Here is a 131,595-nt window from a genome sequence, read left to right as displayed (position 1 = left end):
AACAGCATACAGGATAGCACTGGCCACCACAGACTCATAGAACATCCTCAGCATTGTCCGGCAGATGTTGAAGGACCTCAGCCTCCTCAGAAAATAGAGGCGGCTCTGGCCCTTTCTGTAAACAGCCTGAGTGTTCTTGGTCCAGTCCAGTTTATTATCTAAGTGTACTCCCAGGTACTTGTAGTCCTCCACAATGTCTACACTGACCCCCTGGATGGAAACCGGGGTCACTGGTGCCTTGGCCCTCCGTAGATCTACAACCAGCTCCTTTGACTTTGTCGCATTGAGCTGCAGATGGTTCTACTCACACCATGAAACAAAGTTACCCACCACAGCCCTGTACTCCGTCTCATCACCACTGCTGATACATCCCACCACAGCAGAGTCATCAGAAAACTTCTGAAGGTGGCAGGACTCTGTGTGGTAGCTGAAGTCTGTGGTGTAGATGGTGAAGAGGAAGGGAGAGAGGACAGTCCCCTGAGGGGCCCCAGTGTTGCTGACCACGCTGTCTGACACACAGTGCTGCAGTCAGGTAGTCCACAATCCAGGACACAAGGGGGGCATCCACCTGCATCGCTGCCAGCTTTTCACCCAGCAGGGCAGGCCGGATGGTGTTGAAAGCACTGGAGAAGTCAAAAAACATGATCCTCACCGTGCTTGCCAGCCTGTCCAGGTGGGTGTGGATGCGGTTAAGCAGGTAGATGATGGCGTCGTCAACTCCCAGCCGGGGCTGGTAGGCGAACTGAAGGGGGTCCAGGAGGGGTCTGACCATGGTCTTGAACATGAACTATTACTTCAACAGATGGTTGTGACTGAATTTCATGTAAGTGAAGCTTGCAAAAGTAGATTTTTGTATCCAAATTTAAAGGATTGCTGTACTCTATTATTGATTGGGAGCACGCTCTGTGGCAGACACCACACCTGTAGTGCTTTGTCTTTGAATGCAATCTGGACAGGATTGTTGTAATATCTCTTCTGCTGTATCTAGAGGGTGACACACCAAACTCTGCAAACATTATCTGTGTTAGATATATCTTCAATCACCATGTAATCTTTACCGTACAGATGTGAAAATCTTAGATGTACTCTTGAGCTAAGCTCTTGGCCAATTTTGCATTGCTGTTCACTGCTATTCCATCAAGGATCTGAGCAGAGCTGTGGGTCTATAGTTGGCATTGATGAGCTACATTTAGGCCCAGGAGTACATTAGTGTAACCCACAGGCAGCAGGATCCTTAGTTGCTGCACATTGGAAACAAGATTGTCTCTCTTATTCCGTCTCTCTCTCTTTCTGTTCTCTCTCTCTCTCTCTCTCTCTCTCTGTTCTCTCTCTGTTCTCTCTCTGTGTTCTCTCTCTCTCTCCCTTTCTGTTCTTTCTCTCTCTCTCTTCTCACATCTCTGTCTCATTATTCTGGAGTTGAAAATGTTAGAGATGTTTCTTTGTTGTTTGTTGGACTGTCTAGTCTCCCTCCTATATTCTATCTCTCTAGTTTTTCTTGCCCTCGGCTCCTCTCCTGTGACATTGATTCTAACTAAGCTGAACGTGTCACAAAGTCACAGTGAGAAATGAACAAATTAAACAGACGTTCAAATTAAAGAGAGAGAGTCAGTGGGAATATCTACATTTCCGGATGAACAGGGACATTCCCTTGGTCTCAACTCATCCACCCAAATCCGGATGTTGTGTCACAATAGATAACAGCAGACATTATTTTCCATGCCACTGATGTGTGTATGAGTGTGCAAGCTGCTCTCAGATTAGCATCTTGTACTGTACAAGTGGTGGGGAATAACTTGGATCATCTCTAGCTTGTGCTGAACATGCTCCTTGATGCGTAGGCCTGTATATGTGTCGGTGTGGGTATTTGAAATGGCTGAGCAGGGGTACTCTTATTAGTGTGCATGCAAGCGCCTCTCCTGCTCCTTTATCTCAGGAAGGGTGGGGGGAATCATTTCCACAGATGCCTTTTCCATCAAAAGCGCTTATCGACAAAGCTAACATTAGTAAAGCAGTTTGAAAAAAATTACTTGAAGACGAGGGAGGGCAATAGAAATCCCTGGGCGAGTGGACAAAGAGCATGGTGACATTCGGAAGCCCAAGGCCCTGTGTGTCTGAGAGAGTGTCAGATGATTATCTGGCAGACAGAGAGCCAAGATTCAAACGAACAGCTTGTGAACACCCCACACCGCCTCCAACACACACACACACATCCTACTCCTAATTTTCAGTCTGCTGCAGCTCTCAGCGTCCACCACCACAACCACTACTACAGCCTGCCATCCCAGACAGCCAAAGTAATCAGTGGTGTCTTATTTACCACAGTGGGAGAGGGACACAGAGAGAAATAGGGGAATGAGAGAGAAGGAAGAGAGAGAAAGAGAGCGATAGTTATTCACTAGACAAGCCTGTGTTGTATGAATCACTCAGGCCAATTTAAACATGCAAAGCTGTTCATAAATCCAAGGCAGAGAGTGTTAATGAACAAACTTAGCTCTGATCAGGAAAACAGGAGGAATAGACACAGGGGATCTGTATTAGGCTTTGTGTGTGTGTGAGTATCTCATTTGTTAGTGAGTATAAGCGAAAGAGAGTGAGAGTCGTAACTGCATGACCCCATCGTTCAATAGAGTTGATTTTTCCCCATAAATCAGACGAGGCAGCCAGGGAAAGAGTGTGAAAGAGACAGAGACTGAGTGATTCAGCTGTGGGAGTACACCGGCTCAGACCTCAGTTGAAAATCCGGGGAAACTAATCATTTCCATTCACCTCGATGAGTCTGGCTGCTCTCATCTGTGGTCCCGAATGCACAGAAATCCTCATCTTCTCTTGACCTCTCACTTAGTCACCCCTCCACCCCTTTTCCTTCACTCTCCCTCTCTGAATGATCAATGCACCCTGTCCTGTATCAGTTCCTGTACGGCACTGACACGGTTGTTATTCTATCACAGAGAATCAGACGTGGCAGCATTTCATGGGCACCTGGACACTTTTCATAAATCTTGCAAGGCAGAGGTGAACTGCAGAGGAAGCAGAGTTTGTTGTGTGACAGACCAGAAAAGAATTGGCACTCAAAAGCCTCATTTAGTCTAAAGAGAGATATAGACAAAATACATTGTTTGAGGTGTGAGGGTGCTGAAAGAAACTCATGTATTGGTTATAAACGGTAATATGTTTTCTGTCACTTGTACGAAATCCCCAGTGTCATGTCACGGCCGAGTTATCAATAAACTTGCTGAGGGGATAAAGTGCATCCTTTTCTCTTCACTTGTCGGTGCAACTAGCAACGTTTGAATTATGCTTTCATATGTTTCACAGTAATGAGTACAATTGGGCCTGAGTCTGCTGCTCTTCAATAATTCAGAACCAACCTGAGACATGAAGCAATATTCTGAATCTGCAATCGGGAATTATTCCTGCAGTCACTCATTTTTCTTGTCTGTCTTTCTCACTAATTCTGATTCGCTCTTTTAGACTAGTTTCTCTCTTTCTTCATACTGTATGATCAAAATTGCAGTGCAAAAGACCCATGCCCTCTCTTTATCTCACTCACACATACACATGCAGTACACACTCACAGCACGATGATTGAATGCTTTGCTGTCTGAATAAACCAGAACCTACTCTGTTTAAATCGCAAAGCTTCAATTCGAATTCTATTGAAGATGCAGGCTCCACTGACGCTCTATATGCACTGTATGTTTCTTGTACATATTTACACACATGTACGAGCATTACGGTGTCATGTTGTGGATTGAATGTATGCTTACGTTAGATAGACTATGTGTTGATGTGTGTGCCTGTGCTGCTGCAGTGCTAATGAGAGACTAGGGGTTTTAGGGTTTCAGGTGCTGGTGCTTTGAGAGAGGAGGTGAGTGACAGGGCTCATGAATAGTGATGGCCAACAGCTGCTCATTAACCAAGAGACTGTCTGTCAGCCAGCAGAGTGGAACAGCAGCCCTTCCCCTATGTGTACACACACTTGCACATAAACACACACAAGCATGAAAATACATACACATGTGCACAAGACCATGCAGATGTGCCCACAACCAGCGCGCACACACACACATAGAGCTCATCTCCTTCATCTGGGTCCCCTGTGCCTTCTGTGGAGCGAGGGCAATCCTGCCTTTCCCCCTGACAGCATGAGCGGAGTGCGACTATTACCTATGTGCTCACACCAGTCCCGCTGGGGCAAGCCCCTCACTGAATATGGAAACACCTGCCAGATGTAAATTCTGAATGAGGCCCAGAGTGCAAAAGGTACGAAAGATTGAGGCTAAGGCAGTGCCCAAGGAAGAAATTATATTCACTTTTTAAGTGGTTTTAAACTGTTGAAGAAACATCTGCAACCTTTATTGTCTACCTCACTTTCATTTTGATTTTAAAGAAAGTTAGAATTCTAAGGTGACCTAGATACTGTACGTATGAGTGTGTGTTTCAATACTTTTATAACTGTGTAATGTTGCTTTTCAAAATAAATCTGTTTGAAATTGCATATAAAGAGAGTAACAAAAAGTCTGCAAGCCAGTGGTGGTTGCATTGTCTTACAAGAATATCACACTGTGAAACTGGTGTCTTTGAAATCAGGCTGGGAATGTAGTTGGCCTGGCCACAGCGTGTACAATCCTGAGGCTTATCCAAGAGGAAAATGTAAGCATGATGTGACACAGTGAAATGTAAAAATAATATGACAGCAATTGAGAACAGTATTTGCTGTATTTTGTTGATTTAAAAAAACATTTTTGTATTTCAGAATCAAAGATTGTCAGAAAAAAAATAATAAACACACTATTTTATCAGAGGGGAATATGTTGTCATTGTTTTCCCTACCAGATTTAGGCATCTCAGGCAGTGGTAAAAATAAAAGGGAGAAACCAGTAGTTGTTGTTGTGTCTCTGTTGGTTGCACAGGACCAGAATGTGAAGGGTGTCACTGCCATTTCAGTTCAATCTAAATGGATTTGACAGAATCTTGATTGATGAATAGCAGAACAACATCTACATTAATAATAATAAACATAATTTATATAGCACCTTTCATAACATAGAATGCAGCTCATAGTGCTTCACAAGGGAAACAAATCAATGACAGGTTTTGAAAACAAGAGACACAAGTATAATATTTGTAATAAAAGCAAGTTAATAATGGTAAAACCAATCTTAAGATATAACAACCATAAAATGTATTTATTTATTTATTTGTGGTGGGAGTTTGTTCCAAACGTTTGGTGCATAACAACAAAAAGCTGCTTCACCATATTTTTCGTAAGTCATTTTTGGTACATTGAGCAAACCAGCACTAAATGACCTAAGGGAATGGTTTGGAACATACTCAGAAAAGCACTCGGAGAGGTATGAAGGTGCTAAACCATTTAGGGCCTTAAAAACAAGTAAGAATTTTAAAATCAATCCTCAACATTAGAGACTGTCTTGAACCCAAGTCCTTGCTCCTGATTTTCTTTTAACGCAATCAAAGATGGCAATTCATTGAGAGACCTCTCCATTAAAAGCAGCACATAATACAGAAATACAAGCAAGCAATGACAAGTTATTCATCGAATGTAAAATATTAAAGTTTAAATCTGTAGCTCTCTCTTATTGTCACCCTCTGCAGCTGCAAGGTGACCACTGACGATGGCAGAGTTGTTGGTTGTGCAGAAGTCTGTTGTTTACTTAACTCCATTGCACAACTTGTGATACAGGGCTTATGTTTGAAGCTTGACTGAGCTGATGCTTGATGCGTGAAAATACAAATATGGTGTAAAATGTGTTGATTTCACTTCCATTTTGAACTTACTTTATTGGCATTCTCAACCAAGACAGTTGTAACTCAACAAGCATAAAAGGCTACCTGTCTCAGTAGCAAGATGGAAAGAGCATCTCCAAATTACAGTCACAGTTAATCTGCCAGTTATGTGTTTTATTAAGCAATAGTTGATATATTAACACTGAATCAAAAGACTCCCTGTAAGGACTGCTGGTGCTCCTAATACCACTGACAAACACCTCACTTTTAAAACCAAAACAATTTAGTCAAAGGTCAAAGTGGATAGAGAGAGAACTTCAATAGGACACCATTGTTGGTCTCTTTCATTTGGATGTCTATGTGTCATAGTGACTGGCAACAGGAAACACACTGGACTCAAATGCTGACAAAGGATTTGGCAGGAAGCCTTAGCAGGCAGTTTACTAAGAACAATGATCAAAAAAAGAGGCTTTTTAAAGTTAGCAGGCAGCCAGTTAAAACAAGGGAAGAAGGGCTGAGACAGGAAGGCAGGAAATAATAGGCAAGCAGCAGGTCATAGACATGTTGGCAACTTGCAAGCAGGTTTCAGACCGTTAACAGGCTCAGGTACAAAGCTAAAACAGATTATCTGGGAAAATTTTACTCAGCCAGACAGTATGTTTACTATCATGTTATTTAACTTTTGCATTCTGATGGTGGAAAATGACTGCTTGTCACATGACACCAATTTGCCTGCTTTATATGCAAATTTGCATACGATATCATCTGAAGACTTCTTTAGACTTTGTGAGCAGCCAGTAACTACATTCCTTGGAAGACAAATGGTGTTACATGAAGACGGCTCACTCTAAGTTCACCTGTAATTACTTCTAATGCTAAACGTCTATTTGGTCGGAGAGCATCCATTTGAAAATCACTCTCTCACCATTCTTAAAGCCAACTCCCATTTCTTGTGAGATTCAAAGCAAAGTAATAATAAGTCAGTACGCTATAGATGACAATGGATGCAGCAACACCTCTAGTTAAAAGCCTCTGATGGAATGCTCCTTTTGTTTATCGATTGAGAGAGAAAGGCATCCACCGTGTAATTGTAGCCTCATTTGATCTCAAATAAACCATGCTGTCCTACACAAGGGAGAGAGCAGGGCAAGCATAAGCTGGAAACACCTTCATTACACCAAACACACACTCCAGCACACTTACTTCCTTTGCCTGACTCTTGCACGCACACAGACACACTCATTTGCACAATCCTTTTAAATTATATTGCCCTCCCTCTGCTGGTCTGTCTTTTTCTCCAATCTCACTCTGTGTCTTGTCTTCAATCATACTCAACAAACAACTATACACACAGGGTGCACACACACAAACACACACATTCACTCTCCCCGCCTATCTTGGAATGAGCCTGGGATTGATTCTAGTCACACTAGAGTGGGGCGAAATGAGCAGTCACTCTGAATAGGCAAAGGCGTCAAATAATACAGATATGAACGTCAGAGGAATAATTGAAGAAAGTGTTTTATATGTAAAAGACAGAGGAGGATGGAGTGGAATTGAATCTCAGAGAAAATGAGGAGCGGGTTGTGTCCCAGGGGACCGACTCACAATGCCTCAGCCTTGTTTGAAGAAAATAGAGGATAATTAGAGTGGTCAGTGGCTTCCACAGGGCCCAACACCGCTCAGCCTCACTCTTCCTTTATCTGTCTTTCATTCACTCTCTCTCTCTCCATTTGTTAGCCTCTTTCTTATAGCATCTCACTCTATTGTCAGTCTATGTTCATATACCCCTATATCCATGTTTTCTCTCTGTCTCTTGCTCAGTCTTTCTGTTCTCTTTCTTTCATCCATGCTTCTCTAGTTGTACTCGCCATGCCTAGTTTGTTTTATCAGTCTCTCTTTGCCTGCCTCCCTCCATCACTCTATCCCTCCCCCAGCAGGCGCAGAGCTACATCAGTGGAGTTGATCAGATATTCAAGGCACATATGGACAGCACTGACGGGCATAAATCATGAGTATTTTGAAGTGCCCATGCAGGGTTCTTCAGACTGCTTGTAGTGAGCAGGAAAAGCTCTGTGGAACCAGTGCATGAAATCCCTCTCTTCTACCTCCAGTTTCATGCTAAATCTTTCTCTTACTTTTCTTTACAAAGTGTCAACCTCTGCCTCTACAGTCTCTCTCTCTCTCTCTCTCTCTCTCTCTCTCTCTCTCTCTCTCTCTCTCTCTCATCCTGAGCCAACTCAATATGGGTTAATACTAATGCATCTTCCATGTCTTAGCACTGTGCATTCACAGCCTGAGAGGTGACTGATTTTCAAAGGAACTGCCACCCCGCCACTCCACAGCAAAGTTGTGAGCATCTCTGTGGTCTGATCCTCCATCCCTTGTTTTTTTTCATTGGCTAGCTTGTCGGCATGACAACAACCTGTCTCTAAGGCAACGGACTAGCCAGCAGTTAGATTCCTTGGTGTTTGGACATGTAGTGTTGCCTCAAGCTTTCCCCGGGTCCCTCGTTGGCAGGACAGCAGATGACAATATTTCCTTCTAAACCAGAAAGGGTTAAAACCTGCTCTCTCCCCTCTCGCAGACACAATCCACGATCAGCACCAGAGTACCAGATAGGCATTATATAGGCCTCAAGTTACTTGGCGTACACTGAGTAACATTTTGAAAACAAAATAAGAAATAAAGCTTCCCAATAACTGCCAACCTTTCATTGCTCCAATTCCAATCAGCTGTGAGTGTCATCATAAACAAAGATTACCTCTGACTAATATCCAGCTAGTCAATATTGTACAGAGATGAAAATCATTACAAAATCAATTGACGTGCTCCATAATCACAGAGGAGATTCCTGAAGCTTCCCACAAGCATTTATCTCCCTGTGTGTGGCCACAAACCAACAGGCAGCACAAATAAATCTCCACGCTCTGCTGTGTCCTTGCGCTCTCTCTGCCTCTCTCCAGATGACTTGTCCTCTGTCTCCCTCTCTCGCTCCAAGTCCCTTGATATTGATTGGGACCCTACTGGAGGGAGCAGGGATAAGATAAATAAGGAGTCAGTGGCCATGAACAGCTCTCTCACTCACCCTAACATGAACGGAAGGATAATCATCTGACAGACCTGAGAAAGTGACCATGTATTTCTCAGGCCACTTTCATACAAATTACCTCTCCTATCACGTTAGCCACAAGGATCCCCAGTCTCAATCCCAAACATGCCTCCAAACACACACTGTTTCAGTGACATTTTGATGATTTCAGCTGAGTGTTTTGGCACATACAGTAGAACCCTAGTCATATTTTCATTCTCAAATTAAACCATCTGTAAAACATGTCATCATCAAAACTGAAATAAAATGAGGTACAGCTGCAAACATTACAGGTACTTAACGGAAGCCTGGTGCATGGTGGCTCCTCAACTGTGCAGCCGAAAACAGCATCATTTAAGCAGGTGCCTGCCTGTTTTCACTCTACTCAGGATAATTATCTAAGTAGTGCACAAGGCATCAAGTTCTTCTACATAGACCATTACACACCACGTCACACTATACCTCTATCAATCAAGCCAGATTTCACTGAAGTGCAATAAGGAACAAAACTGATTGATTGTCACACCGTGTACAGCAAAACGCTGGTATCTGCACACAAATACACAGCACACAGGCATGCGTAAAGTCATCTGTAAACACGAGCACACACAGTGGGGTAAATAACTGCCGGTATCTCTTGTAGCGCCAGAAGCAGTGGCGCGAGGCTTCCCCTCAGATTTTGAAAGCCCTATCTGTATCAGAAACAGCAAACCGAAAAAGCAATTTGCTTTGTCACACAGAGACATGCTTGACTACACTGAATAATTGCACTGCAGCTCTGGAAAGAGCTGTTTTCCTTTTATCTAATGAAGGCCTTCAGGGGAGGGAGCACGGGTGTGTGTGTTTTGTGTGTGCATGCATACAGGTGTGATATGCAATATATGTGTCTCAGGACTTCTGTATGTATGTGTCAACATATATAAGTGTGCAACTGAAAGATAAGCAGTTGAGGCATAAAGATTTTCATTGCTCTATCTGATCTAATCCTACCAGTGTCCCTTTGCTGCTCGCCTTCCTTCCACACTGTTCCACTGCAATATATTGATTAATCAAATCTGCATGTTGCCTCTCGACTGTGTCCAGTTTCAGGTTTAAGGCAGTCCCCTGATTCAATAATGCAGAAGCTGAGAAGCGGAGAATAAAAGCCCCTGTGCCTGGCCTAACTCCTGAGAAGTGCTGAGTCCGCACTCTGCTGCCTGCCGGCCTGCCTCTGTGGAGCTTGGCAGAGCAGTGTGGAAGCTGGAGGGACAACTTCAGCCTCCAACCCCTACATAACTACAGTACAGAGGACCTGAAGAGGCCCTAGTGAGGATATGGAGAGGGCGGTTAAAGGCAAGCAGTTTAAAAGAAAAAGTCCCTTCTTCCTATTCATTCTTTATTATTGGTCACAGCAGTATCCAGAGGCAAATGAGAAGGCAGTGCTTGATCATCTGGGGCAGAGGAGAAGGGCATGGAGATGAGAAAAGTGGGAAAGAAAACAAAGAGAAAACAAACACAAGGGAAGAAAGAAAGCACCTTCTCTGATGACTGCTTGTGTGTTCAGGAAAAGGTTGGTGAATTGCCATAATGACTCTAAAGCATTTGTTCCACTGTGGAACTGTAATTAAGCCATCAGCCACAGTTTGGAGTCCTTAACTCCATAATGAGGCTGAATGTGCACAGTTCGTGCTCTGTGGATAAGCTGCTGTAATCACTTATATCTGCTTAATTATGTAAAACCATTCTTTTATCCTACTAGTGTCTCATTCTTTATCTCTTCCTTTCTCCCTCTCGGTCTCTGTCATGGTCTCTTCTTTTGAATATAACCGGTACCATAAAAGCATAGGGACACAGTAGGAATGAGCACATTTGCTGGCAGATATCAATCTGAGACAGCTATGCTGGGAATTGTCAGTCCAAAAGGCTGCTGGGACATAAAGTACAGCGAGAAATGAGTGCTAACAAAGGGCACTACATAAGGGAAGAGGTGTGTTAGCTGCAGCTACTTTAAGAATAAGCACAAAGCTCTCACCACTCTAAGGAGCTTTTTATTACCTTTCTCCATGCCCTCCTTAGTATTGGTCAGAGGGACATTATAGCTCAGATGGAGGTATTGTATAAGGCATTCTCCTTTCTTCTCCGACTCTCAAGTTCATTTTAGATTTCAGGATCACAGCTTCACTTGCACACATTTCCTGAATTACAATAGGACTATTATTAGTGGTCCAGCTCCAGTGTGACGGAAGTGAAGATGTGTGCTGGGTGCTGCAGGTTATTTGAAATGGAAGTGAACACCATCTATCTCCATGTCCCTAATGGAGATAACCTGGTTGTACTCTTTTTAGATAGACCTACATCAAAGCTCTCCTTCTACAGTACTTCAGAGATCACTACACCACTACATGTTGCACACACACAAACACATGTACTCAGACACATACACTCACTCTTGAGAGTGTGGCAGTGGAAATCTTGTGATGCTTGGGAAATTTACACCATAGGCAGGCTGCAGTGGGGGGAGAAAAAGCCCTAAATGCGTGAAAAACATGAAGCTGCCTTTGTTTCAATGGAGCAGAAAAAACAGTAGAGAAAAATGTCAACAACAAATAACTGCTGGTTTCCATTGCCGCAGGCGACATGGACTTTGGTTCCCTCATGTTTCTTTTCTCCCGCATTATGCATCATCTTTTCAACCAATTAAACACAAATACAGACTACAACTCAGGGAGCGTCTTAGTACTGCTCGTTCTGGGAGAAACAGACAGAGGAGGGAAACAGAGGGAGACACGTGAGGGGAAGAAGAAGGGGAGAAAGGGTTGGTTTAAGCTAAAACTGTCGTAAGGCGAGGTGCTATATGGAGGTATGTGGACCCAAAAGCAGATGACAAGGAAGCGGTCTCAGGGTGAAGTAGCCGGATGGCTACCATGTTTATTGTTGGGTGGAATGCAGGCAAGAACAGGCAGAGGTGAGCAGACAGGTAATGAGTAGACAAAATCCAAAAATCCAAAATCCTAGAATCCAAGAATCCAAGATAAACTCACAATACACTTGGCCGCAACAACACCATGTGTACAACGATGATCCGACCCAAAACAAAGAAAAGACCAAGACTAAATACCCTAGGGGAGGTGAGATAACAAGACACAGGTGCCAACAATCAAGGGAGGACCAACAATCAAAACTGGATGGAAAACACAGACAGGAAGTAAAAACACAAGACACACAAGGGAAGGAGGCTACTACAAAATAAACCAGGAAGTGATACACCAAACTACCACAGTACCCCCCCCCCCCCTCAAGGGACGGCTCCCAGACGTCCCAAACAAAACAAATCAAACACAGTCAAGGGACGTTCCCTTCTGAAACAAGTTCACAACAGTTCAAATCAAGCCGGGTAGGTGGAGGGGGTCCGGAGGAGGGATCCTGGGTGCGGAGGGGGTCCGGAGGGGGGATTCAATGGCCAGGTGGGAGACTTGGGGCGGACGGCCCGGGGGCTGGACAGGTGCGGAGCTGGGAACCTCGGAGCTGATCTCCTGAGGTCCGTGATGGAGACTGACACCATCCAAAGACCAGACAGAAGACCGGCGGCGAACACTGAGAGTCACAGGAGGCCGGCGACGAAGGCGGAACCCTCCTGGAGGCCGGCGACGAAGGCGGAGAGTCACTGGAGGCCGGCGACGAAGGCGGAGAGTCACTGGAGGCCGGCGGCTGACGTTGACCCTTCCGGGAGGCCGGCAGCAAAGCCCGAGAGTCTCTGGAGGCCAATGGCGAGGACTGACCCCTTCTGGAGGCCTGCCCATCCACTCAGGGACCAATGGCGGTACAGCGGGGCCGGGAACCGGCAACGAGACGTCAGGACGGGGAGCCGGCGACTGGATACCAGGGCATGGAGCCGGCGACGGCGGGACATCAAGACAGGGCGGCAAGGCGGTTAGGCCTGGAGCCGGTAGCAAGGCGGCTGGACATGGAGCCGGCTCTGGAGCAAGAAGCTGCTGCGATCCAGCAGGGACTGGAGCAAGGGGCTGCTGCGACCCAGCAGGGACTGGAGCAAGGGGCTGCTGCGACCCAGCAGGGACTGGAGCAAGGGGCTGCTGCGACCCAGCAGGGACTGGAGCAAGGGGCTGCTGCGACCCAGCAGGGACTGGAGCCGGCGTGGCAGCAGGACATGGCACTGGCGACTGGACCTCCGGACATGGCGCCGTCTTCGGAACCTCAGGGCTGGGAGTACGGAGCTGCTGCGATCCAGCCGGCAAACGAGTCGGCTGCGATCCAGCAGAGAGTTCAGGGAACTGCTGCGATCCAGCCGGGAAACGAGTCGGCTGCGATCCAGCAGAGAGTTCAGGGAACTGCTGCGATCCAGCCGGGAAACGAGTCGGCTGCGATCCAGCAGAGAGTTCTGGGAACTGTTGAGGTCCGGCGGAGAGTCCAGGGTGCGGCTGATATCCAGCGGCAGCGACGACATGGTGCGGCTGCGATCCAGCGGCGGGGGCGAGGACAGGGTGCGGCTGCGATCCAGCGGCGGGGGCGAGGACAGGGTGCGGCTGCGATCCAGCGGCGGGGGCGAGGACAGGGTGCGGCTGCGATCCAGCGGCGGCGACAAGGAGTGATGGCTGCTGCCGTCCAGAAGAGACAGGGAGAAATGGATGGAGCCGTACAGAAGAGAAGGGGAACGATGGATGACGCAATCCAGTAGATACCGGGAGCGATGGCTCCTGCCATCCAGCAGAGACCGGGAGCGAATGCTCCTGCCATCCAGCAGAGACAGGGAGTGGTGGAGAGTGACCGGAATCTGTAGGCGAGGTAGTGCCGGCTGTTGAGAGCTGGGTGGTGAGTCGGGAGACCTGCTGGGTTAGCTGTGTGATTTGGGAAACCATGGCCTTTCTGCTGTCTGTCAGAGTCTGGAGTAACTGTTCGTGCTGGCCAAGCAGAACCTCTCTGTTAGCCAGTGCTAAGTGGTAGGGTGCTACCTGTGGGTCTTTACCTGCTGGGTCCATGTTTGGTCGGATCATTCTGTCGTAAGGCGAGGTGCTATATGGAGGTATGTGGACCCAAAAGCAGATGACAAGGAAGCGGTCTCAGGGTGAAGTAGCCGGATGGCTACCATGTTTATTGTTGGGTGGAATGCAGGCAAGAACAGGCAGAGGTGAGCAGACAGGTAATGAGTAGACAAAAGCCAAAATCCAAAAATCCAAAATCCTAGAATCCAAGAATCCAAGATAAACTCACAATACACTTGGCCACAACAACACCATGTGTACAACGATGATCCGACCCAAAACAAAGAAAAGACCAAGACTAAATACCCTAGGGGAGGTGAGATAACAAGACACAGGTGCCAACAATCAAGGGAGGACCAACAATCAAAACTGGATGGAAAACAGACAGGAAGTAAAAACACAAGACACACAAGGGAAGGAGGCTACTACAAAATAAACCAGGAAGTGATACACCAAACTACCACAAAAACAATGGACAGATGCGATTGTGTGTGTGTGTGTGTGTGTGTGTGTGTGTGTGTGCTAGGTGGCTTCACTTAAAAGATGGACCTCTTGGAACACTATCTCTGTGGGTCTGCCAGTCTGTCTCCCCTCATTTCTTCATGTTTCTGTGAGTCTGAGAAGGGCAGCACTTCGCCGTTGTTTTGTTTTGATTCAGTGACACGAGCAGACTGCCGTGCAGTTCATCTAAATGATGATTGATAATGTTTGCTGAATTATGGCGAGGCGCAGACATAAAGCATGGCAGGGCCTCTTTGCAGAAACCCCAACTGAACCTGAGTTGTCCTTGCCCTGGTTGCCTTGGTTATATGCAGGTAGTAAAGTGAGACAGCCCAAGAGAGGATGTGAAAAGCAATGTTTAATTCCATCTTCAGGTTTTCACACATTTCCATCCGGGCACTCGGGCAAGCATTGCTATGGCAACTGAACACTCTTGACCTTCTGACCCAATGGCTGGTTGAGCATCACCACATGTTCTGTATTATTCCAGATGTCCAAATGAAAATAAATAGGCTTTCCCTCATCTGTATGAAAGGAGAGAGGAGATTTAGTGAACTGTCTTTGTCTCCTAACACTGATCTGACAGGAAAAGCTTTTAAAAATGGACATTTATTTTAATTGTAAGATTAATAGCTTTTGATAAATCCTGCTATGAATGGAGGTCCACAATGGTCATGTTCAGCAAGCTTTGCCTGAAATCCTGTATTTTTAAACTTAATGTCTAGATTTACAATTTCTATCAGTGAAGTGGAAAGACGAACTCAGCAGGCGAAGAGTGTGAGCTGTGGCAGTCCATTTGGCTGTACAAAGTCATTGCACTTTTAGGACTGCTGAATGAGGCGTTTCATGCTGTTTACATAGACGCGAGTTGATTAGACATTCATTAGGAAGCATGACAGTGAAATGCGAGATGCATGCTGTTGTAATGTTTGCACAAGGCTTTTGTGTTGGCTTATCTGTATAATGTTTGCAGGAGTGTCAGGGTTTACACTTCTCTATCTGTGTCTTTATTGACATGTTGATGTTGTAGTGAAGTGTGTTTGTGTGTCATAGATTGCTTGTGAGTGTATTTATCAGTGAGCATTAAATTTAAGCCAAAGACTGAGAGCTCTATCAGCTCAACGTTATCCTGTGTGCCCATTGGACTACCTAATGTAGATTCAACATTCTGGATACTTTCAGGAAGCATATGGTCTTTCAGTCCTATTGCATAATATCTCAGCAGCACCGGCAGCAGCAGTAACATTACGAAGATCAATAACAACCACAAGCTCTGTCACAGGACAGACACCAATGTTTGCTAGATGGATAGAGCAACTCATGTTCTCCAACTTCACAAAATCCAATTCGACTGTCTGTGTATGTCTGTGTGATGATCTACAATCTAGTCACTCACTGGGCCTATCCACCTGTCTAGTATTCACTATAACCATGAACAAAACACTAAGCTCTTCTTTATCTAGCTCTGCTCTACCACAGTTCATTCTCACAGTGTTTAAAATTCTTCTTGCTTTCCAATTATTTGAAGAGAATCAATTCCTGGAAATTGAAAATCTATATAATGATAGGCTTGGCAACGGTGGCTCAATACAAATAGTCCCATCTAAACAGCTGTGTTTTAATGCTGAAGTACCATACTTTTTGACAAGCAGAGTGCCTGTAGGCAGTCGGAGACAAACAGTCACACATACATACACACACACCCACAGAAGCACAAAGATGCTGGTGGTTGTTAAATTTAGTCCTCAGGCCACTTCAAAACAGTAGATATGTTTCATTGCCTCAAATATTTCAGCAACACACTCATGTCGTGGATATTCTGCAATGAAGACTCATAAGAGAGAAAGTGGCTTTTCTGGGTTTTATTCTTACACTTGCAAGTGGGCGTGATAGCAAAGAGCAACACAGAGCTGTCTTAGGTAAAAGGCAAAGCATTATTCATAACTGTCAATCTTTATACACTCAGAAGTTAGATATGCCCATTCATTGGAACAATTTCACTGGTTATGACAAATCATTACACTAGAAAGAAAAACATTAAATAGTATTTTGAGGAAGCTCTTCTTCAATAACATGTCTCATCTGTTTACCTTTGCAGAATGTCATGATGCTCTGACCATGTCAGAGCATGATCTATATTTTCTGCTATACAACTCACACAGAGAAACACAGAGAGAGAAATCCCAAATTAAGTCATGAAGCATGAAATACAATCAAACAACCATAAGTCAATAACTAACATAAACACTGGGGGTAACCATGAGAAAATGAGAAGTGAAAGAGAGAGAGACAGAGGGGGCTACTTCATAGAGGCAGAAAAAGGTCTATACTGGATAAATGTAAAAATTTGTGATTTTAGTGCCACATCTGCCTAACACAGTACAGTCACATGTGAGGTGATGGGAAGAGAGGGAGATAATGCCTGCCTGAGAGGACACACAGTAGCCCTGAAGGTCTATTTTTTCCTTTTTCTTGGCCTTCTTGGAATGAAAAAAGAGAAAAATGCTGCATCTTTGACAAATGGGTTATGCTTTGTTTGCATTTACCTACGAAATATTCGCCCATTTCCCTCAATGCCCCAGGTCTCTAAATCGTAACAGGGGATGGAGCTGTAGGAGAACAACCAGGAGAAGGGAGGAGTCTGTTAGTACAGTGTATTTATTTCCTCAGCATGACCATTAAACACACTGGCACTCTGACCCCATGCAATGACTCAACATCACTTTTACTCACCCTGGCAGCTTTGGGCTTCTCTATTATTCTCAGCTTCATATTCTGCTGTATGTATCTGAGTAGAGGCAGGATCCAGGATGGTACAGTAAAATACAATAACTGTGGTGAAAACAACAGCACAGGAAGGCAGGAATAATTCCTGCATTCTTCATTCCTTTTTTCTTTCTTGTACAACACCCCTCACTTGCTCCATCCCAGCTACTCATTTCATCTCCTTGTGTTTTTTCCTGCTGGGAAAATAGAGGGGTGTGCACCATGCCACCGAGGGCAGCAGCAGGGGTGGAGAAAGTCAACCCTCTGCAGAACCATACAAGGGCAGGGGCTGGAAGAAACAAGCCATCACACTCTCTTATCTAAAACCCTTTCTGAACGCGTATGAACTAATGAAAACCATAAATAAACTGATTTTATTCAGACATTTCCAATCATGATAAACCAGAAGCAACAGGAGCCCTCCAGCATGTTCCAGTGTGTAAGTGATTTGTCACTGTCATCTGTTCTCATTACCTTTATTCTATTAAGATAAACTCTAAAAACTTTCACCCTACCATTGCTTTATGATAGGGGGTTTCATAGTATATATTTGAAGAAAATTAGTTTATGTACCAGATTAGATCTATGTGAGTATAAAGCTCTCACTTTAGATATAGCCCAAGTAAAAACTGTCTTGGATTTTTACAAATATAGTGTTTCCAAACTACTCATCTCAGTTATACACAACCATAATTCAGCTACTTTTTTTAACAGCCCTAAGAACAGTGTATTAAGTCACTTAATAGGATCTGCTCAGGTCATTTTTGTTCAAAATATGGCACATTCTGTTGGCAATGTGTATGATGCTTAATGTCTTTGAATTTGTTAAAAGTAAAATGTAAGTGAGTGGGAGTGCTGAACACACTCTTCCCAGCAACAGTGTTTTTTTATGTTCTTTCTTTGTGGTTTCAGCTTTCTTGACACTGATCACTCATTAAAGGGATTCACCACAAGTGACATGTTGTGCATTTACTTAAGCCAAGCTATTATTAAGGGCCGAGGGCAGAATGGGCAGCAGAGGCTGTTATATTTTTCATACCCAATTCAGGATCACCAGAGGCTACAAACACAGCCTGTCAAAAAAGCAGGGGAATCACAGGCCAACACAATCCAATCACTGTGACACAGTTCACATGGACACACACATGAAGATATAAGCATACAGAAGCTATGTGCACACCCATTCACAACCTCACCTGGCCTGGAAAATACTTATTAGAATGCCTAACCATGATTTAATTATCTATGTTAGCTAACGACATTCATTATCTTCATTGTAATTGGGGCAAGAATAATCTTTATCATTTCCCTAAACCCCAGAGAATCCCTCTATTTTGGCATATTCTAATTGGATATGTGTCAGCACAGAATTTACGGTATTAATGTAGATTTGACAGTCACTATCTCGATCTTTTACAATGCACAGTTATTCACACTCAGGCTTTTAAGCAGGAAGACATTATCAACGCTAAATGTCAGCTCTTTCTTGAGGTATCTGCCACTGTTGTGGAAACATTTTCCATCTATCCATCCATATACCTTAGTTATATGTCTTTCAGTCACTGTAGTAAGAATATTGTCAGTGCAAGCAGGTATCTCTCTCTCTCTCTCTCTCTGTCTCTCTCTCTCTCTCTCTATCTCTCTCTCACACACACACACACATACACACACACACCCGCGCGCGCCAAGCTTGGCTGCGTCAAAGAGTGGTACTTCTTTGACTGGGCTCCTTGCACATGGACGTGCGGCTCCTAGCGTCGGCACCTTGCAAGCACAGCAGTCACCTTCCAACCTCTGCGACTCTCCTCCGCTCAGTCGCAGATATTTTGCAGGACGGAGGGGACCGCAAACTGTCCGCTTCGCCCGATTACAGCATCTGAGGAGTTTTTCACTGGGAGATAGGAGCTTTTGCTTTCGCTAGAGTCTACGATCCACGAAAGACACGCGGCTGGTCGCTTTACCGAGCCAGAGAGGGCAGCCGTGCGTCCTGGTGATGAGGTTGGTGGCGCACAGCCGACACAGCATTAAAGGAATCCCTCTGTATCCGAAGAAACCGCCCCAGTAAGGGACAAGAACGGGGGAGAGCTGCGGGAACTGGTGTCGGCTGGGACGCTATCATTTCGACTAGGATGCATCTCTTCAGTGCCATGTTCCTACTTGTGATGTTAGCTGTCATGCCCTGTGAGGTAAGGACTCAAACGCTTGCACGCTATGAATAAGCATTGTTTAAAAGTTCCTAAAGCAGCGCTCACCGCCTGTATATGTATTCTCAAATATGGATAATTTAAGTAACCAACGTCTTAATAAGAGCTGTATCATGGTTAAAAAGGACGGAATATTATGTTAAGTCAGTGCGAAGACTGTATGCACGTTGCAGCATTAAATAGGGAAATTGCCATTGTTCTGAAGGTCTTTCCTGTCAGGATGTAACCTAGCGTACTGATGAGAAGCAAGAGAGGCGTAGGGTGAAACTTCAGGGAAGATATGACAATAAGGTGAGTTGACGGTAAATTATTCTGGGAATTGAACTCACATTTTAAGACTGACATAAATCTTGGTGTAATTTATAGAATAAATTGCAATGGGTGGAATAAATGCTGTTTACATGGTGACAACATTGTCTTTAAGGGAAAAGTATAAATATATCGTTTTCCCTTGACAGTAATTGATTTCTGGGTGCTCTGATACCTTTGATGCCCTGGAGGTCGTTGTCTACAGACCTTCCTATCTACCTGTACATCACTGACAGAGAGGTCCACAGGCTCCCCGAGAAACACTACAACTGATTGCGCTGATTAAATCGAAAGGACCGCTTGAATACAAGCCATGCATAATTAGTAGTGTATCAGACCAACAAATGGTTGTAGATTCTGGAGATGTGTGACGTGTGTGGGGTGCTGTAGTGCATGACACTCGAGAAAAGCCGCGTCCCTTTGGTAAAAATGACGAGCTTTGATGTGACAGTTGTAAACTGAAGTGAAGGACGGTAAATTATTTGACCCAGAAAAGCTTTCAGTCAAGGCAGGGGTATTTGAACTTGTATAGGGTTCAGCTGGTCAGCATACATGCAGTGTTGAGCAGCAAGTATAACTACAATTTGCCTTATTTATAAAACAGGCAATAATCTGTATGTTGGGCAGCACCGTTTTGCATCTTTTGGTTACAAACAGCAGTCTGAGTCAATTTAGCACCACAGACAGCGCCTCTTCGTACGTTGGCGGTGAGTATCACCATTTGGCGAAGGCCACCAGACAGATAGCAGGGCCTTACCTACAACAACACTAAAAATAAAAGAGTGCTAAACAAGTGAGTGGGATATAAGGTGGTCACTCATGAGTTAACAGAGACACACTAAGTCTCTATTGTAGCGATTTTTCTTTTGGGAGGATTGGTGTGGATGAAGACTTCCATGGGCCCCAGTTGTTTAATCTCTAAAGCCCCTAAACATTTTGTTTGTTACAGCTAATATATGTTTTGGGGTTGGTAGACTTTTCACACCAAGCATGACCATTGCCTGTGATTAATTTTAACTGTCCATGATTACATTTGTCTATCATTTGATACAACATATTCAAATAAGATGTGGCCCATTGTTGTAAATTTATCAGACTGAGGAATAAATTAGTTTTTTTTATATGTCAGGTCTACAGGGCAGGTGGACACTGCAGTTGACCTTTAACATAAGTAGAAGCTGCAGTATGTTTTTAGTCTACAGGAGGTACGCTGATGAACAGGCTGTACTGTACACATGTGTGTCAAGTTCAAAGTATAACATGTACAGCACAGATGGCATTAGAGGAAAACCAATTGATTTCATTCGGAGTGGTATGAAACTAGGTACAGGAGTTTCCAGGGCTCTAATTTAACAATCACACTGAACACATCCCTAGCTGCAGGACTACCATAAAATGAAACCATGAAGATGTGTTGATGTGCCTCTTTAGCCTTCTTTGAATTAAATTAGCTATTAAGTTTCCTGATGCTTAATAACAGATTTAACCACAACTGAAAAGTAGCTGACTTTTTAAAATCTAATCTAATAACTAATTCTAACACTTCAAATAAAATTGTGAATTATACAACTTCTCTATCCTACACCGACACAGCACTATTGATGTTCTTCGGTAAATGAAGAGGAATAAATGTCACTGTTAAACACTTGCGAATGTGACACTGAAAATGTAGCTGATGACTTACTATCATATTTCAGTGGGTTCATACTGTAATTGGCCTTGGGGGGCAATTTGTTGTAAGTGTTTACATTAAATATTTAAAAGGTTGAAAGAAAATAAGACGCCACCCGTCTCCCTAAGATTGCAGGGCCAACATAAAGAATTGATGACTTTTTGCAATGTCTGCAATGAGGGTAACACTCCTTACCAGCAGAGTTGAGATATCCACATATTTTCAGTCACAGTCTCAGCACAGGCCTGTATGAAATATTTTGAGGGCTTTAATGAGACAGATGCACTTGTTCATTCACTGTTTGTTAAGTACCCATAAAGCCCAGGGGTCTTTAGCGTTACTGATACAGATGGGCACCTGCTTGACCTTGGCACAGATGTCTTGCTATGGTGTGCACATCAAGCCATGCATGATAGGAAACACTGACACAAGTGCATATGTGTGTCTGTATATATGTGTGTGTGTGTGTGTGTGTGTGCATTTGTAAGTAATGCAAGTACTATACACCCATATACTGTACAGTACACTGCACCAGTGTTATACTTTGTTGGCTTCCACTTTAACAGGGTGGTGAGAGAGATGTATTGCAGCAGATCTAAGCTTAAAAGCATCAACAAATCCTTTTCAAAACACTGTAAATACATTTTTGAAAAAGGACTTTTTCAAAATCTATTCAAGATATCTAAAATATACTTTCGAATTAACCCAAGCTAAGACGGTGTAGTCCCTCATTCGTGCAGGAGTGTTCTATCGTAGAAAAGGTTTCAGGCGAACATCTTGATTCTGAAAACAGTGTCCAGATGACTATGACTGAAACCTTTTCTACGATAACCCAAGCTAACTAATTTCCTCTAAAAGTACCAGACATTCAGACATTCTACAAGGTGTAAATCTTGTTTAATGTATTTCATTCTGGAAAAGAGTTTCCTAATATACAAAATATTGCATGAGAAAACTGGATATACAGTGTCATCAGTCAGGAGTTAGAAATTATAGTATGTTGGCACAATGTGGATTGTAACGAATTTGCTGTGAAACTCAGCATCTTTTCATTAGTCTGGTTAATATTAATAGATAGTATAATATTGATTGCTCAGAATGTAAATTTAGTGCAACGGCAGAAATTCTGATGCACAACCTAATTTATCTTGGAAATAGAAGATGTTCCATTTACTGTTTGTACACTAGGACTTTAATGAAATTAAAGTGAACTATGAGATGATCACATATTTGTTGCTAAATGCAGACAAATAAAGACCACAAGAAAATTCAGTGAAATATCCCTTTTATCACAAATGAGGTAACTTTGAGTTGGGTTGGTGGCAGTTGCCCTGAGTCTTCATGACTAAATATAACTTCCTGGTTGAAAACAAAGACTTTGAATAATATCAGTCACATTCTCAAATGGGTACGTATTTAGAAGAATGTTTGCAGATCACAAAGATGTGTGTTCCACTGATATCCCTGTCCAACCATCAAACTGATTTAATAAGCTTGCTGGTGCCTGACTGAGAGGTGAGGTGATAGTGTTCAAGGGGACAAAAGATTTCCTCGTTTAGTTTTCTGAAGCTTCTCAATTTCTGCTTAAGTTGTCAAGTATAAAGACTGCTTCATGTACTTGAAAGATTCACATTTAGGTTTGGAGGCAAAAATGTTTGTTGTGGTCCCACTGGAGCAAGAGAGTGAAAGGGGAATACAGTTATTGGTTTAAGATGTCTGGCCTCGAAGACTCCCAACACTAGCATGGTTGAGAGTGATGGAGAGTGAAATGAACACTTGCTTTGGTGTTTTTTCTGTTCAAACACCAAGTGCAGTGGGGGAGAAAACCTAATTGCTTGTCATTCTCAAAGAGGGAGAACTCTGTGTAAGCAATTGGCTAGATTTTTCAGTAATTTATTCAATCCTTTCTCTCACCAGGGATCACCATAAACAATCAGTTTGAATAGACTACTATCTAGGATCTTGTTAAGTTGTTTTTCCTCACTCTAGATTGGTGTGATGATTGCACCAGAAACTCACCCAGCTGGGGTCGATTTATAGCTAAAAATGTACTGTAAAGGATCGAGCACTTGTAAATCATGTTGCTGTTTAAAACACAATTTGGCACAAGCATTTAGTTTATTTACATTGAGCTAATTATACAGTACTTTAGAGCTGTAATATAAGTGTCACAGAACTGAGATGGTTTTATTAACGCAAATGAAACCGTTGCTATGATAATGCTATGCTGAGAAGACTTTCTTAACTATATGTCAGTATTATAAAAAAACTGACATATATTAGGTCTGATTCCACATACAAACAGGTAAAGTGATGTAAAGCAGTTAGCTGACCTAATGCTAGCGCTATCGACAGTGACTCTACATGTGAGGACAAATCTACAGTGACTCTACATGTGAGGACAACAAGGACAGACCTCAGCTCAATAAGAGTCAGGCAGGACAAACAGCTGGGTTGGCTAATGTCCAGTCCAGACAGCTTTAAACAGTCCTCCGACCTGGCAGTGACGCTTTGGCCAAAAATCTCTTTTCCTGGTGCCAGTCCAATGAGAGCAAAGCAGCATGATCATAATAAAAGCCCTCCCCCAGACACGAGTATAATCAAGACACTTGTGATAGATTTCTGTCCTTGTCTCCATGCCAAAAGCCTATTACGCAGCAATTTTACCAAAACACTGAAGCTTGTCGAACCTTGTCAAAAATACTTTGCCTCTGCCATTATTATCAGTGATCCTACCTGTTAAAAGCTTTTACAAATATTGAGGAATGAGACTGTGCAGCTGGATGACAGTCAAAGAGGAACAGAGATGTAAGTCTACATTTCCCAGGAGGAAAGCCACTAGGTAGCAGGCTGGACAGAGTGTGTTCTGCCAAGCAGCAGCCTAACCTCCACCTAGAGAATTAAACAAATGAAAAGCTGCAGGAGCAGGGGTGTAAATCTGCCAGAGAGACAAAGACACACACTCAACTGTTAAAATCACCTTACTGTTCTACGACCCAGTGCTTGTCTGAATTACTAAAGCCCTTGGACGTTCAAGCTGCAACACACAGATACAACTTTAAATCTAATATGAGAACATCACATAGTTTGCATTTAGTTCACATAGCATTAATTTTCTCATGTAATAATGTTAACATTTCAAGTACACTAGTATAGCTATAATATGAGCCACATTTTCCTAATACATGTCAATAATATGTAAGCTTCATATCATTTTCATGTGTTTCTTGCTCTGTTAAGATAGAAAGATAATCCACATAACCTAATTTCTGAGTCCACTTTCATGCATAATGTACAAAGGTGCTGCTTCACAATCAGCAGATAATGAGGTTGCATTGTGTTTGATTCAGTGCTGCTTGAAGAGATTGAATAGTATGTGCTTGTGTCATGGCTGATTAGGGTAGAGCTTGAATCAGTGCACAATAATGATACCACATTGTGTGAGTAAGACTCTTACCACTGTAAAGAGATTTGTTTCATAAAAGAGATACTGCTTAAGAAAGCGGGCTGGAGCTATTGAGCCTTTGTGTTGTCTGCTGTTCACTCTCTCATCTTAATGTCTGATGTGCTTTCATGTAGGCTGCTGTTTCATCATCAGAGGTGTGTGTGTGTGTGTGTGTGTTTGTATGGACAAATAATCTGTACACACAGTGACATTGTGGGTACTCGCCGCCCATGTAAGAACATAATTTAGTCCTCAAAAAGTTAACCATTCATTTTTTGGGTAAGACTTTGTTTTCAGGTTAAGGTTGACCACTGTAGTTTAAAGTTGGGATAAGTGTGAAACGTGGCGTTTATGGTTCGCAGTTAGAGAAATTCAATACTGTACAATTTCCTCACAAGTACAGTGTGTGTTTGTGTGGTAGATAAGGGAAGGGGTTGGTTAGCATGTGTGTTTTTTAATGGACAGGGGAGTTTGTGTGTCTGAATGAGTGGTTCAGTTTTTGATGATGTACCTGTTTCTGGGTCAGTGGTAATTGATTAACAGATGGAACGCCGAGTAGAGAAGCGTGTGAGGTCTGTGGCCTGACTCTCATACTAACACTGTCCCTGTCATGGTTGGCCCCCTGAGGTAGAGAGGGTGTGTCAGCATGGCCTTACCTTTCCAGCTGGAATGCCCTTTTACTTATGTGTACATATGTAAACATACATGACCTTCCTGACTTGAAACAAAACTGTGATCCTAACTCCATTCAGTATATTAAAAACAAACAAAAAAACCCTGCAGCTTCAAAGTGGGATTGTCAAAGTCAGATAGGAAAGTCTGGTAACCTTGGTATTTAGTCCATGTTTTAAATGACCAATTACTCATTCAGAGCCACAGACTGACCACTCCTTATGCTCCAGGGTTGTGTGGGCTCTAAATGACCTCTGTTGCTCTTTTCTGTCTTGTTGAAAACCCAGCAGCCTAAAATGACCATTAGCAACCCCATGGACTGAGCTGGCTGACTCTAGGGCAGCTCATAATCGTCATTAGAAAGGTCTTTAAGGTCTTTTGGGACTGAGCACTAAAACAGTTGTTAAAGCTTTCTCATTTATACAGACATGGTTAACCTGGCAGCTAACCAGCAGCCAGCTGTATACTCATGGACTGATTACTTTTTATACACGCAGAAGGGGGGAAAAGTAGATTTACATGTGTCCTCTGAGCCTGTAGTGTCCCATTTTGACCCTAATTCACTCTTCCAGACAATTTCACAATGACTGACTGATGCACAAATCATTTCTCAAAATATTCTATGTGCTCATATAATGTATAGGATGAAATTTGTATGCTTGCTGTCAACAGTGTATGGAAGCATCAGCTCGACTGGTGGGATGAATATCATCCCTATATCGTATTCTCTCCCCCACTTTCTCTCTTTCCTTCTGTGTGAGTGTGCTGGAGGGTGCAGGACTCCCAGAGGTTTATGTCTGTGACTCTAAGCAAGAGTGACATTTCTCTGACAACACCCAGAACAGGCACGCACATGCACGCGCACATGCAGTCTCTCTTTCACACACACATTGTCTTTGTCTTCCTTTCTCCCTCCCTTTTGCTCTCTAGTTCACAAATATGTTAGCCATGGGATCCACAACAGACAAAGAGCCAAACAATGCATTGAATTGATACCAACAAACATGTTAAGCCTGTCATAGGTTATAGTATGAGTGACAAATGCCAATTAGAGCACAGACATGCTTGATCATCTGGTCATTGTTGGACACACTGCCACCAGTAATAAGGGTAACAACACGCTACCCTAGGAACTGCCACCATGGGACTCTACCAATGATTTTCTTTTTTTGCATCCATCTGCTCTTTTTGCATTGCAGTAGGCACCTCCTGACCAGTTTTCTGTACGACCTTGCTTTCCCCTGCTCGATGAATCTTTTATGAGCCTGGCAATGTGGGTTTCTGTGTAGAAGATTGGAATATAAATATGGCTGTTGCGCCTAGAGCTCCTCTTCCCGCTCTGATACAAAAGCTTTCATAAGACTGAGCAGATTGGGCAAGCTGCTACTTGAACGGTGTTCTTCACATCTCTTCGCCTTTATCGGAAGCCACACATCCCGTATCAGAGAGTGTTATGCATTCTCAAACACCAGACTTAGATTCTGCCTCCACCTGCTCAATCACATGGCTGGACAACATACACCCCAGGGAAACCTTGTTTGCTTTAAAAAGGTTTGTATTTTATGTCAAGTTCTTATTCAGAGATTTTGCACAGCATAGTTTTCTCTTCGAAAGCCCTAGTTAATTACACACTGCTCACATTCATGTTATATAGTTGTGATCTATAGCAGCAATTGACATTGAATGAGAGGTGATAAAAAAGTTGTCGAGTAAATCTTGGTTGAACTCCTCAGACTGTACTACGCCTCTTTCTCTCTTACTACCTGTCTCTCTTTTATCTCTTTTTCTCTACTTTGTCTCCATCTCCTCCTATTTCTCATGAAGCCTGCTACCTTTATTCCAGAGAATCCTTTCCTAACCTCCATATGTGAGTGTGACAGCATTGCCTCCCATGTTGAAAGCTAACTCAATTGTAGGGCTTTAATTTTGGAGAATGAAGGATGAGGGCTATGCGGCGCGGCAGAAGCGGGTGGCAAGAGGAACCATTTAATTGATGTGTTTTCCGCGTGGCACTGTCACTGCCACTCAGTAGGGCCATTGATGAGGGAGGCTCTCTCTGACTGCGCCAAGGCTTAAAGGCTCCAGTCAGGGAGGCGTGGGAGCCCAGCAGCCACCAGACACTGCTGCATATCAAGCAGGCTGGCAGAGCTGCTCTCTGCAGCCCTACGGTGAGCAAGGTAGAGAGGTCCTTTGATAGAGACACTACATGTAGTAGAGTGGAGATAACAAGATGCTCCAGTGGAAGGAACACCAGCTTACATTACATTATGCTGCCTGATTCTAAACCCCTGGGATTTCTCCAAGTCTGCAAAACACACAGAGACACTAGTGTGTAATACTGGATGAGAACACCACATCTGGAAGTAACAGTCACAACTAGAGACTGCCACACATTCGTATGTTGCTAATTGGGAACTTATTATGTATCATAATAAAGAAAAAGTTAAATGGAATGATATCTGTAGCATTGATGACATTTACTGAAAGAAATGTGATCTAGCTTTGATGGATTACACAAAATTGGAGGAAAATTATGTAACACACTGACTTTTGCATTAATTTATAGATCAGAGGGGTCGGATTTAGATAAGCATATTAGTCGAAAGGAACTTTTCTTAAAGTAAGTCCTCTACATCCAGCAGTACCATGAATCCATTGCCCATTATGCTCTTTTGATTATTTATACCAAGTATACAAACAAAACAAGCTTTTGAAACAATTGCTTTGAGCTTGCTCTGAGTTCTCATTTTCACTTTCTCTTTTCAATAATCTGCAGCCTCAGACACACAAAGACAGCCTGTACAAAGAACAAAATGTATTTCTTCTATACTCTAAAGAAAACATCATTTTACCCCTCCAGTCCCTTAGTAATACTCTTGGCAATGGGTATTCATATGTGCATTAAGTACAGCTAAGAAAAGGCTTTATGAGCACTAAAAACAAACACCAGCATAAACTGTAAATATATAACATACATTCAGTAACCTGCCCACACACACACATACACACACACACACACACACTGTAGATAGATGCTGTGGTGATCAGGGTTGGTGGGCAGTGTCAGAGTACAAAGTGAGAGGATGTGGACTGGGTTTGAATTAGTGCCCAGTGGAGAGCAGGGCAGCATGGCTAGGAAGTGAGTGAGAGAGAGCGAAAAAGAGAAAAAGGCAGATTGGAGTTGCTGGAAATGAAAATTGGAGATTGCGGGCAGGGATAGAGGGAGAAATAGACAGAGAGAGTGCCTTCCGAATGTGCCTGCAGGGTTATTATCTCCCATCCTAACCAAAAGGAGAATAATAATTACAGGCCAATTGCTCCGTCACCATGATTTTATTCCCCTCACTAGCACTGACACTCCTTGCCGATTGTCTTTAATTAGCTCCACAACGCTTAATCAATATGGCCGTGACCATGACAAAACAATGGCATGTGCATCCTGTCGCTCTGGCAAGAGAGACACAGGAAGCAGCAGGAAGAAAGGATGAAGTGTTGACAGACAAGATGAGAGAAGAAAATGATGTAGAGTGGCATTTCTGTGGGAGGGGGAAAAAAGAAACGTCATGCTCTGATAAAAACCTGCTCTCATGATGATTAGAGTCTGCACTTGCTTATCAACTATTGAGTTTGTGTGCATGCGGATGTGTAGCAAGATATATACGTCTGCATCTCGCTGCATCACAGGGTGAAAAAAGCAAGCAGCCTGAAGTCTCGGCTCAACTGTATATGAGGCAGCAGTGATAGTACTATCATGTCAGACTATGCTATGGGATGTAATGCAGTAATCCTTGTTATATTTTTGAGCAGCAGAGCTGAGTGCTTCAGCCACACTAATGGTGATGTGATGAATAGGTATTCAGGAGAGGTCTCCTCTTTAAGCCTTAGTGCCTCAGGCTACTGGCCCTCTCAGGCCCAGCTCTCTTCTCTTACTCCTCTCAGTGAAAGTAACAGCATGCAGTGAGCTGGTGCAGGGATCTTCAAAGAAGAGTACTTCTAAAGTCAAGCACATTTTTCTACTTGGTATGTTTAGGATCGATATCTGCAGCTGCCATGCTTAAATCTGTGTTGATCTTATCCAAACATCCCTGAACAAGACTATTAAATGTGAACAGTGAGACTCACTGAAACGGATTTGTACTTGTGCATAATATTAGATACTTTAGAGAGCATTTACACTGTGAAACAAGTGTGTGGGTATACTCTGTTTATTCAGGAAAGTGCCACTAAATGGAGAACATCAATGAGTAAATTATCAGATTATTATGGGCTGCAAGGGACAAGAGTGTAGAGTCCTCCTTATACACAAGTCTTTGCTTTTCATATTAGCACAAACAAACAGATGTTGTGCAAAGGTGGGCCCATGCACAGGTTAAATTAATTAATTCATTAAAATTTACATTAGTGGTTTAATCTGTGGGTGTCAGAAATGTCCTTTCAGAATGCATGTTATTACAGGGTATTTCTGTCATTCTAATCTCCTGTGCTTAGAGGCTGGATCTTATTTTGAATGCATTCTTGTCCATTTTACCCGAGGCAATCAGGCAATAGTCAACAATGATATGTCCCAGGAGGAATGAGCAGTGGAGTCGCAGACTGCCATGTCTTAAAGACAGCAAATGAAAATATTTATGTTAACGATTAGCAAAGGAAGCACCTCCTTAAGGGAAAAATCATTTCCCATTCCCTCCTTGTGCTGCATGGAATATTAATACAAGGGATGGCCTTTCTGATATCATATCTCCCAGTCTGCACTCACAAATATCATCATTAAGCACCATAGATCTGCATCGTGCTCAGATTGAAGAGCATGCTGCACAACATCCGGCATCATCTGGAATCCTGCAGACAAAGATACAGACATACACAGCAACTGTTTGTCTGTATAGACCACACATAAACTCACATATTCCCAAGCACACACATTCCACATTGTAATTCACATTTTTGGAGGAGAGCTGAATTGAGATAGTAATGCAGGACATGTCACTACAATCACAATACAGTTTATTGCCTTGTACCTGCTGAACATTGTATCTGTTGCTGAGAGATCCAGCCTGATGATCCAATGCAACCCCTTGTAGTGAAGCACCAGACTCTATGGCCACTCTTTACCATTAGGGCCTACCTCTCCTCCTTCCTCCCACCAACTCCTTCCCACTCATGATACTTCTCATCTCACACTTGGCTAACTCCACAGAATATTACCCTTTTATAATATTCAAGGTACAGCCCTCTCATTTCTGCTCTGTATACTCATTTTCTCCAGTTTGTTGATATTTTCCTGTCTGTTTGATTGTTTAATAACTGAACGGATCAGTGGCTCCTCATTTTGACAATACAGCAGAGACTTTGCAGATTATATGTCTGGAATCATCGGCAGGGTGTTGGGGGAAGGTTCAAGGAACACAGGCTAACACAACACTGTTTATTTATACTAATAATTATTTCTCCTCTTTCCACCAGCAAGGCAAAACTCCATAAAAGCACACAGTGACAAGCTAATTTGTTTATCTACAAGTTTCTCCTAACCATGTTTGCCCATAACTCCATGTGGCTGTGAATGTAATATTCAGTTAGGGGCTGTTTTGGGATTTCTCTCCACTGCACACTGTGCCTGTGTTGTACTAATAATGTGTCCCTAATTAAATGTTACAGCTTCTCTGAGCATTAATGACCTGAAGACAGAGGATACAAATGGAGACTTCAGCGTGAGCTCTGACAAAGAAGCTGGACACAAGACCGCAGGCTGGTTCTGTCCCTTCATTACTAATATACAGTTATAGCTGATGGGTTCTGGTCATTGTTTGCTCCTGACCATGTTGAGTGCAGAGCATTAAGATTCTTTTTTCACAATTGGCTGCTACAAACTCTCAGTCAACCAGACTGTAATTGGCAGGATCTCACCACTCTTTTCTGGTCCTGTTAGTTTCGCTGTTGCAGACCTGGCAGAAAACAGACAAGATGTAAATTCATCACCTCAGGGAGTTTCAAATGCATCACCCATTCTTTTCTCTCTTTTTCCGTTTCTCTCACTGTCTCTCTCTGTGCCTCTCCTAAACATCACAGCCTGCTTTTTGTCGTCTCTTGTGTTATTCTTTGGCTTATTTTCCACTTGTGTAACCTACCACAGTGATTAGCTTATCATGGTGATACCTTCACTCTGTGACAGGGTGATATTTGTAAACAATGACTCAGACAGAGACCAAATGAGAAAACGCAGACACTCTGTCCACTGGTTGTCTCTTTAGTCATCTAACAAGGCACTAGGTGCATGGCATCTAAGATCAGCTCTCAGCTCTTCTGCAGAAATAAATGAATACATCATAATGAAACAAAGCACTTTACCAGTACAGTAATAAGACATTGGAATGGCACTCAACTCCAGCAGTACAGAAACAGATTTTAAAATGCTCTTAGCAGCAACAGCAATATTCTATATAGAGGCCTAATTCAGATTTGTAAATATTGGTATGCCAAAATAGAAGAAAAATGAGGTTGCCAGCAGTCAGCAGAAGACAAGTTACCATCTGGATGAAAAAACTCAATTATTCTGGGTGATAGTGACAAGGCCAACACCACAAGTTCAGTGAAGGGCATTTAGAAGATGCAAGTGGCCGGGAGGGGGTGTGGGGGCAGTCTCAATTAGCAGGCTTTCTTTGAGCCTCAGCTACCTTTCTGCTGGGCTGAAGACAGATTCGCTGTCAGTAATTACTCCATTTACAGGAATAGCTTTCCCTACGCAACAGAGAGAATGTTTGATTAGCTGGGTGGGAGAATAGGTCAGGATGTGGCAGTGGCTTTCTGCTCCTGGATCCAGAAAAGGGTGGGTTTTGTGGGATACTGGTAATCAGGTCATGGAGCCAGGAAATGATCATAGTAATTGTGTGTGTGAATGCGTATCTGTATGCATGTGAGTATGTGTGAGTGCCTCTGTGTGTGTGGGCAATTCAACTGGGCACATTTACCACAGGAAGTGCTGCACTGAGTCGTATTCAGCTGGTACTGTTGGCATGAGTAGGTGCAGAACAGTGGATAGAGCCATGCTGTGCTGGAGAATGCATGGCAGCTGATTGCTGCATGTAGTTCTTGTCTATTGCTATTGATCAAGTCTTTTCTTTAGCAAGCCTCAAGCAAAATGTGGCGTCCTGCTTGTCTCTGATTGAGCTATCTGATGTTCAACCATATACCATTCATTCATACCAAATACCCTACAAATAATAATGTATATGCCCCCATGGACTGTTCAGAGAGTGTAATCAAGGGAGCAATCAGGAGCAATCAATCCTTCTATGAATAGAATTTTAATGCATGTTCCATCAATATATTCATGAAGCTTCTAAGAACAAGTACACTGAGCTGGGATTTCTCTAATGCCATGTTTGCTTGGTCAAATAAAACATGGCAATGTAAATATTTTTTGCATTTTAGAACTGCATCTGTCCCTCTGGTGGGTGATTAAAAAGGCAGGTTGAGTGGATGCACGATTTCAGGGAAACACATAAAATGATTGTAAAGACATCTACCATCTTCCATCTTGTGGTGCAATTATGAATACATCCTGCCTTGGGTTTGAATATTTCACTCAAACTGAGGATGATTGCTCCAAACTGAATACAAGCAGATAAAAAATAACTGTACTAGATCACAGAATATATTGTCTACACTGTTGTAAAAGCATTTTCACTTTACAGATACTTATAGCGCATTTTGAGAGACTAATTGAGAACATCAAGGCATTAAGATGCCTTGGTCTCAGATCTGCGTGATATATTATGAATGGGTTGATTAGATGGGCTCTACGGGCTATTCTGTAATCACAATGGATGGACTCACCACAGGGTATTGTAGGTGTGTTACAATCAATACAGCCAGGCCGACACATTGATTTATATTGATATATTGATATTCTTTCTCACGTGTTCCCACTGGAAGGACAGATTCTCACCTGTTAATAGCCATTATTGTATTTAAGCACTATTGGCCTGAGCCTCGGGCGGTAACGCTGTTTTGGTCCTTAATTTTGTTTCATACAATAGTGACCGAAATACTGTATATTACGTGCATGTCACAGCTCAACTGGGTCTCTCACACAATACTGTAGCAACCACCATTAGAGGGTATTGTGGACATTTCACAGCTCAGTGGAGAGAAAGTGCAGCTCATGCAAGTGGACACAAATACGGAGAAGCATTGACGCACACAACCAAATCTATGCATACATATGTAAACACACACAGAAATTGACACATTGTAACACATAAGCTTTACATGCCTGCAAATAAGAAAACACGTCGGTCTCATAGTCAAATACACACCATCTAAAGTTATTTTATTGTCTTTATGAGATTATAGTGCCTAATCTTGTAAAACTGTGCTGATGCAAGCTGAACATGCAAGGTTATCAACTCCCATGTAAGGTCTTCATGCAAGCCACATTTATCATGTCATGATTCATATACTGTCAATTGCCTCTGTGGGACAGCGGTCCTACTTCATTTGTGGTGAATACTCACTGCTTCAATTATTGAACATATTCAACTCAATAGGATGTGTTCTCTGTACTTTATGCATGCAGGGGGTCGATGCATGTGCACTCTATAGTCCTCCTGTGGTCTCAGTCGCTACTATAAAATGTAAAATCCCAGACGAGTTTCCTTAATCGAAGGCCCACAGGAGCCATTAATAGATTAAACACTCCATGTTGAAAGCACACCACTGCCTGCCTGCCTAAACCCTGGGGTACATCTTATTTATGCCATTTAAATAGTTGCCATGGTAATGAGGTCACGCTTTGTTTAGGCTGATTTTGATCTTGATATATTTAGAAGGCAGTGGGCTTCCATGTCCATCATCTAATTAATGAATTATGACTCAGAAAAATAGCCAGTATTCTTAGACCCAGATGACTCCAGCATCTCTCAGAGCTCAGGCGGGGGATCGGTTATGTGCGGCCTCCCTGCCTCAGTCATAACAGTTCTGCATCATTATGAAGGAGGTCTGTGTAATTAGCTGAGGTGTAATTTGGTCCCGTATTTCAGCTGTGAATCTGTAGCTGGCTGTGTGTTTGTTTGTACTCAGTGAGAATGTGGCTTGTGTTTGGCACTTTCTGCTCCCCAGTATTGTTATCTCACCCAGAGCTTGTCCCTATGACCTCAGGGCTTTGTAGCACTCTACTGCCATCCATGGGTGTGCACAAATGCTGCCATTTGTGCAGTTGGTGGGCATTTTTTGAACTGATTAAAAATGCCCTTTATAGAGCATGCCCACAGGCTAGGAGCAGAGTGGATTTTTTTATGTTTATGATAAAGCACAAGGCCATGTTGGCATGACTATGTGGAGGCACAACATGTGTGCATGTAGATGTTCCCCAGTATTCAACAGTAGTGCAAATCTGAGGCCAAGCATGCGACAAGACAGCTAAGATCACCAGTGAAAGTATATGAGCTCAGGACACAAATAGCAGAAGCTAAGACACATGCAGGGTAAAGGAGAAACACGATATGATGACATTTTTTCTCATTGCCAGAGGGGCCAAGAGAGACAACAGAGAGAAGGAGAGAGTGAAAGGAGTTAAAGGCTAAATAAAATTCAGGGAGAAGGAGAACAAAAGAGAGCAACAGAGAATTGGAGATAATGACATTGCAGAGTAGCACCAAAAATGAGACTGGCCAATTATTAGAGTGGAAAGTATGAGGAATGGCTGCGAAAATTAATCAGAAAGGATTAAATTAATACAGGTTAAATGGCTGCCTTCCTCTCTAGCTAATATTTAATGAAAGCTTGTTCTGCCAGCAGACTCTGTGATTAGACAGATGATTGGCAGAGCCTGGAATTCTGTGAGGTATGGCAGATTGTCCTTATCACACTCATTATTCCCATCCTTTATTTGGTCCATCACTTTACAAAAGATGGCATCTGTCCTGCACTCTGTGAGAGGAATTGTGAGTGTTGTTTGAAAGAGTTCAGGTGCACTCCACTCTACACAGCTAAATCAAATACACAAGTTATTAACAATGGTCTCTGATTAAAAGATGCCTTGACATGGAAGAAAAGGGTGCTGAGAGAAGATATGATGTGGGAGTTTCTGATGGCAGCCTCTATGGCTTCAGTTATTGTATATCCAGCAGGTGCAGCATGCACACAGTATTTTGTTATTGGCACAAATTAATAAAAACCTCTCAGTTCTCAATGAGAAAAGAAGCATTGTCATCAAACTAGAGTTGTGTACACTGCCAAAATCATAATGCAAGCTAAAGAACAGAGATAGTAAAGACAGCTGGGGGAATTCATACAGTATATTTGCCATTAAGGTTTTGTTTTGATGCGGTAATAATCTATCATCTGAAGTTTTCTTTATATCTAATCTAAAGTCACTGTATTTTAATCTATCTGTGCATGACCACAGTCCCTATAGTAACTAGCTGAGACTGCTTTATGTCTGCTGACTATTGAAGATTATTGTAACAGAATTGTGTTTATTTAATGATCACAACAACAAGACAGTTTGGGTTATTTTGAGATCAGAAAATAATTATTAAGTGATCATTAGAAAGCAAAACATAAAAAGTGTTACACACATGATCTTTCACCCATTATAACTGCTTATAACTTTGCAAGGACCAATTGGAGTTTTAAGTGATGATATTTTTGAAAAATTAGGACATTCGGGCTTGTACTCCATTACGAAACAGTCCTTGGGACTCTGTATGGGTTAAGAATTGGTTTTATGTTAAGGTTAAGGTAAGGGTTGAGGTAAGGCATGTAGTTCGGATGGTATAGGGGCTAGAGAATGCATTATGTCAAATATGGTCCTCACAAGTGCAGAGTAATGTGCGTGTGTTTACTGTCTTTGCATTTTCTGTGTTACCTCAGTATTGCATAAGTATTTAGGACATATTCGGCAGTCAAACTGTATAAATTGGAGCCACTGGAGGAAAATTTAAGAAATAAATGTGCTGTAGCCGTGGATTTCTTGTTCTAATCGCAGTGAATCATCCATCTTCCTTCTTGCACAGTGGCTACAGTTGTATATGGAGTGACTGGTATCTTTAATTATCCAAGATGGTGCATAAATAAGCACCCTCTTGAATGATTTTTTTTTTCACTCATTACTCTTACTTCGGTACCAGGTTTTCTTTAAGGAACCTGTGTACAGGACCCTGGTTAACTACAGATACAAGTGTAAAGGATGTGCACTGTATATCCATGTTTAAATCTTTGCTGCCACCCTGTGAATGTGACGATTACTACATTCTCTTTGGACAGTGCATTAAAGGAGATATATAGTATGACACATCACAAGACATAGTTATCCTCACCCACACGCATGCAAAAACCCTTAAATGTAAACACCACTGCATTTAAATATCATTTCATTATGAATATTTATATGCACATTGTATTGATCTATTAAATATAGTTGTTTAGCTATAGACTTAAAGAAAATCAGAGACCAACTATTTAGCTAAATAACGAATCACGTCAGATGTAATTAGATGACATACGTGACCAGTGACCGGTCTATTTCCAGTGTCTATTTCCAGCGTGCCCGTGGACATTGGCATAACCATACTAGAAAACCAGCAGCAGTGTGTTTGTGTGTGTGCATGTACTACTTTGCATAGAACCTTTTTTTGCCTCACTAAAACCTCTGTTAGACATGGAACAGTGTGACTGTAAACAGTGCTGCCACATGCCCCCTTACATCTCCTTGACACATTCCCATAAAGTGACAACTACCTGTCACCAGGTTCAGTCTTGCACAACAACAATGACAGGCACTGGCTTACTCTCTGGCTGCGAAAGACAGCTTATTGGGTGCAATTCCACTGGCACCCACATGGGGGCAGTCTTGCTGCAAAAATAGAGGAGCCAACACAGGTGAGACTGATGTGGGAGCCAGCAGGTGAGCTGAGGAGGGCTGACATTTTTTGGATGGGGCTTTTGAAAGCTGTCTCTTCTCATATCACTTCACAGTACACCCCCACACAGAGGAGCCTATATCACTCACCCAATGTGACTAGGTGGGGAGGGCAGCCCATCCATGGCTGACAAAATGAATAAGTCAGCAGACCAGGAGGCAGGCAAGAAATGGAGATGACCTGGCCATTTTGTCTGAGTAGGCCATTCTGTCATCATTATGCTTAGGGCGTGACATGACACTGCCAGTGGCCTGGTATCTTGCCGGAAATTGTTGCAAGGAGAAGCTTCAAGCTTCAAGGAGAAATTTGAGACACCCTCTAACTCACATAGGGTTTCATACCTCATTCTATCTGGCCCATTGGTGTAGAGGTGAGTGGCAAATTCTTATGATTTGGAAACAAAATGCATACCCCACATCCAAAGGGCCAATCTAAACTTCAGACTGAAGTCCTGAAATAAGCTCAAATCAGGCTTGAAGCATAGTCCCTGAGGAGAAATGACAAATGCCAAAATAGGCAGCAAAGCGGTTGTTATGATATCTGACATTGGTTTACCTGCTGCGATTGTGCTGAAAGCTAAATCCATCCGGATTTTAGCAAAAAACAATGGTAAAAATATACCAGAAAAAAATAAATAACGTAATCCCCCTTATCCAAGGAAAGCATGCTATAGCAACCAGGTAAGGGCAAATCCAAGCTTTATTTTTCAATTTTACATTCAAAGTGTATTGATAACTACTACAAACCACGATTCCATCATTTATGTCTATTCCATCTTCATCCAAATTTGCACTAATGCACTACTTTTAGAGCATCAGCAACATTTTACACAGTAAGTGTCAAGAATACATTGTAACTGAATATGGTGATATGGTTATGCCTCAGGCAGAGTGGAGTTGGTAAGATACTGTAAAAGTGCAAGCTACAGCCTGATTTAGGATATGTCATGAAGCCGAATGACAGATAAGCTGTCAGAAGCAGCCGTTGGCAGGAGCACCTGGTTCTCTCCCACATTAATACCTTTCCCCTCATGAGCCCCTGGCCAACCTTAAATTTATATCCTCTGTCCCCCATCCAGTACAGACAGTGTGAAGAGGCTGCAGGACAGGCTACTGTGCCTAGGATGCCCTGGGCACACAAGTCACATAACAGAGCACAGATCGGCCCTCTGAAATCAGTCTCTCCCTGATCTCCATGCCTCAGAAATGTGTGCACACACCAAGATGTGAGTCATAAAAGAATAGCCAAATGTCAGAGAAAGAGAGAGGAAAGGAAAAGAATGGATACATGCATGCAAAACAGGGCTGGCAAGAACAGAGCAGAGGCTGATAGGGAGGGGATGACACAGAGAGGCAGCCAATGCGCAGCTCTGCATCTTGAGGAAGAAAGGGAAAGAGAGAGGGAGAGAGAGAGAGAAAGGGAGAGACAAGGGGAGAGTGAGGAAGTGAGAGAGAGGGAACGTGAGAGAGAGAGGGAGGGGGTGAGGCTGAGGCAGTCACTCAGAGAGAAGATTCCAGCGTGATGCTTTTGGATGTGAGCTGCTCTCCTCTAACCAGTCTCTGGCTGTCCCTTTGACTGAGCCAGTGGTGTGTGAGTCTGGTAACTGTGCTTTACCAGCTCTGGGGGCTCTGTTGCTGCTCGGGCTGAGGCCAAAGCTGACTGGCTGGTTTTCTGCCTAGGCTGTCTGGAGCAGAGAGGGGTTGACTGGAGCCGAGGTACAGGGCAGGGCAGGGTAGGGCTGGCTGTAGGGCCGTTTGCGCCGGGGCCCCACAGGAAGCAAACATGAGCGTTCCCATGCTAAAGATCGGGGCGGTGCTCAGCACCATGGCCATGGTGACCAACTGGATGTCTCAGACTCTGCCCTCTCTGGTGGGACTCAACGGGACCACCATCTCCAGAGGGGGAACCTCGGAGAGGATTGTCAGTGTGCGTATGACTTCCGTTGCTTTTTTGCAAGTGTGTGTGCACTGTATTTGTTCATGCATGATCTTGTTGTGAATTTAAGAAAGAAAGACTGAAAGAGAATGACAGATGAAAGAGAGTGAAACAGCAGAAGACAGATGTAGATAGTGATGAAATGGGAAGATACTAGCATGTGAGTTAGTGTGTTTATATGTTTAACTACAGAAACAGCAGAGGGGTGTTCAGATGGGAGTGGGACTGTGAGTGTCTGTCTCAACGGTTATGTAGTACTAATAAGAGAGAGACGATGAGGTAGACATGCATGTGAGAGCAATATTTCAACCAAACGTGAATGATGCACATGTTGGTGTGTGAGTCGCATTAAGTATAATGATGCTGAATTGTGGGCTTGTGACTGTGAGTGATGGTGAGAGGCGGAGGATGCAGTGTGTACGGCTGTGGGAAATCATATGTTTTTGCCGGGGTGACGAGAGGTAGAGAGCTGTTCTGAGTGATGTTCAGGCTGATCCCATCTGTCAGTCACCTCCAGGGTGGGAGGGATGGTGCTCAGATTCAGAGGTGATGGGGAAGACGGGGAGGTTGAGATAATGTAACAGAGTATGTCTTATTTCTCCCTCACACTCTCCAAATCCTCTCAATCCTAAATATAGAAAGGGCATTGGAGGTGTTTTGTAACCAAAAAAAGCAGTTTTGGTTCAGTTTTTTGTTAAGGTGTTATATTTAAATTTTGTTTACACAGAAGCCTTTCTTCTTTTTAATGCATACACACACAAATATTAAAGTTCTATGTGTCTGTCTGCTAATGGGAGTTATGACAGAATGATAAATATGATAAATAAATATCAAGCAGAGGAATGAATTAGACATTTTTTGGTTCATCAGTGGTTAGTGATTGCCTTTCAGTCTATCCTGAGTGTGTTTTTATGGCACCTTACCCATTAAGCAAATGGCTCAGTCTGTTGAAATGATTGAATGAAATTGAACGTCCCAAGAGATCTGCAACCATCTGGATATGTGTGTGTGCATGTGTCTGTGCATGCCTGCATGTGTATGTTTGTGTGTTTAAATATGTACTCTGAGTACATATGTTTAGGCATTCTGGTCTCAGGGGTGAAGGTCCATCTGTTTGAATAAGAGTTTGATCATTTATAACGGTTTGTTAAAACATGAATCCGCCACTTTATGTATCCTTAATGTTGCAGTGAGCTGTCGAGTTGAAATGTTTTCTTTGGAGAAAAAGGCTTAGCACAGTGTTGCCTTTGTAAAAATGTCAAGCACCTAGCTGAAAGCATTTTGTTCCAAACTGTTTTAAATTTAATCTTTCCTACAACATGTACATATCTCAGCAGGTAATTTTGAGTATAACATCAAAGTCAAATCATAATCTAATCTTTGTAACAATGTCAGAGTATAAGGTATGTTTGAATTATTTACAGCACTAAACTCTATAATCCTATTTAACACCCACCTTTCCCTGGGGTGTATGATCTGGATAAGCCATCCATTTATTTTCTATACCTGCTTATCCTGCTCAGGGTCAAGGGGAATAAAAAATGTTGCCAGGTTTCTTTTCAGTAAACTCATTCTAATCAAGACTCATGACTGGAAGTCTTATCATTTGCATTTCAAAAGACCGGATACAACGGAATATTATACATAGTTATGAGTGGATATTTTCTAACAGGCAACCCTCAGTCACAACCAATGGAGGAAAAAATGCTGCTATTGAAGTTCATTTCATCAAAGTTTCATCAAACCTGATGAGCCAGTTTGATGGTGCCAGGAATTATTACAGTATAACAGTCTGTTGTGACGGGAAATGTCTTTGCTTTGAGACAGGAATAATGTCTCCTCATAAACAATGGCAGTGAATAAAACTTTAATGTAAAACCTCGTCTCAAAGTCCCTTCACTATTGATGAGACATTTGCCTGTGATGATCTTAGAAGCAGTCATGACTCACATAATGTTTAGAGCTCTAATCAAAGACAATCTAGCTATGGTGTTGTGACACTGTGGTTCTAGTGTGCCAGTGGCCATTGCGGGGCTGCTCCCCACCCTGGCACCCATGCATGCTGCATCCCATATTCTCCCAGCTCAGAGCTATTTTCAAAGCTGATCCAAGAACACAGCTGACTGAGTTTATATGGGCCTTTCTGCGATGGCACTGAGCACAACACTGCCTGGATGCTCGCACACATCTGGATAGTGCAAAACCATGTTCCTTAATGAGCGGAAGAGACACTTACATGGAACTGGTGTGGCTATACAGTATGGTTAAGTCAAAATAAGCTGTAGACCTGCCAGGCTGTACACATGAAAAATCTTACTTCATAATCATATAATAAGAAATTCATTATTAATCTATAAACAATATTTATATAACACTCTTCAAAAACAGTGTTTACAAAGTGCTGAAAATAAACAGTGAGAAAATAAATGGTATACATGATAAAGGAAAATTTGGCATTCATTTTGCAGTTAGTTATTTAGTTTTAGTCAGCTAGATATAAAGGCATGGATACATTGACACATTCAGCAGCATTAGCAGGAAAACAGTTTCACGGTTTAGGCTTTAAGTGCAGAGGCTTGTCCCCTGTAGTCTAGATGGTGGGGCAGCTAAACGCCATTTGATGACCTAAGGGGCAGTGAAGTAGCATATGGTTTTTAAAGTTCTGAAATACACTCTAAATAAATGCTTTACCATTCAATGTCTTAATTATAATAGAGACTAATTTTGAATGAAAGTCAAAGGCAACACCTAAAATCTCGGACACAGGTTTAATAGTAGAAGAAGTTAACACAGCGCTGCTGACTTGTTTTGCAAAATGTTAATCACCAAAAATACAATTAAAGTCGAAGTAGAAAGTCTATTAAGATAGATAGTCTGCTTTGCAGTAACAATAAGACATAAACCACTTAAGCCACACCACGCAATGCTTAAGTCAAGGATTACTGGCACATTATAGTTTATTTTTTAGATTTAAAAAAATCTATGTACAGTGTGTGTGTGTGTGTGTGTGTGTGTGTGTGTGTGTGTGTGTGTGTGTGCGTGCATGCGTGTGTATGTGTGTGGTGACTCTCCCTTTGATATCTAAAATAAGAAAGCTGTGAGGCAGAAGAGTGAAGAAAATATTCTCACCATCAAAAGGGAGCATGGAACAACAAATTGTAGCATACAAAAAGCCAGGGCTCAGAATCTGATTGGGGTCACCCAGCCTCTGTCTGTCAGGGTGTGGGACTTTAAACTTTATCACATCCACTGTGCAGTCCAATAAAGTAGATTGTAAAGATCGATTCTTGGCTATGGATTAAAGATTAAACACTGCTGCAGATTTTTATTTGAGCACTTTGCTTTTATGTTTATCGTGCTGCCTTCAACTAACATTTATTTGAGTTCAGCCCCTGACAGGTGTCCTCTATTGCCTAGTCAATGTGAAGCAGTGTGCATAGCCAGAATCTCAGTGAAAGCCAATCTTGTAATATAATTTTAAATTGTTTTGATACATTAACTAATTATGTGATAGCCTATGTACAAAGCAGTATTGATCCCAGACTCTTTTGAGCTAGTAATCAGACTTTTGACAGTTAATTTGCCATTATGAGAGTGTAATTTCCAACCAACTGAACTTAGGCCTGAATCATTGCTTTGCCCTTCACAAGCAATTTGATGATCTCGCTTCTGCAATCCATATTTTCCTCCAATGTGTTCTAACAGTTTATACAGTGTTTTCTCACACTACCCTGCCACTCTAGTCTCCCTCCTCTATTTAGCACCAGCCATGATAGAGCTATCTTGTACCCGTCTAACAGCCGAGTGGATGCCAAATGCTTTTCACCAGGGCACCTGGCATGGCGCTAGCAGCCTGCTCTAAAAAGTATTAAGTTGTAGCTGCTTGCTTGTAAGTGCTGAGCATCGGTGAGTGTCATTTTCTCTCACTTCTCCAAGAGTTCTCCAACTGAGCCCACCACTTAAAAAAAAACGCATCTGCCCACACCCACTGTTATTCAAGTGTGATCCGGATTAGAACGAGTGAGCTGCAGATGGAAAGTGAGCAGGACACCACACAGGAGGGGTGGCAGTCATGGGAGTGATGGCGTAAGAAAGAGTGAGAGGCAGCAGGGAGGAAAACGGAGGCAGCAGGGAGAGGGGCATGATGAGTTTATGAGTCATATTATTGACTGGCAACCATACTGTGCTGATTGTGGTAATCAGTTTTCCTTGGGAGTGGGAGAGACCAGGGACTTCACTAGGGATCTTCATTGAGTTTTATTTTAAAGGCCAGCAGCTGGCCTGTGCATTGAGGATTGACTGATTGTTCATTTGTAGAGTGGCGGGGTGTAATTGCACGTTTATTTGTGTGCGGTCAATTACAGCAATACCCGGCAAATTTGAAAAATTAGATCTGAGTGTTTGTCTATAGTGTAGATAGAACTAAGCTCTGTGTAGCAGGGACAGATGTTTCTACTTTTCCGGGGACAATCATTGAGAGAAGTTAATGACTGGCATAAAACATCATTCTGCAGAGAGAGAGAGAGAGAGAGAGAGAGAGAGAGAGAGAGAGAGAGAGAATGAAGCTATAGAACTTGGTCAACAAAGTTGGCATTGTGGGGTGGAAACAGAAGAAAGAGATAGATTACATTGGTGGTACCTCTTTGTTATCCTTACTCTTGGACTACCTCACCTCAAAGCCTTCTACATTCTCAAAATGCTTCTTTCTTTCTCTCCATACAACTTTATCTCAGTTCTCCTGTTCTTACACTGTCCATCCTCTGTGGTGTTGCAGTTTCTCAGATGTGATGGCAAGCTCAGTTCACAGTGTAGCAGTCAGCTCCCTCCCATATCTCAGGACTTGTACCTGCTCCTGCCTGTTTGCCCCTTCTGCCTGCTGCTTATGAAAGTTATAATAGACTTCCCGTCATGCTCATAAAGTAGGGAGCTATAGATTTATGATCTCATTTAGCTCTGGCTTTACAGCAGCCAGCTCCAGGATCTGTCTAATGAATCACCAGAGGAAGTCCATCCTGCAACTCTCAGCAGTGATACCACCAGCTCGAATGTCTAATTGGATAATCCCTCCGAACTTTGTTAATCATTAACAACACAAGGGTTCTGAGCTTCTTTGCACTGTGAGGAAGCGCTCAGGTAATGGCACACGTTGGTTAGTTAGTTTTCATAATGGTTGCCCCTAAATTACACATACACATATATCTGATCTGAATCTGATCTCTTTTGTCAGCAGTGTACAGGAGACAGAAGAGAACTGTTGGAATAGCATTTGGTTACTACTTTTTAGCTTAGTAATGACCACACCTTCTCATCTCATCTCCTCTTCCCCTTTCTCAGCAGGGATTTTACTGAAGTTGTCATTCAGCATTGTAACTGGGCAGCATTTGAACTAAGCTAGAGGAAATTAGAGCCATCTCTCTCTTCTCTGTCAGCCTTTCTCAAACCGCAACTCTTCCTTTTCTGCCTATCAGTGTATCAGTAACTCCTACTTTAATCGGTTTTCTATTGGGACGATGGGAGGTTGTGGGTGCAAGACATGCCAGCAGTAGATGGTGGGATTTCATAGGCCCAGGCTGTCAGATGTGATGTCATGGGAACAGAGGAAACCCTGAAGTGGTGCAAAAGGGGCAAGTCGGGAATCTTAAAGAGTAATTTTCACTTTAGTGAGGAAGCCCAACTGATTTTTCATCTCTCCTGCCCTGTGCAGTTTCCTGTTGATTTCATTGTTGCTGTCTTCCTCCTTAATGGGCTTTTGCATGGCAGCCATGACTGTGACTTTGACAGCTTCAAATCTGGCACTTACATATTCTATTTCATCCTTCACATCTAATGGATGAATTTATGGGATAGTGAACTGAACACCTCCTCTTTCCTGAAACCATCGTCTGTGTCTGGGAGGACAGGATTATCCCCCAGACCTGAAGTGCTCCCAGCTAGCCACCACTGATAGAATGATTATAATAGCACAGGTTATGTTATCATCACTACTCAAACTTTAACACTCTGAGGCCTGACCTGCCTATAGTATGCAAACATTATTCATTCATTTCACTCTGCATACCCTGGGTATAACTGTGTATTAGATATTGAGGAAGTTGTTTTTCCCACACTAATGAGATATCTGATAGGCTGCATGGTGTGAGCACTATGTTAAATGAACCAATGTCAATGACCCTCTTTTTGCTGCAGAGAGAAGACTTAATCATATTTACATAAATAAGCCAATGTTTCAAAACAAGTTTACTACCTTCACCCCATGAGATCAGTTGCTTATGAGTGCTGATATATAGATCTCCTTAAAACGGCTCAGGCACAAAACATATAGGGACAAAGCACATTTGCATTTAAGAATTACCTCTTCCCTCCTGCTCTCTAAACTGCCATTGTGATGAGAATGCGGAAGTTAGTGCAGAATGGATAGGTGGGTGGTAATGAATTTGGAACTGATTCAAATAAGCTCTTAATTTCAGCCCAGCATTTATGAAACATTAATGAAGATGGGAGAGGATCTGTTGCTGTGAAAACTCCCTGGATTGAAAAAGCACATGAGGAGCACAGCATGAGTTTAAACATGTTGGATGATGAAGAAAGTATTATGATAATGGAGTTGACATGCCTCCAATATTACTTTGTTGAATCCTTACTGCTTATTACTGCCCACTATGTAACATATCGTAAAAAAGTCAGTGTGACACCAACTGTAGCTCCCTTTCATGCTGATAGTGGTATGAAATATTGATGCGCACTTCTGCATCCATTCGCAAGAATCTTTCTTAACCAAAAGTGAATATCTGGTGCGTAGGCAGAAAGCCCCCACATGTATGGATATGAGGTAATTTTATTGAAGGCAGGAGGCTGCACACACCCTCAGAGTGAGTAACTTAAGTGAATTCTACTGTTTGAGGCAAGCTAACCTCCACCTGTTAACACCGCAGGATATCAACTGTAATGAGAAGCCGATGTGCCATGCTGCACACTATCCACTATCTTACACACATCCACAGTATCGTAGCAGCAATTGCATATGCTCTCCAACAGTCCTGCAGTAATCATGTGTTACAGCTGCAGGGATTTCCAAACAAACCCTCTTGGGGGTAGATCAGTAATGTAGCTGCAGTTTTAAATGCATGTTAAAATAAATGCATTATTAAAATCTGTTACAGTATTTACATGAATTCTATGTACAAGCATACACATATACTGTATGTGCTGTTCTTGCATGTACATCAGCAGATATACACAGGCATGCTCACAGAAATACTTAAACACATGAGCACTCACACACACATGCTATAATAAATCAGAAGTCCTGACAGTGAGTGAGATGCAGGCAGGGAAGCAGACAGAGGAAAAGAATCTCCCCCCAGGCAATGGCAGAATGAAATAGACAGTCAGATGCGGTTGAAAGAAATTGGAGGAGGTTCTGCTATGGAGACTACCTCTTTTGTCTTGTCTTAACTCCAACTCTGGCCTCTGCAGACCTCTGTCGTCTCTCCACCTAACAGCTTTCTGATGCTGGGTTGCCTCAAAGAAGGAAGACTAATGATAAGAAAGGTGCTGACTGACAGAAAACTGTGCAAGTCTCTGCAGGGACTGGCTGCACACTGACTCACCAATATGTATCAATATTAAGAATAATGGAATGATGAATTTAGTCAGAGTGCCAATAAGTTCCACTGTGAGTCATTCATGTGCTCAGTAGACATTAAGTCATACTGAAATATTACTAATGTATGTATGTAACACTGTATGAATAGAAAATTACTCCTGATTTAGTTAAATTTAGATGTATTCATTTTCTCCTTAATATACCTTGAATATAATGAAACATATGAAATATGAAAAGAATGACATGTATAATGTCATTGTCATGGCTGACATTACAGCATATAGCTATAAGACTATAGCTCACATAGCTATAGTCGTTTGCCACAATTCATTTGGAGTAAGTCAGATTTAAATTTGCTCATTCTGAGAATGTGCGGGAGGAAGAGGGAAAGGCAGTGAGAGCAGGAGAGGAAAGGGAGAAAGGGGGTGGAGTGCCAAGGGATTGGCAGGAGTGACAAGATGTGACAGTGAGCACATTGGCTCGCAGGGTGGTTGCTACTTTACACTCCAATCACACAGTCCCCCTGTCCCCCAAGACATTTTAATCTGATCCCCCGACCCAAGGAGACGAGAGAACAGCACAACACTGCTCAGAGTAATAGCAGGAGAGCGGCACAGAGTCCAACCACAAGCTTTTATTTCCAGCCTTTTCCTTCCACTTATGTAGATGGGTCTTTAATTTCATCACTAAAATGGCTGCTCCTTTTCTCATTACATTTTGCTTTATATGCTGAGTGTGTGTAGATGCAGTGTGAATGAACGGATTGTCCTGGCCAGGCTTTTGCGTAAAACTGTGTGTACATGTGCATGTGCACAGCACTACTTTTGATTGGATTAGTCAGAGAGAGAGACATCCACCCTCTCAGCCTTGCCCCTCCACCACTGGTAACGGCCTGCATTATCGATCCCGAACAGCTCCATTTCCTCTCTGTGTCCAAACTTATTAGATGCTCTGCTTTCACACAGCCTGGCCTGATCCCTCCTTCTTCCTCTTTTCTTTGAAATCCCCATTTTCCTCCCATTTGTCTTTGTCTTTCTTCATCCTCCATCAAGATCTTACTCTCTCTGTCATGCTGTTGTGTTTTTCATCCCTTTGTGTATTTTCCACCAATGTTCTTGTCTTATCTTAATCTGCACCCATTTCTGCTTATTGTCTCCCTCTCTTCTATCCTCTCTCTCTCTTTTCTCCTGTCTTTACTGCTGTGAGCGCCACCTCTGTCAATCTCCAGCTTCACTTTCTTTGTCTCTCTGTTGCTCTCCAGTTAATACTAAAATTAGACTGCAAATGATTTTGAGTATTTTGAGGGATCAATTGCCATTAATTGCCTTTGGCAAAGAGTAATGTTTGACAGGGTTGCAAGAGAGAAAGAGAATGCCATGGAAAAATTATGACTGCAGTTAACTTATGGTGACAGAATGGGAACAACTAATCACGATATTGAATGTATTAAAGAGTCTTTTCACTTTCTGCAATACTTCCAAGTATTAGATAAATGTATTAGTTTAGAAATGTTTCATAAGGGTGGAACACTTCTCAGATTACAGTTGATACATGCTGGCAGAATAAAATATCTTGTCTGCCCTCATGCATTTTGAAAAGCCTGCTTGGTAGCAACACAGATAAACAACAACAGACAGAAGCAAACAGTTTCTTCGCTGGATCTAAGATATGTATGTCTCTATGTTTCTGCAGGCTCTGTACCCGAGCCCAGAGGAGGGCTGGCAGATCTACAGCTCGGCACAGGACGCAGATGGGAAGTGTATCTGTACCGTGGTCGCACCAGCCCAGAACATGTGTAACCGCGACCCACGCAGCAGACAGCTTCGCCAGCTCATGGAGAAGGTGACAGCTGTCAATAACACACTCACTTTGAGACACGACTGTTACCCACGCAGATACACAAGCACAAACTGCCACACTTCACTGCGCTCATGTCTGGCGCCGTCTGTCACATATAGGCTGTTGAAGAGAACAGTCCCCACAGTTGATCACTCATGCAGATGAACATGATGCTGATTGGAAGACTGTTGCCATTGTTGGTTGAACTATTCTTTTTTGAGGGTTGCTTAAAGTGAATGAAGCATGAATAGCCTTAATAGGAGAAATGTCCTAAACTTGCCCATGAAATTGGATTCATTGAGCCTTGGCCTTATGTTTCTTTTATAAATATAAATCCATTTGAAAAAAATGAAGAAAATGAACTATTTTACAAATCAGTGAAAATAGAAAATGCTTTGTTTGCATAGTTAGACAGTAAATGCTGCACACACTAAATATGTTTACTCAGACTTGTGCTCATTATGTCTTACTCTAAGTAAAAAATATCAGTCAACACTGCATACTTGTGTCATATATAACAAGCAAATCAATTTTATGTCGTACAAAAATATGTACACTGTTTCAGAAAGCAGACAATAAATCTATGTTTAATATACATGGATGCATGGAGTAGAGTGTTATTGACCAACAGTGCAGGGCAGTATATGCAAATGTAATTTCCTGCTTGTGTCTAGTGCATAAACACACACACACGCACACACACACACACACACACAGACAGATCAGGGGTGAGAGTACAGGCAGGAGAAGACCTCTGCTCACAAGTGATCCACAGCTGCTTGTTGACTGTCCAGATCTGCAACTGCATCGATTGGTGGTCTGCAGGCAGTACATTGGCAACTTTCCATTCTAATCCACTTGTCTTTCCCAAATTAAATAATAAAACCTGAGAAATAATGTTAATAGCTTCCACTTGCTTGATGGGCTATGGCAGCTCATTCACAGCAGAGGTGGGGGTTTTTGTGGACACTCAAAACCAGCGAATGGGTGAATGAGACTGAGGATCCACGGAGCGAGTGAAAGCCTGGGAGCAGAAAAGTAAGAGAGTGGGAAAGAAAGGAGGGACTGACAATGATGTGAGGAGAGGTGATGGTAAATTGAGATGCTGAATAGGCTCTGAGGTCTTGATGGATCAATGAGACACCTGAATTCAAATATTGCATTCATTCTCATTGAAGTTTGCCTTTTCCCCTGACAGTGTCTGCTGCTGTTTCAAGCACACAGTCATACAGACAAAATCCACACTCATACACACTTTAAAAGAAGCATATTCCAAAAGAGAAGGCATATGCTGGCAGAGAAACAGACAAACTTGATAAAGCTATTCAGAGAAAGTGGTTGTGTTCATCTAAATATGTGCATGAATGTATATATGTATTGCATGTCTTTATAGGAATTGTTATATACTGTATGTACATGTGTAACTAATACTGTTTCTGCATGTTTTTAAGTATGCAGAATCAAAATACAGTACATACAGTATGTTATGTGTTTAATTACAGACATCTTTGTGTATGCTTTTCATTATTGTCAGTGCTGCTTATATAGTATAGAAGCAAATAAGGGTCATTAACATTTTGAGCTTGTGAAATGATGTTCACAAATAATTTCACAGCCAGCAGTTGTATATCACCTTTTGTGTGCATGTGAAAAAAGAAAATTGCATGCACGTATCTGAATGTGTGACTTTGTAAAAAAAAAAAAATGTTCTCACAAATTCAAGTTTGTGAATGTTATAATAAATAATAATAATAATAATAATAATATAAATAATAAAGTTTTGCAGCTGTAGAAATATTTAGTGGTTTGTGCACACAGATATAATTTGCACATGTGTAAAAACATTTGCCGCTGTAGAAATATTTTGTGTATGTGTATTAAAAATATACATGACACAAAAATTCACATGAAAATCAGATTTTAAAGAATACCATTTGTAGCTCAAAAACTCTGTAGTTTAACTGTTAGTTATTTTTTACTTATTTTGAGGAACGTAATCAGCTGCTCATTGGTATTTTCTGCTCATTTTTCTTTTCACTTTCCGCCACCGGAAAGATTTTCTGAGCTGTAAACATGGCAAGGTGATCTTGTTTACTGTAACTGTGGTGAGCCATCGTGCAGGGCGAAACATAACTTCTAGGTGGGTGAAGACATAAAATGCAGGTGAAAATCAGGGTACACCTATCTGCTCCTGAGAAATGTGCATATTTCTCAGTTCTAATTAGTAAAACAATGTTGAGCCTTAAATATAGGCCGATCTATTAGCAAAAGACGGCATAAATACTACTTTTAAAACCTATACTGTCATTTGTTTGTTAAGTTTATGTCAGAGAGGTGTAGATTTCCACTCAAATTTTTGTGGGTGTAGTTTGTATTGCTACATTCTTTCACACAGTCTCAACAAAAACTGATTATTATAAGCTTTGCAATTATATTATTTATTGTAATGTTGGATTGTATTATACCGTGTGGGTGTTTATGTTATTGTGTCTACCCTCTGTACACACACTCTGCTTGAAAGACACCAGTTATCAGAACCAAGCGCTCTCGTCAGTCCACAGCCCAGCCTAATGAGAACTCCCGTCAGCGCTATCTGAGCTGCACACAAGTGAAAGCCACAAGTTAAAAGACTACGTGTGAGTCTGTGTGTATTTACACAAAATAGCACCATGGCCGAAAAGACATCCTCATTTGAACCCAGAGCATGTGGGGGAATTATATGAGCAGACCAGATCCACAAAGGCTCTTTCTGACACAGAAAGCCAAGGTTACACTAACAATGTCAAAACCGCCCTCTGCTCAAAGAATGTAATGTAGCCAAAAGCCTCCATTCAGCTTTCTGCAAAGGCAGACAAAATGCCCTCCAAAGCGGAGTTGACCCTGAAGGACGGTGGCGTGAGAATGCTCACGCTTTGACCTCTCTGTCCGACTGTTTGAGTTGAGATGAGATAAAATGAGATAGGAGGGCACAGCATGCATACACACAAACACACTTTAGGATTTGGGCCAGAGTGAATCATTACACTGGACATGAGGCAGACACACCTGCAACTGATTGGATTCTGGGTAGTGTGAGGGTGGGGAGCATCTTATGTAGCCAGCAGAAAGCATGAAATGCCAGGTGTGTGTGGATCAGTTACCATGGCTCAGAGGATGGAGCAGTCCCAGCCCAGGAGAATGGTAACACTGCATTTGTTACAAATTCCTCCAACTATTCAATCTGTACTGCTGTCAAATACGTTTTAATTGGTGAAGAAAATATTATATGACCAAATATTCCCTGGCCAGTTCATGAAGCATGTAGGAGATGAGTTGGGTGTAGAAAAGAGTAGGCTGGACACGAAGTAATTGAGTGGGCTGTCAAAGAGTAGGCAAGCAAGGCATTTGGTGCAAAACAGACTTTATGCCAAACTGTGACCTTTGAGAGTTGGGACTGTTTTTGTTTTTGTTAGGAATGATTTGAATAAATATCTTCTGTGTGCTTGGGCGTTTCAGTGGTGCGTGTCTGTGTGGGTGGGTGTCTATTTGTGTGGGTAGTTGAACATATGTACACGTGAGCCTCCTATATGCACCACAGCCCTGTAACATTTGTCAATGTTCAGATGATTTCTGGCCAGTTCAGGGCAACGTGCAGGAGATGAGGGGGTGTATGAAACAGTAGGCTGGTTATGCAGCAACAGAGTGGGCTGTCAAAGAGTGAGCAAGCTGAGTACCTAGTAAAAATTAAACAGTGCAAAACGGAGTCCTCTGAGAACTGAGATTCAATAAACACCTACTTGACAACACGTTTGCTCCTCCATGAGATTTATTCTGTTTGCACTATATTTTCTATGTATCCATTAACTTGTGTACACTGTGATAATGGTACTGTAGGCCTATTAGCCTTGTGTTTTAATAGCTGAGGGAGATATGATATTTATATCCTAACTGGATACCTGTTTACTTTTATTGCATAATTTACCAATGTATTGTGTATCGGTATGCATTATCCTGGTAAGGTCTGGACAACTGTGCAGCGATTTCAAGCTCCACACCTTTCATCTTGGTTATTTTTGCTTAATGTTTATTATTTTTTGCTTTTGCTCATTGTTTGTCAGTTGTTCATTCTGTTTTCGTATTGTTTTCAAGTGCATTTTATGACACAATGTTGTTTTTATGCTTAACTATACTTTACTCTACATTACTCTTCTCATACTCTTTGAATTGCAATGGATGCTTTGAGGGAAATACATTTTTCCATATCCACTTATCCCTGGGGAGCTGCAAGCCATCCCAGCATGAACTGGGTGAAAGTCATGGGAATATCCTAAAGGGGTTAGCAGTTTGTTGAAGGGCTGACCGAGACATCATGACATGTGGGCATTTCAGAGTTTTCAATTCAGCTGACCTGCACGTGTGGAAAACGCAATACTGGGAGTCTGGGGGGCTATCAAACCAATGATCGTACAATAGACTGCAAAGCATCAAGTTATCTTTTGTTGATCCATAGAGGGTAATTTTACACTGAATGAGATGTAAAGAGTTGTCCCTCTTTATAGCAGATAACTGTAGATAACAAGCTAGAGTTGCAGCTAACACTTATTTTCATTATCAATTAATCTACCTATTATTTCCTCAATTATCATTTGGTCTGTAGACCATGTCCTCTCAGTGTCCAAGGTGATTCTTTTTTTGTCCAACCAGCAATCCAAAACCTAAAGATATTCACTGTCATAGTAGAAAAAGAAAACCAGATAATATTCACCTTTGAGAATGTTTGCCATATTTGCCAAACAATTACTTAAACAATTAATCAATTATCAAAATAATTGATCAGTTAATCAATAAATCAATTCAGTTCTAATTACAAGATGCATGTCTGATGAGGAATGGATGATCATGTAAAAAAATCCAATCTATTCCTTTAAATGAACAGTAAAAATTATTATTAACCTAAGAAATTCTTGTGTGGTTATGTGTGTGTCCTGGGGGTGTGGTGGTGTGTGTTTGTACGTGTGTGTGTGTGTGTGTGTGACAGGTTCAGAACATCAGCCAGTCAATGGAAGTGCTGGACCTGCGGACGTACAGAGATCTACAGTATGTAAGGAACACAGAGAGTCTAATGAAAGTGGTGGATGGAAAACTGAAGGTGGCCTCTGAAAATCCCCGCAATCTCAATCCAAAGAGCTTTCAGGTAATTGTTTGTCACCTCTTGTAAAGCGGTGTGTGTGTGTATTATTGTCAAGTGAATGCAGATACTATTAGATGTGGCAATGTGCACATAAACTTTGCCAGATGCAATGCAATGTCTTTCGCTCTTCACAGCCAATAAAATTTTGTATAACTCTCGATAGACTGCCGCATAAGCATAGGTACACAAATTCAATTCCAAAACTATCTCTGAGTCATTGAGTTATACGCAGAGGAAATCTAAGCAAATTCGAATGCTCCTGAATTATTAAACCTCTGGACCTAGAAGAAGAGCGTTCTTTTCTGTATTCCTCTTTACATCCTTTTCTCTCTATCCTCATTCAGCCTCTCTTCCTACTCTATATACTTAACATTCTGGTGTCTGCTCTTAGATAACAGGCACATATATTCACATTTATCTCTACCTTATCTCTCTACAAGCTAAGGCTCAGCTGCCATTATCAGTGGGCCTTTTTGTCTTCCTGTCAGTGGGCTGTCTTGCCCAGGCGTTTTACACATTTCTCACACTCTTGCAGATATTAGATGGACCATAAAATAGTTTGATTAAAAGATGCCTTGATAAATGCTAAGTGTGCTTTACCGCTGGGACCCTGTTTCAGCACAGGGAGAAGCATGAATGGCTGTGTTTTGCTTTCAGTGTGTTTTATGAAAGTCCAATGGAGGTAATGAAGATGTTTATGAAATTAGCCAATTCATCAGTAAAGCCTCAGATGACTAAAATATGCAGAATAGTAAGCATTATATCCCAGATCTGAATGCAAATCCGCAATCCAATAAAGAGAAAAAAAGTAGGATTTGACCAGAGCAAGTTGGCTGATGAATGCATGCAGCTGAAAGTTGCCACTGGCAGAGCATGGGAGATTAACGAGACCGAATTTTCACGGCTTGAAAAGGGGAAAATGAGATTTATGGTGTGGCGCCACAGGACGGAGAGCTGCTCCATCACCAGATTTACGATAAACCTTAACAAGGAGGAAACAGCCCTTCCTGTGGTGGCCACACTTTATTGATACACCTATTTCTCTCTTGAGCCTTCTAAGCAGGCTCTCCTGCTGCTTCCTGCACTCCTACCTAAGGACACATTTTTCACGTTTTTTCACTTTTAAACACACGTATCACAGACCAAGTTTATAAATTTAATCACCCAGACCAGTTTAAGCAGTAAACAGACGTGCATTTTGTCAAATTGAAAATAATGTGTGGCTTCCTAATCCACAAAAAGCATTGTAAATGGAAATAAATCTATACTTACAGATCATTCAAAGAAGCCTACACAAGTCAAACAAGTGGGTGGAAGCTTGATTAGTACAGTAAGAAAAACAGCAGGCAACTAAGAAAATGTTGTTTAATTATAAATTACATAAATATTGAGAGGAAGTGATGTATAAAGCCAAAGAAAGAGAAATCCTATTTCAGAATATATACCAGAAATGTCAGGAATACATGTAAAAGTTCTAGTATGAATCTCATGATGAATCCAGGCACAAAGGGGTTGAACCGATGAACCAGCACCCAGCTACAATATGAGCTCCTGATTGAGAGATGATCGACGAACCAGAGGCAACAACTGAAGATTTCAGAATCAGAATCAGAAATACTGTATTGATCCCCGAGGGGAAACTCTTTCGTTACAGCTGCTCACTATCACGTCAGTGCACACAGGAATAGAAATACTAAGCAAAAAATATAATACACTATAATACAGGTAAGATAAATTAAGTACCAAGTGGGTATAAGTATAAAATTAAATTAAGTGTAAAATACAAAGTGGATTACCAGTTGATGATAAATATGTACGGTATAATAATACAATGTAATAATATAAGTAATAATTATTATGAGATATGGATACTGCACAGCAGTAATAGAAGTATGAATAAATATCAAGAATTTAACTGAAAGAGTATATTGCAAAGGAGTATTAAACAGAGAATATTTCACAATTATTTCAACTATTACAGTGATGTTAATGATCCAATGTCTAGTTTATCGAATTAAGGTCATATAGTCTGACACTTAGAGGGAGGAGTTAAAGAGTTTGATGGCCACAGGTAGGAATGACTTCCTGTGGCACTCTGTGGTGCATTTTGGGGGGATGAGTCTTTCGCTTAAGGTACCTCTCTTGTTTGACCAGCACGTCATGGTGGGAGACACTGTCCAAGATGGCATGTAGTTTGGCCAGCATCCTCCTCTCTGACACCACTGACAGAGAATCCAGCTCCACCCCCACAATGTCACTGGCCTTATGGATCAGTTTGTTGAGTTAGCGTCCACTAGCCTCAACCTGCTGCCCCAGCATGCAACAGCATACAGGATAGCACTGGCCACCACAGACTCATAAAAACATCCTCAGAATTGTCCGGCAGATGTTGAAGGACCTCAGCCTCCTCAGAAAATAGAGGCGGCTCTGGCCCTTCCTGTAAAGAGCTTGAGTGTTCTTAGCCCTGTCCAGTTTATTGTCCATGTGTACTCCCAAGTATTTGTAGTCCTCAACAAAGTCCACACTGACCCCCTGGATGGAAACTGGGGTCACTGGTGCCTTGGCCCTTCATAGGTCTACAACCAGCTTCTTAGACTTTGCATTGAGCTGCAGATGGTTCTACTCACACCATGAGACAAAGTTACCCATCACAGCCCTGTACTCAGTCTCATCACCACCGCTGATACATCCCACCACAGCAGAGTCATCAGAAAAATGTGTGGTCTGTGCTCTGTGTGGTAGCTGAAGTCTGTGGGGTAGATGGTGAAGAGGAAGGGAGAGAGGACAGTCCCCTGAGGGGCCCCAGTGTTGCTGACCACGCTGTCTGATACACGTGCTGTGGTCTGCCAGTCAGGTAGTCAACAATCCAGGACACGAGGGGGGCATCCACCTGCATCGCTGCCAGCTTCTCACCCAGCAGAGCTGGCCGGATGGTGTTGAAAGCACTGGAGAAGTCAAAAAACATGATCCTCACCGTGCTTGCCGGCCTGTCCCGGTGGGTGTAGATGCCGTTCAGCAGGAAGATGATGGCGTCCTCAACTCCCAGCCGAGGCTGGTAGGCGAACTGAAGGGGGTCCAGGAGGGGTCTGACCATGGGCTGCAGCTGTTCCAGCACCAGTCTCTCCAGGGTCTTCATTATGTGGGAGGTCAGTGTCACTGGTCTGTAGTCCTTGGAGCCACTGGGACGCAGCGTCTTCGGCACAGAAACGAGGCAAGATGTCTTCCACAGAATAGGGACCCTTTGAAGACTCAGGCTCAGGTTAAAGACATGCTGAAGGACTCCACATAGCTGGGGGGCACAGGCTTTTAGAACCCCAGGGCAAACACCATCGGGGCCTGCTGCCTTGTTTGAGTGGAGTTTCATCAGCTGTCCTCTCACCTGGTCAGCTGTCAGGCACACAGCAGAGGTTACTGGCAGTGGAGGGGGGGGGAGTCGTCAGTCATGAGAGGGCCGTTAGCCTGAGAGCCAAGGGCTAGCTCATCTGCACACAATCCCCTGACAAGTATGGTCGAGCTCATACCCTGTCCTACAATCTTCTCTACCTCCTCTGCTTTTCCATGTGTCTTTCTCTGCAATGACCATCTTAGGAGTTGAAAGACAAGGTGACCCAGCTGCTCCCCCTGTTGCCAGTACTGGAACAGTACAAGGCAGATGCCAAGATGATCCTGCGTCTTCGGGAGGAGGTGAGGAATCTGTCCTTGGTTCTGATGGCCATCCAAGAAGAGATGGGGGCCTATGATTATGAGGAGCTGCGCCAGAGAGTCCTGCTGCTGGAGACCAGGCTCCACTCCTGTATGCAGAAACTAGGTATAAGATACATGCAAATGAGTGTGGGTGGGTAGTCATTGAATGCTTCATTTGAAATTCATTATTAAATATCATTGTAGCACTTGAGCAATTAGAGGTTAGACAACAGGAATTAAGTTAAGATCATCAATGGTCAAAACTCTGTTGTACATTGTCAACATTTCCACTCTCCTCAGTGCTTGAATTATCTGCATAAATTAAGACAAAATGGCCTAGAAAGCCTGTATGAATAATTGATCATGTTCTCATGTAATGTGTTAGCTTAAATTGATGATTTTACAAAATCTCACATACTGTATATAAACTGATGACTTAACAGAAAAAGACTGCAGTTAGAGTTTAGCCTTTAGGTCATTAGTGTTTTGTTATTGTCTTCCATTAGCTTTTTGCATAAAGCAAGTTACTTCATGCAGAGGGATAATAATTAGAAATAATAATTACTATTCTGTATATATTTATTTCCAGATATCTTTTATGAATTCCTTTTAAAAAACTGGGTAAACAAATGCAGAGAGGAAAGTGATTAAACAAAACATGCAAGAATATTTTAAGTTTTTAGAAAAAAACAATACAATACAATGTCTGAGTGAAGACCCACAATTAAGGATACAAAGAACAAAGATCATTGTACAAAACACTCACCTATTCATTTGTTTAATTAGCAAATATGTAATCTTTTTTATACATATGTGAGTGTCATCTGCAAAAAGTGAAAAATATATAATGTTTTTACAGATGTATACAAATGGAAACCTCTAAATTGACAAAACCATATGGAGCCTAAAACACAACCTAAAGGAACACCATGTTTCAGATAAGCTGTATAACTGGAGTTCCCTGGCACAAAAATAAATGTCTGTCTGTGTGTGTCTCGTTTTATCGCAGTGCCACAGTATGTACAAGTTCATGTCCTACATAGATACATACATAAATCTGTATGGCGTCTTACCTATTTCTCTACTTTGACCTCCAGGCTGTGGGAAGCTGACTGGCGTCAGTAATCCCATCACAGTACGTGCATCAGGGTCAAGGTTTGGCTCCTGGATGACAGATACCATGATCCCCAGCTCAGACAACAGAGTAAGTCCATCTGTTGCTATGCTCAGCCCTGAACTAGGTCCCTTTACTCCCTGCTACCTACATTCATAGTTCAACATATATACAAGATAAAGCAGAACCAAAGTCATTGTCAAAAATGGACCGAACTCTTTCAGCTGCTCAAGGGAAAAAATATCCCTGACAGCAATGCTGTCATGATACTTCAGTGACTGATTGACTGGTTTGCCTGGTCTCCCTCTTCCCTGTCTTCCTCTGTCACTGCAACTCCAGCTGATTAATCACTTCATCATCAGTGGAGAAATGAATGAGTTGTTTGGGCTAAAGTTTTCTAAATCACCTAGGTAATTACCAGGAGTGTGTTGAGATGCTCTGGACCCAGATGATATAGTAATGGCTTCAGCTGATTAGAGATGACATGTGGTTCCATATGGGCAAACACATTTTGAGAAGCAGGGGGGGAAAGACACCAGGGAGGAAGAAAAGGAAGAGGAACTGTGGGGCCTGGAGAATGGAGGAAGTGGTGGTGGAGAAGTGGAAGAGTGGATTATTAGCCATCTGTAGGGATGATGGAAACTGATTAAGTATAAGAGGAGAGATGACGATGGCCTTTTTCATCACCACCCTGAATCATAACATGCTAAATAGATATTGCCAACAGAAAAGGTCAATTTCTGTGATTGAATGGCCAGATCTTTGTCTTTAATCACCTGACTTAATGAGATCACATTAGACTCTTTAGATCAATCACTGATTGTATTAATAGCCAGATACATCAACAATATCACATCACCACCCACACCAATCATGATAATCATATTTGGGAAACGTCATTGTCACTGAGGAGCCAAACAGAAAAAAAACACACCAGAAAAAAAAAAAACTTGTGCTAGAGCTTTGGCCTGGCTCAGCTCCTGTCTCAGCTCTAGGGACTCATTTAGCAGGCAGAGGAGAAACAATGCTTAATGCTCCATAATCTCCCCTTCTCCATAATTCAGCTGCTGTACCTCATCACCCCCGACTCCTCCCATACCCTTCCTCTCACCCCACTGGAATTGTTATTTAAGAAAAGTGCCTATTCTACACCTGGGAAGGAGGCGAGAGCTGGAAAAGAGAGAAAGAGGAGAAAAATGATGGGTGGAGCATAACGAATGCTACATCTTAGTAAAGCCCTCCTCGATATGTTAAGGACAAAATAAATATCTAAGCTAACTGCAGTTTAATTGAATCAATTAAAATCTGAACTGTGCCTCAGCAGAAGCATTGAGGGAATGAGATGGGAGATGCCAGAGAGGGGCCATGTCAGTGGAGAGATCCGCTGAGAGTGCTTGAAGAAAAAGATAAGGCTGCTAAATGGATTGATTTTTTGTAAATGTGGACAGGAAAGGGCAGAGAGCACTAGCAGTGGCTGACTGCAAAGCGCAGGCAACGTCTTCACTCCCATACGCAGGAGAGATCAATAGTTCTGCACACACATTTAAGTATACACAACTGCTTGAAGGTGTACACTCACACTCAAACAAGTAGAGATTCACCACAAACACACAACACAAACATACTTTGCTCAGGGCATCGCTACTGGCTATAATGAAACATTGCTCACAGTGTTGTGTCACAGAGGTGTGTCAGGTATAGCACAACAATATTCTCCTAAAACCTCTAGATCTTCTCATTATCTCCTTTAGTTTGTCCCCTCTTCCCATTGAGATTCATTTTTCTTCTCTCTACAGGTGTGGTCCATGGATGGTTACTTTAAGGGACGGCGTGTCTTGGAATACCGTACAATGAATGATTTCATGAAGGGCCAGAACTTTGTGCAGCATTTGCTGCCTCACCCCTGGGCAGGCACTGGCCACGTGGTCTTCAACGGCTCACTGTACTACAACAAGTACCAGAGCAACATCATCATCAAGTACCACTTCCGTTCTCGAAGTGTGCTGGTGCAGCGCAGCCTGAGTGGGGCGGGCTATAACAACACCTTTCCCTACTCCTGGGGTGGCTCCTCTGATATCGACCTCATGGCAGATGAGAATGGCCTGTGGGCCGTTTACACCACCATCCCCAATGCTGGGAACATTGTCATCAGCCGCCTGGAGCCTCAGAGTCTGGAAGTGCTGCAGACTTGGGACACAGGGTTTCCCAAGCGCAGTGCTGGAGAGTCTTTCATGATCTGTGGTACACTTTACGTCACCAACTCCCACCTCGCTGGTGCCAAGATCTACTTTGCCTACTACACCAACACATCAAGCTATGAGTACACAGACATCCCATTCCACAATCAATACTCCCACATCTCCATGATGGACTACAACCCCAGGGAGAGGGTCCTGTACACCTGGAACAACGGACACCAGGTGCTCTACAATGTCACACTGTTCCAGGTTATTAAGACTTCAGGGGACTGAGAGCCCTCAGACTGAACCACTCAAATAATGCTGTGATCATTGTTCGGGGAGGGACAAATGAGCTGGGTGGAGGAGGGCACTGGTTGTGGGAGGTGCACTGGGTTGGGGGCGTGTATGGGCATAGGCTTGGATTTTTTTTTTTTTTTTTTAACAATTTCAATCTTCATAGAGTGCTATTATTCACATTCTCAAAAAACCCTCCAACAGCAACATCGGTAAAGATACAAAGACTGAGCGCTTCTCTTTTTTTTTTTCCCTTTCTGTGATGAGTAAGCATGGTTCTTTTTATTTGTGATGAGAAATAAATATCAATCTTTACCATTTATGACTTTGTATTTCATTGTCACTTTCATTTCAAATAGACTTTCACTGTATTTTGGAGGGGTGCACAACAAAGGAGAAACTCATGGCTTCAAACTTGGATGTGTGTACTCCCAAGGTGGGTGCTTCTTCAAAGGAAAAGAGGTGTAACATTTCAGTTATGATTAATGTTTCTTTATTTCTTCTTGAATGACAGGGGGACATACAAGTATTTATTCCTTGTTGCAAAAATATAGGAAATGTGTTTAGAATAAAAATTTAAGCTGTTTTAAACATCAAATCTAAAATCCTTAAAATTTGAAAATATGCTAAATGGCACAATTTCAAAATAACTGAAATTGGATGGAATAATTGTATCTATCTTGTTGATACTGAGTGGCTATTACTACCATGGCCGAATCATTAAATAATGAGGTGACAGCATGTGAATACTGACAAGGCAATTTCTAGGGCTGCATTAAACCATATCTTTGAAAACATTTCATCCAATTCTTTCCATCTAAAAAAGCCAGGGCATAGGGTTCTGTGTAATAAAACAGAAGCTTCCATATACTCAAACAGTGTTAAACTTAACTGCAACAGCCACGGCTTCCATTTTATTTTTCCAAGGTGAATTGAAAATGTAAAAAAAAAACACATATGGTAAAAGGAGCAGGTGGTGGTGCAAAGGGTCATGAAGCATATACAGGGAAGGAGAGACAAAATGTAAAAGGAATTCTTCATTTACATTTGCATAGAGAAATGAGGCTTCACAGTTACTGTTGCTTGTCAAGCTCCAATCTGCTTTAATCTTATTAGTCGCTCAGCTCCTCTCAGGTGCTCTCTGCAGAGAAATGTTCAAACACAAGGCATACAGTGTGACACTGCTCACATGAATGTCTCAAACTGCAAACTTTCATTGCAACTTTTTTATTATTTGCTACTGAAGATCATTCTGAAGCCACATTGGCATTCTCTGCTGTATAAAGGGCACTTTGGCAAAAAGACAACAGCCCACTGTGCTGTCATTTTACTCCTTTCATTTTACTCCTTTCATTTATAAGGCTTGTGAGGGTGCATCCATTCTTTGCAGAGGCTGTGGTGGACACAGAAGACATAGAATAGAATAGGAGGTTCTACTTTTCTTTTCCTACGTAACCATGGTGATCCTTTTCATCCTGGATGACCTTTCTATCAATAAAGTGCTGTGTTGAAGAGAACCCTGATGAGTTCATACACAGTAGTGGCTGACATTTAAAGCACAATACATTACACAACAATACAGAGCATCCAACAGTATCAGCTAGAAAGACTGCAGTATAAACTACACTGTAGAGGTAAAATAAATATTACAATAATACAAAAATGTAGATATACATGTCATCGGTTATCAAAGAAACCAATATATGGCTGAAGGGGATAGTAAACTGTAGTTACACATAAACATATACAATTGAGATGAGAGTGGAAAACTGTTGCTCTTGCTTTCCTAAGATCAGATCCACCACAGCATCCTCTCTCTGCTCTCCCACTGTCTAAACCAAAAATAAAAAGATGACTGGACTTTCTAGTCAGCTGCTAAGAAAAAAGAAACTAGCAAAGCCTATCCTGAAAGTGCAGGCAATTATAAAGCAGGGCAGAAGGTTACCTATTGTAAAAAGAAGTGTTTCACAGATCATCTTTTAATAAAGTCTGGAGCTTACAGTTTCACCAATACACAAAAAGGTATTTAATGTTAGGCATGACTAGTTAAAATGGACCTACACTTTACAGCCAACAAACTTTTCTCCTTAACAGAGAGCAGAGAAGGAAATAATGACTGCACACAGATAATGCAATCTCTATAATCAAACAAAATGAAAAATAAAGTCAGCAGACTGGAAAGATGCATTCATCTGAGAAATGTGAAAGGAACATCTATCCATTCATGTCCATATTCTACTTATTTAAAGACCTGCAACTAAATGGGCTCCACTATAAGCTGCTTTTCCACCCAAAGTACCAGGAACTTTTATCCCCAGGAACTACTTTTCAAGGAACTAAAAAGTTCCTTCAGCCCATTGTTGTGTGTGTTTCCACCACAGTCTAAAGACCTGGGAAGATTAGGCAAATTACACCCATTAGGTTACACCCATCACACAGCTGCATAACTCTATTGTTTTAACTTATTAAACACATCATCTGCAATTCAGCATAAGGACCTTTGCTTAATTTAACCTATGCACTCTCACCTGTTTTAAATACTGAGCTTACTGGTGTATAAATGGTGAAATTGAGAGCCACTACTTCCTCAGAGGGTTGTAATATTAGAATATGGTAACACAAGCATAAGCGTTATGTGTCTTTTTACATATATAGTAGTATATACTTGTTTTCAGCCACTATACACACATTTACTTCCACAACTATTTATTAATCTGCAGAAATATAAATGTGCAAAATACAGTGTTTGTGTGCTTCAGCAGGAGACATGGGTTGAGGGCTGCTGGTGGTCGCAGGAGTAAACACACTAGTCTGCAGCCTGCAGTTCACTTTACCTGTCCGTTTCATCTGAAAAACACAGTGAAAAAAAAAAAAAAAAAAAAAAAAGCATTTTGTATGATCGATTTAGCCAACCCTTGCCTTAAGGAACACCACGATTGTACACCATTAACGTTAGCAGTTGGCGTTAGCATGTAACTTTGGGTTTTGGTTAGGGTAGCAATGGCATGACAACAGTTAGCTGTTAAAGCATTTAACAAACAGCATGTGGGCCATATATGATTTACCTTCAACCGACTGGTCATCCGGTGTCTTCCACCACGGCTTCAACAGCGCAGTAGCTGAGCCGCTGCGCCAGAGAAGGCCAGCCCGTGAACCAGCAATGCATCAATCCAGACGGTCAAACCACCACTGCTCCGCCGGTCAGAGCTCGACGAATCAGAAATGTTCAGCACAGCAAGCCCCACCCTGAAAATCTCGGTACTTCTGAAAAGTACTACCTCCCGAACAGGGACCTTTTGGGGGGTAAAAAAATATCCCCAGTACTTAATTTAGACCCTGGTCCCTGCAGAGTTCCTCCAAAGGTTCCTAGTCCCTGGGGGGAAGTTCCTGCGGTGGAAACGCAGCTATAGACACAAATAGAACTAATATACATTTTTTTATCCATTTGAACTTGTCGCAGTAAAAAAACAAAAAACACTGCATTTAGTTACAACAAAAAAAATATATACATGTTATTGCCATTTTCCTACTCAGTCAAATTTCTTAAGCAATAATGTATCTTCCCTTTTAATTAATTTTCCTTGCAAATTCATATGTTGCTGAGAGAAATGCTGCTGGGAAAAAATGCAATGCTATTACCAAGGATTGCAAAAAAAAAAAAACCCTGAAGTTTTGTTTAACTTTTTCGATAAAAAAAATCTATTAGTTTGCTGCCAGCAGTATATCCTTTGCCTCCAGCACTTGAGAGGCAAACATTAGCTACGTAAGCACCAGTGAGTGCACTGTTGTGCCAACTAATGCTCAGAGCCAAGGGCCACTAAGTGTAGTGATAATAACGATAAAGATCAGGGGCATGACGAACAGCATCAAATCATTATGGGTGGCCCCATTTGAGTACTGTATCATCGCATCTGTGTCAGGATAGATCATTTCCAGTTAAGGCCTACTTGTCAATACAAACTCTTGCTGTGGAGCAACAGCACTTACGTGTCTTCTTTGCTCAAAATCATCTTGAGAGAGAAAATTGGATTGAAAATGGTGAAGGTTGTGATTCAGTGGGGCCTAAAATCACTAAGCTGGTTCACAGTGTGTAAATCTCTCAAAGCTAAGAATTACACATAGTGGAGATTTATATTAAAAAGCGTCTAGCACAACAAACTTCAGACTTGTCTGTACATCAGAGCTCTTGCTGGGTGTAAGATTGCAATAATTACTTATTGCCACCTAGCGCCTGATTTATGTTCAAATCCATTGGGACAATCCTGAGCTGGATAAAGTGAAGTCTGGACCTAAATGTGCTGCTTAAAGTTTTACATGATAATGTGATCACTGAGCTTGCAAAAAAAAAAAAAAAAAAAAAAACCTAACAAACTGCAGTGACTCAAATCTCTATATTGAAATAAATGAGCAAAGTGAATCAAGATTTACTCATGATATGTGCCTGATTTGCAAAGTTGGCAGCCAGACATGAACTTATGAACAGTATGATTTTGAAGGCATAATTTGTATATACAATCACACGAGAGCTCTTAGTGGTACAGAAAGACAGATATTCACATCCCAGATTATAAACAAGTTCAATTTATAGAAGAATGGAAGGGGACATTTACTGTCTTTGATGCAAGGAGAATATAATAATGCATGAATTTGACATCTGGAGAAAGTTGTACAGTCAAACACACATACAATACTGTAAAGCAGATTACTTTGATAGTGCAATTAAAAATTTAGACCATGCATATCCAAGTTATTGTTGCCAAGACATCAGTAATGTTTTTCTTTAACCCACAAATGCAACAAATAGTTGATAGGTAATAAATATCTATTCTTGGCAAACTCTGAAACAGCACGGTGTATTACATAAGATAGCTCTGTATTACATAGTATAAAATAGTAAAGTAAAAGTTTAGAGCTACGCCGTTTGTCATGCATGGTCAAACGGGTTACCATAACACTTGGCCGTGTGTTATGGTAATGCTTTTATGGGTATGTTTTAGGTGAATGTCTTCTAGAAGTAGGCGTGGTTTAGGCAGGCTGAAGGAAGCAGGGTCAGAACTAACGTCACACTTGGGAAGGAAGTTGCTGTGTTGCCACACACACACACACACACACACACACACACACACACACACACACAGGATAGGAAAGACTGCATTCACCCAGGTGAGTCTAGGTCACATTTTTCACGGCTAATGCAACCTGCAGGGAGAGGCACTAGGTTACAGGCTTAGATTTAAGATCACGAGCCTGGGTTAACATAGCAGCGTAACACATCTTTAGTTACATTTTTCATTGGGGTCAGCAGTGACTTAGCCAGAACATTTCCTTAATGCAAAGTTGTACAGGTCCCTATGAAAAACAAAAGAACCAACTTTAAAATTATAGTTGGCCTGAATAGTAAGTAACCAATACAGAATTTTTATTTGGAGGATGAGTAACCTACAGAAATCTCTCAGTGGGAGCAGCCTGCATTAATGCAGAGCAGAAATCCAAAAGGAACAATAGATCACGAAGCGGCATTGGCAACTTGATTTAAGTGACTATGAGCGTGCATTCTCACATGCACTTGAACTGATTGAGTGCAGGTATGGGAGCGATAGAACCGGTTTGATGGAGTGCATACAGGTGAGCCTCATAGGCTAGAACAGATATCGAGACAGCAACTCAAAGATTAAGAAGCAAACCCAGTTCCCACTTTAATCATGCAGCCATCCTCAGGAAGAAGGGTTTGTTTTGATGGAAATAATCAACTGTGTGTGCAGCTGGTCCTGAGATATTCCTCTGATTAAATTATCTTGTACATGCATAGTACATTTTCTTTCCGGCCCTTCAATCCATATCTTACAACTACTTTTATCCTGTGCCAGCAAGGGTCATAAATGGTCCCACTCTTGTTTCATATGTCTGCTAATTCACCGTTTCCTTCACTGTACCTTTCTTCATCAACTTTCTCATTAGCTGTACCCTCAGTCGTGTCTGGAACACCTCCTCTCTTCCAGATTCACAATAAACAAACTTTTCCTCAACTCCCTGACCCTTGAGGTGACACAAAAGCACTCTGAACAATGCTTTTAACATTTGTTTCCTAACATAACTTGCACATTTTACCCCACATTTTATATTCATGTCTGAACTCAAAAAGGATTGTGCTGGGGTGTGGAGATGGAATAACGGGTTACAGAGAGAGGAGGAAATTTACTCCACTTAACTTCTCAGAGAACCTTGCTCATTAATTGGCTCTTTAATTGTGTTTTGAGCTCTCATTGATTCAGCACTCGCATCCCTAATCTCATTAGGTACTGTTTTGTGAAGGACAGTAAAGTAGAATCATTCTGAGCTGCAACCATGGGTGATTCAGTTTTATAACTCTGATGTCCTGACATCGCACACCTCACTGAGGCAGTAAAGATTTACCATGAAACATTGAACTGCAGGCTCTCCTGGATCCCTCTCCTCTTTCTGTAATTACAGTAAGATGCTGATGGAGGAAAGAGATGCTGGTAGAGCTCTTGTATGCTGGTAGAGAAGAAGGGTCAGGATACTTGAATATAAACATCACAATATAGCCGCAAGCAGATATGAGTAATAAGAGTCCAATAAGTGCAATACGTCATTCTCACTTACTTTTAGAAAAACAATATTGAGAAAAATACATTTTTCTTTTCAGCACCTACAATGCTGAAAGATGTTATACGATGTGCAAAAATCCTCTATTGATATACATGACTTATATAGAATAAAGACTTAAATGACAAATTGCGTTGTTATAAACCATCCCTATTTATCAATCAAAATTTAAATCAACCCTCAAAGCTGATTTTACCATATAAACATTTTCATTGTTGCACATCTGAGGCTAAATTCAGCCAAAAGCAAGGCTTTAAAAAAAGCCTTTAAGGCTTTTAATGAAAGTGAATTATTATAGTACACTGTCAGACCAATGGTGTGCTATGTATTTTTTCACAATAGTCAATTAAGTGAGGGAACCTTTTTATTTGAAGGCCCAGCAGTAATGATAGAAGTGAGAATGTAATAAAACTCTTGACAATCAACACGGTCAGTTGGTGTTGATGAAAATGCTACAACAATGAATAAGATCTGTTTTTTTAAGAGAGAACAGTTGCAACCCTTTCAACTCACACTGCTTTCAGCCCTTCCTGCTTTAATGACTCACACCTTTTTACAAAGTAAATGCATTCGATTTGCAGAAAGAGCAAGCAAGATTCAAATGGCATTAATCACATTTCCTCCATCCCTACCACTTAAAGATTTGTCTTTTGTCCCTCCTCTTAGTGCATTTCAACCAGGACCACTTTCCCGGGAGTTAATTACACCATTTGCATACATTACGCAGTTATGTTTAAAGAAATTACTCTTTCCTGGAGGTTCCCCACCCATCCATGCAAGCACAAACAAGAGCTGAAAACGTGGAACATCAACAAAAACCTCCAATTCAGGCTGACAGTATAGGCTAACTGACCTGAAGAAAGTGATGAGTAGCATTTGCTTGGCTTAGCAAAAATGAGGTTGATCATCTGTGATGGACAATTTGCACTGACTGTATGAGATTTATTGTGAATGTAATGTGTGACAACAGTTGTCATTCCCCTTGAAGCATTTAGTTCTGGGAAAATACACTGTGTGAAAAAGAATGCGTGAGACATGAGGCATTGTCATTCCCCTTCAACTGATTTTACAACCCACTTTTGATGATGAGGACAATCAAATTATACATCTTGAGGCAGAAGACTAGACTCTACAGAATCACCTCTGCATTTGAGGTTGTTGTGTTGGTCCAGTCCAGTTATACACTGCCAGTTTAGGGAAATGCTCTGCAGACAAGGTTTGGTCTGACAGTAAATAACTAGATACCTAAATAGGTAACGTTAGCTAGTACCAAGGTCATTATCATTACGAAGGTTATTTCATTAGTCGACTAGTTCAAGCCATTAGTCGACTAGTCGTCGAACGTTTATTATATTAAAATTAATTATTTAAATATATTTTTGGGGCATCAGAAAATGGTTTGAGTTCCAGGGGTGAGGAAAAAATGTGTAAGTAACATTGTGCTACAGTAATAACGAGCCTTTATATAAATTTTCCAACGGGCCTGAAGAAAGCCACCTGTTGCTAACAGCAAAACGGTAATAATTCTGAATGTGTCGGAACAGCCAGCAAGGAGAACATTTTGTTAATTTATTTCAACAGTATAACATCACACAAGTCTCGTTGTTCAAAACACGGGAATGAATAACTTCATGCTAGCGTTGTGAACAAACACCAAGACTCCCCCGGTACTCCGAGCTTCCAGTCCGGGCAGAGTCATCTAATAGGACTGCAAAGTTAGCTAACTAGCTAATGGCAGCTAGTACAGTTAGCAGTAGTGAGCCGGTAAGTGACTTCCTGTGTTAGAAGAGAAAATGTCCGAGTTGCAACAATCCCCTGATATGTTTGTCTCGGTGACAAGGCGCAGCTCCCGAATGTAGTTTGAAGTTGTTTTTTTCAGTAACTACCCAACTACTGAAAACTTGGTCAACTAAGACTCTTCACTGAGTAATGGTTTAGTTAACTATTAGGGTGCAGCCCTAGTACAGAGTTTATACTAGGCATCTAGGCTCTGACCTTGTCACTCCCTAAGCGTACACCACACTCAGCCCATCAGAGATTGGGGAGTGATTATAATTCACGCCCCAGAGCTTACAGGTGGATACTGGGGTGGGGTTGGGGTTTGTGAAAGAAATCGATTAAACACTAGATGCAAACAATATGGGGACTTGCTTGTCAATGCATTGCTCTATGGTGCCTCCATTGGTTAAAAAAAAAAGAAAAAGCCACAGGATACCTTTAAATCTTAAAAACAAGATAAACATATCTTATTAAAGGCACCAGCACAGACCAAAAGCTATTATAAATACTATTATGAACAAATGAATCATTTGATATTTTCTCCCTTTTTTAATACGTGTTAAGTACTGCTTAACCTGCTTAAATAGAGAAGTCTCCCAGACTGGGACTACAACTACAATGTAACTCACACACATATGACGGATTTAAATAAATGCTGTTGGAAGACCAACTTGAATAGGAAGTATTTATAATCCTTTTTACTTTATCTAAAATTCTCAATGATGTCTGGCTTGTTTGTATTTGTCACAGATGCCAGGCTAATATTTAACCTTAGTAGAACATGATGGATGTGTTTATAAAAAGAGTTTGTTTTCAGGCAGGGTGTAGGTATATGAAACTGAACACTCCCAGCATTAGAAATGCAGGGCAGATCATGAGCAGCAATGGAATATAAGCAACTTCAAATGCAGCACTCTAAATTAGAAAGTTCAGGCAAGAGAAGTGAGGGGTTGTGAGGGAGACAGATAGAGTGACAGACAAGGTTAGGTGAGAAGACTGTCAGATCACAGGCCTTCTCTACTGTATGTCAGTGAGACAAGATGCTGTTCTCTCCCCCAGAAGATCAAAAGAGATTATGGAGGCTCTCAGAAGAGCTCTCTCTCTCTCTCTCTCTCTCTCTCTCTCTCTCTCTCTCTCTCTCTCTCTCTCTCTCTCTCTCTCTCTCTCTCTCTCTCTCTCTCTCTCTCTCTCTCTCTCTCTCTCTCTCTCTCTCTCTCTCTCTCTCTCTCTCTCTCTCTCTCTCTCTCTCTCTCTCTCTCTCTCTCTCTCTCTCTCTCTCTCTCTCTCTCTCTCTCTCTCTGATCAGATTAATTATTTCAAAAGAGAAAAAAGCGCTCTTTCAGAAAATACCAGGTGACAGTGATCATGGGAATGGCAAAAGGAGGGAGCCCATATTACAGACCTTAAGTGCTATGTGACTAAAAAACAGAACTAATAGCACCAAGATCAAAAGGGCCAAATCTCCAAGGACACCACTGCACAGGTTTGGTACTGTGGATATTTTTATCTTGCATCAAAACTGACATACAGTATTTGATATATCACAATTTAACATACACAAGGTGTAGACTACAGCTGCCCTACATGGCAACTGTGAACACATTCACATACTGTATTACCAACTGTTAACAGAGCCTGCTGTGGCTAATTCACATCTGCCGCACCAGATGATTACAGATGACTTCACATTAGATCAGCCCATTTGATTCAACATCAAAGTAACACAATAATTACACACAGGCACACAATAAAACAATACAGTATAGCCATAAAACGTAACACATCCTGGACTACATTATATGCATTATTGTCGGGTGATAATGTGTGCCTACAAAGCACGGGCCCACATGCGCACACATTTACAGGAAAACTAGCACAGTGAATTTGAAAGCATTTAAAGCTTAAACTAGAATTACCGCCCTGCAGTTATATGCCTCCACCAACCAGTCAAGTTGCAGTTTACATCCATGTCTGTCCAGACTCATAATATATGTAGTGAATACTTGGAAGGAAATTAATAAAAAAAAAGGTATAGTGTATTTTTTGGCTAAAAGGAAGTTATCACTATACTGATGATACATATATGATTCCAGTGAATATACACTGTTGAACTAATTAATGAAGGATTATCATAGATGTATTGGCTAAACAGGTACACATGTACTAGAGTTCATACTGTTTAAAATCACAAACAATAAAATGCTGTTAAATTTGAAAAATGTGCACTTTTAATTTCCATCACACATCAAAAATTAGCTCCCTGCGGCTCAAGATTAAGTACAGTCTATAAACTATAATGGACCTACAGTTATTATATAAATTTTGTCTTGTGCATATCTTCCTAGGTAAGGATATGCAATTTCTGTTCCTTGTAAATTTATTCAGTACTGCTGAATGTCTTATATGTTACATCTGCTTCGGTAGCTGTTGTTTATGCAGTATGCATCTTCTTGTTTGTAACATTATTGGTGCTCTGCTCAAAATAGAGATGTGGGCAGGAGTTTGATAAAAAAAAATTATCTCATATCATCAGTGTAGTAGTAGAAGTGTTGTTAATAAAATTCATGGTAAATTAATAATAACTTTTTGCGATCTGCAAACTTGAATTGATATTACTTTTACGGTGGCTCAGGTATCTTTTGAGGCAGCTACAAATACTGTATCTCACTCTCTCACTTATTCCCTCTCTCTTTCTCTCTGCCTACAGTGTGTGCTGCATTTGAGACGAGATGCGAGTTCACATTGCTCCTATAAAGCTGTTGTATAATTCATGCCTATAGAATATATATTCTGCTTTAAACGTCGCATAAATCTTCATCATGCCCACACATTCATAAAATGATTTCACCATACCTCACACATGCATTAAAACATATTGAGGGCTGACATTTAATAAGAGTTTAGGTATTAATTTATGTGGGAAAGCACAAAAGCCTCAAAGTGAAATCACTGAAGAAAGAAATCTATGAGGGTGGATTTGTATTGGTGTGATTATTTTTCTTCAACTTGCATTAGGAAGAAAAATCTCACTACTAGTTTTGGGTGAGCAGGGACATACCTTTAAAATAAATATGCAGAACCATTGGGAAGTTTCCACCAGGTATGCTGCCTTTTCTTGCCTCTACTGCGAAGCGACAGGGCCCCACACCTGTCACCTCCAGAGCAAGTAAAGGTAATTAAAAACAGTCGCCTCAGCCCCAACCGTCCATAAACATTGCAGGCTGCATGCACCATGCTACATTAATATGCAAATTGGAGCTGGGCTGTGATCACAGCGCTTTACTGATCCAGTTATTAAATTAATTTCCCCAAAACAAGCGGCGGGAGCTGCTGAGGTAGTCAATGGGTTTTCCCTTTATCTGCGCATATTAATGAGCCTTTATCAATTTTGCATTCATCACAGCAAGGAGATGGAGGGGATGGTGCACGCTGGCACCGCCACCCCTGTTGCAGGCCACCCTGCTCTGCAGTCACAGCCATTCACAGGGTTGTCCATCACCAGAGCAATCGTGGGACACAGAGGGACCAGAGGGATCATCTTGCTACCCTCCCCTCACAAGCCCAATCTCATCTGTCTAGTGCTCCATGCACAGCTATGCACTGGGATGCCATGATCAAGTTGTTGCAGTGACAGCAACAGGTGATGTCACACAGAAGCCAAAATGCTGCAGTCTCTGAGGAGCAGTACTGCCAAACCACTGAACTCGCTGGTAAGAGTAGCAGACTGCAATTCAGCGTGAATTACACACACACACACACTCACACACACGCACACAGTTTAGGTTATCATCAACAACACAGTATGTGAATGGACACTGACACATACAAGAAGAAAATAAGTCCCACTGTTAGGGCAGTGACACTTTGCAAAAGAAAATGAAAATGACAGGGTACTGTTATATTTTGTTGTTTTTACTGATGGACACACACAGACACTGGCCTACCATCAAACCAACTTTCCACAATATGAAAACAACTGACTTCCAACGGGCAAATCAACAAAGAGGAGAGCAGGTGAAATGAGAGTTTCTTCCAGGGTGCTGTGTGGGAACGATTCAATTCTTTGTTTTCCTTGCCTTCTTTTATTTATATCTGAAGTGACCTTGGGCAAAGACTAGAGTAGGGCGACATTAGCAAACCAGCAAGCATTGTTATAGCAATTACTAGGAAACTACAGGGCCACAGGGAGCAATTATGTGCTTTGTGTTTACACTCCTGCATATGAGAGCGATGGGGGGAAAAATGACGAAGACCAGACATCGAAAAAATTTGGCTCTAGGCAAGTATGAGAAAGTGACGTGAGTGCAGGATTAGGAGAGGAGACAGAAAAGAGCAGGGTGGAATATCAGCAGAGGCAGCAGATGAGGGGGTCGGCATGTTTGTGAGAGGATAAAAAGGGAGAAGGAAAGAAGAGGAATTTCAATGGCAGAGAAGTGAACTTGTAAGTGTAACTGAGTGAACACTAGTGAGGAAAAGTGGAGGAACAAAATAGCCAATAGCTCTTCTCCAGAGAGCATGCATTTTCTGCCACGGTGATAACTTGGATTGCTAATACAGCATCTCGATCCTCTGAGGCATAATTTCAAATGGCTCTGTGTGCCCACTGTAGCTGCTCACACGCCAGATGTGAGTGATGACGAACTGGCCTGGAAACACGACCAGGCTGAGTCTGGGGCTTGGCTGATAAGAGTGAGGTGGAGGAGGTCACTGAGCTCACTGTATTGAGACATAACCGCCGGTCAATTCAATTTCCTTAAGGACACAGGAGTCCAAACCGCAATCAGAACATTTCATATCACAGCCAGGCTCCTCTTGCCCTTTTCCCAATCTCATCGGAGGAGAAAGGTAGACGAATGAGTGAGAGAAAGCATGAAAAAAAAAAAGAGAGGGAGAATGTCAGATGATAGTTGTCGGCGGGGGTGGGAACTTTGGAGGTTACTGCAATGGCCCAGAAAATCTTAATTTCCTGGCTGTTATTGTAACCAGTGATTAAGCTACAGCTGATCTCAAGAGGGAACGAGGGGAGGAACATCAGTGAACACATTCACAAACAGATTCAGCAAAGCTTTAGCGCTCAGACAAACAGGCTAACACTGTCGGGATGTCGGGTTCTGTAAAAGAGAAGAATCAGCCTCTCCCCAACGCTTTAATTATTCATGTCAGTGTGTGCTTGACTTTCAGAAGAGAGTAGGAGCAGTACACATACAGGCCACCCAGTGGATCAAACACTATGCCGACTGCAACAGGAACCAGCGACAAAGATGCCAAACCACCCTCTGATGCAGAGAAAGAAAGAGTGGAGGATGAATGGGAAGAGCTGAGGGAAGGACAAAGTATACAAAGCAGCAATCTAAAATTGACTGGAGACTAGGACGACTGTGGACAACCATGGTCCTGAAACTAAATAAAAGATTTAAAGTTTGCATCCTCTTAGACTACTTACGCCTACTTAGAGCAAACATAGTCAAGATGTGGCCTTGTTTTGCAACTCCTAATTTTAGACTAACTTCACTTGAATTCTTAATGCAGGCAAATGGTCATACAAAGTTCAAACCTTTTGTGCTGCTCATTCGATCCCTCTAATGATCCTTCAGATGGGATTACTATTATGGCTGCTATGACTCAATTAAGCCAAAGCTTTAGCAGCAGTGGTGCAAAATGAGAGTAACATGATTAAACTGATGAAAACCTCAGTTTTTCAGACTATGGTTTCACAGACGTTGACTGAACAAACAATGGCGGTCCAGATCTTCCCGAATGGACCTACTGACGCTCTGTGGATCCATCACATTTCACCAAAGAGGTAAAGAATCTGGTCTAGCTTTTAAATGTCTCCTCTGGATGACATTGAAATGATGTGACAAAGTTGGTATTTGTTGGACAGATACATTTTTTTGGACAAGGAAAATTAGTGAAGTGGGGAGATTTCTTTTCACTGCCTCAGTTAATTTTTATGTGTGTGCCTATGTGAGCATTTTATAATGTGTCTTCATGTACATACAGAAGGCCCACTGTGTGTTTTTGTTTGTTTTCTTTGGCTATATTCGTGGTGTGTGAGGCACAGTTGGATCAAAATGAATCCATTTAGTTACTGTAGTGCACACTAAATATTAAAAGATTTTTATCAACTATCCACCTGATAAATATTGCAATGACAGTCATCAACTTTATTGCTGAGAACAGAAGAATTTCAGTGAAAACACAAATAAACTGGAGACCCTGAACGGATGCTCCCCTGGTAATTTGTCATTTCATAAATCATGCAGCTAAGGCTACTTCAGTGGTTGGGAAAAGTAAACACCTCCTTTGTTGCAGCAGCAAATCCATCAGTACTGAAAATGCAAAGCTAGAGATGAGAGGGGATGAAGAGGTTGTGATGAGCAGCTGAGAAAAAGAAGAGCCACTGATGAAATGATTAGAGTATTTAGAAGTAGAGAAAGGCAAGATATGGGCTCATAATCAAAAACCATGGAACCAAATGCAATCATACAGTATGTCTGCTTATTTACAATGATTCAAAAACTCAGCCCCTAGTGGTAGAAATCTGCAAGGACATGCATCTGAACAATTTGTTTCCCTCCATCAGTGGTTTCACATTCTGTGTCCTCTCTATCTCAAGCACACATTTTTCTGGTCAAATTGTTATGCAACATCAATGTCAGGGAAATGTCAGGAAAGGGCAGAGGTAAGCTCAAGGCCAGCAGTTTCTATAGAGATGCTTTCATAGATAATGTGGCAAAGATGACAGGTGCAAAACACACAAGGGTCAAAGTTTGGCTTTTGTTATATTTCCCATTGACCTACAGTTGTTCCACTCACCAATAACACTACTCTGAAGTCTGTAGGACACCAAATGATTATGATTATTCAGCGCAGTGTGTTCCTAGTTCTTGCTAGAGGAAAAAAAAAAAAAAAAAAAAAAAAACAGCCAACAAACTCTAACAGCGTCACTCAGAAGAGAATCTCTGGAGCTTTATTACCAGACTTCAACAGCAACAACTCAACCATGTGGAAGCAAACATGCTGTACAGGTTTTTCTCATCTGCCTCCCTTGCACCCCATACCTCCACCTCTGCCTGCGCTCCTTGTCATCTTCTTCTCTCCCATAAATGTGACTCCCAACACCCTACTTCACCCCTGCTTGGCCAGCCCTCTGATTGACTGCCTTCTTCTTGACTGCTCTCTAATGTTGTCGGCAATGCAGCAACCCTTCTGTGGGTCACTGCTTTGAAGCTGAATTTGTATCTCCCTGCCTGACAGAAGGAGAAAGAAGGCCAAAATGGGAAGTAGAGAAAAAAATTTAGCTCTTTCATGCCCAACAGGAGAGGAGGATAGAGAGACAGAGGGAACATGGGGGCAGAGGAGGGGGAGAGAAGTCGTGAGTCTCACAGAAGACCTGCCATTCTGAGGTCTTTACAAAGAGAGAAGAAAGACAGCCAGTAGGAGAATACTCATACACAACCACAGCGGGTTCCCCACTCTTTTACAACCTTCCATCGCATTAAACGCAGTACCTGACAGCAGCTGGCTCCACAGCAGGAAGCAGTGCAGAGGAGCACACAGCACATGTTTTCTGTGCATGTCTTGCATGTGCACATCCATGCATGAAAAAGGGGTTACAGCTGCTGACGTATGATGTATAATTAAAATGCTGACATAATAATAAGACATAATTTGCATTAAGTTTTGTTTGACGTCATTTTAAACTGACACGCTAGTTCCTCTTGTGAATGCTTGTTTGTGTGTGCCCATGTTAAGAAAATCACGAGAGGAGTGAGAACTATCAAACTTTTATATGTGCCCTTTATGTATATGGGGGGGATGTATCACATCCATATGGGAGAGGAAATACAAGCAAACATCTGAGTGACGTGGAAAGTGAAATATGAATAGGGAGTTCTCATGATGAGTGAGAGATTCAGGTCATCCAGCATCCTGATCTTTGTTACAGATGGAGGAGGTCGTTCCAAAGGCTGACACTTCATAAAGTGAAGCTAGCTATTTAATCACCACTCTGTCTCCCACACATATTTAAAAAGGGGTGACATTATTGGGACATCATTGAAAACAAAGACCTTCTTGAATAATCCCATAAAGCACAATGAGGTGTTTTTGATCTCTGAATTTGATCATTAATGGAGGAGAGTTGCTAACAGATTGCATGCTGTTACAATTTAAATTCTATTTCCATAACTCAGAAAACTGGACAGCATATGGACTAGGCCAGTAATGTGGGTGTGGCCGTGAATTACTCACTAACTTTCAGAGTCACAGCAAAGAACACATTTTGTACCAGAAGGACAGTAAAAAGGTTGGACTGAATGAGCCGTTACCATTTGATTTTTGCAGTAATTATTTAATTTATGTTTCCCACACAGTCCTGAAAACTGCACTCACATAACAGAGACTCACCACACCATCAAACAGACACTACATGAGTGCACCACTGCAAAGTCCTCTAAATCTCGAAATATAGACTGTGCTTTTGATTAACATGGCCTCTTTAAATAGGTTTTGTCCTACTTTCTGTACATATAATTTAGTGTTTCTTATATAAGTAAGTATGCAGGAATACACACATCCAGATTAAGCAGGGTCCAGAGAAACAGAGAAATAGATAGCAGGTGCTACTGTAGATGTGATTTGTGCATCTGTGCCTCATAAGACTCCACTGATTTAAGTAACCTTCCAGCTGTCCCGTTTCCCCCACGCACATCAAGTCAGTCCAAACATTGTGCATGGATGCATGGCAATACAACACATCTTTTTCAGAGACATTATATGACATTGGTATGATAATCTCACTTATAATTTGCCTACAATTTTTCATTATATTTTTTTCTGTCAATCTGAAATAGTTTGCAAGTGAAACAGATCAAAAAGAAAAAGAGAAAAGTAATTAGCTAGTAATTAGAAACAACAAGTACAAGGTCATACCACTACAAAACACTCAGGTGAATTTTAATTAAATATAGACGTGAATAGATGAAATTGACCTTGGAAATTTTTGTGTGATACTTTATGCAATCGGAATGAATACAAAGGCTCTTCACACCTACACGATTGTTCCTCACTTTGGCCATAAAACCAGACCATACATGGATAACATAAAAATAAAGGTGGCTTGTCTCTGCAAGTTCAGAGTGAGAACTATATGGGATATCCTTGGCAATGAAGCAGAGCAAAGCACCACTGATTTAGTTTTCAAGGTATACTGTTAAAAATAAAAACCAGACACCTATATCTATAATTGGACTCTGTATCCATTTCTCTCTCAGTTCTACAGCACTGGACTGCCAGACTCTCACTGAAGCAATGTGTGCCAGCATCAGCTGTGATGTCAACAGGGAATAGGGAGATAATGAAGCAGAAATACACCTGAATGTTCAAACAAAAACCTTCGGCAACTAATATGGATATGTGATGTTAAACTTTCATTATATCTCATCTTAACTTTTAGAATGTTTGTTTCAAAAGCAACTACAAGATGATTTGGCAGTCACATATTGTTTTCTGTCGAGCCACTGAAGCTCATTTGAATTTCAATTTGGCGTGGAGGAAGGCAATAGGAAGAAAGAGAGGGAGAAATGTAAGGTAGCGAAGGGCAAGGCAGCAACAAGTCCAATCACTCATAGATGAGAGTCATTTGTCTCAGTCTGAGGGGCACTCATTCAATTATTCTATAACTGTTTGCTTTGAACCAGAGTAAGTATCGATTCATTTCTCTTCACACCACATCAAGAGGGCAGACTAGGACAATGAATAAAATGTTCCCCCAAAAGCCTCTGCAAGAAAAAAAAAAAAAAATGTATATACTGTACCAATCCTCATAATACAAGACTAAACAGCTAACAGTGTAGCATCTCCTATGCACTCTGTCGCAACTATTTACTATAATACTTTTGCTGAAAGCCTAGGCAAATTTACTGTTTTACATTGCGCTAAAATCCAACTGGTTTTATACAAAAGTAAGCAACCAAGAAAGACACACTGGCAAGATTTTATCAAAGCCCAAATACAGTTCAGATTGTGTCAAGAGAGCCAAGATTGCATCACTGACCCTGTCGCACTTAAATGACAGCATGTGACAAGTGGTCACGTCGAAAAGGCACCAACCAAGCCATTTTGGACTTTACACAGGAGCCGTCAAAGTTATTCAAACCCTGAAAAATCTGCTTCTGTCCTTTTAGTCAGTAGTGAACATAATGTGAACAAATATCAGGTAAACACAGGATGAAAAAACAACAAAAAGGATTTGGGCTCCCTAGAGCTGGCAAAGCTCTGCTGCAACAAGGTTTGTCCTAGAGGATGAGGAGAAAAGGGAGGGTTTATTTATTTCTCTACAGTGAGTCATGCCATTATGAATGCTGGCGACAGAAACAACAATGAAAATATGCAAATTCTAATGTGTGTGTTGCAAGTGTGAGCAAGGGGAGTTTGTATATGTATGCATGAATTACACCTATTTGTGTGTGTGTGTGTGTGCGTGTCTGTGTGCATTTGTTAGCAGGTAAGGTGTGCATATATGTGCATGAGTGGGGAGGAAGGGAGAGAGGGATGAGAGGAGAGGGAGAAAGTGAGTGCCAGCAGAAAATAACTGCTGTAAATTGTTAACAGTGAGAGCCAGCTAAATTGCTGACTCATGTATGCCACCCAGTTACACCCCAGGAATGCCTTGCAACCCCACTGTGATTGAGCTGCTGTTATTTTGAGGATTTTTAATGTTCTCATTCATAAAGCAACTATCGCAGGTACAGGGACCAAAATGTTGCCCTGTAAAGTCAATTTTTTTTACAATTTTAAAGAAAGTGGTTGTTCATATTGACCTGTTATGTTTCCCCTGAATGCTTTCTTGAGTTTGCGTCCTTGCCTTATTTCCAAAATGTTTCCACCGGTTCCCATCTGTAGAAAATATAACAAGTCTAACAAAGACCTCCTTGACTCACATAAAAAGCCATTAATTTAGAGACCAGTGCTGGAATGTGACAGAATTCTTTTTATTTTTTGCAAGAAAGGAAGGATTGAGATATTCTCTACAGAGAAAATTTGAACAGCAGAATAAATGATTGTTCGGACCTGCAGGGAATGCATGCATTTCAGGTTTCCTTCCATAATGGTACTATAACTGCAGGGGGAACGAGACTGTGTATGCATGTAAATAAATATATAAATTGCTACCATGTTTGAAATTGTAAATAGCACGTCAAAAATATAAATTAGCAACAGCTCCTAGCAACACACAAGTGGTTTTTGGAAGAGAACATGAAGTAAAAATTAAGCGTTATTAAAATAATAGATTGTATCGAGGCATAGCAAAACTATTTCAAAGTTTAGGGTTGACTGGATAAAAAAAATGGATATAATATGGAACCACTTTGGTCCAGGCGATATATACACAATAACCCAAAGCACAAACTCTGGGTTGGAGTAAATTGCCACCCTAACAGCACTGCATTATAAGTCAGGCTGTAAAATTGGGCGACAGTCTCTACATATTGTCAGTGCAGCCAGATAACAGAGCTGAGTGCAGCCACCTAAGATGGAGAGGAATGTAATCTGTTGAATGAGACAAATCTTTAAAATAAAACTCATTTCTTTTCCCTTGGCATTGTGCTTTGTCTGCAAAAATGAGAATTTGCAGTGACTTCTCAGACACTCAGGGCCACTGGTGAACGAAAGGAGTTATTATTCACAGCACAATAGTCCAAACACACACACACACACGCACACACAGACGGATACACACATGTGCTAGCTCAGAGGTACCTTTGCTGCACTCTCATCCATTGCTATTCAGAGTCTCCTCCCGCTTGGTCCTTTATGACTCCCTGAGCAGCTCTTGGGCTGTGTGGATTCAAGAGGTACAAGTCTGCTTAACAGCCCCTGCATATTCAGAAGACCCATAATAAAGGAGGGATAAGAGCAGTGGGTGGGCAAATCGGACATCAACACCTCCACTCCACTAAGTAACTCCTGAACTACAGACACAGTGAGAGCTGGGGGAAAACCAACACAAAAAGAAGATCCAAATTAGGTCTTATAGTTGAAAGCCTGTGATCAGAGGGACACTGGCCAAAAACCTGCTGTTCAGAGTGTCTGTTAACTGAGTCACATTAAAAATAAAAAAGGCACCACCAGCATTTTTACATGTTTTTTCTCCATTTGCTACAAATATACTGTACTTTACTGCTGGCCATTCTCCAAGGCACATCATACTTTTTCAGATATTTCTGTAGGTTTTATTTTCCTTCCAGGGAGCCAATCCAAATTGTGATGTCAAAATGAACTGCAGAGACACAAAACTTGCTTGAGATAAGTAATTGATTTTAACCACCGGCTTGTCTTCATTTATTGTATCAAAGTTACATTATCATTGTATGACAACGCATTTTAAAGCACAGACTGATTTGAAGTCTGCACATAATATCATGCAATGTAGGCTTTATCTTAACCCATCAGTATGTTATATTACATTGAATTTGACTGAATTACAGTAAGACAACAATATTTAAAACGATGCACTTCATTTCTCTGATACATTTACAGACAGTGGTATCATATTTAGGCCTACAGATAAATGACTCAGTAATCACCAGTCATTCTAATGCCTAACGCCTATTACAACTATTTAACTTGAATATTACTTATATTTCTAGACATTAACATATAATTTCAGTTTCTGAAAATTGTTATGATCAACCTTAAATCCTTTAAAGAAAAAGGCTTCTATGGTTTCTATATTTGAACCAGGAAATTGTGCTTTTTGCACTCTTTCTTGAATGCACATCCTGTCAGTGCATCTCCTATTTAATAGAAGATTGGCACAATAACAGAGTATGAAAAGGGCAAGTACATTCACAAAATTGCTAACAACTTCCTCAAATAAAAAAATAAAATAACATATGCTATATTCAATCTAAGAAAAAGGTGTGTGTGGGTGTTCATTTGGAGACTAGATGAGAATAATAGAAGAAAATATGGACTTTGAAAGAAGAGAACAACAGGAATTTTGATCACCAACCCATATGATCTGACTCATGCATTATGAATGATGTAGAGGAGGGCGACTGGCACTCTAAACCATCTGCAAAAGCAGTTAAGGAACTCAAGGCATGAAGAGATGAATTTGCATATAGGTTTATGGATTAATTTATGTGATAATCAGGAGTTACTTTCAGCAGAGGGTTGTTTAATTAATGTCGAGAGGTTTTTCAGATGAACTACAATAATTCACATAATTTCAATTGGACCATTTAGACAGCAGTCCCAGCCCCCAGGGCTTCAGGGCCCCCCTTCTTACTAAACTCAACATTAGCTTGTATGTTTGAGCACAGACAAGAGCAGCATCACCACGGAAACCACAGTCAGCTGGGAGGGAAAAGTATTACCATGGGAGCAGAAAACTAAATAATTATGCAAAAGAGCAGTCGACTAAATATATAAGAAATTGCAGAAAGCAAAGCTTTGATGAGACCCAAGTTCTAGGCATGTTTTTGAGTATTTTAGTCATTGTGAAGATTTTTTTTCTTTACTACTATTTAATATTATTACTTCGTCACATACAAATAGTCTGGGAAAAAATTATGTATGTAGTGAGGAAGACAAATAATAACTGGAAGGTGTGTATGTGTGTGTATATAACTGTGTGTGTTTGTGTATGTGAGATAATACAGAGCATGAGAGAGAAAAATGTCCCACCCTGTTTGTCAAAACATGATGGACCTCATTGGAAACACAAACTGACAGGCGTGTTTAATTTCCTTGCAATAACTGAAAATTGAACATAGTGAATAAACACCGACATAGCGTTTCATCAACAGTAAGTGCTTATGATGAACCATCAAAGAGCCTACAGCAAAAACATTAGCCTATATTGTATGCAGTTGGGAAAAAACTTGCAACTACTGAATATACTTAAATTTATAGATTACATTACACCAAATTATTGCAAATATGCAGGGATGGATAAAGTACTAGAATATTATACTCAAGTAAAAGTACTGTGATAATGTATGATACTACTATTAAATTAAAGAACACCTTTGGGCTACAAAAGTGTAACTTACACTAGGGCAACATCAGGCCACCGAGCCCTGATGTCCAAACCCAACAATAAATTCGAATTATATGGACGACAATTTGCATCCTGTGCATACAACTGATTATCAATTATACACATCCAACCGCCTTTCACAGTGTAGCCTTACTAGAATGAACCAGAAAAGAGCACAAAACACCGACAATAAATAAAAAGCCAATGGACACCATGGATGCTGCAACAAGCATTATTAAGCCACATTCATTAAATAGCCTGACACTTCTTATAGAATCAACAGTAGAATAACAATAGCCTATAGACTGCAGCCCACAATCACACATATAGCCTATAAGCAAGGAGAAACTGCAGTTTTTACACGCCCTGTATAGCGCACACACAATGCTGCGTTGCTAGGCAACACAGTTGCTGCTGACGCTCTCATCTGTAAGTTACAGTGAGTTACAACAATAAATTAGTTTGTTGTACTCACCTGTCTGAACGGTGAACTCTGTGAGCCTTGTGCACCGCGAAGTCCTCCACAATCTGCTCAAGGCTCAACTTCTCTGCTCGTTCGTTCTCAAGGCATGACATAGCCAGTCCACTCAGCCTCGAGCCAAAGTTTTTTAAAGAGCTGAATGAGGCTGGGCAGTCACAACGTGTCAAAAACAGCAGAAAGGCCTCACACGACTCACTGAAGGTAAAAGTTCCCCAGTGAAGTGAACGCACAAGTCACGTGGAGGATGCACCATGAGCATTTTAGAATTTAGCATTCAGTCAGACCCAGCATGCACCTGTTGGTCACGCAACATCGTGGGTGTGTTTGATTTGGGTCACTTAGCGTGCTCGCCGGGTGGTGCATTAGATGCAACCTTTTTTAAGTGTGCAAGGTACAATAATGCTAACCATGACCACCGTCATTTTTAATTGTATTGCATTGCTGTGCATTTTTGTACTGTTTCATAACTGCAAGCCCTTGCCCGGGTGCGAGGAACAAATTTGAGGTAGTCCTACTTGTACTTTACTTGAGTATTTTCTTTTCATGCTACTTTATAGGCCTACTTCTACTCCACTACAATTCAAAGGGATATATTGTACTTTTTACTCCACCACGATTATTTGACAGCTTTAGTTACTAGTTACTTTACAAATTAAGATTTTTGCATACAAACCATAAAATAAGATGCTTTGTTATAAATGTAAATACAACTGTAACCAACAATATATACAACCACAGCTGAAATGATTAGTTGATTAATTGATTAGTTGATTGACTGAAAATTAATGGCAACTACTCTGAGTATCATTTAAGTAATTCTTCATGTAAAAATGCAAAAACAATGAATGGTTCCATCTTCACAAATGTGAGGACTTACTGCTTTTCCTTGTGATTATTTCAATAATTACTTTTTTTTTTACAAACCATCCAAATCAATCCAATCAATCAAATTAATCCCTAATCCATACTAGAAATAATCATTATTTGCAGTGAGCTATACAAAATTGTTCAAACTACCACCACCTCAACCAGCTACAATAGTAAAATATTGCTTAGACATTAATGCATCAGTAATGATAATCTAATGATATAATATATAATAGTAGAGTAACACTTTTACTAAAGGATCTGAATACTTCCTCCACCACTGTGAAAATGTTAACTCAAATGTAAATCTAATTGAAATTCATTATTTCAATATGCAATTGCAAGTAAACAGCTAAAAGCATGAGTTAAAATGTCATTTTCATTTTGGCTGTGTTTTTAAATATATAAATGAAGATGAAAATTAGGCCATTGAATTCTAATTTGAATGCTGTCTTACATTATGTGCACATATGGGAAACTAAATTGCATTTCCACTTTATAAATGTCAGCTTTGAACTTTCATAAAGCATATCCTGGAAAATGGTATTAAGCATGTTTAAAGCTTGTAATGTCATAAGGCAAAGACATCCCTCTAAAATGATTAAAATCAAACAGTTAAACTTGTCATCTATTTTGCATAGATCCCTGGATTTTCTTTAAATTAATAGTGGAACCTGCTTAACTACTCTACAAATAATTACCACTTCAGAGTTGATCCTAACAAAGTTAATCCTTTTGCTAATACTGTTATGCTGTTCACAACCCAGGAGTGATCTATTTTCTGAAACTGCAAATGTAGATAGATGAAAGTGTTTCAGCTGTTGATGCAGAACACTGAGGAAGATGAATATTTATACAGAGGCACACATGGGAGCACTTCACTATGCAGCTGAAAGCCAAAAATGCAACCAACTTATTCTCCTCCCTTCTTCTGTCAGCCCAAACAGCCCTTCAATCAATTCTCCGCTAAAAACCCAAACACACCCGTTTATTTCTCTGCTGTGTGTACGTTGTGCGTCCTGCTCACGCATCAGAAGTAAGGAATCCGCTCATATTCACTCTGCCTTGAAAACATTCTTTGAAGAGCCCAAAAAGCCCAATCCATCCATGAGTGTGTGTGAGTAACAGAGAGCCCATGTGATCCGTGGAAATTCACAGCTTGCCGTTTATCCTCAGACAAAAGCGCTGGGCAGAATGAAAGGGAAATTGGAGTGCTTACTGAAGCTGCTGAGAGGGCCCCTAGCCGAGCCACAAATTGCTTCCCTCCTCTCCACTACACAGCCCTAACATGACTGAAACCATACATCAATTACCAGCCACCTTAATGAAACATCTCTGCCACTGCAGTACCTTTTCTGGTGTACTTCACATCACTGAAGTCAAGCAGGCAATACTGAGAAGGCAGGTGTATTATAAATCTGCTGCCCATCCAAAGGAACTAAGTAGCTGTTGACAGGCGCCGGTGGCATCTCAAGTAGTGAGAGAGAAAGCTGACAAAGGTCTGTGAACCAGAGTGTGACGCAGCTCACTGACACATTCTGCCTTCTAACAGTAATGATTAGGTTTTGAGGCATTTTCAGCACACAGCTTGCCAAGCAGTTTGTGTTTTATGATTGCTCTCTGTGTTCATTACGGGGGCTTCACCAGCCCCTTGCTTTGAACAAGCGTTGTGCTCTTACTCCAAATCCCCCATTCCCAGAAACAACTTAGCTCTGGGCAGTCGTCCATCAGAGTCCAAGCACAGAGCAAGAGAGAGAGGGAACACAAGTATAGCCATTTTGTTCAGCTTGCTATATCCCAAGCCCTCATCGCTTGCCTGGTTGGCTGCCAGGGAAACCAGCAATCCCAAGACACGTGCTGGTCTGTCCTCTTCAGCTGTTAAAAAAGTCTGGTGAGTGTCCCACTTTCCATTTCATCACAACTGCAAACTATATCTGCATTAGGAAATTTTGCCACGGCCATAGCCTTTGATGAAGTCCAAGCTGGACAAAAAAGAGAGGTTGAAGATATTAAAAATCTGTAATGTATGAGGCAGTTAGAACTGTGTAGGGAGGTAAATGATTGATGGCTCACTGCTCACACATTTATGCTAAGTTCTTTTCAGTGTTTTTTTGAACAGAGCTGTAATGGTTCTTTGGGGCTCTGGGCAACCACACATCTTGTGCTTTCTGTATGTATCATGTGTCCCTGCATATCATGCATGAGCATGATAATGGAATAGCCGCATGTCTGGGGGTCTGACTAGAGGTGGGAGAGCATAGTATATACTAACAGAGAAGCCAATTAGCAATTTCAGCAGTTGCTTGTTGAACCGGCACGGTGTAGAGGTCTCTGTTAAATTAAAATACAAATGCAAACTTGCCAAAAGGGGGCCAGAGTACTTGTAAATCACATCACAGCCACTTTAAGCAATCAGACAGAAGACAAGGTGCAAAGAAACATTAAAAAAGTTTTATAAAGGAAGGGGAAAACCAAGTCTTCCTCAAGAGACACCTACAATTTTAGCCTAGGGTTATAAAAACATGGCACGATTTAGGTTCTCACGTTGTGGGGTTTGATCTGATTTCTTCACTAGAGACTTTTGTTTAATTGCCGTTCACATGGGAAATCACTCAGCCCTTGGGCAAATGAGCGGGAACAGTGCTCTCAAAATTCTGCAGACACACACACAAGCACACACAAATTCACACCCTCATGCTCCCATCATGGTGAGCTATCCAGCTTTCACTCAGCTTTCTGATTTGGTTGAAACATAGCCCAAGAGGAAATTAATTTCTGTAATCCAAACAGTGGTTAATCTAATTGTCCTTTATTTACTGAATGCCACCACTGCACTGCAGTTCCTGCTAGTGTGAGGACATGATTAATTATTATGAGACTGGAGAAAGACGGCTACGTTGGTCATGATGCGAGAAAGGCATTTAGCCAAAGGCGAAGATCTAAACCACTGAATCTGCAGAATGAATTCCGAGAGCAAGCCTAGATTAAGTTAAAACGGGGCTAACAGCAGTGGTCTAAGTTGTATTTACCACACTGTTGTGCTTGAATGCAGCCTGTTGTTATTCTCTCTGGAATTTCATGTCTCTTTGCGCTGCAATAGGCAAATTCCCAACTGGGATTGTGTTAGTAAACAGCAAGTTTAGTACCATTTTAAAGATAGTGACGCATCTATTTTAAGGATCTCATTAGGGAGTCATATTTTCCCAATACCAGTACCCACTGAAACAGCATCAGATGGTGTAAAACCTCAACAGCAGGGCTGGTCTCAAGTGATAGATCTAATGCCTTAAGCCATGTGTCCATCTGTGTACCTTCATATCTGACTTGTGCCTGTCTGTTAAATTGTCTTCCCGCTCATAAAGATTATGCGCTGAGGATGGAGCCTGCACTAATTTGTCTGACCACTTCTCATATGAAGAGATTCACTGTAGCTCCAGTAAGGGGGGAACCTGCTCCAGGATTGACATTTAATCCATGCCAATTTATCACCAGTGCAGCCCACCCCAGTGGATACAATTGGGTGGTATATTGCCTCAGAGTGGACCTCAAATGACAGGTGTTTTTCCTTTTATTTCTTTTTGTGTGTGTGCATTGGAGTTGCATGTGTTGTGAGGGGTGGGCTTGTTCATATTTGAATAAAAAATAGAGGATGGTCATAAAGGAAGCCATTGTTTGCACCTTTTATGGGTGCATGGAACCTGGCCAAGTTTGCTGTTGTGCAGTTATAGTCATGAATCTCTTCAATAGCCTAGGGAGGAAAAGAACATTACAAAGTTCCTTGAGCGATTCATTACCATATTTGCTGCATTGAGAGAATAGTTGATGATCTCTTTTGCTTTAAGTGCATAAGGCCAATTTAGAAGTATTCATTACTTGTTTATGAAAGAAGTTCACATCAAGAAGCCAAACCTAATAGGAGCTGTCTATGTTCACAGGGCTAAATCTGTCAGACATGATATTTTCCCAAAATCATCACCAGCCCTCAGGAGCGTCTCCTGCATCTCCTGTGATAATAAAAACACAGATTATATTATTTTCTGTCAGTTTCTCCACACTCCCTGTGCATCATCGTGATTGATTTTCAGTTAATTCACTGTAGGAGGATGATCAAATATGTGTCCCAGAAAGGTGGTACACCGACAGATTACAAGAGCTGCAGTCTGTCTCCCATACAAAACCTTGTTTATGGTGATGTTGACATTCAAGCTGTCACAGACTGAAAAAGCACATTGACTTTATTTTCAATGATGTGAGGATACCTGGAGAGAATGCAAAATAACGAGGAGGAAGGAGTGTGGAAGATGACCAGCATTTGAGCAGTATTCATCTTCAGTTGCCACCATGACATGCTGACATGTCACTAGATTCTCTTATTAAGTCCAAGTGAAATAGCACATCATTCAAGTTTTATTGTAATATTTTTATGTTATCAAGTAATATTTGTGCCCTGAGTCCCTCAATCTGTGTACTGCACTCACTAATCTCCATCAATCAAGGTAATAAATGGTTACAGTTAGGGCCTTGGTTAGGGGTTATGTTACGATAATCCTTGTAATGGTGGAATATGTGTAGCCTGGAAGACTCAACAAATTAAGTTACCTGAGCATAAGAAAGAGCTTTTTCTGGCATGTGTTACTACTGTATCTGTACTGCATCCTCATCCTTCCCTCCCTGATCTCTCTTCTTACTCTCAGCTCTGGGCTCTCTGAGGCCCATGACCCATCAGTTCTGCTAAGACCTCTAAGGGGCCATCCATCACCAGGGCCACGCTGTAACCTGGGGATAGATTTCTTCTCTCCTTGCCCACTCATCAATCACTACAGGCTACTATGCATATCCAAGGCTTCAGAAGGTGGGAAAGGCCAAGCAATGTCACTCACTAGGCCAAGTAGGCACTTGCAGAATGGCAAAAAAAAAGTTTAAATAAGTCAGTGAAATGCCAATAAAATGTTTGTGTTTGTAGTTCAGTTGAGAAATAAATATATGAATCTTGGAATGAGTAAAGAACCTAGTAACATCCTCCGTGAGGTTTTTCTTTGAGAGAATTCCTACAGACAACAACATCTAGCATCTCTATGCACATACACTCTGTAGGAATCAGCTGAAACACTTCAATTAGTGAAAGATTGATTGAGATTGTGTGTTTTCAAGTATGTTCAGAAACAAATCATTGTTAATGATGAAATGTTTATGATTAATCTTGTTCATTTGTATCAGTAATGAGCAGGAGCAGCAAGACAGCAACCATGACTAACAGACAAGAGGGTCAGAATAGAAAGTACGTGTTGGTGTGAGCCTTGGCTGAAACAAGACCAGCGCTCATAGAGACAAAAGCAATCTCTTACAGTTCACTAGAAAGTCATCCAAAAATAAAATAGTTTGTGAATGGCACATCACTAACGTGATGATATTATTAAGGGGGAAACAAGAAATCCTGTGAATGGAGGTACTGTAAGCGGGGCCCATGGTGACGCAAAACAATGCAAGGAACAATGAGAGAGACCCAAGAGAGTTGAGAATATAGGGGGCGTTAATCATTCACACTACAGAGGATAGGAGTGGTGATGCAACAGAGTAGAAAGAGCAAAAAAGGGAAGAAAAGCAAAGTTAGTGTTTGAGAGACTTGGTGCAGTCACCTACAGCAAACAGAGCTGCATGTCACTGACACCTACACAAAGAGGATGCAGTGGTGGTTAAGGCTTTTGTCATGTCGCTATAGCAGAGGCTGATGGCCTTGAGTCAGCCAGTGCCAGGTGTCCTTTTGACATGGGCACCACTCCCCTTAATGACGAGGAGACGAGAGAGTGAGGCTGCCACCAACACCCTTCCAATTAAAACCTCTCATTAATCAGAGCTATTTAAAGAAGCCCATTCATCCCCGATGGTGGGAAGCATGCTGACGAGAGAAAAGATAAACTGCACATCTTTGCTCTGATTAACCTTTTCTCTAAGCTGCCCTTTGGCATTGCTGCTTTCTTTCCACAACTATGGTAAGCAGCTGTCACAATTCTAACATAAAGAATAACTGCATCAGACTGACAAAGAATATACATTTTCTTTGTCATATATATTTTTTATCATATTTATTTTCTTTTATATGTAATGCAGTTATTTTGGACTGATGTTTCATGACACAAATACATGGGAAATAAATATTCGGCATGCTTATAGCATAGCTTAACTACCCTTCATATTAAGATCAAACAAAGCAAGTAAAGTTGAGTAAATTATTTACGTCCTTTCCCTGAAATATAGTGGAAAGTATTTTGTGATTAAATGTTGGCATTGTGACACTAAATTTACTAAGTTAAGATTAAAACCCCAGTCACACAAAATAGATAACAAATATCTTGTTTTTATTACTTTTTTAATATATTCAATATGTGGAATATATTTGGGTTTTTTAATAAAGGCATTTTTCTTTATGCTGTGATATTATTTGTATTATTAGTTGCTGAAAAAGTTTCCATGCTGTCTGTCAACACATCTGTCACATCTCAGTAATTTTAGGATTATAGAAAACATTAACTTTTGCTGTAACATTTATCCACTTGTTTATACTGTTCATGTATTCTCAACTAAAAATTGCTATGTTTCCTTACTATTCACTTGTTAGGTTAACTCACATATGGTTTATGCATCATTTTTGAGACTGTCCCCCCAAAAAGAACTGTAGCATCAGTCATTTCAGCAAGTGCTCCAAAACGACATATAACCACAGTGTTTTCAAAACCTTAACAAACTACTTATCTTTCCATAAACCTAATCAAGTTGTTTTTGTGCCTAAACATAACCAAACCTTAACCTTAGCATCAGATGATAAAACTGATTTATTTTTCAACAGCGATTTATAAAGGTTTTGGAAGGCACAGCTCAGAACACGCTGCTATGTGTCGTTCTAGAGGGCATGGAAAAGCTACGTATATTGTCCTCTAAGTTGGCATTTGCAGCTCACTGTATAGAAGGAAGGAAAGCTAAAATAGCCAATACCAAAGTAAAGCAACAAGGGAAAAGAGATTATGAAATTTGATGACTCCACCACGTACAGAACAGGCTGGTGTCATGCATAATATTGCATCTCTGTCAGAATTTCCCTTAGCCCACAAAAGCATTTCACCATAGTCTAAACTTTCTAGAATATAAAGGGAGGGAACACATTTTGGCAGCCTGCATTTTCTCTCTGTGAAAAAAGCTCATTAGCTTCTCTTGCCCTCAATTTAGCTTGCCAGACAGAACTTCCTCTCATGCTGAATACAAATCCCACCTCCTTCACCAGGATTGGGACACCCACACCTTAACCATAGCCTAGACCATGTCAAACCTAAATATAAACATAACCACTTAATTATTTGAACTTTTGGGGGGCACTGCTTGGGCTGGAGGCATGCTACCTGAGGAGATCAATTCAGGCCAGAAATATTGTCTCTAAATGAAAATGTTTCCTTCCTTTATCTTGGGCTACAATGCTGGTTGTCACCAAAACATATTCCAATGATTGCATGTACAAAGTTTGTACAATATCTCACGGATCAGAACAGCTCCAGACTTCAATTTAGTCTGCTTTCAAACTACAAGAGGCAAGCTCAGACAGAGAAATAGTAAAGTTTTTTAGGCATGTCCCACTATACTGAGAGTTTTACTGTTTTCGCAGATATTTGGTTGTGAATATTAAAGTAGCATTGGTCTTGTGATATTTTACAGACCAATACTAGAAATCTGAAGCCAAATTTTTAAACACAATCAGTTTTCATGATAACAAAAACTAGCAAAACAATATGAAAATTACCTCTATTCTGCTTTTGAACGTGTCTGTCCCCTTTGTATTTCTGCTGTTGGTCCATTCAGTTCAGAAATAAGCAAATCTTTCAGTCTTTACTCAAATTTCTTGGTAGCCAAATTGCTTCCCTCAGTTAATCTCTCCTAATTGCACGTAAAATCTGAACTCTGTGCACACTCATCCATTAAGTACCTGGCAATTTGACTGAGGCGCTATTAAACTGAATCGCCTCCATTACACAAATATGTGAAATGGGATGACCCCTTTTGTATGTCCTGTAACTCAATTAAGAACAACAGCAAATGATATGACTTTGTGTGTACAACCCGAAAGCTTCTTCAATCTGAAGAGATACTCAACTCCATTTTTAAGAAATTATAAAAGCAATGACTAGAGGGCCTTCATTTTGGATGTCGAGTACTATAGTAAGTAGGTACCAAGTAGAGATCAAGGAGAATATATAAAGCTACCAACAATAATGTCTGTTTTGAGTTCTGCTAATTCAATTTTGCATTGTTCAGGGCTCCTATGTGAAAAGTCAACAAAAGAACATCTTTTTTAACACGTGATTAACACAAAGAGCTGCTAATTTGTAATGGAACATTTGAACTCAAGCTGAAGCAGAACTCACACATTCCTTTTTAAATAGACTACTGTGATCTATGCTGTCATCACAAGACCCCGTTTAAAGGATAGGTTCACAATTTTTCAAGGGTGTCTTAAAACTATAGTCAGGTGCCCAAATGTACATTGAAACATGTCTTGCTTGCTGTTATAATTCCTCCTGCCCATACTGGCCATAAAGAGATCCCTTCCTTCCTTTCGATGTAAGTGATTGGGGGGAAAAAATCCATTCCACTGTTTATCTGAAGCTAATAATAAGTCTCATTATATGAGACTTCAGCTCAGTTAAATCAAGTGGATATCTTCCAAAGTTACATTCTTTGGAAGTTGTGATGGTATCATGGATTAGATTAGTTGTGCCTTGCCTCTTGCCTTTAGATTCTACCATTGGTAGATAATTGGCCATGTGAAAAATATTGACAGAGCTGTGTAATCACAAGACCCCAAAACTGAGATCATAGTTATAATAAAATGCATATGTGAGTCTAGTTTAGGCTCTAACAAGTCTGTTCTTTTATTCTTTTCAAAGGGGGCACTAGCATGAGTGAGGTTTTGTTTTCCACCAAACAGCTGAATTCAAATTATGATTTGAATTTGTAATGTAGTGATACATGTAAATTAGTGTTGTTGTTCGATATGAATTTTGAAAAACTAAACTTCTGCTTGTTTGAAATTTAAATGACGTTCTCAGAATAATGTGTAGTGCATAACCTCAACTCTTTTTGAAAAGCTTTCATATATTGACAATTGTTAAGATTTATTCATTCAAAAATCCTCACGAGGCAAACCCATTTTTAAAGCAAATCTATGATGTGATCTGGTGCTGCAGTTACTAGTTTTGAATTTAAGAAAGGATGTTAAATATTATTGCAATTTGGATAGCAAAGCCTTAAAACAAAAACAGTGCTGGTGCCCTGCCGATAGGAGATCAGAAAACGCCTCTTTAAATCGTATAGACATAGATGTGATTTGGAATATTTTGGAGTTGTTGGAATAAAAAGGCATTGCCCTAAAATGGCACATTGTTAAGGATAGTAGTGGGTTTTATAGTGATTTTTCTTTTTTTTATGTTTTCTGTAAGAAAGATAATCTGAATTAAGTTCAACTGTAACCTGGAGAAGGCCTGGTTTGTGATGAGTCGATTGCTTAGAAAATGGCATTGTCACCATAAAAAGACATTGTGGTACACCTCTATCAATATTTCAGGGAGCTTTATTTAAATCTATTATAAAGAGATTAGTTAAACCAGAATAATCAATACACATGGAAAGTAAGTTATAAACAAAATGTTGTGAATAAAAGTATGAAAAGCCTTAGACAGATTCACAAGGAGAGCAGCACAATATTCCTTTTTATCAAGCAAGTTAACAATATAATCTCCTTTAGCAGTTAAAGCAGATTGTTTTAATGGTAATATGATTGTCACTTAAAAATCCAAGAATATTTATTTTTGTTTTTGTAAATAACAAAAAGTCATCTTTTATTATTCTGTCTTTTTCTGCATCAGGAACCCACAAACATGTTTGATTCCCTTGTTGTTACAGCCAGAGAAAGAAGTCTCCCAGATTCTTGCCTTAATCTTAACCACATAAAACCCCAACCTTACCCCAACCACCTCTAACCTTAACCTCAACATAAAGATTTGAACTTGATAAATAAAAATAAACACTTTTAAACGTATTCCTAAAACCAGAGTTTCTGTTTTCTTCTCCTTTCTATGGCACTCTTGTCTAATCCTATACAGATTTTTGGGCCTTTTGACAGCATCCAGTTTCCAAAAAAATTTTGAAAACGCTGAGTTGTTTTCTTGCAATTTTCTGTTTCACAAAGGCGAAAAGTGAAATTAAGGGATTTTTCAATTTTACATCTGCCTGTCTTGCCTGTGAAGCCAAAAATCAACCAAGAAGGGATTGTTGCTGTAAAGGCCTGCAGCACACTGATGTAAATTTAATGCTTAAAAAGAAAGCTAATTGCCTCTTTTGGGATTTGTTAAATTTATCTATGATATGAAAATTTTAATCAGTTTGGGGTTTGTGTAGTCTCAGTTAGAGAATTGGATGACTCAATATTACATTGATCATTATTTACAGGTTATACAGGATTTACTCTCATGTTAATGATTTATGTCTGAGTGATGAAGCTGACAGCTGAGTCTGCAGCAGTGTTGCATTACTCCTGGCTCCGCTGGAGCTGAATACAGACTTGATGGTAGTATTAAAATACTTTCGATTGGTGGAGCTTATTGCAGGCTCTTTGGATTCACATATGCAGAACGCCATCAATGTGGCAGGAACAAGCTTCGGGAGAATGACTGTGAGAAGACAGAAGTAGTAAACAGACAGAAAATTGGCCTCAAGCTGTGCTGCAGGAATGAACATGATTCACATGCCGTGATTAATCTGAGGGACTTTTATTTATAAATCTACAATAAAGTTACATTAAAAGACTTTACAAAGCAGTTGCAAAAGTTGGTTGTTTGTTCATGTCTTTCATTCTACATATCACAAAGTAGTTGAGTAGGTGCTACACAAACTATGAACCTGAAATGTTATTATTTGATTATTCAGTGACTGTCCTACTAATCTTGTAATTTGTCTTTTTGAATGGAATGAATGGATGGATTTTGGTGAGACTGTATGCTATTAGACCACACAGAGCTGCTGAAAAGCTTAAATGTTTCTGCCCATCTCTGTCTTTTTTCCTGCAGCAACTGCTGGAAGATCAAGTTCTTAAATCTTTAATCACCTGTGGTGCAGAGAAATAATTGCCTATTTTGAAACAGCAGCACCCACCATAATAAAAGGGGTATGATACATCACTTACAGAATTCTTGTCAGAAGATGACTGTTTACAGTACAGCTTTTACGTCAGTATTACCATACTATTGGTACTATTGGAACAGTTTAGTTCCTAAAGGATTGCTAATGATCATCAGGTTGTTGCTCATTAGTAGATCATCCGTAGTGACAACTTGAAGAGCCTTGAAATTGGCTCAGTGAAATGGAAGGTGAGCGCCATTAGCTATATACAATCTTTGGTTCAACTAAAATAAAATACAAATACCTAAACTACTAAAACTAAACACAGACTTTTCCTGAAACTATGGCACCACGTGCACATTACACATCAGTAACCTTCAGGTTCATCTTTGGTGCTGCAGACATGTCAATGGCACAGTTAATCCACCAGCAACCACAAACTATCACCACATGCTCTCATGGAAGAGACAGCTATTTCAGCCTCACATTCAATAATGCTCAGCCTCTGACTGCAGTGGTATGTGATGTAGCTTTTTTATACAAGGCTACAGAAAATGTTTTAATTTTCATAGATGGAAAAAACCCAAGCATAACCATTACTGTTTATAATGTGTATTAATTTTGACTCTGACTAAAAAGAAAAGTGGCTTGTTTGAGCCCACTATTCTCATAATGAGTATTCATGGTAATTCACACAAAGCCATAAGTGCACAAAAGAAGAAAGTAAAACGTTAAATGGACAGATTAGTGAAACAAAGATTATATAGAGTGACACCCTGGCTATATTAAACATCTTTATCCCATGTAAGAGGTGGAGAAAAGATATGAGACACAGTAAGAGAGAGATGTTATCTTGTAAATGCTGTCTTGTACAACTATGGTACCTACATCTTCTTGCCAAAGCATCTTCCCAGATCTTTCTGCATTGTGTATGTTCCAAACCACTGGAGCAGCTCCAGTCTAATCCCTGTCATTAGGTGAGAGATAATAGATGTTGTTAACAGGTATGGTAAACTGTGACAGGCAAGCTAAAATTTCCCCTTCTCTGTTGTGTGTTTTAAAAGCGTAAATCTTTAACAATTGACAAAGGGCACAAAACTGCTATTATACCTCTTTGTGTGGGTTCAAACTTTCAAGCATGTTGCTTTTCTGTCCACACCACAGTCATGATGTTACAGCAGGAGTTGTCGCAGCTGATTGGGGTGTGGCCAGTAGTGCACCATACTTAAAGTATGAATCCACAGCAGGTACTACAGAAGCTGTTTTATTCTCTACTATGTGCTATTCAGTGTGGATTTCCCCTGTAATGTTCCCACCAGGCTGAGCTGAGGTGCCAGGATGCAGTGCTGTCTCCCAGCTGTGGGCAAGCACAGGATGTTGGCTGCGTCCAGAAGCCTTATTGAAAAGCTGACCTTTAACGTATCTTGAGACTAAAAGCTTTGCATACAAATGATGATCTGATTCCTCAGTCATCTGACCAGTCACTTAATGCTACCGCACGTCACTGCTGGATGCTCCCTTAGCTGAGTAGAGCTTCCCTATTTCTCGCGAATGAATTTTAATTTCCACTGGATATATGACCATCTTGTGTATGACCAAGTTCATTTTCATTGTCTTTCTTTTCACTTGTCTGCTGTTGTGAGTAAGGTGAATATGAAAGTGGGGTGCATGCTAATTTTGGGTTATTTAATTAGTCATTATAAACAGTATGGTTTTGAAGCCAGTGCAATTTAATCAGGTATGCAAATGCATGGCCTACATTGAAAACATAATTATGCAGAGAGGGGAGTAGAGGCAGATCCATGCCACTTCCCTAAGAAATGATTTAACAGTGCCACCTAGTGAGAATGGGCTGCATGTACTCTGATCCGTTGATGGTCACACAATGAATTCTGGGCTCTCTGAAAGAATTGAGTTCTGTTCCTTTTTATTAAATAAAGGTACTGGGATTTTGTCCTCAGCTGTTGGACGCAATGTCATTTACCTTTATCCCCTGAAACAATGGCAGCCTTAAGAAAAGATAGCTACACACTCATTACTGCAATGTAATTTAAATGAATTAACCTCATTGCCAAAATATTGATTCATTAAAATGCAAGAGTTATACATGTGCAGCTTCCTCTTCTTATACTGGCTAATTTTTCGAGCAACATCCACATGTTTTTGAGAAAATTTTTGAGAAGACTTTTAAAATACAATAACTGATTTTGTTATGGTGCCAAATAGCACCCAGTTCACTGGTGATATTTTGAAATTCAGCTGTGAAATGTGTTGAGCTGTGAGAACAGTTTGGGACATGAGTTGGTGAGACAACTTTCCCAATAAAAATGTGTAAATGAAAATTTTAACTTTACAAGAATTGGTGGATGTGGATGGATTGTCTTGTGATAAGAAATAACAATGTTTACAACATCTAAAACTGTGTCCAAGTCATGGAGGAAATGCCTTTTAGAGTTCATGTTATTTCTGTGCACACAACAGTCAGTCAGTCAGTCAGTGTTTGTGAACTTGTACGATTGTGTAATGAAACTAGAAATAAGACAGAAATCCATCAAATATCTGATGTCACAGAGAGATTATTTGGAAAATAGATTTGGAATATCTTATGAAATTCATACTTCATTAGCAAGTGTGAAAGCAGAATTTATAGTAAACCTTGTTTGACCTGCAAATCGTCAAAACTTCCATCCACCAACTGCCTCATGGAGCCACATTTTCATCCCAGTGAAACCACATATTCAAGTTCCCCAATTTCCATCTTCAGCTTCTAATTCTAACTTGAATGACTTTATAGACCTCAGATACACAAAATCAATCAAGAAATTGTACAAAGTTTACAGGACCAACAGACACCATGTTTGTTTCAAATATTTATTTTCCATGTCCAGAAATGACATAACCACTTCTAACTTTGAAATGTGTTTTACATTTGTAAGTCTTGAAAAACACAAAATGTCTTACATGCAAAAATGGTATATACAAAATGCTTTTAACCAGAAAGGCACCAAAGACACATGAGCAATTACTGCTTCTTGCTGGCTCCATAACAACATAAAAAACAGGACGTGGATCAACTTGAGACGGTAGTAGTAAATCAGTATTCACAACATAATTAGAGACGTTTTCTCTCACAATGCGACAACCTTTATTTGAATGGTTAAAAAGCTAATAAGACAATAGTGGCGTTGTGATAGCTAAAATATATATTATTTATTACATAAATACAATAGTCTTAATGTAGCACATTTTATGTGTGCATTATTTACTCCCTTTTGTGGCTACAGACTGTCCACTATGTGTGCAAGGGGAAAAGAACAACATGAAAACATACTTAATACAAAGTACAACTTCTGTCAAACTTGAAAAATTTTATTTATAGAACATACACATTTGTAATAAATTATTCTTAGTACAATTTTCAGGTTGTAACTATTAGAAAACAACAGCGATATCCTTGTTACTGCTACAGATTGAAAATGAACTTAAATGATGATATGGCTGCGATTGTCTGAATATTGAAGTGTTTGTACGGTTGTGTGCATGTGATTTGCCATGACGAGAGAGCTGGCTACACCTTTGGTCTCACAAATTGCTGAAAACCAAAAGTGAAGCATTCTCCCCCAAACCTCACTCATTAGACACTCAAGATCTTAAGTCCAACCATGAGCAAAGTGACGGTGCCATACATCTTCGCAAGTGCTAGTAAAGCTAGAAAGTGGCATGCTTGAGACAAATGAGAACTGCAACAGGTCATATATTCTAGTTTCAGCGATGGAGTGGACTGCCATGCGTCAGAGCAGGTCAGTTTTTAACTGAAAAGGGTAAACAGGTGATGTAACTTCCTCCTAAGTATTACTGGTATTAACACACAGATGGCAGCAGCACTCATCTTCCTCCTCCACTCAGAAGGTAATGCCATATTAGGCTGTGGAACGAGGCAAGCACTCGTACCGTGATGGTGCCATGCAAGATCCATGCAACACTTTTGAACCAAAACCAAAAAATGATTGTGAAATGATATCAAAAAGTTAAATAACCTTGTGGTTTAGGTGGCTTAGGTAACTGGGATTACAATAATGTAATGTAAGCCATGAGGAACATACTGTTAGCACCAGTCCTCTGCCCATTTGGGGCACCTCTCAAGAAATCAAAGCACCTTATTTGGATCTCCTTCTGGATACAGCAGTGGTCCCGCCCATGGTGCTGTAGCTTCTTTCTGATTGGTCCCCTTGGAAGAAGTGCATACAGTTTGGTGAAGTGATCATTTCTTCTTCTCTTGTTCCTCATATTGTCATTTGTTTAGGGAGATTGTAACATAAGACGTAGGTATGTAGCCTTCATCCCCATTGTTCCTACGGACACGGGTCCAGCCATCCCCTTTGTCCTCCTCTACCACGGCCAGCACCTCCCCCTCCTGCATAGAGATGGTCCCTTCACTGGCACCTGAAAGAGAGACAAAATAGATGGTAGAAAATATACCTGTGCTAGTTAATGCAAGTGCAAGACTACACAAGCCTCACTGAGTCAGACCAAAAATTATTTTCTGTCCGTAAATGGTTGTGACCTTGTGACCTTATGCAGGTTCAAGAAATGTTTTCCACTCTATTGAAAGTCAATCAGACATTTTCTACAAAATTATGACATTGCCAGAAATTACATGTATTTGCTGATCAAAAGGCACGCTATTATAATTCTGCATTGTGCATCCACAATTGACAAAAACATAAAACTATACTCACTGCATTTGTTACTGATAAATGTCCATAGCTCACTAATATTTACAGAAATGGTGGACACTTAAAAAAAAAAACTCTCCTCCAACTGTGGGAACCCAAAGATTCTTTACCTAGATAACATCATCAATGCACCAACAGTAGTAAATAATACTTCACAAGTTAAATCTACAGGAAGGCCACTGATTTCCAGGGGAATAGCTGGACTTTAGAGGAAACTGATCTCTTTTCATCAAGACATTTGATCAAATTTTTCACACGTCCTAGCCCACATAGTTCACTCGCTACTCGCCTTATCATACACGTGTGTTCGTCAAGAATGGTTAGTAGGGCAATCACCTAAAATAGCCTGTGACATACCAGGGAAGTTGTACATGGCTGTGCACTTCCCAATAGGAGCAGTTAGTTCCTCATCCTCAAAGTCATCATCAAACTCAGCGTAGATGGCCTGGGAGGGATCAGGAGTGCTTTCATCGGAGTGAGCTCCATCAGGGCTGGAGAGAAAAACAAGGTTTCCTGTGCAGAGCAGACAACACATCATTGTACCAAACACGCTGTCTATTAGTAGAATTCAGTGTTACCTGTGCACATCATGCGCTCCGTTGTTGTTGAATGTGTGAGCTTTATAGCGCAATGTGTCCCCTCGACCTCCTGCCTCTGCCAGCCAAGTCTACATGAGAGAGCCAGAGGGAAAAGGAGAGAAAACATCTGTTCCTATCTGTTTATTGTGAGATGATGCCCTCTGATGCACAACTTGGCTCAAAAGTGACCTGAGCGAATTATTTTGTTTTAAATCTTTTCATGTTATGAACTGCATTACTCAATATTCAATGAATTCCTCAACCAAGTTGTTTTTTTAACATCATAAACACTTCTTTTGTTGTCATTTTATTTTATTTTTGCATAAAAAACATTTTTCTATCACTACCCCAAAAATGCACAACACGAGTCAAAAATGACCCTTTCAATTGTTTACATATTTGCAATAAGGAACACATTTTATAGCAGAACACTCCCCTCACTATTTTATCTTTCCACAAGACTGCCTTATCACAACTGTCGTGACACATGTAAGTATTATACTTTTCACCTCACAATATACATCATGTGCACATACATCACTCTGTATATAGTTAGAAAGATGTGACAATAGAATAGTTAGATGTTAAAAATCACTGAGATGGCTTGACCTGTTCTAGCTAACTAGCTGTTAACTATGGTGCATTAGCTAGTGAGTGAGTGAGGCACCAAAGTGTTAACCTGTTTTATTCTAAGTAAATGTAATGGGGAAAAAATACTGTTGTTTGAGAATATGACCACTTGAAATAAATATATTGTGTTTTTTTCCTTATTGACAGTGTTGACATGGCTGGTCACGATCAACACGGTTATACACATCGTGCTTGCAGGACAAGAAGAGGAGGCAATTCTGAGCACTGATTTAGAGTCTGAAGTCCAGCCATGACCCAACCCCAGGAGAATATCTCACAGGGACGAGATGTCAGATCTGTCAATCTGTGAATGATCGAAAAGTCAGCAGTTGGTGTTCATAGTGCCACAGACCCATATGCAAGGACCACAGTGACAAACGCACCGTGGTCAATTGTTAAGATAGTCCGTCATGAGAAAACAACAAAGGAATACAAGTGGAGGTTGACACTTTTAAGTTTAGATGGGGGATTTTTTTTTAAATCAGTATTGTTTATGACAGTCTTAATGGTAATGAAAACTGATATCCAGATCAATAACCCTGTAATCAGCTATGTGATATAGCTATGTGTATATTATAAAGGGAAAGTCACAAATGAATACATTTCAAGTATTCATTGTTTTTTGTATAGTCAGAATTGCTGCAAAAATAATACATTTGTAATTGTATAATTATGTTTTGTCTTTTTTTTGGAATAACTTTTATCCTTGGTGGGTCATTGACCCATGTCTGCGAGTTTCAGTTAAATGTGTGAATAAAGTTTTTTTTTTTGTTTTTTTTTTACACAGTAATACAGAGAAATTAATATAATGACTTATAACACTAAAAACAAAATAATTTATAATTTCTTAAAATCCTGGATGATGAGATAATTTTGTTAAAAAGATATTATAAATAAACATTCAGCTACGTATCAAATGGTATTTAAAATGAATACAAGTCATTTTTGACCCATGTTGTGCATTAAAAGGTTTTGGCTATGTTGTGAATCAGAGGGTTAAGGTAGACATATCAAGTCATGTTCATTTGTATAGTCCAGTATCACACAATGCCTCAATGGGCTTTACAGGCCCACGTCAGCAATGGTTCCCAAACCAGCCCACACTTGTTTTTAGAGGACAACAAAGAAAACCTAAGCACATGACAGATAAATACGATTACAAAAATAAAATAAAAGTTTTAGCATGTAATATGTTGGGTCGGTACTCCTAAATGACCTAATTGGTAGTTAAAATTAACAGCTGAGTGCCTGATTACCTCTATTAATCACACCACACTGTGACTTTGCTTGAGACACTATTGCATTAGTTCATGTACAACACCAGTTGCAGGTACCATATGGGTACTGCTATTGCTTGTAAGTTTGAGTTTTGAGTATAATTGCTCTTGTATTGTTTCTATTTTATTCTATACTTATTTTTATTAATATAATAATAATAATAATAATTATAATGTTGAATTAAAGAGGCCCTTATGACATACTAGTATGCTATACTGAATAACAAGGAATATGGTTTCCTCATAATATATCAAATTAACAACTGACACCCTAATTACTTTAGAATAGGTTAGAATAAAATGCTAAGAGCTTTCTGACCTCATAATATGTTAGAATTCACAACTAAGACCCTGGATCATGGTAAACGATGACCTCATAATATAAATAACCAACAGAGGTCAGGATTACCTCATACTTGTTGAGCTCTCCTCTGAGCCGCTCTATATTTTGGGATGTCTGGCTGATTTGGGATGCCAGACTAGCAGGGTCTCCCATTTGAGGATTTTTCTCATAAACATCCTTCATCTTCCCCAGGGCCTCACTGAGGAGAGGAGAGAGAGTGAGAAAGGAACAAGGGAGGAAGGGGGAAAGTGACTTTCAGTAGAAATCGGTTCCCTGCAGAGTAAACAATTCAAACACTCACACAGACACCACAGAGTTATACACACTGATGGGCACTATATGAATATTATATCCACACTCCCACCAGAGGAGTTCTACCAGAGATGGTTATTAATACACAGAAAGATAGCCACATATAAACACAAACACACACACCTCTGATCTACTTCCTTTTGTAACTCTTTGCAAATTTCCTCTAGTTTCTGCTGTAACCTCTTCCTGCGCTGCTCTGGAGGAAGATGGGTGAAGTCCTCTGCCACCGTAGGCTGCAAGAGTTCACAGGAAGGGCAGGTTAACACTGAACTAATTCTCATACTTAACAGTTTAATTACCACAGTAACCATTGTAAACGAAACTGATACCTCAGGAGGAACACCAAGCCTGTGGTTTGAGTTCAGCTCAAGGGACAATGTTTAATTGACAAAACATTAATTTCAAATCTCCAAGTAACACATTTGTTAGACTTCAAATGTATGTAAAGCCAGCACATGGACAACAGTAAGCTGAACCCAAAACCACCACCCATGGACCGACAAATACAATGTAGCACACTTTAATAACTTTATATTGGCAGTTTTGTTTTGTTTTTAACTACAAGTACGAGAAATAAAATCTTGGATGGAAAAGGTGACCCAAGAAAGTGCAGAGACAATTAAGGCTACTTCGAAATTGGGTTATGAATTGCTTAGTTTCCTCTTGTGCTTCCAAGCATTCCCTCCCTTGCTCCACCACCAGGTGGCCACCTCTTCAATACAAACTCAAGATGACAAGCCTTTTGCCACATACATGATACTGGATGCTGCATGTTGAGTCGTTTAAACACAAACTCCAGCAGAGTTATGTAAAGGGAAAATTATTATAATGACATGAGCTGTTGTAATGGAAAGGTGGCCATTTTTTGTACCAAACACCTGAGACCCCCACACCAGTTTTATTGTCCATATTACCATGATCCTCTCTGGAGTAAACTTCTGAGGGAAAAAGAAAGTGTGTGTACAGAAAAAATATAACGGTATTCTTTACACCATAAAAACATGTTCTTACATGTTTATAAACATATAATGTATAAATATCAAGAATAGTAAAAGGGCCACTGTGAGCAGTAAGATCTATGCTACATGTTTAAGTACTGAAAATGTTTTTTTGTCTTTTTCATCTAAGGGATTTAGTCATTCTTGCAGAGGCAGGAACACAGGAGGATGTGCAAGCCCTGATGAGTGGTCTCCAGGCACCCAAACCTTCTCCTCTGGTGACTCACCGATCTCCTGAGTGTCCGGAAGGAAGAGATTCTGGGTTTGACTGTCTTATTGATCTCCTTCAAACAGTACGACAGGGGGTCCCGGCCAAACTTGGGGGAAGGGGGTCCGTTAGCGGGAGAGGGGGCGGGGGGTGTGGAGGAAGGTGGGAGCGTGGAGGGAGAGAGCTGCGGTGGGGCGAGACCAAAGTACCAGCACCCGAGCATGAGGTATGCAGGCATAGGGTGGTGTACAGGATGGGGGAGAGGGGGATGGAAGGATAGAAAAAGAGGGAAGACGGGGAAGACAAAAACAACAAGGTGACAAGGGAAAGAAAAAGACACCATCAACACCTTAAAGCACACCACAAAGCCAGGAAGACAACACTGGAGCAAACCCAGCACAAGCCCAGAGAGCATGAAAGCACAAACACACATCTGTCTCTTTGGCTCTCATCAACACACACATAAAAAAAAATATATATAATAATAATAATAATAATAATAATACAACAAGACAGCGAGCAACCAACCACAGCTCCCACACTTAAGCTTAAGTGAGGAACTGGGGCAGGCCAACTAGACTAAAGCAAATTTGAATTTCATAAATTGGCTAAAAACACAGCCTGGCTCTTATTTTCATAGTTTTGCCCATCATAGGTTAATATATTTTACTCCAGCCTCATTGTAGAGATACGGTGACACTGCAAAGAACTACTTTCCAACTAACAGGGCATCAACATCACGCCCCAATTATCTTACTTGGAAGTGAAAACAAAGATGAAAGTTAAAAGTATTACCCAAACTGTTTACTGTAAACATTAACTGTATTGAAGAGCTCCGTTTTGGTTGAACTTTGATCAGCCACTCATATCACGGTAAACAATGCACACATTTTGCAAAGCAATTGATGAATATAATAGACAGTTGGGTACATTTATCTGGATTTCCACTCCCAAAATAGGTATAACTGGGCTTATTTAAATACTGGCTGCTTATGATTTCTTGTGTTTGGTATGCTATAATGGGCTAGTTTATAATAAAAAATATAAATCTTTTTTTCTACAGAAATATTCACAAAGCTATGTAAAACTGTCTGGTTTGGTTGCAACATTCCTATTCTGTGTTTACAGTGAAAATGGTCAGTGAAATGTTTTTCATACTGGCAGGTATAATGGCCCAAACTATGAAAATAAGCCACGTGTTATAAAGAAAAAAAATGTCCTTAAGCCAAATTAGCCAACTCAATCATTAGGATTCTGTGAGAAAAATCAAGTTCACAGTTCAACATGTGCTGTCCTCTGAGTCTGACCTATATAGATAAAATATTAATTCATATATCAGTGCAGTTGTTATAAATAGCCTGCTGACTGCCTCAGTGTCTGTTCTGCATGTACATTCTTTGGGGCTTGATGAATGCCCTGTATGACCTCTTACAAAGAGGTTAATTTGAAAACATGCCTGGAGTGAACTACAGTAAAATCTCTCAGTGTCAGCTGTTTGTCTAAGTGGAAAGGTGGGGGTGGAATCTATTAGCTAAATTACATAGGAGGATGATGTCCTCTAGTCTTCAATAGCGAACGTCTAAAACAGCCCTAGAACAAGGTCCCTTGTGTAAATACTAGAGCTGGAAGTACAGCACTATTATTATGTGAACATTTACTGGGTAGGTGCTACTTTTCTTGAGAGTTATGGGAATCTAAGTACAGGAGAGCAGTTAAGAATGGGAATGTTTAGGAGCCAAACATAAACCAAAAGCTCACTCAAGCCAATATAGTCAGCCTCCTATTCATACTGCTACAGGCCTAATTGGGAGAGCATGACTGGTGACACAGAGCAGTGTGCCACACGCATACACAGAACAGGAAGAGTGCACCGCAGAGCACAGCCAGTAAGACATGCAGGGAAAAGAGAGGCGCTGAACAAGCAAACACTGCAGGGAAGAAAAAATGGTATCATTTAGCGCGGGGGCAGGAGGAGGGGAACAGTTAGCTGGTTAGTGGTCAGCTACTCATATCACCAGTTAAATTTTGGACCTCAGCGAGAGTGCTCCTTTGAGATAAGATTCATGATTTGCAATGTACTGAAGCTCTCTTGACCCAAATAGATTCTCAAGTCCAAATACAAAAACGTCAATGTTAACATCTACAGCATGAATGTGTGGTCCGACCTGATCCAATTTTTCTGACCTGGCAAACCTGGTGTCGTCCCGATTGTTGGCACAAAGATGTTATTGTGATGAGAGACATAATGCTAGGTTCTGGGCAGTATAATGGAAGCAGTGTGTTTGTGGATGCCTGTAGAGGGAAATTCAATGTTGTTTGGGCCCCGTGCTGATGAAAGCACAAGCACAGCAGAATGCTGACTGCCAGGTGACCTATTGGAAACCACACTGCAGAGAGAGGAAGGGTGTGTGGGGGGGGCAAGGTTTATTCACTCACAGCCAGGGACAGAGTCATGCAAAGAACCGGTTCTAGAAGTGTTGGGGTGTGTGCGAGTTCATGTATAATATAATGAAAGAGGTTCATGCATTATTACACTGAGCTTTAGAGATGAGAAGGTTGTGTATACATGTGAGAGTGTGTGTGTGTGTGTGTGTGTGTGTGTGTGTGTGTGTGTGCGTGCGTGCGTGCGTGCGTGCGTGCGTGCATAGCCACAACCACAGGTCCATCATGACTACTCTCGGTATGGGGGATTTCCTGGTTCTGCCTGCTAATCTGACTGCCTACCCACCTGCAGATGTTGAAATCTGCTGTCATCGATCATTCATGGAGGGGGCTGCTAGTGCATTCATTGCACAAAACATCTTTTAGTGTGAGGCCATGTCATTAGGGTAAATAAGCATGGAATTTCCTACCTTACTCCTCTTGCTGAAAAGCCAAAAGTTTTTGCTCCTGTTCTTTCCCAGAAGGTCCATGGGGCCTTTAGGTGTGCCCAGGCTACTGTCAGATGAGGCTCGGTTGATGCCCTGACTGTAGTCCTCAAACTCCACATCACCTGGACGTTCAAAGCCTGACTTGTTCTGCTCTATTACGACCATGGAGTCCTACATTAGATGTTATTATAGATAAGAGCAATCAAAAGTTGTTTTCAAACAGATGCACAGTTAAAACAAATGGGCTACATAAAGCCATGCTGCACATTCAAATCCATTTAACATTTTTTTAGACCAACTTACATTCCTCTCATTAACATTAGTGCCGGCTTTAGTAATGCCTTCCAGGCACTTGCCAATGATAGGCATCACATGCTTCTCTGTGTCTGAGAACAAGATGTAGCCTTGCGCCAACTTCCGTACTCGCCTCTCATCCAGATCTTGCAGTTTCTAGTAAACACACAACAGTTGCTCAGACACTTACTTTTTAGGGTTGAGACAATGCATAATACATAGCCTATAATACAATATGTATCTCAATATCAAAGAAAAAGTATTAGTTATTTATGATTATAAAATATATTTGTTAATGCTCTGATGATAACTTCAAAGCCAAAACTTTAGCATGTGAATAGGTGAAAGTAAATTAACTCATTTAACAGAAGAGTTCATCCCTGGCTTTGAATCAGTGTGAGTGCAACTTTTATTTCTGGTACAAAACTTGTTTTTTGGAGAACAATATTGAATTTTGTATTTGTATTTGGCTATATGTGAATTTTCCATTGTGCAAATAAAATGAAAAGTACTAAATACGATCTAAGTTCAATCTCAAAATGTTAATAACATGGCTATTTAATATTGCAATATGCCATACAAGTCATTTATCATTTTAAGTTTTTTGTAACAAAATATTCAGCTTAACAACATTTTGGCAAACTACTACCAGTTATCACTGTGCCATATGTTAACAACTCAAATAGATGTTGAAGGCAAGAATATTGTGTCGTGTTGCCATAGGTAATTCACTTACATTAAAAATGAGTGGCATATCAATAAAATAGAACTGATTCTGCTCCTTGTTGTACTTCTGAAGCTGAGCAGCGTAGTCGTTCTTACACTCCTCCGCTACATGTGCTCTCATATGAGCCTGCTGTTTGGCCTAGAACCACAAATACATCAAACAAGTTAACCAAGTGCATCTGATTCTACTTTTGATTTAAGTAAATAGTCCTTGTAGATTTCTCCCCCCTTGTTACTTTTTCAACATCCGCCTTTGTGGCATTGATGTCTTGATCAGTCTTCTCTGCGTACTGTGCTGCACGCTCTGCTTCTCTCCATTCCCTCTCAAAGCGCTTTTTACTCTGATGTGCAGAAAGAAAAGAAAGATAGAGAGAAAAAGAGAAAGACCATGTTCAGTTCATTCAGCTAAGTGAGGCCATTGCCTGAATGAAATATGAGGAGGTTCTACTATTTTGAGCAGAGCATTTTTCACTGTCTTTCTAAAAAGGACAGATAGGGGAGATTGGGGGTGTTGGGACCATAACATCTCCAATCATAACTAAATAGGTCTTGGATTGATGATGGGAGTCTAAAATGGGGAACTGATTTCTACCATCTGTTTTTACTTTAGACAAATATAGCCACCTGACCAACCACACTGAACATGCAGCCATTTTCTTATAGAGAATTTCATAATGAACCCAACACAAAGACAAAATGGACTCTAAAAATATGTCTATCAGCTTTGCTTATCACAATAGAAAATGTAATCATGAAACATCAAGAATGATGGACGCCTTCAGGAAAAATGAATTTTAGAGAAAATGTAATCAGTCTAAGTTTAGACTTACACTGTCGAGTTGCTTGTAGGTGCACTCCAAACTCTGCTGGGCCTTCTTGGCCTCCATGAGATACTGCAGACATTCATAAAAATAGACAGTGTGAGAGGAGGGGAGGCGGGTCAGATGACAGGGAGAGAGACAGCCATAGAATAAACAATGACCTCCAATAGCCACACAACATAACACAGAAGAAAACAAATACCAATGTGTCTGTTTGAGACATCACGTCTGCAGCGAGAGCCTGTACACGGCTGCAGTGTTCTGCAATCCAGTGGGACACAGCCAATGCATTCCTCATAGAATAATGGCACAGCACCACTCAAACCTTGCCTCCCCCTGGAGACAATAAGTAAGGCTTCCTTCCTGCCACAACAGTGAGATCCACATCTCCACTCCTACTTTAAATCTCCTTCTATTCTCTTCCCACCCTTTACATTCCTTCTCAGCAGTGTGTGCTGCATACTCCATATGAAAATCTCATTTGGCATGTTCTCTGGCTGCTGCTGAATATGGTGCTGCAGGCACATACTAGTATATACACTCTAGAGCTGCAACGATTCGTCGATTAGTCGAGCAACAGAAAATTTATCTATCTATTTTGATAATTGACTAATCATTTCAGTGATTTTTCATTTTTATTTCGACAAGTTGCATTTTAAGGAAGCCTGAACACAATGTGTTTAAAGCTAAATGTCTCAAACACACGACTTTATCTGTGAAAACATGCCAAATTCAATTTATTTGGTATACTCGTGGCTGCAAAGATGGACTTGGTCTGCTCCATAATCAAGCTCACCGTCTTTCGTTCCTGCTTGAGCTCTTGCAGGTATTTGGTGAGATCGATGCAAATGCTCATCATCATGTTCTCAGCAATTAGCTCTCTCTGACCCGCATAGTCGTTCATCTCATTCAGGATGTCCAAAAAAGATTGGTAGCTGGATAACCTACCATTTAAGAGGAGGAGAAAGGAAAGGGTGGAGAAATAATAACACAGTGATGGGACCACTGATAAGATAATCCATACACAGGCTCAAAGAGAATCAGCTGAAGGTCCAGTCATAATAAGAATCCCATGACTTCCTTATTCCTGCTTCCTTCTAGGGGCATTTAAATGGCTCCAACAGCAGCCCCACACTACAGCATGAATGACACTAATGACGAAACGATTCCTAACGGTTTGAAATATGATATTATTTACAGGTCAGTTCTGTTTTCCTTTGTTAGTTCTCTCAGTGAGTGCTTAACAAGCTATTAGGGCCAGGGTGTAAATCCACACACAATTTTAGCTGCCACTGTTTTGTCGCTAAATGTAATTCCATAAAGAAAAAGTAAATTATGAACCTCAAAAATTCAATCATCTATAAGTTTTCTTTGAAGAGAGGCTTTGCAACATAACCCACAATGGCTCACCTGCACTCTGGTTCATCTTTGCTGCTTCGTTTTAGGTTATATTTCTTGGAAAGGTTCCTGTGGACAGCGAAAGTGCAGCAAATGAATGGGTAGATAAATTCTTAAGAAATTCTCAAAGGGAAAAGATGGATGATGTTAAAGAAAACTCACACAATTAAACTATTCTAATGCAACCACCGACTGTTTTATACAATAGCATTAAAAACAACAGTCCACTATGAACTTATTAAAATAGCTGTTCTTCCTTCTTTCACTCTCCCTCTAACCACATCCTGTCTATCATGTGCCAGTCTGCTCCCACTTCCTCTCTTCCCCAGCAAAGCTCAGCACTACAACAGATGTGGGCCTGCAGACTGGGAGACAAATGGGAGAGGGAGCACCATGGATGAAGAGAGAAAGAGGGAGAGAGAGCGAGCACACTGCAGCTGAGAATGAGGCTAGTGTTTCAGAGACAAGTTAGATTGTGTCCCAAAGTAGTCATAAGACCCCACAAACATTTCATAAACAGCCTTTTACAAGCACCCATGCAAACACTCGCAAACACATACATGCTGACACAAGCTGCTTTGAGCAACACATTCGCACACGAGCATTTGAGGCAGAAAGCACAGGAGAACGACTAGAGCAAGGCCTACCTCAATTGCTTGGCATAGTTTTGCTCAATCTCTGTCCTCTCCTTGACAAATTTCACATACTTCTCCACCAGCTCCAGGCCAGACTGTGTATGCTTCTCAATGATGTCACATTGATCCTGGAGAAAGGAGCATGAGAGACAAATAAGGAAAAGATATTAAGCCAACACTCCGCAGGATGTGGAACGTGGGTAATAACTGGGATATTCCTCTGGTTGAGTTTGAGGTCATCTAAAATTAATCTTGAATAGAGGGTAATAAACTTCACACAACATTTGCTCCTGCAAGTTGGATTCCACGAATGCTCTCTACATGTGCACAAAATCTCGGCAATGGTCTCTAAACTTCCGCCAGCTTTAAATCATAGGGAACCCATGTTGTTCAAAGGACACAGGGGTCACGGGCAGGAAAAGGGAGGTGCTCTTCTGTTACATATCGTGCTGTACTGTGTGGAGTGAAATGTTTCAGAAAAGTAATCTTGAGAGCAATGTGACATTCTATGAATTACATTAAATTAGCTTCACATAGTCCTTATTAATGTAGCTCTTTGACCTATTTCATTTCTAGTTTCAAATTCATAGACCACTGACACAGTTCAACTGAATTTGCTGACTTTTCCTTTTGCTATTGTACAATATGAAGGAGGTCTATTGTGGTTCTCATCCTCTGTTGTTCCTTATTCGGTAGAGCACTTTATGACACCTTCAAGCTCTGACAAGTCTGTTAAAAGTGAGAGATGAGCCAATCTTCTCTCACACTGCACCCAAAACTATTGCCCCAAGCTTTCTTTGCTGCTGACTTTAGTACTGACGAGGGGGCATGTTGAAAGGGGATTCCTGACAAGCTGGGCCATGTTCTTCTGTATCCTTCCTGCCCTTCAGGTAAAATAAAAGAGGCAAAACCAAAATGAATGAGACGATGTTTAGCCTGATCACAGAACACAGTTAAAGGTTAAGACAGAGGCCTGCGATCCATCACCATAATAACATCTAACCAATAGGCAGTGTTAGGGGTTTAATTTAGCATCATTAATTACAGAACAGAAGTAGGCCTAATGATCAACGGTCAATACAGCCAACTTACAACTACAGATTTTCCAATTTCCTAAGGTGCTTGTGTTAACAACAGATTTCTTCTTTGATGTGGAAAATAACTGTCCTGTATTTGACTTACAAGATGAATATGGCAGGATTTTAGAGTACTACTTTGTTCGAATGTAGCCCCTTTAAAGTGTAAAAAGTGACAAATTATATATTTATGAATGATTTAAACGCAAGCAGTAGTCTGCACCAAGTTCATCACCACATCAGAAGACAAAGGCTGCAAGTATCTACACTGACCATAAAAACACACTGAATCTAGGATTAGATTCACAATTGGTGAAAAATTAATGTGCTGCCACTAACTCAAAAACTATTTAATTTTACCCAGTAATGTCACACACACAAAATAACCATGGAGTAAAGGGAGCAGGAATCAAAATACAATTGAAATGCAAATGAACTGGTAAGGAGCAAGTAAGAATAACTGTGTAAGCATAAAGAAGCACAGCTGGTAACATACAGTGCCTGTTGGTCGAGGCGTGACCTACAGTGGTGCTGTTGTCAAACTCTCAGGAGCTTTTATACAACCCACCTTAACAAGGTTAAGACGTATTAGATGAGGATTGTGAAAGAGGGAAGTGAACAGAACAACTAGAGAGTCAAGGTATGCCATGTGGAAGTGCAGTGCCATTAACTTGTAGCCACATTCACTCCCACTTTACTCCCAGAATTATAGATTCACAGTCAAACCTTGCATCAGGGTAACTGGGAAGGCTGAAACATCTGAATTTTTTTAGGTCTTAATTATAGATTGTCAATTGCATGACTAAGAGGAGTGTATGCATCATATTATGGAAAGGATATGATAGCAGAAATGGAAAGTTAGATACTACACTCATCTCTTGATACAGGCGTTTTGCATGGATATGTCTATTATTTGCATATTCAGTTTCGAGGCTGCTGATCAGTCTGTAGTCAACATAGCTGCACAATGAATACCTAATAATGTTGACAAAACTTACCAGATTCAGGTAACATATGGTAGACAATTGAACACTTCTGCATTAAGATAAAACGCCCTGCATCACAGCTGTCCTTTAACGGTTTGCTGTCCTTCAATGCTCTTTATGAGGTATACCTGGCATACCGGATTAGGATGTCAAAGCATTGTAGCTGTAATAAATAGATCTTTTTGGGTGTCTCAGTCCCATATCTATCATAATAGTCATATATTTCATAGTAGTCATATCATATCATAGCATGATATAACTCTAAAGTCATTAGACCTATACCTTGTCCAAGTGTTTATGCTGTTTATGTCAGAAATATTGTGAGGAAGTTGTGCGTCACTGTGGTGCCGAAAAAAACGGTTTTCACGCATTGTTCAGTCTACAGTTTTCACACCAGGGAAGAAACAACACATTTTACCAGATTGTCTTCCTGTTGCTTCTTGTTCCAATAGTAAAATAGCCTTTTAAAAACATTTCACAGGATTATGAATGATGGAAGTAGTTGAGTGAATGGAACCTACCTATTTGCCTCACAATAAAATATTTTGTTTTGTGCGTTTGTGATCTTATATGAAACTACTGGAGTACACTGATTTTACAATGTTGTCAGGCTACACATTAGTGTACCTGTCACTTATCAAACACATCACCCCTACAGTAATACCTAAAGTATCAGCATCAGTTTGTTTGCAATGAATTGAGAAGCTGACCTGAGCAGCAACCGACAACCCAGCTGAGGAGACCCAAAAACACAGGTTTCACACCATAAAACTGAGAAATGGATGCTGCAGATCAAGCATTGGTAAAAATAAATAAATAAATAAATTAAAAAAAAATTAAAATCTACTGACACAAACTAATTGATTCCAACTCATGTAGTAAACTCAAACTTAAAATTCAAAAAATGTTCTGGGTTATATATTTATTCTTACTCTGACAAAATAGTATGTTGACTGTTTCCTCTGTGCACTTACTTACATGTTTCTCAGGTTGAGTGCAGCATTGCTGAAAAACAATGAGCCTTGGATGAACTCATAACTATGTGCTCTTTTATAAATGGCAGGAAAAGGTAGCATCTGATAATCTCTATTAATTAACTGTGACTGCTTGATTCAAGAGTGGCCCAATTAGAAAAAAGCCAACCTCATTAAAACAGTCTTAAAATCCATCAAATAGCTTGCAAGGACATAATCACTGTCTCGTCAAACACCCGTGGCTGTCAGACTACTGCAATTTTTAACCATTCAAAGCCACAGTCAAAATTATCTTTATAGGTCCCCATAGACTGGGTTTGTACTGAACTGATTTTCATAAATCACAAAGGGTTTGGATATGAAACTGACAACTTTCTAATGGTCATGATTTTGATTGAACAGCAAATGTTGTGTTTCTGGTAAAACTATGGCTTGCATCTTGTAGTTCTGCCCTGATTATTATAGAACTTCCAAACGAGGAAAGCCATAACATATTTTTATGGCAGCGTTTTAGACTAAGGGATGCAATAAAAGACCGATAGGCTACATCATGCATCAAAACAGAGGTCTTAAAAGTCTTATCTAAACCTAGCAAGCATCTAACATGTCCTTTACACTTCATCTTCAAATATTTCCAGTAATGCCAGACAGAAGACTGGCATCAAGTGAATGCCACATAACTTCTAAAAGGAGTCACCCTGAAAGTCACCGACCTACAAGGCTTGGGTGGATGTTTCAGCCCTGAGTCATCCTGTCTTCTAGAAAATTAGGGGTCTGGCCCAGCCAGACCTGCCACACTATAGTTCGAGGATTGGCCTGGTAGCACTCACTATCACAGCTAATGCCTAGACACTGATCTTGCACTCTGCAAACTTGTGCCTTAAAATAGCCACTGGATTAACGACAATCAGGGGACAGATGCCATAGAGCTGACTTGGCCCTAGGGATGACTCTCCGGCCAAACATTAACAGAACCAATTATGCCTGCAGGGCTTTGTTTAACCAGACAGGTGAGGCTATAGCCAAATACACCTACTGTACAAAAACTTTGAATTCAATATTTTTTTTCAACTTTGAATGAAATCATTTGTATTTCACATTGACTGAAGACAGAATACTGGCTTTTTTGTGGAGAGTTTTCTCTATAACCAAATAACTTGACAGGAAAGACTCCTACACAGAGATAGAGCCTCTGATTAATACTAGGGTGCGGATGTTTCTCTGACTCGATCAAAGTAGGGCAAAACTAATTAGGCTGTTGCACCAGCACGTAGGATGGAAAAGGGACGGGGGAAGAGGCCTGAAGGGAGACTCTGTAATGAGGTCACAACCTCCCTATCCTCATCCTTGCAATGCTCCATTTTACATATTCAGGTTCCCCGAGAATGTGCATGTGTGAGTGTTTGCAAATGTGTGGCTTTATCGCTATGGTACAGTGGTGCTGGCACATAACATGTGGCAGTCTTCAAGGTAATATGTTACATGGTGGGATTTTTCAGTAGGGTTTGTTTAGATTCTGGATAGTGTCACTACTGTTAACATTGCATCCAGGAAGTGACTCATAGTGTATTACCTAGAAAACAGCCATCAATAACCTTGTCACACGTTATTGGCGCTCTTGAAATCAGTGCACTGTTGAATAAATAACCATGCCCCTCAGGTGGACACATGAGGCACTTCATCAGTGATGAAGCTTGTCGTCAAGGCAAATGACCGCATCTGATTTCATCTCTATGGAAGCAAGGAGTGCCAGACTGTAAACAGTGAAACATCCCACTGGGTACAACCCACCTCAGCACATTTAAAACGCCTTTGTACATGCAGAATAAACAGTGTTCTGACACCATTTTCAGCCTGACATCAATTTTCATTGTAAATCCATACTTAATATTGTTAAGAGTATGTCCATTAAGATTCTCAGTCATCCAGGTCATGTGATATCGAGAAATACTTGGCAAATTAGACTTCTTGTCCAAGTTGCTTTTGATTCAGTACTTCTAGATATGATTAACAGTAGCCTAGGTGATTTATGTCAGAAATTAGGGGAAGTAGTTTTAAATTTAAGTAACTTTACACTTGTTTTCCTCGCGCACTGTAGATATCCCGCTGCATAACGTTAGGCTACATCTGTCCTGTAAAACACTGTGGAGCAACACAGCAAAAACCACAGATCCAAACAAAAGCCAAACATCCAATCGATGTGTAAACGTGGATCCAAGATTAACTGTAACTGTGCTTCACTTTCCACAAGAGCAACATGTTGGTAGTGGGCTTCAGCTAGCCCACTCTTTGTTTCAACTACTAAACGCTAAAGAAAACTGTGCGAAAATGGAAACATGTTCATGAATGCACCGTTTTGCAAACACAAGCCTGCAGCTACAGATCCACCGCTTCTCCAAACATCTATTCCTCACTAGCGGGACGTTTAGCGTTACCCGACTTTCTCAGCAAACACTATCTAAGAAATCGCATAACTGCCATCCTGACAATAGCTATTACTACCAATGCGAGCCAGATGACGGACTCACCCAAAGCTCTGTGCCCCAGTCCATGTTCAGCTTGTTGGCCAAGCTGTCTGACTATCCCGAATACAAAGAACTTCTCCAAAGTTATCCCAACAGCTCGGAGGACGGCCCTAGCAAGTTTAATCCCGAGGTGATAAATCAGTCGTAACCACTAACTTACGCACTCCGGCTTTAGTTCTTTCAACAAATAATTTAAACTAGCATCATAATTAGCTAATTATGTAAGGCTGGCAGTCGTTAGTCTAGTTTGTCCAAATATTTTTCATAGCGAAGGAAAGAGGGATAAACTAGCTTTCATATCCGCGTCACTCCCAAATCCTAAATCTTAAAGGGCCAGTGTACCGAAGCACTAAAGACACCGGCAGGGGACTGTGCTCGGCCACATCCTCACAGCTTGTGTTGTTTCAAACTATTTCTCGTTTAACCTGGTTTATAAGTGTCCTTGATCAAGGCACTGACAGAGCATCCTACAACTCCCCACATGGATCAGTAGAGTTCATCATCAGTCATCACACATTACGCCCTCAAAAAACCGATGCATTAACACACTGACTGATGCTGGCAGATTATCCACTTCACAAAGAGTTTTTCAAGTCATAGCTGGAGATTTGGTTTCTGTACTAACAATCAATTTTGACTGACTTCTTAAATCCTGAATTATTTATCTGAAATTAGGTTGGCCTACTTGTACAATATAATTCCAAATCAGTCATCCCTGTCCTGTTTTCCCCCCAGTTTTATTATGTAGCTGTACAACAATAATAAGTCCTAAAAACTTTTTATATGAACAACATTTATGTTTTTTTACACACCCAACATTTCATGAAGATTAGAATTCAAACTCAGGCAATGACAATAATCAAGGATACATTGTGAAAGCAAAAGAAAAGTGAAACCATAAAGATGACCATAGTATATATGTAAGCAATGAAGGGTTTCCAAACAGAAGCACACCACATTGACACAGGCTATTGTGTAACTTTATTAAAAATAAAAAAAGATTAAAGCTAGGTGACACTTTAAAGTCCCACAAATAAAAATATATGTTAGGATTCACCTGGTTGGTCCTAATCAGTACCTCACTGGTGTAAACGTAGGATCATACCAAGTTAAAATGAAAATACAACAGGCCATTCTTGCCATGCAAGACAAATGAAATATCCCCTGATTGATTTAATCTTACTTATTCAGCAAGTAAATAAATATCCTATGCTTGCACCCCGTCAGACTGAGTAGTCATAGGGATATCTGAAAAGGATTTGTCAGCGACAAAACTATATTGTCCATGTTTTTTCCAGCAGTGGTGGACACTGATCACGAGGATGATGATGCAGACGAAGACCAATAGAATTATCAACCCCACTATGAGTGCTGGGGGGAATTCAAAGGCTTTATCTGTAAGACAAGATAACAAGATAAAACAACATACATTGAAACTGTACTTCTCACATCTTGATGCCATAATTGAGGCTTTTTCTACAAACTGTATAGCAACATCAACATCAGTTACCACCTCACTGTATACATTTCCATAAGTGTTCTGCACATGGTCAATAATGATACCTTTCATCTGCAGTGTGAAAGGTCTTGTCACATTCCGAACTTTATTCGAGGCAACACAGATGTAAACACCAGCATTGGTAGACGTGGCTCTTGTGATGCTGATGCTTGTCTGGTGCCACCCAGTGGTCTCCCTCACATTCACTGCAGGGGTGTAGTTCCAACGTATCTTCGGGGGAGGGTTGCCCTCAGCAAGGCAGTCAAAAGTCACATTTTCACCTGGGCTCACCTTCCTATTGTAATTTTTCTCAGTGATCACAGGAGCATCTGTGGAGAAGAGGGTGACATTTTAGAAGAAAAAGATGCTGCAATTTATTTATAAATGTATTTATAATCCCAAATCACTTATATTCACTGTCAACAAAACAACATACAAAGACTATTTTTGTAATTCCAAACAATGAAACTTACACAAAACCTCAATGTTTAGCGTATGGTTGGCTGTTCCATGTTTGTTGGTTGCTGTAATTAAGTATTTTCCACTATCTTGCTTTGTCCAGTGGTGTGGGGAAGCCATCTCTCTTCCGTCTTTAATCCAGGTGACGAAAGGCTCAGGTACTCCCTTTGGTTCACACATAGTTTGGAGCTTACCACCCTCTTCAACCTCATAGCGCTCATTACAGGTAAATGAAGGGCTATCTGTGAACAGTGTATCAAAATACTTTTCAGAATAAATAATGGCAAAAGAAATATAAACTTATCAACACTTTGGTACAGTGCATGTGGGGATCATGGAAAATTACGTGTTTATCTATGTTGTGAATGAAATATACAACCAAGCAAGTCTGACTCACATTCGATTGTGATGTCGACAAAAGTGTTGCTCCTGCCAAGGCTATTTACAACTTCAGCTGTGTACTTTCCTGAGTGAGTCCTGGTGAGAGGCTCGGATGCATTGATTGGTTTTCCCTGATAGTACCACTGAACAGTGGGTGGAGGGTTCCCATCAGCACGACAGGGCAACTTGTCCACACTGAACTCATTCTCCACACCAGTGTAACGACCTGGACAACCTTGGATCAGTGGCTTATCTACAATTAAACATCAGCATAAATTAACCAAAAATGTACATTAGTGGGGGGGTTGTTTAGCAAGTTAAAAAATACAATAATAAATAGATAAGTGGAAAACTCACAGTGCACAACAGCAATGTAAGGTGATGAGGTTGCAGTAGGGATGAGCTCTGGCCCCTCTGGTCCAAGTTGCAGCTCAGCCTTGCAGCTGAAAAGTGCTGCGTTGTAATCTCTCCCAGGAGTGAATCTTAAGGTAGTGGACACATTGACTGGGGCCACATTGGTGTCATCAAACATTTGTTGTGTGTGCACAGTTTCATTTCCTCTGTACCACGTCACTTTGAGCTTCTGCACAGGAGCCACATTGATGATGTCACATTTCAGCAGGTACTCTATGCCCTCCACCATGGGACCATGATCCAACGCAGAGACTGACACAGTGTCTGGAGTCTCTGTAAATAAAGCAAGGGAAAATCATTAGTGGAAAAAAAACAAACAAAACGTAACGATATCCCTAAAATTGTAACCACAATTGTACAACTAATATGCATACATAAATGTAGTATTGAGATGAATACAGACAATACTGTATAGCATTAGTCTGTAGATTTGTACTCACTATAAAGAGTGATGGCCGGCATCACATGACACTGGTGATTATTTTTTAGAGTCATGTAGCACTTAGGTTCCATTTTCCACTCTTCCAGTTTTTCAACCCTCCAGGTGACAGCAGGAGGTTTTTGAAACCCTGTGCCACCAAATGCAGCCTCCCAGCCCATTCCCACAACACCTGTGGCTGATGTGCTGCAGTTAACTGAAGCTGGATCTCCAAATCTCACCACGATTTCAGCAGGCGACAGTATTAGGGGGCAAACTGCCATTCAAAAGCAAGCATATTCAATCAGAGCTTCATTTTGGTGCATAATAGACATTAGTGCATTAGTGATACATATTCCTTATCTAAACTAATGTAAAGGACACAGGGATGTATACCTGTTGGTGCTGATGGCTCAGGGATAGTCACGGCACCAAGGGCTGTTGTCTTGGTAGTTTTTATCACATGAACATGGATTTGCTTAGTTGTGTTTCCCAGATAATTGGTGGCTGTGCAGTGGTAGGTTGTGCTGGCGTGTACTCGAGTAATGTTGAGATTATTCGCGTTCTCCAAAATATTCACCCCATCACAAGTCCAATGAAAGACAGGAGGAGGGTTCCCCTCAGCTTCACAGTTCAGAGTGACATCACTACCCTCATTCACAGAGACATTAAAATCCATTTTGTCCTGGAGCTCAGGAGCATCTGTGGAGAAGAGGGTGACATTTTAGAAGAAAAAGATGCTGCAATTTATTTATAAATGTATTTATAATCCCAAATCACTTATATTCACTGTCAACAAAACAACATACAAAGACTATTTTTGTAATTCCAAACAATGAAACTTACACAAAACCTCAATGTTTAGCGTATGGTTGGCTGTTCCATGTTTGTTGGTTGCTGTAATTAAGTATTTTCCACTATCTTGCTTTGTCCAGTGGTGTGGGAAGCCATCTCTCTTCCGTCTTTAATCCAGGTGACGAAAGGCTCAGGTACTCCCTTTGGTTCACACATAGTTTGGAGCTTACCACCCTCTTCAACCTCATAGCGCTCATTACAGGTAAATGAAGGGCTATCTGTGAACAGTGTATCAAAATACTTTTCAGAATAAATAATGGCAAAAGAAATATAAACTTATCAACACTTTGGTACAGTGCATGTGGGGATCATGGAAAATTACGTGTTTATCTATGTTGTGAATGAAATATACAACCAAGCAAGTCTGACTCACATTCGATTGTGATGTCGACAAAAGTGTTGCTCCTGCCAAGGCTATTTACAACTTCAGCTGTGTACTTTCCTGAGTGAGTCCTGGTGAGAGGCTCGGATGCATTGATTGGTTTTCCTGATAGTACCACTGAACAGTGGGTGGAGGGTTCCCATCAGCACGACAGGGCAACTTGTCCACACTGAACTCATTCTCCACACCAGTGTAACGACCTGGACAACCTTGGATCAGTGGCTTATCTACAATTAAACATCAGCATAAATTAACCAAAAATGTACATTAGTGGGGGGGTTGTTTAGCAAGTTAAAAAATACAATAATAAATAGATAAGTGGAAAACTCACAGTGCACAACAGCAATGTAAGGTGATGAGGTTGCAGTAGGGATGAGCTCTGGCCCCTCTGGTCCAAGATGCAGCTCAGCCTTGCAGCTGAAAAGTGCTGCGTTGTAATCTCTCCCAGGAGTGAATCTTAAGGTAGTGGACACATTGACTGGGGCCACATTGGTGTCATCAAACATTTGTTGTGTGTGCACAGTTTCATTTCCTCTGTACCACGTCACTTTGAGCGTCTGCACAGGAGCCACATTGATGATGTCACATTTCAGCAGGTACTCTATGCCCTCCACCATGGGACCATGATCCAACGCAGAGACTGACACAGTGTCTGGAGTCTCTGTAAATAAAGCAAGGGAAAATCATTAGTGGAAAAAAAAACAAATGTAACGATATCCCTAAAATTGCAACAATTTTAAAACAAAATTGTCAAGGAGTTACTTTATTGTATTTGACAAAAAAAATTGCATAATATTCATTTTAAATTACACTTACTGTATACAGTGATTTCAAGGTCTTTGCTGCATTCATGATTGTTAGTCAGCTTTATTTTGCACTCGGCCGTCACATCCCAGTCTGACAGTGAAATTGGCCAGGTGATAAAATTTTTCTCATCTTCCATGTCTCTTTGTACTTCCTTATTTACCGTCCAGTATATCCCATTATGATCATGATCTGTGCTGGTGCAGTTTACGAAGACGGACGCTCCATATTCTTCTACAACCTTAGGAGGATCCAGGGTGAGAGGGTTGAGCTCAGTGGGGCACATACTGTTTGCATCTGTTGATAGACAAATGGTAATGTTTTTTTTGGACTTTAAAAGTAGGTTTCACTGCACTCTGGTGGCTCAGATGGCTAATGCATGCAACTCATAGATCGAACTGTGCAAAGTTCAAACAGATTTATTTATTTTTGCTGCAGCAAGTCACACTATGGATAAATGAAAGTATATATGAATAAATAAATGAATAAATATAATTACAAATAGATCAATAAATATGATCCTCCTAAAAATGAAGATAAAGATTTGTAATGTAATGTAGTGGGATAGTCTGTTGAGATAGACATCTCGTTTTAGGAAAACTATACAGCACCTTTCATATGTAGAAATTCAGTTGAAGTACTTTACACTGTAAACCATCTGTGCTAAGACTATAGTTGATCCGCTAAATTGTACAAATACTTTTTATTTTAAAATGTACCCAACCTGTGACACCCACTCTCAAACACACTCTATGCGGTTAGCGCAGTTTACTCTGTGGCGATAGTATATCGGAAGTTTTTACCACAAACATTATAACACCAACCGCTCCCATTTAAAATCTCAAGGCTTTATATACATTTAAAGAAGTAACACTTTTTAAAAAATCTGCTTTACTTTATCCTGTTAAAAAGAGAAAGGCTACATACATGACAATGTCTTTATTTTTATTATCCCTAACAGCACCTCACTAAAAGGAAATTTATCATTGTATAAAATATTATTATTTAGTGTACATTTTTCAGTTTGTTTTTGTAGTTACCATCACTGGTAACACGTGGAGCTATTGAAACTATAAGCAAGCAAGAAACTACCCCAGTATTTTATGTATGATTTATCCCTAACCACAGCATAAAATAATGTAGAACATATAAGACCCACACAGAGCTGTTGTAGAGCATCATTAGCACTCACCACACAGTAAAAACATGAGCATGAGAGTGCCCAACATCCCGAGAGGCAGCATGCTAGATCAGCACACAGGAGGAGAGAAGTGGATGGTAGAAGTAATGCTGTGTTTCAGGATCGTCCAACGGATGTCCAGCTTCAGTACCTGGATAATGATAAATCCTGGCTCAGAGCTGGCCCTGATGATGATGACCTGCTGCTGACAGTTTGAGCTTAGGGAGAAAAAAAAACAAGGGGAAATTCAACGCCCAGGGTGAACAGGAAGCAGCCTCTAAAACGGAAGCATGACACCACAAGCAAAGCCAAAGGTTCTTCATAGAGCAACTGTAGGTGATGTACTCATGTCCACCCATATTTTGTGTAATCATTCACTGTATCTTAAAATGTTCTAGTAAAAACTGTCATACAGGAGATATTTTGGCATACTTTTATTGAAAAGTACATTGCAAATTGGAAAACATAACATTTTGTCAGGAATGCACAGAGGGCAGACATGTCAACTCGGTACATGTCATTATCCAATGATTCACTAACAGTCTATACAAATGTCATCAACTGGCCTCTATCAACATGTAAAAACATTTTTCATTAAACAGACACACTGGCTCAACACTGTAACACCGAAAGACATTCCTTAAGGCTAACATGTCCATAATGCAACTATTTTATGTGGGTTTTATCATCATGGAAACTCGTTTGAGAGAGTAGGACCCTCCGTGGAACTCTGCCCAGTAGACCCCATCCTGGTAGCGGCTACGATAGTGTCCACCCCGATACCACACACCGTTCAGATTGGAGTGGGCACACATGTGGTACCACCAGCCTCCTTTTTGGTAATGAGCGCAGTTACCTAGTGACACAACAGAAGAACAGGTTTATCAACAGAAAAAGTCAAAACACCAGCAGAGAGCTGACAAACCAGAGGGCGAGCAGACCTGTATAGCTGTCCTTGTCTCGATCCAGAGTGGTGAAGGCCTTGTTGTTGTGCCACGAGAGGGAGTCCCCTGCATTGCCGTGGTACTGTCCCAACCGCAGTCGGTACCAGTCACTCTCCGGTTCCAGGTGGAAGCTATCATACTCAGCAAACACCTGCCGGCCCTGCCAGTCCTCCAGAGCCACCCGTAGCTTATATTGGGCCTGTTTAGTGATCCAGTAGAGGTGTTCCAGGCCAAGCCAATACTCTCCATCTAGGTTCCCAAAGCCTTGCTACAATACACAAATACACCAGTTTAATCTAAGGAAGCTTTGTGTTGTTCACGTGTATGAATTCCTCTATTTTTAGCCATGCTAGCGGCATGGATCTAAAATTGGCAGTGTTGGCTGGTCCATGACTTTGGTCCACACTAAAATATTTTAACAACTATTAGATGGATTGCCATGACATTCATGTTCCCTGGAGGATTATCCTACTAACATTTGGTGATCTCCTGACTTTACTTCTAGTGCAGTAGATCAAAGTTTTCACTTGCGAAATATTTCAACACCTACTGGATGGATTGGCACAAAAATTGGTACAGACATGTATAGTCCCCAGAGGATGAAGCGTACTCACTCTGGGGATCTTCTGACTCTTCCTCTAGGTATTTGGCTTTTAGTAAAGTAAACTAAAGTAAACAAATATTGGATGGATTTCCAAGAAATTTAGTACACACATTTGTGTCCTCCAGGATAAATTGTAATAACATTGGTGATCCCCTGACTTTTCATCTAGCGCCATCATCAGGTCAAAATTTCTATTTATCCAATACTTTGGTTTGTCACCAAATACCTGCAAAAACCTCAGCATATAAGCATTGTCATAGTGAATATGTTAGCATGCCAACATTAGCATTTAGCTCAAAGCACCGCTAGCATGGCTGTAGATTCTTCATGTCTTGTTTCTTCCATAAAAAGAACAACAGAGCCCAGTGTGTTTTGCAGACTTGCAGGTGTGTGGAATTACCTTATACTGCTCCCAAGTCCTGAAGAAGTTGACCGACCCATCCTGTCTCCTCTGGATGACCGTCCACCCTCCCTGAGCCAGACTCTGCTCACACCAGGCCTGCAGAAGGCGGTTGGCACTCTGTGGGCGGAGCAGGTAGATCCTGCTTGTGGTCTCACCTGATTCCAGCACATGCTGGCAGTCTCGCCACGGCCCTGAGATGGAGAAAAGTATATGCAACCAAGTGAGGGTGTAGGAGCCATAATAAGAAAAGCAATATGCAGATATATGTTGTAATAATTTGAAATTCTTTACTATAAGGTATTAATATGTGTTCTGGAGATTTCTGTATTGAATAGCCATTGTAATGTTAATAGTTAAAATACCTCAGTTTATGAGATGCTCCTTTACTGCTAATGATGACGTCGTGGCCAATAGCTGTGAAAGTTTTCTGACCGAGTCGAATCGAGACAGAATGGATCTTATCAACTTGTAATTTTTCATTTTTTCATAATAAACCTTTGAAACAGGAGTTACTTGCTTCTGAGGATTTGTTTTGTGTCAAACTTATTGCTTTTACAGGGTTTTGGAATTTAGTTTGTTTTAGTGTCAGGAAGATCACAGAAACATAGAAACTCCAGTTTATGTTGTTAGAGCTGCAGAATTTTCCCCCAACACATGTTCAGTGTCTCATGTCACAGTGATACGATGAACATAGGAATCTGCACAGAGAAAATGTATACATGGAGGAAAATTTCACATACAAAGTCAAGATGTGGCAAGGCAGTCTTTCATCAGACCTTTTAGGAAATGGTGAGTCACATAACTGGTGGAGTTGCTTTGCTTCTGCTGACTGGAAGGACTGCTCAAATCTTCTACTTTGTAATTTCAAACATTCCAGTTTTGCAAGTAAACAGTTGCAGTGTAATTTAAAGCTCCAACAAATGCTGTGGTTCATGTGTGTGCTCACAAGTGTGTCTTCATTATAAAGTCTCTGTTCTGATAAGAGCTGCTAGCTGTGTTTGACATTGTTTAGGAATTCCCAGAGAGATAGGGCTCCTACCAGCAGGTCACTGACTCCTTCAGCTTCTGCTTATCTAAGCAGCTAAATAACTCTGACAGAAGATTGAGATGCTTACGCACACACGTTTAAGTCTAATCAAGTACTTCTGCTATAAGTCATGCTTTACATTGATGTACCTGGAATCTTTGTGACAGGGAAATTGATGAAAGGTAGGTCTGTGGGAGTGTTGGCTGTAGTGGTGGGGAGGGAATGAACTGTTTTTTCCTGCTCTGGTGGAGAAGCACTTTGGTCCCTTTGAACATCATTGGTCATTTTGTTGGCTTCAGAGCTGTAATTAGGATGCACATTAGACTGGCTTTGGTTTGGTGGTTCAGTCGTCACCTGTCCAGACCAACAAAAACACAACACACCATTCTCAGTTCCTGTGTAAGAACCCAGTATAAATTTGCAACATGACCGCAGTGTGTTCCCTACCAGAGAGGACTGGGTGGAGTCTCTGCATTTGCACTGCTTCTCCAGAAGAGCAATAAACTGGTTCTGGGAGCTCATCATGGAGGTGAGGGCTCCATATTTCTTCTCCAGCTCCCTGTAGTTACTGGACACCTGCAGTGCCTGAGATGTTCCACCACATGTTTGAAAATGATGTAGCTTTCCTGTGACGTGAATCAAACATCAACAAGGACTGCAGTTCTCTGCTCACCTGTGTTGTAGCATTTAGCAAGAGGTTCTCCACCCTTCGCTGCTCCAACGCCTGATCTTTCTTGTGTATGACTTCATGTAGCAGCTGGGCATAGAGCTGGGCAATGCGAGAATTCATGCTGTTACTCTCTTTGCGTAGGGCTCTTACCTCCATGGCAAGGGACCCCTCTTGCTCCAGTTGGCCCCGGAGCTTCTCCAGCTGTTCCTGCTGCTGTCTGAGCCCTGCCCTTAGTGCTGCCACCTCCGAGTGGCTGGTAGTAACAGACTGTGTGTTCACACACAGCGCACCTGTCAGTTTTTGCTGTGGAACAATGAAGGTGTACGAGCATCGTCCTCCTTTTGTATCTGAAGATTGTGATGAACGGTTCAGAGTGTTCTCGCCATGAGCCCCCTCCTTTCGTCCTCCAGCTTCTGGTATGTCCACACAGAGTGTTAAGAAAAGAGTCAGACCTATTGTCAGTGTCTTCTCCATGAAATCTGTTCAACTTTTGAGGAAACTCTGGTAGCAGAGGAGAGGACATGATTAGAATTACCACAGCGATAACAACACATAACTTACACCTGATCATCTTGGACTGAAAATGAATCAGTCAGAAACACGTCTGACACTTTGATTCAAAGACATAAACTTTGTATTCAAGGAATGGGGGTGTGTTGTGGGTCTTGACTGTTCACCAGATGTTTCCTTGCAAAGTGAAAGTGGCTGGAGTTTATTAGCAGGTCAACACAGAAGGGACAACAGTCAACATCAACCAGCCAGAATCAACACACCTCCATCTCTCGGTCAACAGAAAAGTTAGCTCCACATCCAACCACAGCAACCACGGTCAACACCATAAACACATGAATCCAAATAGGGCAATACTAACATCTGGCACAAAAATCTCCTGTATAACTTTCTCATTGAAACACATCACTGTTACCAATAGTATATGCCTACACCTAAAAACACTTTCTGAACTAAACAACAACTTTCTGGCAGAGCCGATTAACTATGTCTTATAATGATTTAATGAGCTAATGATTAATTTGGCCAAGTGCAACTTTGAATGCCATAACCAGTGCAAGTACATTTCAGTCTACATTAAAGTGGAATATTCTGACTTGAGACCATTCACAGCTCAGAACTTACCGTAGCAGCTGAAGTGAAGTGTTTACGACGTCTTTGTTCTGCTCCGGTGTGTAGCTGGCTGCAGCTCCCAGGACGCACAGATGTCAAATGAAGACTAATGCATTCTAAAAATCACTTGTTCAAGGATCATTAAGAGTCCCGTAAACGAGCCGCTTCTTCCAAATTAAAAGTCGTCTGTGGCCCTATGTAAATGTTGAAGTGAAGATGAAGGCAGAGAAATTTGGGTCACAAATAAATCTCAAGAAAAAAACAGAATGACACCCAGGTTTTGTCAGCAGCTAGACTCCCTCTTCTACCTCTGAGGTTCTGTCTCAGGATCTCTGAAGAAGAAGACTAATTACAAACTATCCCAATGACGCCGCCTCCCACTACTTGTTGTTTAGCTGGGTGCTCAGTGCAGGAATCCCGGGACGTCTCCTCCCTCTGCCATCAACCTGCTATCCTGCCACAGACAGAGCTGAACTAGTGGAGTATTCAAATGCAGTGGTTTACAACTAACGATTATTCTCATTATCGATTAATCTGATCGATTAATTTTCTCGATTCATTGAGTAATCATTTTGTCCATAACGTGTCAGAACACCAAGAGCCCAAGGTGATATCTTCAAATGCCTTGTTTTGTCGGACTAACAGTGTCAAATCCAAAGCTATCAATTTACTATCATATATGACTTGGAAAAGCATGAAATTCTAACATTTGAGAAACTAGAAACAGCAAATGTATGAATTTTTTGCTAAAAATATTACTAAAACAATTATTCGATTTTCAAAATAGTTGCAGATTCATTTTCTGAATAATCGACTAATCGTTTCAGCTCTAGTTTACACTTTTACCTCATCACTGAAACATCTTTAGTTTGATTCATGACCTTCGTCTTCTGGTGTGCAGTTGACATGTTCTCCCTGCTAGTGTGGGATTATTACTGATCCATTAACATGTAAGCAACATTTTTATGTCACAGCTGGTTGGGGTGATCCTAGGGTAGGGATACTAAGTAACTAGTAACTGCTGCTGTCAAATAATTGTAATGGAGTAAAAAGTACACTATTTGCCTCCAAAATGTAGTGAAGTAGAAGTACACAGCATCATAAAATGGAAATACTCAGGTAAAATACATGTACCTCAAAATTGTAGGTAGTTCAAATTCTAATTTCTGAATCAAAATGCAGCAGCTTTAGTGTAGCTATGACACCTGGCCTCAATTCAAGTCTGCACAATCTGTTTCAACATTCATCTGTTGGAGTAATGTATATAGAGATCCAGAACTCTAAATGCTTGCAACTTTGAACCCACAGAGTAGACTGCAGTGTCTTTCTGCTGTATGTGATAACATAGTGATCTGGCTATCAAAAAAACTTTTTGATGCATTAAATGTGATTCAGTTTTGTTGTCCTGGTGGTCACACCCAATCTGTGATATCAAGGCACAGCTGGTTTAAGGTGAGGCCCGATGGTGCAATCAGATAGCGGAGGAGGGAAAAGAAAACACAACTTCCGCATCAGTTTACTTTTGAACTCTAAAATGCTATCATAACTGTTAGGGGGTTGGCAGGTAAATCTGATCAAAGATCCTTCAGGGGTGGGGTGGAACATGACTTTTCAAATACCACACCTAAAATGATGCTATTTTTTATGGTTTCACAACAGCTGACAGTGTTACCTTGCAATTTCAATTCCTCATGTTAAAAAATGTTTCTCCCTGCTCTCTGTTGCCACTCTTGAACAAAGTTTCTTTCTTACCCTCTCATTAACTGGACCTTGTAATTACATTTCTTGGTCCTGTTTTATGTGGGCCAAGGTGAGATAAATGAATAGGCTAAATAAATAAATGCATTTATATTTTATTTATATAGTATAGAGGTGCCTTCTTTCTTGTAGGTAAGTGTGGATTTAACACATGTAGAAATAGAAAAGTACTCTTGACAATAAGTATGTAATAATATAGAGACTTAAAACGTAGCCTTGGCTTAGCCTACACAGCAGTTTGCTTACACACTATAACTAACGTACTGTATTTATTGGCCAACAACTGGTGGGAACTGTGACCGTATGCAGCATTGCAGGAGTCTTTTTCCCACTGTGATGTTCGATTATAGCTATTCACCGACTGTTCTTATTCTCTGGAGATATCAGTAAGTTTTACCTGAAGTGTCAGTGGGATATCGTGCCTTCTTTGATGCAACTTGGATGAAAGTGTACCGGAGTGTCAGTTCCAATCTCAATGCAGACATCACAGTATACTAAGCACTTTATTTCGTTACATTTCACTGGTGTAAACCATAGACTGTATAGAACATTAAACAGAGGCACACTGGCGTTGTAGTTGCCCTACAGGACGGTGTTTAGATCCGCCGGTACATGTGTGCAGGACTGGTGCAGGCGCCCTCTGTCGGTCATAGTGTGCAGGGGCATGGAAAAATATTAATACAAATATATAACACATCATAAACTTAATATTAATATTAATTAATAAAATATTAATAGCAGTAATATTCCCCGTGGAGACTGTGGAGTTGTACTGTGGACTTATTGCCCACCTAAACCAGCTGGCTCCTTCTTGTTGGAACTCCCTGAGTTTTTATCCAGTCTTGTTTTAAATTATGATAGAATTGTTCTTTTTGGTGATTTTAATATTCATGTTGATGACTCTTCTAATGTTGATGACTCTCCTCTTGCTGCTGATTTTTTAAATATCACTCACTCTTTTAACTTTCAACAACATGTGTCTGGCCACTTCCCGTGGCCACACCTTAGACCTAGTCTTTAGTCTGGGCCTGAAAACTCCATCTGTGGAAATCAGAGACATGTTTGTATCTGATCACCTATGCATTGTTTTAAACTGTGAATTAGAGGCTGCCTGTACTGTCTTATCCTCAAAAAAGTCTCAAAAAACTTGTATCTAAGCAGCTTGCTGCTGTGGAAAACAATAGTACCTTTGAAA

The 131,595-nt window shown here is 40.9% G+C and overlaps 4 protein-coding genes and 1 long non-coding RNA gene across 15 annotated transcripts; 2 read left to right on the top strand and 3 right to left on the bottom strand.

The window, feature by feature from the left end:
- The first annotated feature begins 18,800 nt into the window (after nucleotides 1–18,800).
- olfm2a (olfactomedin 2a) lies at nucleotides 18,801–61,449 on the top strand. 3 transcript variants are annotated; one of them, XM_044180657.1, is made up of 7 exons: nucleotides 18,801–19,268; nucleotides 19,492–19,577; nucleotides 48,539–48,688; nucleotides 53,703–53,858; nucleotides 57,444–57,663; nucleotides 58,637–58,743; nucleotides 60,450–61,449. In XM_044180657.1, exons 3-7 carry the CDS (start codon nucleotides 48,638–48,640, stop codon nucleotides 61,122–61,124), a joined length of 1,209 nt encoding a protein of 402 aa, XP_044036592.1. In that variant the 5' UTR covers nucleotides 18,801–19,268; nucleotides 19,492–19,577; nucleotides 48,539–48,637; the 3' UTR covers nucleotides 61,125–61,449. The 3 variants fall into 3 exon arrangements, with proteins under 3 accessions (XP_044036592.1, XP_044036591.1, XP_044036590.1); XM_044180656.1 differs by lacking the exon at nucleotides 19,492–19,577; XM_044180655.1 differs by lacking the exons at nucleotides 18,801–19,268; nucleotides 19,492–19,577 and adding an exon at nucleotides 38,783–39,231.
- Nucleotides 61,450–86,639: 25,190 nt separating this feature from the next.
- On the top strand, nucleotides 86,640–98,245 carry LOC122868574. Of its 2 annotated transcripts, XR_006376148.1 has the most exons (4): nucleotides 86,640–86,825; nucleotides 88,297–88,490; nucleotides 89,629–89,786; nucleotides 97,414–98,245. It is a non-coding gene; the product is annotated as an uncharacterized LOC122868574 (long non-coding RNA). The 2 variants fall into 2 exon arrangements; XR_006376147.1 differs by lacking the exon at nucleotides 97,414–98,245 and having other exon boundaries at nucleotides 89,629–91,404.
- Nucleotides 98,246–98,951: 706 nt separating this feature from the next.
- Nucleotides 98,952–117,818, bottom strand: trip10a (thyroid hormone receptor interactor 10a). Of its 8 annotated transcripts, none has more exons than XM_044180646.1 (16): nucleotides 117,485–117,817; nucleotides 111,933–112,048; nucleotides 111,298–111,354; nucleotides 110,684–110,831; nucleotides 109,897–109,959; nucleotides 109,303–109,407; nucleotides 109,077–109,205; nucleotides 108,350–108,496; nucleotides 108,029–108,217; nucleotides 105,196–105,360; nucleotides 104,885–104,908; nucleotides 104,094–104,203; nucleotides 103,725–103,857; nucleotides 101,409–101,497; nucleotides 101,167–101,321; nucleotides 98,952–100,537 (listed from the first exon to the last, which is right to left on the bottom strand). In XM_044180646.1, the coding sequence occupies exons 1-16, from the start codon at nucleotides 117,506–117,508 to the stop codon at nucleotides 100,386–100,388; spliced, it is 1,806 nt and encodes a 601-aa protein (XP_044036581.1). In that variant the 5' UTR covers nucleotides 117,509–117,817; the 3' UTR covers nucleotides 98,952–100,385. The 8 variants fall into 8 exon arrangements, with proteins under 8 accessions (XP_044036581.1, XP_044036582.1, XP_044036583.1 ...); XM_044180647.1 differs by having other exon boundaries at nucleotides 101,188–101,321; nucleotides 117,485–117,816; XM_044180648.1 differs by lacking the exon at nucleotides 104,885–104,908.
- A 627-nt stretch (nucleotides 117,819–118,445) lies between these two features.
- On the bottom strand, nucleotides 118,446–124,139 carry icam5 (intercellular adhesion molecule 5). The gene is made up of 12 exons (XM_044180645.1): nucleotides 123,885–124,139; nucleotides 122,705–122,989; nucleotides 122,220–122,549; nucleotides 121,880–122,115; nucleotides 121,498–121,724; nucleotides 121,048–121,353; nucleotides 120,674–120,928; nucleotides 120,177–120,506; nucleotides 119,836–120,072; nucleotides 119,453–119,680; nucleotides 119,045–119,308; nucleotides 118,446–118,876 (listed from the first exon to the last, which is right to left on the bottom strand). The coding sequence occupies exons 6-12, from the start codon at nucleotides 121,328–121,330 to the stop codon at nucleotides 118,689–118,691; spliced, it is 1,785 nt and encodes a 594-aa protein (XP_044036580.1). The 5' UTR covers nucleotides 121,331–121,353; nucleotides 121,498–121,724; nucleotides 121,880–122,115; nucleotides 122,220–122,549; nucleotides 122,705–122,989; nucleotides 123,885–124,139; the 3' UTR covers nucleotides 118,446–118,688.
- A 152-nt stretch (nucleotides 124,140–124,291) lies between these two features.
- On the bottom strand, nucleotides 124,292–129,054 carry angptl6 (angiopoietin-like 6). Its single transcript, XM_044180639.1, has 7 exons — nucleotides 128,655–129,054; nucleotides 127,524–128,021; nucleotides 127,298–127,435; nucleotides 127,000–127,204; nucleotides 125,821–126,014; nucleotides 124,814–125,084; nucleotides 124,292–124,728 (listed from the first exon to the last, which is right to left on the bottom strand). Exons 2-7 carry the CDS (start codon nucleotides 127,992–127,994, stop codon nucleotides 124,544–124,546), a joined length of 1,464 nt encoding a protein of 487 aa, XP_044036574.1. The 5' UTR covers nucleotides 127,995–128,021; nucleotides 128,655–129,054; the 3' UTR covers nucleotides 124,292–124,543.
- Nucleotides 129,055–131,595: the final 2,541 nt, after the last annotated feature.

Source organism: Siniperca chuatsi, linkage group LG21 (assembly GCF_020085105.1).
Source record: "Siniperca chuatsi isolate FFG_IHB_CAS linkage group LG21, ASM2008510v1, whole genome shotgun sequence".
NCBI classification, from domain to species: domain Eukaryota; kingdom Metazoa; phylum Chordata; class Actinopteri; order Centrarchiformes; family Sinipercidae; genus Siniperca; species Siniperca chuatsi.
Note: the sequence above shows the minus strand (reverse complement) of the source record. Positions and strands in the feature narration are given on the sequence as shown.

Coding starts and splice junctions, on each gene's coding strand:
- angptl6 (XM_044180639.1), bottom strand. CDS start 127,994: ATGGAGAAGACACTGACAATAGGTCTGACTCTTTTCTTAACACTCTGT. Junction 127,436..127,523: donor TGCTAAATGCTACAACACAG/GTGAGCAGAGAA, acceptor GGAACATCTCAG/GCACTGCAGGTGTCCAGTAA. Junction 126,015..126,999: donor CCCTGTCACAAAGATTCCAG/GTACATCAATGT, acceptor TCTCCATCTCAG/GGCCGTGGCGAGACTGCCAG.
- trip10a (XM_044180646.1), bottom strand. CDS start 117,508: ATGGACTGGGGCACAGAGCTTTGG. Junction 109,206..109,302: donor CAAAGGCGGATGTTGAAAAA/GTAACAAGGGGG, acceptor TTGTGGTTCTAG/GCCAAACAGCAGGCTCATAT. Junction 104,204..104,884: donor TTACTCCAGAGAGGATCATG/GTAATATGGACA, acceptor GAACTCTTGCAG/CCTACGGTGGCAGAGGACTT.
- olfm2a (XM_044180655.1), top strand. CDS start 39,088: ATGAGCGTTCCCATGCTAAAGATCGGGGCGGTGCTCAGCACCATGGCC. Junction 48,689..53,702: donor TTCGCCAGCTCATGGAGAAG/GTGACAGCTGTC, acceptor TGTGTGTGACAG/GTTCAGAACATCAGCCAGTC. Junction 58,744..60,449: donor TCCCCAGCTCAGACAACAGA/GTAAGTCCATCT, acceptor TTCTCTCTACAG/GTGTGGTCCATGGATGGTTA.
- icam5 (XM_044180645.1), bottom strand. CDS start 121,330: ATGGATTTTAATGTCTCTGTGAATGAGGGTAGTGATGTCACTCTGAAC. Junction 119,681..119,835: donor TGTCGACATCACAATCGAAT/GTGAGTCAGACT, acceptor CACTGTTCACAG/ATAGCCCTTCATTTACCTGT. Junction 118,877..119,044: donor TTTCACACTGCAGATGAAAG/GTATCATTATTG, acceptor CTTGTCTTACAG/ATAAAGCCTTTGAATTCCCC.